Genomic DNA, 137,973 nt, shown 5'->3' with positions numbered 1-137,973 from the left:
TTTTGGTTACAGTTCTATTGCTGAATTACATGTAGGTGACTGGTCAATACCTTTCACAGCTGTGAAAGGCTGGGGAAGTAGCATCCAGTTTACACTGTGCGTCTCATTAGGAGAATTGCCAATACTTTACAGGCACACAGAGCATTCTCATTTACATCAGTGACCTGCATTGCAGCTCTCTGATTTGCTCCATGTCTCTGTGACGGATACATCTTGTGAAAACCTGTCAAGACTTTGGTAGGTTTCCAAATAAAGGTGTTTCATGCCTGAGGACTTGTTAGTTGAGCAAGACTTCTCTTTTAATTTCTTGCTTTGATTGGCACGAAGCACACTCTGGTCTCCCAACTGAGGGCTGCAAAACAATGTGGTCTGGAAGAGCCTCAGAGCTGAGCCAGGAAGCAGTCCAGCGTGTGAAGGTGTCTGCTGATACTGTTCTGCTACAGAATTGATTGTTCAAACTGAAGCTGTTTGTGAGCTTTGTGGCATCCTCCTCTTTGATGTACAGGTCCAAGAATGCTGTAAAACTAAATTTTAACTCTTTCAACCTTGTTTTTTATTGTTGAAAACTACTTTGGAACAGCAACAAAAATCAAGCAAGTTAAACAGGTGATAAAATTCCCAGGATTGAGCAGATAGATAATAGCTTTCGTATGTTCTTCCTCGGCATCGGGGTATATTTTAGTCCTAACAGCCAAATTTACTGCTGTTGCAATTGTACCAATAGCAAAATACTGTCTTGAAGCTTTTAAAACAGAGAACCGATATCCTAAAATAGTGTGATCCAAAATATACTGGAAGTTGGAGAAGTCTTCCTGATATGTTACAGCAAGGCAGAAAGGATTACAGGAGAATGGATTATACCTTAAGTATTTATTTTTCTTGCAGATCACCAACAGAGAACAGGAACTACTACTTTTCTGTGGGATTCTCTGGGGATTTTCCTTTCTTTAAAAAAAAATACTAAAAAAAATTCTGGTGGATGCTGCAGGTCCAGAACTGGCTTTTGTGCAAGTGCTGGCTGTTTGTGGGTGTGCTGGCCTCTGGTTTTCCTCTGTTCCACTCAATCTGTCAGCTTGCCTAATGGCATAGAACCCATCAGTGTTTAAAGGAAGAACAGCAGTTTGGCATTTCTGCATGAAGTGGAGGTAATCTTGGAAAGAAAGAAGTGGTTGAATTTTTGTTGTGACTGCAAAGCTATCTTTCACCATCACTTTAAGATTGGCAGTGTGGTTTGTGAATTGGCTTTGAGCTTTTCAGTTCTGCAAACTGTGGCTGAAGAACATGTCTGTTTTCTGTGGCTAAGAAGAACATTTTTCTTAATGCTTCCTTAATATGAGCTACATGTTACATGTAAAAATTGTGGCCTGTTTTCTCATCAGTGCCAACCACAGATTACTTCCATGACAGCTATGAGCTCCACATGACAAATGAGCCATCCAAGGTCCACAAGGCAAGTAGTGTCTGGATACAGATCTTATGGCAACTCTTTTTTTTTTTTACTTTTGTTTTTTTAGAATAAACCTCATCTTTTAGTTCAGTGCAATTACTGTTTAAAGCTGTAACAGAAGAAGAGAGTAGAACTCATGCTTTGGGACATGAGGAAAAGAATAAAAGAATCTATTAAGCTTCACCTTTAGAATTGGAGGGCACTCCAGTCACAGATGGGTTCATGTTGAATGCACATCCCAGCACCAAAAGCCCCTCATACCTTCAAGCTGATGACTCAGCCTCATGACTTTGCCATTCTATTTGTATTTTTTTTGTAACAAACCCATTCAATGAGCACTCTTAGGTTGTGCTTTAGCCTCTCATTGATCGCATACTTTCTTCGTCTCCAGTTAAGTAACAAGAAGGAAATGATATATAGGTCACAGAAATCTCATTTAAATTGGTTACTACTTTCAGCAACTAATGGTGATCTGCCACAAATTGCTAAAGAGGGAAGAGGGGAACAACCTAAAAGGGTTTCTAAGTAATTTTCCATGTTGAAAGATCACTTTCTGAGGTGTGTTCCCTTTTATGCTTACCCTATAAACCTCCTACTTACGCCAGATTTTGCCCTGTCGTCACGGATGGACATCTCATTTCAGAGATGCAAATTTGCCTTTGCACAACTAGGGTGTGTAGGAAGTTTCAGCTCAGCACCTCTGCTTTACCTTTTTTTTTTCCCCTCAAGGTGCATCTCATTATAGACACCGTGGGAGACTCTGAATCATTGCGACAGCCCCGGTAATGTGAAGTCCTGATGGAAGAACATTTGACACATTTTGACAAATGCACGTAACTAGATGGGTGGTTCTTTTAATGCTAAATCTCTAATGACATTTCAGAGAGAAACTTAAAATACATGCATTGTACTGCTTGAAAGTAGGAATTCTTGTACTCAAAATGTCCTGGATTCTTCTAATACCTTGATTTCTTGCCAGCTCAGAAGAATTTGGATCAGTTACCAAAGACTTGCAGGTTGCTGTGTATGTTTTATGCTTCACCCCCCACTTTCTTTTTTTCCCCTGACAGTTTTGGGTTTTGTCTGTTTCATGAAGAATCATTTTTTTAATGTGATCCAAGTTTTTCTCCACGTGCCTTCATCTTCCTGTTAGTCCTGTCAAAGGCAGCAGTCAAACACAGTAGTTACAACGTATGTGTCGTATCTTGAAGCTCTGGCCCTGGTTCCCGGGTCCCTCAGTGTGTTACAAATATAAAGAAAGACTGCTCTCTGATCTGAGGAAGCCTGAGTCTAGTTTTGAGGCAGAGATGTTCCTGTAAAACGCAGTTCATTTTGGAACAACAGATTTCTGTCAAACCCAGGTTACATGTCTTAAACCACTGTGTGTTTGAGCAGTCTTTCTTGCTCTGGTTCTTGCAGAACAATCACTTACTGTTTACAGGAGCCCCTGGAGCTTGTGAGCAGTCTTGTATGGTTGGGAACAGCACCTTCCTCAAAGCCCTGGCCAAGGGCCTGACCAACAGGGCCTTGCTGTGATTGCTTGGAGTTGTTTGGGCCCGCAATAAGGTGAGAAAGTCCTTGAAAATGAGGATAACAAAAATATGCTGGAAGTGACCAAGGGGAACTTGTAGAAAGAGAGGAAAAATTACCTTGGCAGATGTTTCCTTAATGGGAATTAGGGCAAGATTGTTCTTATAAGGGCCTCTTGTAGAAATTGAGAGGTGAGGACTAAGGCTCAGAAAAGGAGTTTCAAGGATATAGGAAGATAAGAGAGGTAATATCTCAGTTGTGTTATGCAAAAGAACCTATCAGAGTCAGGATGGAGGAGCCAAGGACTGTGGTTTCCTTGGAAAAAGAGCAGGATTCTTGGACAGAGGGAAGTCCAAGCTGGCTGGTTTAGGCAACCGTGGTTTAAGTCTCCCACAGGAAACTCCCTATAACGTAACTGCGTAGTGCTGAAAAGCTGCAGAGATTGCACCACTTATCTTGAAGGCCTGTGACCATGGCTACTCAGCCAATGTTTGTCATAGCTACTAATATCTATTAAATATCTATATCTATTAAATCTCAACTTGTTTGGAAATCCAAAATAGGCTGGTGTTACTGGATATTTTTAAGCTAGTCTTCCAGCAATACGTGACAAAGCACCAGTTGTGTTGATCATCTACTAAGTAGTTCAGAGTTACCAAGTGCTTTATGTCAAATGTGACTTAATAAAACCTTCAGTCAATGAGTTCTCTTGGTCAGCTTACAACTTTACCACTTCATGTCCCTCAGTTCTTTCTTCTCTTTTCTTTTTAGGCTTTTAAATTTGTTTTAGGTCAACTTGAGAAAGCAGACTTAGGACATGAAAAGAAAAAAGTCAGCTTCACATTTTCTAAATTACTCTCTTCTAATTTTTAGACAAAACTATTTATCACATTTCAACTGAATTGATGAATAGCTTCTGCACTTCTAATGACATTTTTAAGTGCCAGATCTTTTTTTCCTGACCTCTATTCTTGTCTACTAATTGTTAATCTGGAAAATGTCACATATCTCTCATGATTATCAAGGATTTTTTTTTCCCCTCCTCTTTCTGAATTACTTTTAAAGTGCAAACCCTTGTTTATTAGTACTGGAAGGCACCTTGACGTTTAGGCTATGGATTTTGGTCTCAGCCACTCTTTCTTCTAGATCTTCTTTGGGATCAGCCAAAAGAAAACAAGGCCTCACGATGGGCTGCACCACAGGCTGCAGGGGAACCTCTGCTCCAGTGCCTGAAGCACCTCCTCCACTCCTTCAGTGATATTGGGATCTGCACAGTTGTTGCTCTCACATTCTTCCTCCTTTTAAAATATATTATCCCTGAGACACTACCACCATTGCTGATGTGCTTGGTCTTGGCCAGTGGTAGGCCCTTCCTGGACCTGGCTGGTGTTGTCTCTGGGTGTAGGGGAAGCTTCTGGCAGCTTCTCAGAAGCCAGCCCTGTATCCTTTCTCCTGCCAAAGCTTTGCCACATAAACCTGATGCAGACTATTTTTTCATCCTTCTCTCTAACTGTGGGTTTTTGCCTTCAACTTTGAGAGGTTTATTTCTGTGAAAAGGTGCTTGGCTACCACAAGGGCCTATAGAAAGAATAACTTTAAAAGAGGGAAATCTACCTTTACATCACAAGCTATTCAGCTCTTGTATGTACATGGCAGCAAGCAACCAGCAATGCTAGAATGGATGCTGGGATGCTCATGGCAGATGGACCAGTTTCCTCATAACCTGCACTTGCAATAGATTGGAGGTTCATTTCTCCTAACAGGCATATAATTTGTCGATAATTGCTTCCAATCAATTTCATTCAATAGTATTTCTAGATCTCTTCAGGAAGTGCAATGTATAATTAGTGAAAATCGACTTCTTCCTTCAGATGATGATTTCACTCAGTCATGTAAGCACTGAACTGCAAGAGTTCACAGTATTGCATCACAATCTCTAAAGCTTTAGAAATATTGAGCAAGCTACCTGCAGAACTTTTGTGCTTGGGATTTATTAGGTATTACATCAACAGGGATTATGCAACAATTAAGTCTTCACGTTTGGCCTTGTTCCTTAGAACTAACGCCTTCTCTTGCCCTTTGCTTTCTCAGAGGTGCCTTAAACCACTGCAAACTCCAGACAGAAATTTCCCCTGTTTGATTCTGTTCTTTCTGGTTGATCAGCTTTATTGGTAGGATGTTTTACCTTGCAGCAATTTGGACAAGGGCAGAAAAACACCCCTTTCAAAGGATGAGTGAAAATGGAAATTTTGGTAAACTGCCAGTCAACTGAAATTGGTCAGTGTTTCTTGTCTTTACCTGTCCCATACAATATCTTGAATGATGTCTAATGTCAGGGTGGGTAAGAGATGGGGTTTTTTTTAAAAAAAATTGGTGTTTAATCCCAGAATCACAGCATCTTAAGGGCTGGAAGGGGCTCTGAAAGATCATCTAACACAACTCCAAACCTAACCCATGAAGAAGTGACTATAAGCTGCAGTTTATTGATCAGACCACTAATGAAAATAGAATTCCTTCTCTGTGTCTCTCTTCAGAAGCTGAATGTTTTAAGCCTTGCATCTGTATGACCATTTTAAGATCTCATAGCAGAGCTGCATAGTGAAATAGATTATCATTGTGGGTCTTCAGTTCCATAGCGTTTCAAACTCATGTACAGTTCTGAATCCCCCATATCTGTACAGCTTCTCATATACAGGATTTTGAATGAAAACATACCTTTATTGGCACAACTCCATGTGTACCTGGAAACCAGGTGGTCTCCTTCTGTGCTGCATCTCGATGGGGAGAGTCATGAGGCAAGCCCATGTCCCAGATTCAGCATATAACCCTCCTCTCACAGCCTCACATGCCCTAGTGCATGGAAACAGCAACATCGCTTGACGTAGTGCCTCTCTCCACGTGCAGCCTCCTGATTAAATCAGTATTAGGACAACATCTTGGCCCAGCAATGACTGCCTGCTACTGTCCTCTGACTGGAGCCTGAGGTGACAGTGCCATCCTGGCACCTAGCAGCCCATACTGGCGTGTGTTGCAGTCCCCAGGCCGGTCCTGACAGCTGTTTGTCATACAGGGCCTAAGGGAAACCAGGCCGAGTATCTCATTGGGTCAAGGTGGACAACAGTCACTAATACCCTCATCCACAGGGAATAATCGCTTCCCTTGAACACACAAGCACCTCCCTGTTCTTCTGGTTTTTTGCCTCTGTTTGCATTATGGTCTTGTAAAGACTGATAAGATATACTTATGAGTCATGTCAGAGCCTAGTAAGCAACTTTCTTCAGCTGTTTGCTTAAAACTCTTGATTTATTTCTTTTTAAATTACTTTGCGCAAGTAAACTAAAAGTACTTTGTGCACACTAAGTACAAACAAAAGGATAGTGCTCCTGAAGCGGAAACTCTCCTTATGAATTTTGTTCTAAATATTAACCTAATTTCCTACATCAAACAAACCATGAGATGAAAGGAGTACTATGAACAAGAGTCCTGCTGCAACATGAAGCACACCACCAGCTTTGGCCTCTGGTGATGAAAACTGCCTGCAAGGCAGAAGTATGGGCTGAGCACTAATGGTGATGGGTGCTGTCATTGCTCTGATATCCAAATTACTGTGTCTAGTTATGAGTAGAGGTGTCAGAGCTCAGATGAGAAGATTGGATATGAGCATAATAGGTAGGGATCCATAGGAAAAGGAAGTTTGGATCCTTGGGATGCTGGGGCAAACCCTGTGGAAAACCCACCAGACTCTCCACCAGGTCAATGTCTTAAAAGACAGAGACTGGATGGTGTGAATTCCTGCTTAAAAATAAGAAGGAAATAAACCATCCCAGGTTGTTACTGAACAGACAGGTTTGTTTTTTTGGTTTTTTTTTTAAAGTGGTGCTGATGGAGAAGACAGAGAATTGCTTATTACCAACCTGATGCTTTGTCATACTTGTCAACCTAGAAATAAGTTGGAGTCATTTATGTTTAATTACTCCTATCTTTATGGAATGAAAAAAAGCCATATGAACTTCCCTAAATTCTGGCTATTATATAGTGAAATTAATTTCTCTGAATAACAGTCTGTTCCAATGTTCAATTAAGAAAACAACCTAGGATGAAAACTATGTGATTATGAGCTAAGGCCGTGTCCCTGAGCTCTACCTTAAGAGAAGCGACTTTAAGCTCAGGTTACTCTATAACCTGGTAGCAGCTCCTTTGTACACCAGCTGACTAGGACATGGCCTGCAGCCATCACATTCATTTAATACACTAAATGGCATTGGAAAGTGACAGCTCTCAGTAGCAGCTCAAACAGTGTACCTGCAGCAGTGACAGAGCCTATCCCCAGGGGTTTCTCCTGAGCCATACGAGGCAGTTTTAAGATTGTGTGCATTTCAGTTGAATGTTTGGGAATCACAGTACTTGGGTACAGCTTGGCATGAAAGAAATAACAAGATACAGCTATTGCTTATGAAGCAGCATTAATGCATTCTGGACAGTACAAATGCAGTAGAAAATATAGATCACATTTCAAGTTGCTTCTAAGCTAATTCAGATGTGTAACAAACTGAAAGTGATGGCAGTGAATACATGGTAAGAGAAACTCTATGAGAAAAACACGTTGTGAATACTTAACGTTGCTCACATGTCCTCACCAATACTACAATCTAGAGCTCAGAAAGCAGTACTCTGGAAAGGCTGATGTTATTGTGGTGGCCAACTAGTAAATACTAGTGTAGTGCTTTGGTTTCATGGCAGATAGCTCCTCTCAGTATGTCATACTGAAATCAATCTGACTGGATTGGGCTCATCTCTCTCTGTCCCCAAGTCAGGCTTATTAGAACACAGCAGATACACAGTTTCTGTAGGTGACATCGAGAGTTACCTACGTTTGACTTTCCTCATTTCACAACCCACAGTCCTACCCCTAAAATACACGTGCTTCACCCACAGAACCATTACCTCACAGCCTTTTATTTCCTTTTCTTTTTGGTTGAATCTTTTTAACCTACTTTAAGGGGAAAAAAAATAAAAATTCCCCAGCAGGATGTTATCTGTGGCTGTAGCACCAGGAAGGTGTACTTGAGGCCAGACTGGGCACGATGGAATTTGCCATGGGAAAACCCGCTGATGACGGTGTAACCCGCCCTCGTGTGAATTCCCGCGGCTCCTGCCACCCCTTTATAAGCAGGTGGAGGCCGGCAGGATGAGCAGGCAGCAGCCGAGCCTCTCCTGGAGCACACGTGCTGTGGGGAGTGGAAATGGCTGGCTTTAGCAGCAAGAGCTTTGTCTTGACTTCTCTGCTGGGGCTCCTAGCACTGCTTCTGTGTGGCATCTCTGAAGGTAAGTGAGCTCTGGCACCAGACCCTGGGAAGTGGTTCTTGGTGTGGTTCAGGGTGGGCATGCATGCAGCTGGCAGCGGGATGAGGGTGAGGTGGAAGGGAGTTGTTTTGTCAAAGGATGCTGGCTGATGCTCCTCTTCTGTCAATGGGGATCTGAACAGCAAGGACCCTAGGCAGCATGGTCCCAAATAGGTTTTATTTACTTGGTTGTTTTCTCTCATTCCAGCACAAACCAATCAGGATTGCTGCCTGTCTTACACCAAACTGCGTCTGCCCCGGTGGGTGTTAAAGGGCTACACTGAACAGCTCTCCAGTGAAGTCTGTGATATCCCTGCCATCATGTAGGTTACTTTTCAGAAGATTCTCTGTTTTTTCTGATATGTATTTATGTCAGGATGTCTATTTAGGCAGAAGCAGTGATTTGAACATTATGATTTTTATAGCTTTTTCAAAATGTTAAATTAGCTGAATAATATCACAACTGTAAGTAAAATATGCAACCTCTACTTGAAATGGACTACTAATTCATAGGATACTTGTACAATGTAAATAATAAATTTGACTGTTTAGGAACCAGCTCTGCAAACACATACTTTGTCTCCAGCTCAGGGCCACCCTAGACAGAATACTCCCTTGCCAAAACCTGTTAACAGACACATTTACCACAAGGTTTTAGCCCTCCTTAAAAGTTGATCTGTCACCTTGCCTTGCCAGTAACTATTGTCCTTAGTCTCACACATTATTTCTGGCATCCAGCAAAGTTCTTTGTCTCAATAGTTCCAATAAATTGAACACAATTTTATGGTGCAAAAATGATTCCTGAGACTGAAGCAGCTACAATGTTTAAATTTCACTCAGTATTTCTTTTTGTTCATGTAGTCTTGGAGGAGTTGAGGAGCATCCCATATTTAACTGGCATTTACAAAAGCAATTGCTATTGTTTATAAAGTAACTATGATGTATGTTTTTGACCAAATGCATCTTCACAGTACTTACTAGCAGGAATTTACTGATCTCTTTATTGTTATTTCTTTTCCAGCTTCCACACCTACGGTGGGCTGAATGCCTGTGTAAATCCTAAAGATGCCTGGGTGAAGAAGCATCTTCTTTTCCTGAGGTAGGAATCTAAACCTCTAAATGCTACTAGGCTGATGAAAACAGAACATGTATGAAAGCCTGCTTCATGGCTACTGTTTTTCAGTGTCCTCCCAAAGACAGTCATGTCACATACCCCTCTTTGTACCTAAACTATTCTCTCTGAAGGTGCTATATCTGGAGGTAGAGAGAGAAATCTATGGTTGACCTGTGGTTGAGTCATTATTTATGTATGTTCTTTTACTCTTTCAACAGCTATAAACTCAAGAAGATGTCAACGTGATATGGTTTCCAGCAGGGAACTAAACACAGACGTGGCACAAGAACCACTATGTTCAACCTCTTGGTTGAGGTTGTTGCCTTGTACACTGTTGTGTGCTTACTCACACATCTCTGGCTTCTTTGGAACCATTGAACTTCTTGAGTTGATTCATATTGCATCACTGTTTTGCTTGAATTAAGCATTTTATTCAAGTTTTGATTGTTACTAATATGTGTCAGTTACTAATATGATATAAGAGTACAGAGTATGAATTTTATTAACTGTATTGCATGTTATTTTTTGTTTGTTCAGCAAGTGTAAAGCAGGTTATTTATTCTGACTATTTTGTTACTTTGGCACTGTCTTGTGCCAAAATGTTTCCTTTTAACTGTAGTTAGCATTAGAATATTTCTTGAATGATTGTTAAACAAAGTCCACTTGTGGAAAAATAGCAATTGGAGTTATAAGAAAATAAACATTAACATCTGCACTATCTGTGATATGCTTATTTTGTTAATTAAGAAAAGTGACTTCCCCTTGAAATTAATTCCTGTACTTACTGGCCCCCAGTTGAAACAATTATGCAAGTGTATTCACACCTGTTAAAGCCACTTTCCAGTGTGCTCACTTTCTTTGCCCTATGGATAGCTGTAGGCTCTCTAAGATGTCATTCTTTCGTCTCCCCCAGACAGCTGCTACATATGAAGCTTTTGCCTAACACAAAGGTGTTTTATTAGCTCAATTTCATCTTAATCAGACTCGAGAGAATTTCTTACAAGTTTCTTGATTTATTCAGAAGAAACCTTACACATATTGTTACAGGGCACACTTTTTAGCTTGCCTACTGAGAAGCATTATAGTTATGGTAAAAGCCTGCATTCAACTTAAAGGGCTACCTCCAGAAGAGAAATTTGCAGTGTTTTCCTCCCCTTTATGTGTTTCCTACAGTATCTTATGACTTCTAGCACAAAGTGGTTTTCCTGATGCAGGATCACTTGATGGAGGCCTGCAGACCCTACTTTAGTAAAAAGGATGCCTGATAAAAGAAATGGGTCATCATGGAGCAGGTAGGACATGGGTGCAGGTTCACTGGGGAAGGCTGCTCAGCTTTTTAAGTTCTATTACATGGCCCACAGAGACTTCAGAGATGCGACCAAGTAGACTGTCAGCTGTCTCACTTGTCAGCACCAGAGTCTTGCCAATATATCTATGCCTTGGTTTTTGGTAACTTCTAGTCACAGAGAAGAAAAGCAATAATTTTTAAACTGAAACATAAAGCATTTTTGGTGTCCTTAAGAGAGGAGCTGAGAGATGTTGGATTTTTTAAATGGAGCTCATGAATGTAAGGCTGTTATTTTATGGTTTCAAAACTTGCTAGAACTTAAGCAATCCACTTGTGGCTCTACAAATCTGGGAACTGTCAAGTCTCTGTGAAGGATTAAAATTAATTGGCTTAAATTTCAAGCAGGTGGATTCCATGTCTCTGATACTAAGACACTATCAGCCTCCTAGTGAAAGCATCTTCCCTGAGGATTCCCCTAATTTATGGGGAAAACTGCAGAGCTCTGACTCACATTTGCTATCACTAGTGCAGGCTCCTGTTCGGGCTCAAAGAGCTTGCAGGCTAAATTGGGCACTAACAAAAAGGTACGGACACATCTAGTGAATTCATATTAAAAACATTGGAAGGTGAGGATCCCCAGCCTACCTTGAGAAGAGATAGGCAGGGATGGAAATGTTAGGAATCAGAGCTGTGTATGAATTTGGTTCAGAAAAGCCTGGAGTCACAGAATCTTAAGGATTGGAAGGGACCTTGAAAGACCATCTAGTCCAACCCCCCTGCCAGAGCAGGACCACCTAGAGTAGGTCACACAGGAACTCATCCAGGTGGGTTTTCAAGCTATCACATTCAAAGTAGGTGAGCAAAATTAGAAAGTGAAGACCGAAATTCGATTGGTGGCTCTTTGTACTCCCAGGTATGGCCAGTTAAAGGTTTTGTATTGCTTTTGTAACTTGTCCTTCCTCATGGCAGCCATTGCTACATAACCACTAGATGCTTCACGCACTGATCTATGACTTCAGTTTTTTAGTTCCTCTTATTCTGTTGAATATTTTTCTTATAACCAACCTCATTGTAGGAAAATAAATTAGTTTCTATGCTTAATAACACAGATTGGTAAGGTTGTTACATTACTGGTACGAATACTAGCATATCCTGGGGATACAAGTCAGTATTATATGTCAGTGCTGTACTTACAAAATCATCAGATCAGTGCAACATTTTTGTGAGCTCTGAAAATGATGACTATTTCTAAGTAAACCTGAATCCTGATTATTTTTGTTGGGCTGTTCTGCATTTATGTAAGTATGTTACTTTTTCCTCTATATCTTTGGTCTTCAGCTCCTAATTCAGCATGTGTAACACTGTTGAATAATTTCATATGCAATATTATATGGTCATTTGGGGACTTTTTCCTTTCCATTTATATATATATAATTTAAAATAATTTTATTGAAAAATGCCAGTGAAGCTTTTAGTTACAGCTTGGATGTCACTTGCATAAGGAGTGTAAGAGCTTTCCCTTCAAAGTCTCAGTACAACTTCATACCTCAGTTCCAAAGTCTCCTGCTCTCACTATATCGAGACCAGTCAGTGACTCTTTGGTCTGCTGGAGTATTATTACTGACTTTTATTTGTGCATTTTTTTTACTGTGGGGTTTTCTTGATTTGTTTAGGGGAAGGTTATTGTTTTGGTTTTGGGTTAATCTTTTTTTCTTCTTTTTTAATTTATTTTTTCCCCCCCCTAAGGCAATCCCATACCATTCACTGTCAGGGCACTGCAGATGGGATCTTTGACAGAAAAATTTCTCTTCATATATGGAATCATAAATTGATTTAACATCTTCTTACTGTTTTTTTTTCTCCCACTCCAGCAGCAAAATAACTTAGGATTGAATAGATGGTGATCTTTGTAAGGAATAGAAAACCTGCTGATCTAATGTTGCAGTTAAGGTATAAAGCCTGTCACATCTCATATGCTTGGCAAGTACTAATTTTGCATTGCTGTTCAGCTCCTATCAGCTGAAGACTGTTTTTTGCTCTTCCTCTTGTTTTTTCCACCTTCCACACAAAGAGGGGTTGTAAAACATACAAATCCAAGAGACAAATGGGTGAAGGCCCTTCTTACCCTGTGGTATGTATGTTTTCTAGTATATCTGAAACCCAAGTGTTACTGGGCAGGCTTAGTGACAATGACACATTCAGCTTTTTCATAGGGGTGCTGATAATCACAGAATCTTAAGGGTTGAAAGGGACCTTCAGAGATCATCTAGTCCAATCTCCCTGCCAAAGCAGGACTACCTAGAGTAGGTCACGCAGGAACTCATCCAGTTCGGTTTTGAATGCTTCCAGAGAAGGAGACTCAACAACCCATCTGGGCAGCCCCTTCCAGTGTTCCCTCACCCTCACAGTGAAGAAATTCTTCTGTGTATTTCCATGGAATCTCTTATGTTCCAGCTTGTACCCATTGCCCCTTATCCTGTCGTTGAACATCCTGACTTTATCTTCCTGAAAGCCACCTTTTACATATTTGTAAACATTAGTGAGATCACCTCTCAGTCTGCTCTTCATAATTGGTTAGTTATTTTCAATTACCAGTAACAGTGAGCCCATATGTAGCTGAACTTCTCTCCTGATGAACTTGATGTATCATTCAGATGTAATTTTGGTGAGAAATGAATAGGGGAATTCATGAACTGAGAAGGGCTTTAGGCTTATGACACTGTCACTTGATTTTAATGGCATACATCCAGCTAGATAAGCATCAAAACAATACAGATGATCTATTGTAATGAGTTTTTTTGTACATAACAAGCTCAGCTGTGTTATGCCTGGTAGGCATCTTCCTTTGCCAAAATATGAATCATAAAAAATTTTTTAGTCCTCAGATTGAGCCCAGTGCATTGTGTATGCTGAGTTTACTAAGCCATTATAGTCATATGACTGCCAGTCCTTGAGATTCTGTGATTCTGTGACTGTACATAAATGGAAAACTACTTTAAGTTCCTGTGATCACATGGTTGCTGTATTCTGGAAGGTGTCAGCCGTAACTATCTAGTGTTGCAGTCCTAATTCTCGTAAAGGTTTTTAAATTGCTGTGTTTGTTCTTTCTGCATTATCAATTGCAGATAGCTTCCACTCAAAGCTCACCAAGAGCTGCTGGTGTTAGAACATTTAAATACGATAGGTAATAGATGTGATGCTGTGGCTGCTATCATATATTAAGCAAAGTGTATTGCTAATGTAGCTACTACTGTAAATAAAACCAGGCACTTGTTTAATAGACTTTTAGATTCCTTGAAGTTATTGCATTATTCAAAGATTATGCAATTCAAAATGCATATTTAATATAAAAGCATCAGATATTTAGAATACTATATGCTTAAGACTCAAATACGTCACGGGAAAGGGGAGACTAAAATGCTATTGCTGTTATGATTAGATTTACAGCAGCATTTTTTTAGTTTTGCTTACATGACTTCAGTTGCACCCCAAAATAAAGTAACAAATTTATTTGTAAGCATCTGTATCTACATTTCTATGATCCTGAAAATTTTCTTCTCCCTAACTTTAAATTGAAAACTATAGTAGCTTTTTTTTTTACACTCTCTTTGTATCAAGGAGACAATAATCTGGGTTGAGATCTCCTAAAATACCCAGATATGCTCCATATATTATCCATATACCAAATTGTACTGGATGCACTTACAACACCTGTCCTATACTAAAGGGATTTTATCTACCATATCATGGCCATCTGCACATACAAAAGTGAAGAAAAGAGTGATTGCACATAGCAGAGTTTCCTGCACTAACAGTGCCTGCAAAGGGATAAGAAAACCCAAGGAGAAAGAGCTACCTGACTCTCAGACGAGGTGATTGATGTAAGTGGGAGTTGACTTTGTACAGGTATTTATTCTGTGGATAAAGTCTGTATCTCAGATTCTGTCAAATTGGGTTCCATCTGAACTATTAATATTCTTTTTTATTGGAGAGGTATCCAAAGAACATACGAGTTCCAGTCACTAGGGTTCCTTAAAGTCTTCTGCAGGGAGATTGGACTAGGTGATCTCTAAGGGTCCCTTCCAACCCCTATCATCCTATGATTCTATGATAAATGAAGCACTAATTGCTACTTGTATTAACTTACAAACTTAACTTCTTGGTTAAATCTGTTTGCATGACCTTTGGATCTGAAGCATTCCACTGTACTAGCTTTTCCCAACACTATCTCCTGGAGCATTTTGATTAAACTGAAAATCTAATCTTCACTGTGATACTTTTTTTCTCATCCCCAAAATTATGGAGAAAGCCTTGTAAAACAAAAGATGGAGATGGCTTCACCTCAACAGCTCTTCCTACCTAAGCTAGTGATATGATTTTTTGGTATCTGACTCATGTTTGAGTAGTAGGTGTAGTAGTGAAATCTAAAGAGAAGGCTACTGTTACGTTTCTTTCAGTGAACAGTACTTTGAGTTACCAGAAATTATGATCATGAGACATTTTTTCAGTGGTAAAAAAGAAAAAGCCATTCAAGATGGGGCTGAAGATGTGTATGTTTCTTCTATCTGATTTACAGGTTCTGTCCTTCTTCACTTCTTTACTGCTAGAGATGCACATAACAAGCTGCAGGCTTCAGAGAAGATTTAGTTTGCTCAAGAGGTGACAGAAACTGTTGAGCCCAAATAAGTTTTCATGATTTTATTATGAGCAATGGAGAGATGAACACCTTTCACGTTAATGAAGCTGTGTTTCTAAAACAAAGTGGCTTTCACTACCTGTCTTTCTCAATTCTGTCGTAGACTTACTTGAAATCCTGTAATTTTGAGCAGCTTTTTGCTTCCTCCTAACTCAACAAGGTTTAACTGAATTGTGTGTGAGGTATATGTAGGAGAAGTGCTCTTTTAGGTTCCTCACTAGATGCATCTGGATAATTCACTGGCTTTCATCTTGCAGCTCAGACAACGTGACCACAGAATACTTGCGTAATTACCTAATACCATCAGCTTTGCTGTCTTGACAGAACTCTCCTTAACCAAAAGGTCTCCAGCCCTCTACAGTCTGGGCCATGGAAGGAAAAATTAAATCAAGAGGGTAAGATTTTTTTTTTTTTAATGTATTACATTGAATTTTTTTTGTTGTCAGGTCTAGACATTAGCTTGGCAAGGTTCAGAGAAAAGGATGTCCTTGATGTCCCTTCAAAAGTGGAAAGCAAAGAAAAATGTTTTTCAGCTAAGCGAAATTTACTGAACCAGGTAAGAATGTACAGAATTTGCATGACTGCATGGGATATTAAAGCAGCTTGTCAGAAATGGAAGATGGAAGAAAAGAGGAAAGAGGAGAACTACTGATCTTATCTGGTACTTTTTATTATTTCTCTAGAGGCAAACAACACACTTATCTATTCCTGTGAATATAAAGTTGTGACACAATTTCTAGGAAAATAAGTTTGGGTTTTTTTCTCTTGTTAAATTAAGTTAATTTTAAACTGATGAAAACAGTCATGCAAAGATGAAAAACAATCTTTGGGAAAGAGTGCACTGGGTGTGTTCTATATCACACTGTCAGCTCTTTCAGAATAGCTCTTACCTAGCAAACAGCAAACTCCAGAAGATTGTGTTCTTTATACCAGTAATATAGTTTTAATGTTTTTCATGGTTGTGGTATCATGATTAGCATTGGAAATAACACAGCAGAAGTGAGAAGAAGCACAGAGAATGTGCACAGAGAAGTGCATGTGTATAGTAGTGCGAGTTTGGGCAAGAGGAAGCAGATTATCTATGCCAGAATAAAACAACCTTGGAAAAAAAATACCTAACCCCAAGCAGAAACAGGGAATATCAAAACACAATCCTCCTGCATCTGACAGATCTGACAATTATGAGAAAGGACAGCATGTAAAAACTCCACTTAGATTCACTGCACCCATTACCTACACAACAGAAATAGGAAGTGGCTTTCTACATCTTTCCCTTAACTCAGACTACTCTTGGTCTGGCCTTTCTGATTTAGTTCAGCATACCACAGTCTGACCTACTTCAGAACAAGTGGGTCATGATACAAATTTAAAAGCCTAACCCCCACTTCTTTCTGTGAGAGTGCGTTTGAGTCACAAACACTTTATTCTTGTTATCCTTCTTAGGACAGTACCCTGGCTCAGAAAAAGAGATTTTCAGAACTTGAGTTGGCAGGAAGAACCCAGGGTTCTCAAGAGGAAGCTTTTCATAGTAGCTGTCCAGTGTTGTCTGCAGTCTAGATAAGCTTCTATTATAGCCTTTGAAAGGCTTTTGAATATTAACTGATTGTGAGGTTTATAGCATCTAAATTTTCCGCCACTCTTGCAGACTGCTGATGTAAGCAAAAACGCACAGGGAGTAATGGATGTATAAGTTATCTTTCCAGCCTGATAACATCAATACTTTTGATCTCCATGCATAATAGCTGATTATCTCATCCAAATGAATGTCTCAGCATTTATTTTTTCCTTTCCAGTGTAGATATTTTTGAACACTTTATGGTGTGTATGCAGATTATTTGAAGCTGGCCTTCCATGGCTTAGAGGCTGTGTGCACTCTTTGGATGCTTAAAAATATCAGACCAACCACTTTGTCCCAGCAGCCTGAAAACTTTCCTTCTAAAAGTATGAACAACAGCAGTTTCCTACTTCTCTTGTCACATTTCTGCTTAACAGTCATGGTTTAGTGGTATGGGCTTCAGCTCAATCTGCTGTATCCTCAGAGTCCCTGATTGACTAGCCCTCCAGCAACTAGCTGTGTTTTAAGTCTTTCCCTTCACTCCTTCATTACATTTTTTACCTTTCTGCCCAAAGTCTCATTAGGTAGTCCTTCCTGGACTCTGGTTCTGTTTTGTCAGAAAGATATATTGTTAGTTACTATTTATTTTGCAGACAGGTCTGTCCTGGATGGCACTCTGGGAAAAACTTCATCTCAGTATTGTGTTAGTTTTTTTGTCTCACACTCAGGTGTTCAGAATTTTTCTCCTAGTTACTAATATAGGAGTAGAGTAAACAAGGCCATTACATCAGTGCCTCTTTGGGATAGTCTGGAAAGCAGGCACAAAGCTAAGACAACTGACTTCTGTCATGACTCCATTGCTCATGAATCTTCTGCTTACAGAAGCAAGGAAAAGAATGAGGAGCTGAGGCTTGATTTGACTTATCTTTCATGTCATTACTGTCTCAATCTCAGGTGACAACAAGCTGTAAGGTGTGCATGTTCAGATGGAGATTTACAGCAAGAAAGTGAGGAGACAGTGTTCTGAACTGCAGGGTAACTGACATCATGGATCTCTGCAGCCTTTCCACTTTACTCTCCACTGTTTAGACTGGGGATGCATTTTCCCTTTATGTCTCACAAAAAAGCAAACAAAAAAACCCTTGTTGGCATATGATATGCAAAACCAGGAAAAAATGGTGGCTCAAGAAGATTGCAATAAGTGATTCAATGATGCAAATACAACCTTGAAGTATGGAATTGAGGAGATGCTTACTACATAAGATAAAGCTGAACGTAGATACTTCTCAATTATGCTGTAGAGAAAAATCAGGCCTTCAAATTTGACTGAAAAAATTCAAATGTGACACTTCTAGTTGCTGTTAAGTAATACTGAAGGCACCAGAAAGGCTGTATGAATGTGTGTTTACAAAGAAAAAAGGTATTAACCTAGGAAGCAGTGTCTGGCATGTTTGTTGTTTTAAGTTAAACGAACAGAAAAATATTTACATTCTGAAGTTACAATCTGTGTAGATACATATTATGCTAAACAAATACAAAAAACTATTAAGAAACTGGAGGCCACCAAGACTAGGGGTTTTTCAAAAAGTTATTTTTGAATAGGGTTGGTCCAAATAAGTTAATTCGGTTGGAAAGCTGTTCAGATTATTTGTTTTCAATACAAATATCTGCCTCAAAACTTTCAACATACAAATAAGACAGAAGATTTAAACAAACAAAGGACAATGAAAAACCCAGAGACCACTTTGTCCCTCAGACATGTCCCAAAGTAAATCTGGAATTAGCCATTGTATTTTATTTCCTGGCTTTCAAAAACCAAAGGACTATCTTCAAAGTGAACCTGTAGGGAGCCGTATGGGTGTTTTGGGAAAAGTCACGTACCATTAAACCACTGAACGACACTGACTGTCTTCTGTTGACCCATTGTCAACAATGTGGGCTATGAGACTGGGTAAATGAAAATGGATCCACTGCTTCCTCCTATTGATGCTCTACAGTCATTTCTTGCGTAAAGCTTGACTCAAATTTTTAGTTCTATTAATATATCATCTTAACGATTCCATGTTGGTTATCTCTTTTCAAATATATTTTTTCTTCTGTCTTTGATGAAACAGTATTTTCATACCTATGTATCTATCCTGAGTTTCCCTTTAAAAGATGAAGCTAGTTAGGTTCTTTTTTTAAAGAAAAAAACCAGCTTTGCCCGCTTTCCTCCATAATTATTTGCTTTTCAAGTAGCTATCATATGTTATGCCATTACTTGTGGCTCTCTGAAATGTTATCATTTTTTAGTGCACTCTAGCCTTTGAAGATCTGATACTTTCCTTTCTGCTGCATAAAGAAACCCTTGCAGCAATGTGAGAATTATAGTGTGAGCAGTTCTAGGTGACGGCGTTCAGTGAGGATGAGCTGGCCATGAACGCTGCAGAAAAGCCTTGCAATGTTAAGTGAAAGGTCAACAAAAGGTAGTTAAAATGCAGTGGGGAGTATTATAAATCTGTGCAACTGGGAGAAATTTTTAAGTCTGTAAAAAGAGTGGTGGGCTTCTAGCAGGCTATTGCTACTCTGGTGAGATCTTGCGGTTACAGTGGATAGTTCTGATGAAATGAAGTAACAGGAAAAAGCCTCGAAAAACACAAATTAATAGAAAATAACTGAGAGTCGGCAAAAAATAGTGCCATGCTGCCATGTAAGCTCATGATGACCTGCTCCCTCTCCCGGAGCCTCACGGCACAGCCAGGAGCCAGCTGGCCACAGCAGTCCCGCAGCCACGGGCAGCGCTGTTTGGCCGTTGCTACGGTAATAGCTGAGCCTGGCGCCGCCGGCGGAGGATGGGGCTGCGGCGGCTGCTGCTGCGCTACTACCCGCCGGGTGCGGAGCGGGCGCGGGGACGCCGGGCAGGCTCGGGCCCTGTCAGCGCGGAGGCTGGGGCCGGGCGTTGGGCACTGCTGTTGGGCGTGTAGCGGGTAACCCTGCAAGGGAGGCGCGGGGGGTGCGGCGCCTACTGCGATGGAGGTTTTCCTCATCTCTATCCTGCTGAGGCAGCAGTAAGCGGGTAGATCCCGCACCTGCAGATGGTTTGACCTCAGGTGAAGGTATTTGGGCACTGCGCTTGGTTTAGAGACTTCCAGCTGGAAACAGCTCGTCGCCGACTGGGGCTGGAATTAATGACTTATCCTTGTAGGATCAAGCAGTCTTATTTGCATTGTAAATATGAGGAGTTTAAAGAGCCAAAAGTGACAGTAATTTGCACTAAGAAATGTATATGTGTTATCAGAAGGCTAGTTTAGCAAAAGATTGGCACACTTGTTATGTTTAGTTTCTTAGTTTTGTGAATTTTCTGAGCAGAAACCACTCTTTGAAAAGCTATGCTGCTGAGTTTTCTGCATCTTTCCTCATGAGCTCAGTTAGGAGACTTAATGAATTTTCAGAAGTGGAACAAGATATATATGGCCATCTCAGGGAGTGTATTGTAATAAGAGGCCTTTCTTTCAAATTAAATGCATTTCTTATGAATGTGGGAAAATGTAAAATTACATAAAAATTCATTTAAATTGTCCTTTCCTATAGAAAACTAAGGAGCAGCAGAACTCCCTAACAAGTATGTCAAAACAGGAAACAATGCGGTTAAACATTTTAATACTTCAGCTCACTAGAAGGTGCAGAGGTGCCAGAGCATACCTAGAAATGGAAAGTGTGTTATGATTTTCTATACATTACTGCATATGGGCCTTTGCAAATACTGCAATAAGCATAGCAAGTTTGGTAAAACACGTTTTCCAGGCTTCTTGGAACATCAAACTACAGTATCTTCGGGACAGTTTATTAGAAAACAGAGCTGATGAAATCATGCAAAAAGCTGTTGGGGGAAAAAAAGAGCTTGTTCACTACCAGAATGGAAAATGGCTCATAAATAATAATAATATCTTTTTTCGTATAAGTACATCAGATTTTTTCCTCACCCTGCTAACTTTCAGCAAGAACAGCCAGCCTCCTCCTGGTTCCAAGAACTGGAAGTAGGTCTGCTGAAGTCAGTGGAGCAGTAAGAGTGAAAGCATTGCATGTTATAAAATCCCAGACATTTAATCTTTTTATCTTTTTTATTTTTTTAAAAGGAATTATTCTGGAATATGTAGAAGGTGGTGAGCCAAAGACTAGATCTATAGATCTACTTAAGCTTAGACCTGAGTAAGTATGCTTATATACAACTCTGACTGTTTTAAATGTAATTGAGGTCAGCTATGTCTTTGTTCACTAACATACACCCAAGGGAAAAGAAAATAACATAGTCAAATAATTCTCCTACTACTATTTTAAATACAGAATCTTGCATTTCAACTGTCATGCTTTTTTGTTTAGAGGTAAAACCTCTTTTTACTTATGGAGTTATGACTCTCAAGATGCCTGTACAAAACTAGGAGAACTATACAGCTCTTGACATGGTAATGTGGTGATGAATGACAGTACTTAGATCCTGTAATAGTATTTCTGGACTTTTCAAAAAGCAAGTTTAACTCAGCCCCCAGTTACATTGGTTTAAATGACTGTTGAAATCACTGAAAAGAACAGCTAGGCATCAGTCCAGATCTCTCCTGTTGTTTGACTAATCCTCGTAACAACCATAGGTAAAGTGGTGTGAGATAGGCAACTGATTCCCTCTCATGTGTTTGTGTGGAGTATCTTCTGTTGCAAGTAATGGAAGTTTTCTGGTTTCTTTTGTTGTGAATCTAATTACAGTTGGCTTCTCTGAAAGAACAAGTTTGAATGTATACTTGATTTTCTAGTCTCTTTCAGAAGATGAAAGCAATTACAGGAACTTAAAGGACAGGGATTGGCGTAATAATACAATGTATTTCAGAATCAACTGTAGATTTAAGTTTGATAGGGTTGAGATGGAAGGCAGAGGTCACTTCATGACGAAGTGAAACACGCTGTGTGGAGGATAATAGTCAACCACAATCTGCCTCTGGCTTTCAGGCAGTTGGAAAGCACAAGTCTGAAACTCTCATATGTATTCCTTCTGAGGAACAGGAAAAATTTGTCATAATAAGGATGTTGATTCAACAAGTTACTCTGCTGAAACAGCTTTAATACTGCTACATGTAATTTATGGACCAGGGCCTGAGAAGTTATATTATGCATTTAGTGCCTCCCATCAGCTGTTTGTGCACATAAAAAGTATGAGACACTTCACAAATTTGTATGTAATATCTAGTGGGTTTTTTTTCACAGAAAGTTTTGACTAGCATGGAAAGATTATCAAGTTTTATTCAGCTCTTAAGCTACTTTTTCTGCTTTCCTCCAGTTAACACCTTCCTCTAGGCACTCCAAAGAAAAAATGAAATCTGAAAGCCTTAGTATGATTTTGGTCATAGGAGTCAGCCTATGGGCTCTACACAGCCAGCTCTGGTAGGGAGAGCTTCAGAAAGATAAAAAATTGCCATAATTAAACCAAGCTGCCAAAATCTATGGAATTTATTAGACAGAGAGGCATGAGGTAATGTAATTGGCTTCATACCAACATTGATACGGAAGAGTCCCTGTACATGGGCCAAAGTTATTAGACAGTGTAAGCTGCACATGCAAGCCAAAATATCCAAATTGAAAATTATGAACTTTTGTCTACCTGGAACTGACAAGTTTAGTACTCTGAATAAAACCTAGTGAATCATTCTGTGAAAGAAAGGAGTTGTCTGGCATTACTTACGAGGAGTATAAACATGGAGAGGATAATAATTTACAGGGATATTAGTAGCTTCCATTTAGAGAACATACAGGAAATCCCCTTTAGACTGTAATAATTTAGATACTAGAAGAAACACTAGACTTTCTTGCTAGGACTAGTTTTAACTGTATGTTGATGCTTTGACTGTTGGATATTATCAATTCTCAGTTTCTCATAAATGGCCAGGAATCAGCAGTTTATCTGATGATAGAAAAAGCTGATCCAATTCCACGTCTAGCTGTGAACCAATGCCTGAGGGCTCCATGGACATCAATACACCATGTTTTGAAAGTTATTATTGTAACTAAGAGTCAAAGGAACAGGCATAGATTTGTGAAGGCACAGATAGAGGTGATTTTAACACTTTCCATTTATAATTTATCTTGTTGCTACTTCTATGCAATTAATTGAGAATTTATGAAGTTCCAGTTTAAATATTTATTCCCAAACTATCAGTTTTGAATACACATCTCCCATGTTGACCCTCTGTGGAAACCCTTTGAAAAGATAAATTTCTTGCCAAGCTGAAATTTTTAAAAGCTAAATCTTACTGTACTCCTGTAGTAAGAAAGGGAAGTACAGAAACCAGGAAAGATTTATCCAGATTCCTTTAAGCTCTTATAGAATGAGATAAACACATCTAATTTAACTGCTTACTACAGTTTCTCTGCAAGTAAATAATATTCTTGATTTTATATTAACAGTTATTACTGAAGTTGAAATATGGTGGCTTTGAGGTTTTCTTTTTGAGTTTTTTGGGGTTTTGTTTGTTTATTTTATCTTTGTTGCTTTTTCTTCTCTTCATAATTAGCACAGATGCCGTAGCCTTAGTAGAAGAAATTCAAAAGGGAGAATCTCTCATCACAGCTTCATGCAAGGAACATATCATACATTTAGTACAAAGATTGCAAGAGAAGCTAGGAGAAGAAAAGCATCACAAGTTCAATCTTTTTAAGGTGAGAGGCATCTTTGTTGTGACATTGTGAATATGTTTTTAGTGCTGCATTTTGTGCCTGGGAGCAAAATTTGGAGCTTATGACCAGTTTCTTGGCTTTTTTTAATCAGTTTTGCACTGTTTAGAGCAACTGAGCCTGGCCTGGTTATGTCAGCCAGAAATTTCCCCAAAAGGCTGGGAGGTATAACTGTTCCTAGTCACTGTTTATGCAGGCTTATGTACAAGGGTGTGTTTTGGATGGAGAGAAACAATTCACTTAGTTGTTAAATAAGACTCTGTGGACAAAAAACGCCCATAGTAATGTTTAAACAAAACCCATAAATAAACCCCAAGTAAATTAGCTGTGTGGTAAATGCCCACATTTTTTTCATACCCTTGTCTACTTGTTCTTAATTTTGTAAAAATTCTCAGGCTTTATATATTTTGCTACATACAATCATGCTGGTTGTCATTACTTTCTGTAACTTATTACTATTACGTTTGAATATTGTTTGATCTTCAGCTTACAGACAGCACTTGAAAAATGTATTTTTAATGAACAAGCTTTTTAGGAACAACTATTAGAGAGACCTTTCAGATTTTCAAATCCAAGATGCAATCTTTCAGAACAGAATAAGTTTAACTATATTTAATTGTGGAAATAAAAATAAAATCAATTCCAGAGACTGCATGTTGCAATTGGAAATAATTAAGTGTTGTATCTCTAATGTGTCGGCAGATGGCAATGTGTGGCTATAAAAAATTGCTGATCAGTGTTGTGTTACCTTGAATTTAGCGAGAAAACGGAGAAATTTTAAGTTGGTTTGTTTGGCTTAACACCCTCCCCCCCCCCCCCCCCCCCCCCCCATATTGCTATATATAACTTGTACAAAAAGTACACATCTGGCTCAATTTTGCAAAGATCTGTGTATCTATCTTAGAAAAAAAGTGTTATATGTCAAGGTACCTTAAGTTTCAAAAGCTTCTATTCTATTTTAAGGTATGCTTTCAGCTCAATTAATATCTTGCTTCAAATTTTAGTGTAAATAATGTGTTTGTACTTTTTTGGGTATATCTACATTTGAACTTCAGTATCTGGAAATATTAGAGGCAGGATAATCCAGTCACTGTTGCCTTACTTCCTTCACTTGAGTACTTAGAAGTGTTTGAAAAGAACTTTTTTTATATATATCTCAGTTCCATTTAAGACCTGTAAATGACACGTGAGTATTCGGTGTTTCTGAGATGCTAAGGGAATGTAAGAGCTGGATGGAAGTGAGATATTTTTTTCCCCCCAAAATGTTCCATGTGTTTGCATTGTTTGGAAAGGAGGTTTTTGTTTTGTTTAGTTTTTTTCTTTCTGTTACTCTGTAGAATAATCTGAAATGAATATATAAATCCATCTTTTTGTTATTTCCAGTAATTGTGATGATGATGTTGTGTTAGGCACCCTGCAGAGAAACAGGGTTGAACACATTTTGTGACAATTTCTCAGGTTTTAAACAATTTCATAGCAATGCTATGCTGTAGTGATAAAACAGAGTTTTATCTTAAGGACTGCTGTAACTGATTTTACAGAACCAAGTTACATTTTTTTTACTGCTGCCTTAGGATTTGATTATTGTATTATTTGCACAAGCAATTCTTACTGGCTTGGAGTTCTGTGCATGAAGCAGCTGCAACACTGGGCTTTAGAAGATCAGAATTAGTCCCATGATATGAAACTGAACATAAACCCATCTTGTTTTCCTTCCTTTTTTCATAATTGTTAAATATGTTTGTTGTTCAGAGCTGCCTGTATGGAGCCCTAAAAATGTCAGGGATAAAATTTCCATACATTTCCATGATTATCCATTCTCCTATGCACATACTTGTATACTGTGACTCTTTTAAAAACAGCAAAATATTTTTGTTGTTTCCACATCTTGATTGATTATTCCCACTTCTAGACCTGAAAGTACAACTTGTCTTTCTCTAGAGAACAAAAATGACTGTTTCTCTAACATAAAATATATTTTCTGTTTCTCTGTTAATCCTTCACTTGACCATTGCTATTTCCATTTTGTTCATTTTGTAGAAGATCTCTGAACTTTCATTTTCCTTTTGGTGACAGGCAGCTGAGAAAACTAGAGATAAAAACAGACAGTTGAATTTCTGGTGATATGTCAATGATTAAATGGTATTGCTTAAATCATTTATTCTTCATTCTTACACTACAGAGAAGACCAGGTGAACCACTGCTGTATTTTTAGTGTCCCTTCAATTTACTGTCTGCAGTTGCTGTTATTTTATTGTGCTTTCGACTCGAGCAGAAGCCAGCTTGTAACAGATCAAAGTTGTTCAAATGCAAACCTTCTTAAACTGTAGCCAGCTTATTCACATACAAACCAAATTACATTTTTTTGGATCATTTTCAAAGTATCATGGCATGCTGATTTTCATTGGAAGTAGCTGAGACCATTTTCACATATATTTAATAAACCTCATAATATGTATTGTTAAGGGTGTGAGATAATTGACATGAAAAGTATGCTGTCTGATTAAAGGACCTTAGAGACAATTTTAGAAAAATAATGACCTAAAAAACCTACAGACCTCAAGTTGGAACTTCTCTCTTTGAATTTTGTCTTGTTTAAGTTTCTTTGTTCAGGTTCTGCAGGGTTTTTTTTTTTTTATCATGACCCCATATGACATAGATGTAGCTTATTTCTGTTATTCCTGTTTTTTTAAAACAAAATCATATACTAGCTGGAAGCATCCTATAATCTAAAAGTCTCAAAGTACTCAATTCATCTGGATCTCTCGTTTCACTATATAAGGCTTAATATTAGCTGGGATTTCTTTCATCAGTCATCTCAGCAGGTATAGTGTCTTCACTCATTTATTTTCACTCTTTCAGCTCAGGTCTTGGGTTACTTTTCCAGTCTCAAATAGATAGAGAGAAGTAGTAAACATGAGGGAAAAGACAATTCATTAAGTTTTTTAAGTAAAATTTGAAATCAATACTTCATAATATCTGCAGTGATAACCTGCTGAGGCATGGGAGATTAATGTATTACAGCTGTAACTGCAAATCTGACAGGATGTGGCAACAATATTAATCTGTTGAATATTTTTAGCCGTTGCTTTTTGGTTTTTTAAAAATTTTTGTTTATTTGTTTTAATTTACATCTAATGTTGCTGTCTTTTCCTTCTCCCTACTTCTTTTTCAGGTACTTAGAGCTCATATCTTGCCACTGACTAATGTCGCGTTTAACAAATCTGGTTCCTGGTAAGTTGTTTACAAAGTCAAAATACATAATCACTAGTTGGAGTTTTGTATTTGTAAATAAAAGTGTAAGGGAATTTCAGTGATCTTATCTTACTGGAGAAAGAATCCAGCTCTGCTGCTTAGAAGCAGCTTCAAGCACGATTGGGAATTAGATTTCAGGCCTCTGTGGGAGAACCAATGGTATATGCAAAAAAGTAGTTGGTGAGACTCAGTTTATGTGGTTTCTGTTCTTCCAAGGTAACAGTTTATTGACATTTATTGTATTTCAGAAAGAAGGACCTTTGTGTCAATAAAGTGAGTATTACTGAAAGCCAAATGAGTGTTTGACATGAATTCATTTGAGACTTTCACCATAGTGGAAATTTGTATTAATTGATTTCACTGTGGACATATGCCTAATTATTTCTTTCCTTCACATCTTCAAGGCAGAAGTTTGCTTTCTGGTTGGAATACATTAAAGATTAGAAACAAGGGTTTTTTTAATGGGTAATATTAAAAAAAGAAAATAAAGCAACTTTTATGATCATTAATCTATATTTTTGAAAGTAAGAGGAGACTTAGGATCTGAGACAGTGCTAACTGAAATCTGATTATGTAGTAGGACCAGTAAGATACTTAGTGTATTCAGAAATGAATTTCTCTTTGCTTTAGCTTTATCACTGGAAGCTATGACAGCACCTGCAAAGTGTGGGATACTGCATCAGGAGAAGAGCTGCATACGCTGGAGGGACACAGGAATGTTGTCTATGCAGTAGCTTTCAATAACCCCTATGGGTAAATATATTTTCTCTGAGATAACATCAAATAGAGAACTGTTACTCAAACTTCAACATAAAATAGACTATCTCAAATGAAAGGGTTCCAATTTGAAATTTGTGAAGTTCAACTATAGCTACTCACCGCGTGCCTAGGCTGTGTATTATATATATGAGATATGTTTAAGCATGTTTTCTGCTATAATTTTAGTAAACGAAATTTAGAAATTCAAAGCATAAATTTCATTAGGCATTCAGTGTCTTGAAAAATATGTGTATGAGTCAGTTTAAAATATATTGAAACACAAATTTCTTTTTATAGTATCTACATCATCAGATGGCGTTCTGATTGTTAATTGCTCTTTACTGCCTCAGTGTAATGGCATGGGCTATAAGTAGGTGTGACAACTATTATTACTTCAGTTGAGGAGAAAGAACACTTATAATAAAAGTGGATTTCTCCATTTTGTGTTGCATGCTCATTATTAGTTTGAACATGATTTAGAAGTGTCACAGCTGTTGAGTAATGTTTATAAAATCCACAGGGTGCCGCTGTTTGAATATCAAATAGGAATATCTGCATCTTTTCTGCAGCAACTCTTTGCCCTCTATTAGAATTGCCACCTGTTAGCTGAAGACAATTCCATGTTATCTACATGTATCATTGTTATTTACTTCCTGAGAAAGCTGTCATGTATGAGTAAACCATTTTGCTTCTGTGCAAAATAAGATAAATTAATTCCTATTTTTATATTGAATCACACTACATATTTCACTCTCAGATGTCTTATTTATCAGTTAAGCAATACGCAGCTAATGTCAGGAAATAAATATTAAAGTCTTGTTCTATTTGGAGCGTCATCACTTCCTTCTAAATGAAGACTTTATCTTAACTAGAATCTGATATGTCAGTGTTTAATATTCTGGTAGTCTTTATTTTAAAAAGCAATTAATGAATTCTTTTGGATACTTTGAAGAAACTAATGTGTGACAAAAATCTGTGCCAAGATCAGTAACTAGATTGTAACATAAAAGTAGAGAAGGAATATATGAGTGAAAACCTGATGAGAACCTTGAATTAAAAGTTCAGTTAAAAAAACCTCTTTTTTTTCCTGCTAATTTTTACGTTTTGATTTAGTGTCCTTTGCTACTTTTTCTGGGTACCTTAATTCAGTTGTACCCTAACTGCAGTTGGTCACAACGCTTCCACTGATTTCAGTGGGAGTGACATCACAGAATCACAGAATCTCAAGGGTTGGAAGGGACCTCAAAAGGTCATCTAGTCCAACCCCCCTGCAAGAGCAGGACCACCTAGAGTAGGCCACACAGGAACTCATCCAGGTGAATTTTGAATATCTCCAGAGAAGGAGGCTCCACACCCATCTGGGCAACCCCTTCCAGTGAAAAAATTCTTCCTTCTATTCCTTTGGAACTTCTTGTGTTCCAGCTTATACCCCTTGCCCCTAGTCCTATTGTTGGCCATCATTGAGAACAGCCTGGCTCCATCCTCCTGACACCCACCCTTTACATATTTGTAAACACTAATGAGGTCATCCCTCGGTCTCTTTCAAGCTAAAAGGCCCCAACTCCCTCAACCTGGAGAAGAACCTTCTTTGACTTACTGCCCACATCCATTCTAATACACTCCAGGATGCCATTGGCCTTCTTGGTCATGAGGGCACATTTCTGGCTCATGCTCATCCCGCTGTCCACCAGGAACCCCAGGTCCCTTTCCCCTCCACTACTCTAACAGTTCATTCCCCAACCTGTACTCATACATGGGGTTATTCTTTCCTAGATGCAAGACTCTACACTTGCCCTTGTTGAATTTCATCAGATTTCTCCCTGCCAAACTCTCCACCCTGTCCAGGTCTTGTTGAATGGCTGCACAGCCTTTTGATGTCAGCCACTCCCCCCAGCTTAGTATCATCAGCAAGTTTGCTAACAGTGTCCTGTGTTCCCTCATCAAGATAATTCATTAATATATTGAACAGTACTAGTCCCATCACTGACCCCTGAGAGACTCCACTAGACACAGACCTCCAACTAGACTCTGTCCCATTGATCACAACTCTCCACCTTCTTCCCTTCAACCAGTTAACAATCCACCTCACTACCTGATCATTCAGCCCACATTCTCAGTTTTGTTGTGAGGGTGCTGTGGGAGATGGTGTCAAACGCTTATCCAGATAAACCACATCCACTGCACTACCATCATCTGTCCACCTGGTTATGTCTTCATAAAAGGCTATCAAGTTGGTCAAACATGGCTTCCCTTTGGTAAAGCCATGTTGACTGCACCCAATGACCCTCTTGTCCTGGGAGACAGCACCCAGGATGAGCACCCACTTATAAAAACAGTTTATACTTGCCAATGAACAGACACTATCTGATGAAATTACATAACTTTTAAATGCCTCTGGAAGCACAGCAGATAGTCTTATCCCTGATGTAGGTTCATCATCAGTTGTGAACACTTCTTTGCTAATAGATAGCAATGGTGGCTCTTTAGAAACTAATGTCTGCTATTTTTTTTCCCTTAATGTAACTTCTGTTTGTGAAATCCTGCTGCTAGATTTGAAGTGCAGCAGAATACACCAAAATGCATGCAAGCTTCAATGACTTGATATTGTTCCTATGAGTTCTACTGACTTTGAAGTCAGAGGGCTTTTTCTGAATAAAAATGACAGGATATTTTTTCCATTTAGTGACAAGATTGCCACTGCATCTTTTGATAAGACCTGCAAACTGTGGAGTACGGAAACAGGAAAATGCTATCATACTTTCAGAGGACACAAAGCAGAAATAGTGAGTACTGATAGACGTTTCTTATTCCTTTATGTTTCCCTACACTATCATTGATGGCTGTGGGTTCCAAGTCCCTGTGAGCTGATGTTGGAAGGGGCAGCTATTCTGCTGCATCTATTCACACATTCAGATACTGTGAACATTTCTGCAGTGCAACAAAAGATAGTCTGACAAGACTATCGATACAAAATAAAATATTAAACAGTTTGACGTGATATTTGTATTTTTAGCTTGTTCCAATTTCCCTTGTTTGCTAAAAGTTAAAATATTATTGACAAATACCATAACAATAAGAATTTTTAATTTATTTCACATATAAACTCCTTGATTTATTTACATATTTAGAGGTTTTTTTTTTTTCTAGATATCTTTCATTGCCTCTCATCTTTGCAGAACTAAATACACAAGAACATCATTGCTTGTATTGCTGTCTTTCATGCTGAGATCTGTACTTCGAGTACAGGACCAATTGGAGCCATAGAAGAATCTCAAATTTGAAATGTGTTAACTGGGAATATATAGGATGCTGAAATGCCAAAGATATATGGAATGAAAACACTTTAAGCTTAAAAATCAGTTTCTTTTCCAATGCATTAGGAGTCTTATTAGCAATAGCAAATATCTTGATGCACAACATTCCATTTTAAAAAATCAGGACAAATCCCCTGATGGTCTTAATTTCAATTCAGAACATACTTAAAAATAATAGTTATACAATCATTATTCAGTAAAGCATTTCTGGAATTCACTTCTGGAAGCAATTGGAGTTTAATTTGTAGATTTCAGGGCCTATAACTGTGCGAGGAAATAGTGTTTTACCTTAGTGGAAAGTGAAGTTAGTTTCAGTGGACTTTTGATTCTCTTCATCCTTTGAAACAGTTACACTTTCCACTGGATAGCACTTTGCTTATTGAGACAGGCTGCAGTGATTTTGCTTCTACAAATAAGTTAACTAAATATTTAAAGGTTTCTCAATTTCTTTTCATTTCTGTAGGGATTAGATTAGAACTGAAGTGTTATGAGTTATGCTAGCAAGTAATTAGTAGAAGATAATAGCCAGAAGAAAGTTATGTGTTTCTCTGAATGAGATCTGTTTCTGAAAGGCCACTATTGTATTTGACACATTGCTGGCAAGGCCATGTCCATAGTTATTCAGTATTAAAAAAGAGAAAGAAAAGAAATGGACATAGTGAAAATGCATCAGTGGATTGTCAGTACTGGGTTCAACAAAAAGGTCCTGTTGTCCCCCATGTGTGACGTACATATGTGAATTTGGATGCTTTCTCTCTGGCATGTGGATCAGCAGACTGTAGGAAGTGGCATGGGTTCAACTAAATCTAGAGCACTCATGAGTCCCAGGAAAAGGGTGTGCACTTCTAAACCACTCATCCTGTGAGAGAGAGGTGAAGTGTGCATGCAAGAGTGTGAAAGTGTCTGCATAAGTAAAACTTCTTGGAGCTTGAAGAGAAGGTTTAGAAATTTGTAGGTGTTTATTGTATTACAGTTACTGAATATGTAAATCTCTACTAGTTAACTATGGGCTATTCATAAATCAACAAACTGCTTCAGTCTTGATTTCCATTAAAACTTTGTGAACTAAATAATTTCTCCCCATGACACAAAATGGAACACCTAAATAGTGAAATTTAATCCAGGCTCAGAAAATAATACAGGAAATCTCGCAGTTGGTCTTTTTAATGCATTGTAATTACAGAGCAACCAAATAGTCCCTTTGATATGAGTAGTCATCCAGAGCTATGTGCTAATGATTTGTTGCTTTTCTAGTGAACTTTTGGAAGAGCTTTGCAATTTTTCTGTGTTCTGTGCAATATAAAGTCAGAGTTTTGTCTTGTTTAAAAAATGTTAATCCTGACCCACTGTTTTTGAGAAAATGTATCTAAACACTCCCTTCCCACTTTTTTCCATCCCATGTTTCTTGCTACAGGTGTGTTTATCCTTTAATCTTCAGAGCACATTGGTGGCAACTGGAAGCCTGGATACCACAGCCAAATTATGGGATATAGAGAAAGGAGAAGAAAGAGTCACTTTGTGTGTATGTTTGCCTTCCTTATGTTTCTAAAAGTGTTCCTTGCTTTCTTAGTTTTCTAAGTGAGATAAATAAAAGTATAACCAATATAACAGCTTCCAAACTTGCAGTTTCTTTTACCAGGTGGTCTCACAGTGACAGTTACAAAACAGATGATAAAGCTATATATGAAGTTCTATTTATCAAAAGACAGATTTTCTCATTTCAGTAAAATTACTGCTGTAGTTTGGAATGCCTTCCATTGCTTATTAAAACATGTTGCTATACTGTGAGTTAGGACTGCCTCTGCATTAACATAAAGTAGCTCTGGGAACATTAATGTCAGATATTACATCTGTATGGATCTTCTTTCTGTAAACATCATCAGCAGACAGACACCCAATTACCACCGATTTGTGATGTCTTTCTGATCTACGTTGCTTGCTGGAATTCCAGAGTTTCAGAGTGGTATGCACTATTTCAATGCATTTCTCTCACATAAATCCTAAATAACAGGTAGCGTATAAGTTTGTTTTTGTGTATGTGGCCTATGGAGAGAAGAAAGCATTTTCTTCTCCCTGACTTCATCTTCCTCAGAGCTGTGAGCAGAACTAAGAGCAGTGTGAACCTTTAGCTTCTATGCTTACAATCATTTTTCCATCCCTCTCCACCAACACCAATGACAAGCTGTACTGTAGTTTACTGTAAATGAATCATCTGATTTCAATATCTATTGGTGACCAAATGTGATTCTGTTTAAATCAAATCTGGAAAATAGGCACTGATAACTGGACAATTGCTTGCTGCTTAAAGGGAGTTGTACTAGCTCTCTAGAAGTCTCTTCCAGCCTAGCATTCTATGATTCTAAATAGATTAAACAGATGGCATTGTTCTGGAATCCACCTTAATATGTGAGTTTCTCACACTCTGAGGTCTCTTATGTGCTGGATTTTTTGCAGTTGTTGGGATATTGACTATTCCACAGTACAGTAGATATTTTTTGTCAATGATATACATACAAACAAAAAAAGAATATATTGAAAGGTTAAAGAAAGATTATAATGTTGGAAAGAAAATACATATTAAACCACATTAATGGAAAACTAATAATTTGCATTCTCATGCTCCTTTTAAAAAATTCTGTCAGGGGCACTCAGCAGAAATTGTTGTGTTGTCTTTCAACACCACGGGAGACAGGATTATCACTGGCTCATCTGACCATTCAGTAGCAGTATGGGATGTTCTCTCTGGCAGGTACTAAAGTACTAATAAATATGCTTTTATATTGCATGTTTTAATGACAAATGAAAGAGTGTTGAGTTACAACTTATTGTATTCTTTTTCTTCATTTAGAATATTTGTACTTTCATCTTATCATTTGTTACTCCCGTTCCCTTTGTTCTTCTGAAAAGCAGTGCTGCTCATGAAATGCTTTTGTGCATGCTTTTTTATTCTAAATATCCGTCTTATAAATACTGAGGAGACAGACAGAATGGATGGATCCTGTGTTTGTTGCTAATGAATTCTCCAAACCAGGAGATATTTTATCAATATGGAAACTTATGATTTAGGTGTCTAGAATTTCTAGATGGAACAGACTGTTTAAATACAGAGATAGTATATTGCATCTCATAGAAAATTAGTCTGGTTATATTACCTTTAAAAACTATAGAGTGTGTGTTTTTCTTCTCACAATCTTTTATGTCAGTATAAATTTATAAAGAGGAGAACATTTGGCCTCTCACTGCAGAGAACAAAATGTCTTGATTATGATGCCAACAAATAATGATGTAACAGCTAAATATGAACTTGTTCTATTATCCTAACAAATCCACTTGCTTTTTCAACTGGAAACTCAGTATAAGTAGAATAATCAAATGGTTCCCCTGATTACTGACAAAGTAATTTATGAAGATAAAAATTAATTTTAAATTAAACCTGTTTCATTATTAGGTATTTTGAGTAGCAGGTGTTACAATAAAAGCAAACTTGATGGCCTAGTAATAATATTTTCCACTATTGTTTGCTACTTGTTGATTTTTTTGGTTTGTTTTACTGTAAAAATGTCTACACAGTTACAACAGTGCAGGCCTCACATTGTTAGAAGCTAAACAGAGTAATTCTGTAAAATGACAACAGTATAATCAAGTTTTTGTCATCATAAACAAATAGAAAAATCAGTTGCTCAGGAGATTTGCTTTGCTGTTCATTTAGAGTATATATATTAAATTAGCTACCCTTATATATATATATATTTATATCTTATTCAATGAAGAAAAACATTTCAGCCACTTAAACTCATTTATTTGTTTTTCTAGTCATTAATTTATCCATTAGTTAAAGCAGGTTTCTGTTAACGATACAATGATATTAACATTGTGATAGTAATTTATGAATCCTTTAATACATATATATAAATCATTTTCAGGGTTCATTGTCTTACAGACCATTAAGTCATAGAAAGCAATAATGGCTGACTGTACCCTCTCTATTCAGCTAAAGTTGAAGAATTTAATGGAACTATTGCCAGTCTTGTGGAGCCAGAAGTTTAGGATTAATGAGGATTAGAAATCATGTTTGAGTTTGGCTGTCAGTTGCGTGTTACTTGGGAACATGCTCACATTTAGTACATTATTAAGTTCCATTTGATCACCATTGGATTTTATAAAAGGTGTAGATTAGACAGAGTTTTAAAGATGTACTGTTTAAAATTCATTGAAGTAGGGTAATGGGAGAGTAATGTGGAAAAACTTGCTGTATGTGCTTTATATGTAGATGAATACAAGAAATCTGTCTCTGGCACTGTGAAAGTCATCACATTTCATTGGAAATACAGTCCTAAAATATTTTTGAGTAAGAAGGGAGGACTTTTCCATTTAATTCGTTACTGCCTCTCTGTCTCAAAGATAAAAAATTGATATAGCACTAGGATCTTAAATGAGTTGTACTGCTCCATTTATTTGCCTTAATGGATAAAACGGTGAAGATTTGACACCATTTTATAAACTTATAATTTATATGTGCGCATCAAAATACACACTAAAGCTGTAAATTCTATTTTTGGTAGGATGTTACATATTTTAATAGGTCACAGAGGAGAGATTAGTAGTGCACAGTTCAACTGGGACTGCTCTCTAATTGTCACTGGATCAATGGACAAAACATGCATGGTAAGAAAGTTGTGTATGCTACTTATTATACTATATATAAAAATGCATCTTTTGTAAATGGAAGAGCACTATTTTAAACTAGTACATGTAATTCATGAAAGAATTTACGACTAAACAAAAACCCTATGAGCTTATTCATTTCAGTGAAGCCAAGTTAAATAATAGGTATTTTAAAGCTTATTTAAAAAATACAGTGAAGTAAAAAATATATAGAACTTAACTGACTAAAGAGTGACTATTGGTTTCTATCTAGGCTTCATGTTAATGCATTGTCAGACATCAGAGCGAGGCTATACATATTGCTTTATAGATCAACTAGTTACCTGTCTAGTAAATTAGTCAAAATAAGCAAACAAAAAAATCTCTTTCTTATCTACACAGCTGTGGAATGCTGTGAATGGGACACACATAGCAACTTTAACAGGTCACAATGACGAAATATTAGATGTGCGCTTTGATTATGTCGGCCAGCGTATTGTAACTGCCTCTGCTGATGGTGAGTGACTGAGACTGCTGTAAGAACTGCAATAATAGCATAAAACATCTTAGTGTTTTTCTTGTGGTTTTGCTTTGAATATAGCTTGATAAAAGAGTAGCTTCATGACTTTAAGCTTTAGATCGAGCAATGTTCGTTGGATTATAAAAAGTTTGGCATTAAACTTCAAAAAATTTCCCTAGTGAAATTTTTCTTATTTTTCACACTGATCTGATCTGATTCAATGTAGTTGCTAAGTTAAAGACAATGGAAAAAGTTTCCCGAAATGTAATCAATAGCTTATGAAATAGAATCAATAGCTTATGAAATAGAATGAATAAATGAAATATAATGACAGTTTTCTGAATATATTGTACGTGCATTCTGAAATTACAAACTTCAGTAGTTCACGTTCTATGAGGACTTTTGCATTCTCATCTTAGAAGTTTTCCAGTAGAAACCATTAAGGTGTCAACCTTTTCCAATCAGATCCTTTTTTAACTTACTTTATCCTTAGGTGAATCTGTGTTAAAGTTATCTTCTATTGCTTTTGAAATCGAACCTAAAGATGAGATCTTTTTGACCTTATTAAAAGGGTCTTACTGAAATTCATGCTTAAGCATAACAGTAACAATGCTTCCTAATCTACAACAGGATCAGCAAGAGTCTATAATGCAGGAACAAAACAGTGTATTGCAAAGCTAGAAGGGCATGCAGATGAAATTTCAAAGGTAAGTTGTTTGTGGCTTCTGATTTTTCCTATTTGATTACTTGTGACATCTAAGGCATCAGTTATTCCACAACACAGGAATGCTGAGGTGGTAAAATTATCAATATTTAAGATTGAGAGGTCTGGTCAAGAAGCTGTCTTTACTAAAAGAACATACCTTTTAACTAAAACGTTGATTGTTTTCAACTCCTCACTTCTGAGCTACAATAACATTTGGTGTGCTACTCCTATAGCTTCAACAAAAGCCATCTCTCCATGCTGTCATGTTATTTACTATTTGATTCCTTAGAATTGTGGCATTAAGCGAGCTATTTAAGAAGTCTATACCTTCATTAACATTGAACTGATTGTTTTTTCTTACCTCCTTCCTTTTCCTGAAACGGTATATAGGTTGGGTCTCCACAATCACTTGGCAGAAAACAAGAGAGCAGAGAGGGAGAGCTGCCCGAATGTTCTCTCAATGTAATTGTAGTTTAATGGAGCCTCTGTTTGATCTGTCCTAAATTGTGCTTGTGCCTTGGAGTTCCCCAGATTATCTGACAGAATAAGTACAAGATTTTTATTCTCTTGATGACATCTTAATGCTGTTGACTCTGAGGCTTTTACCATCACCCTTGCTCCTTGTTTCTACCAGATTTGCTCCTCTTGCTCTTTTCCTTTCTCTGCAACACCTGTTTTATGGAATAGAACAAAAAAAATGTATTTCTGTGGCAAAATACATAGAGACTCTTATTTTCAAAAGTGCAGAGAGGACCTGGAAGCAGAAATCTGTTATGAAATCACAAATGAACATTGCTAGAAGTTGGTCTGGCTTAATTTTGAATGCCAAAGTTCAGTTCCAAATACATTTTGGTTACTTCCAAAGCTGTACATGTTTTTCAAACTTTGTTATTTAATGCTTGCAACTCTTCACTACTCTTTCAAATGGATAGTTTTCACTAGCTTCCAGGCTAGTATGGTAAGTGTGCTGCTTTTATTTGATATATTTCATAATTGAAACATGAATAATTTGAATTTGGTGATCAGAATTCATGCATTCATTGTATTGGTTTAGCTATTATAATCACTCCATGGAGAGAGTGTTACATTTGAAAGGATTAGTTGTTGCTCAGTTAATACAGTCACTGCAATATTTCACAGAGTGTAGATGCACTGAGGAGTGCAGTCTGAATGTATTCTAACATATGGGTGGGTCAGGGACAGCTTCCATCAGGGGCCTTAGTGCTGGCATGAATTCTTTGCTAGAAGTGAGAATCTGCTAACCTGGGAGCATGTTGAAAAGGCAATCTATTTCTGCAGATGTTCCATGGAGCAGTGATCACTTGGGAAGGTCCTTAATTTGAAATAAGATTTCTGGAGAGTGCGTATTTTGCCCTCAGTAATTAATCAGTTTTGCATTTTGTAATAGACCTTGTATTGTCCAGTTAGTGCTATAAAAAGATATCTTGTTATCTGGAAATGCATGCACTTTTGAAAACAAATACTTAGCAAATATGATGACATACAAATAAGTTGCCTTCAGTGGAAGTTTGCTGTTACAGAGACATATGTTATTTTATGTAGAAATCTATAAAGTATGTATACATTTTACACTGGAATAATGATAACATTTAAAGAAAATTACAGTTGTAGAGCAGTTGTGAAATTGGGGTATAATATTCTGAGGTCTATATCCTATAGTAAGGTCATTGTAAACAGACTTTTGTCCATACATAGTTTTCAGCCACAGGAGATTAGTGGTTGAACTTAATGATCCTAAAGGTCTTTTCCAACTGAAATGATTCTATGATTCTATACTCTAGTGGAAGAGTATCCTTAATTTTATCTGAAAAGCTTGAATGCAAGAGATGCTGGTTTTTGTTTTAGTCTTCTGCTCACTACATATGCTTCATTTTCTAGCCATATTGATATGGTAATATAAGTATTTTCTGCATTTTTTTAAAGGTATGTTTCAACCCTAAAGGCAATCGTATACTAACAGCCAGCTCTGATAAAACAGCTCGTCTCTGGGATGCTGCTACTGGACAGTGCCTTCAGATATTAGAGGGTCATACCGATGAGATATTCTCCTGTGCTTTCAATTACAAAGGCGATATAATCATTACAGGTAACTAATATAGTCCAAATGTTTGTTTCTCTTTTTGAGAGATGTTTCAAGTCTTGTTATGGTAAAAAATAGAGTCGAAATGTTTCTAGGGTCATATCTGAAATGCAGGTACCAGCAGTGACTTAAAATATAGACAAGAAAAGCTAGAAACTCACTTTTGAACTGAGACTTAAATGAAATGTCCATAAAGAAATTTGTATAAAGGCATGGGCATACATTGTTGTCTCTCCTATGGGCATATACTAACACCAGACCAGTGACTAAGCCAATTTCTCACAATGTATTGCAGTGAGTGAGATCTGGATGAGCAAAAGGCAAAGTTTTTTGAATGACAGCACATCCTTTGTGTATTTGGTGCTGAACCCTGTTCAGGTTTTCTTCATTTCAGTCAAAAAGTTATGGGAGTGGGAAAAGATGTTGAAGAGAGTGTTTGTGTTTCCTTTGATCTTTTGACTGAACTACCAAAATATGGGATGCAGGATGATCTCAGCTGAAAATATTGGTGTAGGTCCTGCTGTTTCTTGCTAGTCATGGACAGAAAACTATTTCCCTGGTTCCTAGGCATTCTGGGTAGATTCTTGATGTAGGTGTTAACAAAAATGGACAATTTGTGTGATACGATTGATTCCTTCCAAATATGTGTTTATTACTAGGGAGCAAGGATAACACCTGTAGGATATGGCGCTGACTGAAGAGAAGGAAAGATCCAGTTTGGTATATGCCTACTTTGTGAGTTTCATAGTCAATAAACTCAAGTCTTTCAGATTCAATCTTTCAGATTTCTTTAACCTTGTTTGCTTTCAACTTTGCTGAAGTAGAAAAGTTACCTAGATTATGATAGATTTGGCTTTGCTGATGTTTGGTAGATACAGAATCACAAAATAGTAGAAGTTGGAAGGGTTCTCTGGAGATCATCTAGTACAATATCCCTGCTCAAAGCCCTGTCAACCAAGCAGGCTGCCCAGAAGTGATGTGGTTTTGATCCAAGGATGGGGATGCCACAGTTTCTCTGGGCAATGTGCTTAGTGTTTGATCACTCTCACAGTAAAAATGTTGGGTTTTTTCATATGCTTAAATGGATCGTTTTCTTGTATTTTAATTTGTGCATCTGGTCTCTTCAGTGGGTGCCACCTAGAAATTTGGCTTTGTTATCTCAGTCACCAGAGAGAAATAATGATTAATGTGAATGAATTCAGTGGGAGGGCCCCAATTACTTGTCATTTTTAACTTGTGTGGTGGTTCCCTTTTAATAAAAACCTCACAGCATTAGAATACTCTCAGGTGTTAAAAGAGTGTTGTTATTCCTCTTCTATGAGTACTTTTTTTTTTTTTGTGTGTGTGTGTCTAATAAAGTATTGAGTTAAAATGCCAGTTTCATGACTTTATAATGCAGTGTCTTACTTGGTATTTCTGGAGAAAGCCAGCAACCATTTGTGAACTGCATTGCTATTAACTATTGCACACATTCTCTAGTTAAGCTTCCATTCACCCCCCTTTCATAATTGCCCACATCTTTCCATTCATTACATTCCTTTCCCCTCATTCTCCAGGTTCCCTGCTCAAATGTGAAATCCTTTCACATCTGCTGTGACTCATAGCACTGTTGAAAAGTGTACTGACGTGGTGCCTCATAAGAGCTTTAATAGTAGTCTAGGTACCATTGTATGCATACTTTGGTGTTAGGACCTCTGCACCTTGGTTTACCCATATATAGATTTAGGAAACTATAGAGATATACATCAGAAGAGCATTGTATAGCTGTATCATCTTGAAACCATTCAGTATCTCTGGCAGCAGCTTGATTTCTTTCTCGAATTACATTGTAGTCCCTGCAACCACAATAGTGTATGCATGTGCTCTGACTCTATTGTCTGGTGCCTTTTTAATCTTATGAAAACAGTTAGCTTCTGCATCTCTTATACTCTCCAAGCTGCTACTTTAATCACTGGGTGCTCAGAGGGTGATGTGGCTTTCAATGTTACCCTGAAATGCTGGCAAGCTTGATTCACTGTGACCTTATTGAAAAGGATTACCTCAGAGAGTCCCGAAGTGTGCTTTAGTAAGGACTGTCACAGTGGAAATTGTATTTGCTGTATTGTTTCTGTTCTTTAGACCTGTGAATCCTTCCAATATATACCTCTCTGAATGTACAAGTTTTTCTGGGAAAGAAGCCCTTAGCTTGTATCATGTGCCTTCCCCAGGATAGAGCACACATTTTACAAGGCAAGGATGAGTATTTCCGTGTAGGCACATATCTGTACAAAAGTCTCTTGACACATGCTTTTTATATCTCTTGAGATTCAGGTTCTTTCTGAACAGATGAGGATGACAATACTCATACCCACTCATGTTTTAGAGGTAGCATTTTATAAGAATTCCTTTTTTGTGTGTGTGTCTTCTTCCATGTTATCACTTGCATGTCCTGGGTAGTTAATGAAAAAAATAGGAAACGTATTCTGCTTGGTTATACATTCCGCTTTGCTGCACTTTACTGCCCAATGTTCAGCTGAAGCTAGGAGGAGAGCACAGTATCCATCAGCCAGGCCTGTCTTCATTGCAAATTGTCTCAATTGGTTTGATAGTCCAGCTGTGTAATTTAACTGTCTATCCTGTTAAATGCTGTACATCTGCAAGTTGCTTTCTGAGGGCCTGTTCCTTGTGATAATTGGCTTTAGAGTGGGTTTGAAAAATCAAAGCAGTGGCATTAGAAATTTGCTCAGTCTTAGCAAAGGCTTATGAATGGTTCTGCCTTGAATTAAAGCTCTGAAATTGGCTAGTACAGATACACTTGCCTTCTCATCTGGAATTTACTTTATGTAAAACTCATGTGGGCTCTTTATTTCACTGGAGTGGTGGGTGGTTTTCACCTGACATTTTGAAAGTCAGAGTGCAGGATTCGTGTTGACATTACTATGCTCATCTGTCATGCATCTCTGTGTGAAACTGAACAAGAGAAACAGTAAAATCAGACTCTCCAGAAAGGTTACCTGCTGAATTTAATAGCATAACTGTAAATAGGTGACCATTCTTATCACAGACCACAATAAAATGGTTTAGTTTAAGACACTATGAAAACTTTCAGTGTTATGGCGAAATTGTGGTAGACTATAGTTTTTCAATTTCCAATGATCTCAACATTAAAAGCAGCCTAAAAAAAAATTAAAATGAAGTTTTTAAATACTTGAATTAATGTATCTAAAGGCCAAATTCAGCTCTTCATTAGGTGGGTGGTACAGTCAACACCAGGGCAGAAGGCATTCTCCCCTGAAACCTTGCAGAGTAAGAAGTGTGTGAACTGTGAGTGGGACAGCCCATGGGTGGCCTTTGATGGCTTGGGCATCTCCTGAGGCTGATAGGGTTTGTTTTATTTAGCAAGTTGTGGTGCATCTCTTTCAAGCAGTTTTCCGTCTGTCACTCAAACCTATGTACAAGTTTGCATCCTCTCGTTTAATAATGTCACCTCTTTTTGTGTTGCTTTGAATCCAGCTCGTATGAATTTCACTTGTTGAATCTTAGTTTGTATTAGGAAAGATGGTGAGCAGACACCTCCTCCATGCCCTCATGATGTCAACAACTTGCATCATGCTTGTGTGTGCAGAGAGGCTGACCTGCATATAATTTACTCTGAGTTTTTTACCTGAAATTGTACATAGTATGAAGTTCTCATTTATGTGTATTTAATATTGTCTTTATTTCAACCTTTTTTAATGGTGGACAAGTCCTGTTCTGATTTAGTCAGCTAATTGTTGGTTTCCTTTTCTGTTTAGCAGTGGAAATACCTTTGCACCTAGGCAGTAAGGCAGTAAATATTTCTGCAAACTTAAACCTGTAGAAGAGATCCCTGAACTTTTGTCTCCCCAGTCCCTGCCTGCTTTTGCAGGTACTGAAAGCAGCTAGAGTGAGCACTAATAGAGATTTGATATGTTAGGAGTTATTCTGGGGTTAGTTTTGGCAATGAACATGTAATTTCTCTTTATTTTACTGTGATACTAAGAATATTATGATTAGCCTTATATTACTTGAATGAATTGTGGAACTCGAGCAAAGCTGTAGCTTTGGTTCTGAGGTAAGATCTGGAGCTTGCTCTGACTTTTTCTGGTCAGGGCCATGGGTCAGACTTTTCATTTAGAATCAGAGGTTTGAGAAGTTACAGGGATGGAAGGTAAATATTATTCAATAGGTCAAAAAAACATAGCACATTCAGGAACATTTTAGGAAGGCAAAGAGGACACACATTATAACATAAATTTATTTCTGAATAAATTGCAACATTAAGAACTACTGTACAGAGAAACTGCATCACACTGTTACATCTCATGATATTTGTGCTTTGTAGGATAAGTAAACATTTATTCTATCACAGCAAAAAATTGTATACTGACAACTAACTGTATTTGGTTTAAAAATAAATACACTTTCCCATTTATTAACTCAAACAATGCACTTGAACTCTACAATACCTGGTGCTTTTTATTAACTTCCAGCCTTGGAAATGCTGAGCATTCAGAGCTGCTGCTCACGTTAGTGGCAGTTACGGATGCTCAGCAATTCTCAGGAGCAGGCTCAGTGACTGCACAGTTATGTTCCATGTATGCAATAAATTGACCTTTGTCTTGACAGTAAAGCGATTGTCACTGTTTTGTATATACTGCAGAGTAGATGTAGAATTACTGACGTTATTTCACATTCCACGTTAGATTTTGATTCTCTAACAATCTGCATTTTGTTACAATGAGTGATGCAATCATGCAAGTTCAGGAACGAGTTTAAAGATAAAATTGAGAATATGGCTCTTCTTAATAAATTATTTAAAACTACTTCAAAATTTTCAAAAATATTTAGTGCAAAAGGATAGGTCTTTTTTTCCCCCTCCCCAAGAAATATTACAGAAGCATATACTGTTATATGGAAAATAAAACATCTCTTAAATATTTTATTGTGAAAAGCAGGCAGAATTTCTGTTATGCTGTTTGGGTATGGAGAGATGAAAGACAAATATTTTCAAAGAAATACTTCACAGAAGAGCTGTGATGTGATAAGGTATATTCACCTTTATATTCAAAACCAATCTCTTTGGCAGAGTCAAGAGAATATATCATTAAGTGCATGATAGTAACAGATCATCTCAACAAGACAATACCATAGTATATCTTATCAAGCAATGTTATAAACGTTATAGTAATGTGAACTACCACATATAGTCCAACACTTAGATCCAGAATGAACAAGCATGTCTACTGAAATGTTAACAATCATTTTGCTTTCTTGTACATTACAAAAATCAACATCAGGACTTTTATGATGTGATGGTACTCTTCTCAGATATGCATTTCTTCACCTTATTAACAACCTATTTGATTTAAATAGTGTTTTTTTCACTGCTTTAACTGATCTGTAGCAGATTGTACTATCATTACTCCCTTTTACCAGGTAGGGACACTGAGGCACAGAGGTGAAATAACTCGCCCAAGGTCACGTGGCAGGTCTGGGGGACAGGGCTCAGAGACCTGCTGCCCTGACTGCCAGAGCTTTGTTCAGGGGTATACTCTGTGCAGTAACAATGAACTTCACTGACTCCAATTGAAAGAGAATGAGTTTTTTAAGGGTAGTAACTGCAAGTCTTGATTTTATTTCCTTGAAAAGAAGACAGGAATTGGGAACAACTATGAAAGAGAAATAATCACATGGAAAGTAAGTAAAATGTGTTTTTATCAGCTTTCCATTGTGTTGTCTAACTGCAAAGGCATTTAATGTTCAAAAGGTTTTACCCCTTAACAGATAATGAGAATTTAAAAAAAATTAAAAGTTTGATCTAGGGACAAAGGGCTGTCTAGGCATCCTGGAACAAACTCTGGTTCTAATAGTTGAACTGTACAAATATTGGTGGTCCAAAACAGAATGTGATTGTACTATCCCATTTTAACTGATTGATATAATCAAATTGATGAAAATGGAACATATACATCATTGAGCCTTTACTGTGTAGCCCATTCATTCAGAAGGCTACAAATCCATTCCCTCTTAGTACAGTACATCTATAGCACAGTATATCAAGAGTCTCTCATGATACAGAAAGATACAATACACCTTGGTTTCGTTTTGCTCCTTGTTCAGTTGTGGAACAGACATGTGCTCATTTGGTGATATTTAGAAATTGGAGCATTACACGAACCACTGCTTATTTAAACTGGAAGAAACCAAAAATGCTGAAGGGTGGACTTTCTTAACCCAATTCAAGAAGCCAATCGAACAGGCTCGGTGTCATCTCTCTGCTTTCCTCACTGAGCTTGCAGTACTGCACCACGGCATGAAAGATATCCCCAACTTTCCAGGATTTCCGTTGAACTAATTGCACAACATCTAAAAACTGAATAAAACAAAACAAAGTATGCTTAGGATTGGGTTAATGTTTTGCTAAGGTTTTGTTAAAAATATACCCACAACCTGCTGTAGAGACCATCCTTTGTAAATGCACTCCTGTGTGAGGGAGTGGACACAATTCCCTGTACAGCAACGTGAAAGTTCTTTCTATTCATAAAACTTCATTTCTGAGGTTCCATAGCTCCCCCAGGCCTGGTCAGATCTAATGACATTTGCCAAATTAGCTGCTCTCACTGATTATTTCTTATTTATTGCAATGAAGGTAAGAACCATGAAAGTGTGCTTGATATAGGATCATGACTTCCCTTGTCATCGACAACTCCCTGTCAAAGTAATGGAAGTGTGTATCCATTTCAAAGACAAAACCCCCAACCTCTTAATTAACATTAGCTCTATTTTAATTTATATTTAATTTTCTGTTTTTCCCCATACACATCCCATAGTGTATAAAATATTCACATAGTACTGGTAAGAGAGAATTCTGGGCCACAATTGTGTCTCAAATACAGAGAGTATCTGTACTTGATTTTTTCTTCTGTTTTTAGCTACCAGGGAGACCAGAGGTTAAATACACGTTCTTAAGCAGCTGTAAAAAAACTCCTGAATTTTGTCCACTTTGTACTGCATAATGGGCTTCACAGTGTCATACATCTGGTCCTACTTTTTTTCTGAAGGACACAAATGAAAATCAGAGCTTTTCATTTCTTTGAATTTCACAATCAATATCTAATTAGCTTGCTCCTTCTACATCTCCAGTTGTAAACCACACAAGAAAATATTGTGTGCCTCTAGTTAGTGTAGCTGTTTGCTATTTACATACTGAAGCCTAAACTTTTAATATGTATTTTAATGATATTTACTAGGCACGCGATTTCCAAGAGCACTGTTGTAGGCAGGATGTGCTTCATTATTCTCCAGTGTATTTTTGCAATTGAATTAACTGTTTGCCAAAGCACATGGGTAAAGCTGACAGCTGTTTCTTTAATTAGATGCAATTTGGACTGTTGCTGCTGAATGCATTTTAAATTATGTTTATGATTCCCAAATGCATGTACTCAAGAAAATCAAACAATATCTCTGCTACTCAAGATGATCTTCCCATAAAAGACCAAAATACTGATTTGTAATACTTTTTTCATTAATTGATTTGAATACTGTGACACTTTTTGGAAGCCTTAAGGCCCGCACTGTTCTTGCCAACCTGGGAAATGGGGCTGGTTTGGTCCTTCCCATGTGTGGCATTTGATGGTGTCTACAATGGAGCACTAACTAATCCTTCAGGAATAGAAACAGTCTGCACTTGTGGCCATGTTGGACTTTGGTGTTGTTCTTGGTGCTCTAGCTTGGATTAATACCTCAGAAGGTTTCTCAGTTTTGGTAGTCTGTGTCTGTCTGTCTTCCTCTGAAAACAAACTTCTGCTTTCAAAATGGTGGTTGGCAGAGGCTACACTGCACCCTAGTCAGAGCAAAAGAGTACTGGCACTCATAGCCCTTTTCTATTGAGAAGCCAGGGGTGCTTCACTGTTTCCATACAATGATGCAAAATGCTTTAGTCACTATAATTTTCAAAGCAGCAGATGTGTGGTTGCAAATATGGCTCCACTGGAAACACTGGTTGATCACTGCCCGGGCCAAAGCTGTCTCCCAGGCCTTGTAATCTTATGTCAGACAGTGAACCTGTGCTAATATAGCTTATCTTTATTTTGCAGTTAGTCTCTTCTATGTATTTGAGTGATGGGCCCATTCCTTGGTGAACAGAAGTCCTTTTCTGCCAGCCCAAAGTGACTGTAATCCTACGGTGGATCCATGGTGGACCTTGCACAAATGTAGGAGGAACTGCCAGGCCCCTGTGTATCTGCTGCATCGCCAGCTCTGGCAATTTATGAAGACCTAGCCACGAGTTCAGATCTGCCTGAGGCTGCCCTAATCACTGTTTCAGACAAGGCAGAACCTGTATAAGAACAAAGGATTTCAAAGCTGCAAATCTTAAGTCCATCTTCTGTCTCACATCCTAAATCAGCTCTGCCACTGAGCAGCAGAACTTTGCATGTGAGATGTCCACAGACAGGTGATTTTTACTTTTACTTTTTAAGATAATATGCTTAAACTGCATGAAAGCAATCTGCAACCCTGCAAATGCAGCCACATGAAGGAGATTGGTAATTCTGCCTTGGGCATTGATACTTAAAGTACCATTGATATGAAAAAGGAAATAGATTAATCAAAGCATGCTACAGAGGCTTCATAGAATATCTGATGGTGATACTGCTCCTGTGCCACAGACAATCTATTAACTATTTCACATCCCTTAAATTCTGATTCATTTAATCCTCTCCTTCCTTTGTGTACTAAACAGTAGCATTGCCATCTTGCTGTAACAAACATGGGTTTGCACCTGCTTTTGAGCTCAGTAACTTCTACAAATCGTAACTGCTGCTGTGATTAAAGTATGTCCAATAGTATGTCCAATAGTATGTATGTGATTAATAGTATGTCCAATTCTATAAATAGTACCTTTTCAATTCTGTTTTCCTGAGATTTCTTAAAATAGATGGTTGGAATTCCGAGTTCAGAAGCAGCTATCCACTGCAGGGTGGCTCGCAGCTCTGCATCGGGGCACTCCGGTTCCAGATCAAAGTTTATCACCAGTAGGTCTTTTTGACAATTAGCTGTTCCCACTGAAAGCCCAGAAGTACTTTCTGGAAAAATAATCCCAGCAGTTACTGTGCAATTACTTGTGCTAACTTCAAATTGTATGCTTTAATTGATATGGTTCAACTTACCCTCTGTATTTTCTGTCTGTTCTTTAAGGAAAACCTTTTCTTCTACTAATTCACTTAGAAACAAACAACAACAAAGCTTATTAGTGATATTTAGGAACATTCTACAACATTGCTTCATGATGGATAAACTTCTCCCTCAATGTAAGACCTAGAAAACTGCAAGAAAAAAGTTACATAGGATGAAATTAAAAAATGGGGAATATATTTCATTCATTTAATCTGTAAATGAGGAAAAGTTATGGAAATAGCAGCATAATTCCCATAATAGGATGAAGTACTGGTTGCACTGTGCATTACATTTTATCGGGATCTGTGTTTTTACAGTTTACATAATGACAAGCAAATGACATTATGGTAAGACACAGCATGTCTCAGAAGCTGAGTGGAAATGCTGAATGTCCAATGTCTGCACTGTGCAGTGCTGTACTCCCTGCCTCAGTCTCTTCCAGTCTTGCTCTCTGGTTTCATCTTTCGTAGTTAAGTACAATTGTTAACTATCAATGACTTCAGCCACTGCTGGTTTTAAAAATATTATCTGTTTGGATAAACAAATTCATATTGCACCTAGTAAAATCTTCCAAAGATCTTAATTTCTTATGTACCATCTCTTTCTTAAACTACAGGAATCAAACTTCAGGCATCTTGGTCACAGCTTCAGCTTTCATTTCAACACAATATCCACGCTCATGTACATGTGGCAGGAGACTGCAAGTTCCCTATTCTTGCATTTGTTTGATTGCTCCTGCAGGGACAGCACTTGCAGTACACATTTGTCTCTTTCTGCCATCAAAAGGAATGCTGCAGGTGTAAGATTTTGTTTCTAGCACAGAAGGGCACTGCTATTTACCTCCTTCATTCACAGGATTTCAGAATCTCCCTCATGGCTTTAAAGAATCAAGGTTATATATACTTGTGTGGTGGTTACTGTGAGAGGAAAGAATAAAATGGCAGCATGCAACACAGGGTTTCTCATGACTTAGAACCATAGATGCTTAATGACTTCCTTCCCAAGTTTCTGTTTGAACGGCAGGTCTATTCTGTGCTTTTACTTTGATTTGTGGAAATATGAACTTCTCTCAACTATCGCCTAACACCTGAGAGTAGCCCCTGAAAGCTAATCAGGGGGAGTCAGAAATTTATTCCTTTGGTCTTTGGAAATATAAGAGAGAAGGACCATCTTTAGGGATGTGTGCAGGAGGTATCAATGTGTACAGGTGAAGATGGGAATGTTTTAACAAGGTTAGTCTGCGAATTGGCAGCTGAGAGAATGCCTGTAACTACAGAAATACGAAGGCCCTCATTTCTTACAGAAAAAATGCCTGTCAAAAGCAGGACAGCTGTAAAATGGTCTGGTAACAAGCTGTGAAGTTTTTTTTATGTCACTGACTTCACTAAGTTCCCACATTTGATGCGTATTTACAGTCTGTACATTCCTGCAGTGGCCATGCCCAGGCTGCATCATGACATTCATCAGCTGGCAGGTTATACCAGGTTTCAGGGTACCAGAATCTTTAGGCAGGTACTTGAACATCTCTTGATAATTTCATTGCATGATTGGTAGAAAAAATAGGTAATATGTACTTTGGTCCAAGTCATTGCTGTTCTTCAAAAGAATGCTATGATGTATTTTTTCATGGATCCTTATTTGCTTGACCTTGCTATTACAGTACATTTTTTATAATACTTGAGAAATTATTTGGAGAAGAAAGTACACAATGGGAAACATACTGCAGAAAGCTGTCTTTTAGGCAAAGCAGTTGGTGGATCCACATTCTCTTGAGGGACCCATCTGGGTGGGCTTTTCTGTAATCTTTCACTGTCTAGTGCTGTCACTCTGCACAGACACCTGCATGTGCTATTTTTCTGAAACGAAGGTCAGGCTCAGCAGCAGGTGCAAAGCAGAGCTTGGCACATTTAAGATGGCATAAACAACTCACAGTTAAAATTAGACTAAACATCAAGTCTCACTTTAGCGACTACTTACTTAATCATAGGAGAAGATGGCACGTTCTCCTGATAAATTTCCAGATCCATAATGCCAAGACTGCTAGTTGTACTACTGTTGCCATTGCTGACAAAGCAAAAGTTTAAACATTAGTGCCAAACTGCACTGAAAATGTCTCCATACATTTTAATGTATTTATGCACAAAGTGAAGAGGCTGCCCCATGCTATGCAGTTACATAAAATCAATTGTGCTCAGCAAGTAGTTCCCAGAATGAAGCACGTTAATCTGCTCAAAATAATGAGGCTTTTATTAAAATGGTTGTAGATGGAGCATGTATCAAGTGATGCTGGAAACTAGAGGAAAAAAACAAAAGTGGACTATCTTCTAGTGAATGGCTTATGCAATGAACATTTGGACTCAAACATAAAACTAGTCTGCATGAGTCCTTGAAAAGAAATACTATCAGGTACAGAGATGTCCTGGAAAAAAGCCTGCAGAGATTCAGATACCTCTGAACGTGGTGAGTTACAGCAAGGCATTTGGTTGCCCATCATTCTACTTACCTGTTGGGTGACTCCATGTCCGTAACTAGCAGCAGTTTGTGTACTACATCTTGCCCCAAATACTACCAGGGATCTGATGGAACCCAGAAGTACAGTGACAGCCCCTTAAGTGTCTGACTACTCTGAAAGATTGAGATTTTAATTAAAACCGGTGCTCACTGGGACCACTAATATGTGGAAGTATTTTCTTTGGCTTTTTCACAAGAGAGAAGTATTGCATCTGAGAACATTTGGAAAAAACAGTACCAGTTCACTTTGTAACATCATTATAAATTTGAGAGTGAATATTTACGCAAATATTGTAACAGTCTCATGAATAGGTTGTGGATTTGCTGGCTGCAAGTCAATTAGCACAAGCATCTTCTGTGTGGCAAATCAAGTAGACCTTCTTAATTTTTACTGGAAAAGCAACTAATAGTGGTTTTCCTTACATTAGAAAGATTGATTAGACAGTTCCTTTCCCCATCAGGTTTTTCTGAGTCAGTGTCAGCACACCATGCATTCAGACTTGCTGTAGTAATTTCTGTTTCAACGCAGAGCCAAAAGGCACAACACATTAGCTCTCTCAAACCAAGGACTTTGTTCAACTTTGATACTATAATAATGGGATGAATGTTCACCCACGCTGACAGAAAAGTTTTGTTCAGTATTTTTTCAGCTAGCCAACAGTCCTTCTCTTCCCCGCTTCATTACCATGCCATCTTCCCTCCCTGTTGTCTTAATACCCAAGAGAAAGATGTAACTACTTGACAACATTTCAGAAACCTAACCTAAGAGCATGTGAAGAAAAACACATTTCTCAGTCTGAAGTTGTGAAAGGGTTGAAGTCAAACTAACCCTACAGTTTAGCTATAAACCTTAGAGTTTGTATCTACTAGGTAACTAGTAGATCAGGGCTCTGTCTCTGCTCTCAGTGCATAGATACCCAGTGGGAACAGCAGTCTCATAAACTTCAGCTAAGGAGATGCCAAAATATGTGTTATGCAAATAGTAGCAAATAAATCAAAGACCCTAGCAATTAGCTTGTCTCATGGCCCTTTCACTGAAGGACTGAGGCACCAGGAAGGCACCAGAAAGTTTTTTCTTTCTCTGAATCTAGCTGGTCACTGATAATAAAAATATGTGCCTGAGAACCAGAACGAGGCCAACTTTTCCCCATTCTTTAAAAATAAAGATGAAATCTGTCATTAGGCTTTCTTTTACAGTATTCTGAATAAGTCTTGAACTGTTGACCCTCATTCCTGATGCGTGGTAGTCAAATCATTGGCTTAGTTGATTAGACCACATTGTATACTGAGAACAGAAAATATGGGTACCTCAGGGATCGCTCGCTGAGTTGCAAGTAGCTACTTGTGTCATCAGGATTGTCCTCATCATTAGCTAGCTGGGACCAGCTGCCAGTGCTTTCTTCACTGCTGCTGAGATGGTTTGGAAATTCTTCAGCTGTTTTTGTCTCTCCTATGATTTCAGCATCCGATCTGCTCTGAGGACTGTTGCTGGTAGGGTGACAAGAAAGGCACACTGATATTGTAATATAAGCAAACAAACTCGTGGGACCAATCTTTGGGCAGTGCTGCTCATTAAAGTCAACCAAGTTGCAAAATTTTAGAGATGAGACTGGACAAGCTTATAATTTATACACAAAGTCCAGTTGAACATCTGGTCTGTGAAACTCTTAAAAAAGGATCTTCTTATGACTGCTATAAAAAACCACAAAACAAAGTAAGCCTTATACTGAAATATGCATAGAAAAGGTTTCATTTGTACAAAAAAATTTTGCATGTACAAGAACTGCTCACTGAATAGGCCTGTTGCTTAATGCACTTCAGTCAATCCATAGTTGAAGTATGTGGTATATGTTAGTGCAGAATGACAGCATCTCTTGGAAATATATATTGGCACTAAAGCCCTGTCCTACTAATGGGTGAGTAAGTTTCTTGGCAGGTTCTTCTACTCTGTTAACATTGCAGATATAAATGACAACCAGAAGTAAAAGTAGGAAAGTATTGTGGGTTGTGAAGCACTAATGACTCTGAGCCTTCTGTGTTTCTTAGGATCTTTGTCCTTCTCCAACCTAAACAGTAAAGTATTCTTTTTCTAGGTAGATGTTCAGCAGGCAGTCAGAAACCAAACTGAATATGGAGCTCAGACTATATTTAGAAAGTAAAGGGTTAAGGGAAAGGTGCTTTCTAATTTGGCATATTTGACATCATACACACATATTTTATAGCACACGTATACATAGCTACACATTCCCACAAATGCACTCCTAAAAGTAAAAGAAAAGCTGTATTTATGGTAACTTTTCAGAGCCAAACTGGACTTTGCAAGGTTCACTGTGAGACCTTCAATATGCAGGCAAAAATGTATATAATAATTCAAACCTCACTCTTTTTGGACTATAAAAAGAATTAGTTATATCACTGCAGTGCCAGAATAACAAATTAAACCTGTAGTTTTGTAGTATTTACTGGATTTGCAACATTGTGATTAAAAAAACAGTGTAATATGTACTGGCCACTCTGCAGGATCCTTCTAGAGAAGTTCTTGCCTTCAAACTTTTATCTATAGTTATGGTTGAGGTGCCCTGTCTTCAGCTAGAGCAGGAGTTCACCCCAAAAATTCTATTGCTCTCAAGTAATTAACCTGATCAAGAATATACTGTATCCTTCTGCCATGCTCTCACTCAGCAAAACTAAGAAATTGTTGCATTAATGCTGGATGCTAGAGAGAGTGGCAGCCTCCTGTACAGGGAGAAAGGGACTTGTTTGCCTGAGGGCCTCTGCTCTGCCAGACACTCAACATCTGTCAAATAATTCCATCTGTGATCTCTGACCCCTCAAGTTACAGAACTCATCATTGGCAGGAACACAAAGGCACTGAGTGGACAGGTCAGAGGGTCGTGGTGTTATTCAGATGTTTTAATACAGGACAGGTAGCAGCTAATACTTGGTCCAAAACACAAGAGAATTTTGTGGGCTTTGCTACTTGGCATTTTGGGGTTTGTTTGATTCATTATGCAATTGTATCTCAGACTAGTGATGCTTTGAACTGACAGTTCCTTACTTTTGAACAGTCGGTGGGAACTATTTTTGTGTAACTGTGACAGGACTGGGTCTGTTGCACAGCCTACGTGCAAGAAACAACGCTTTTTCCTTGCTGAAGACCTCTTTCCTGGGCCTGCACAGCCTTTTCATTTTGTTTTGGTGTTTTTAGTTGACTACGTGTATGCTTGATATTTCGCATGGAGTCCTCTATGCCTGCATCTACACCAGCAAGGAATTTCATGCAGTAGGAATGGATCAAAGCAATTGGTGCCAAGGCTTTTATTATCTTCATTATATATTTTTTTTAGTTTTTACTTCAGCCTAGATTTGGTCCAGCCAGCCATGCCACAAGTGGTTCAAATCCATGTGAAGAACCACTGGAAGCTATGTTCCCAGCAAGGGTGCAAGCACGTCTGGTACACACTTGTGGAGCTTGTAGTTGAGATTCCTTTCAAACACATTTGCATTGCATGCTGCAAACACCTCTGGGTACTGATGCTGCCCTAACTATCCCATTGCTTTAAACTTCCCATAGCCTCTTTGGGAACTCTGCATCAAAGCCAGAGAAAAGTTGTTATTAAAGAGCTCATAAACTGTGAAAAATAACTTTGTTTTCAGTCAAGATTCCAAATAGGTAGATTTCTAAATGTATCTTATTAAAAGCAAGTTGTTTTAAAGGAAGAGGAAGGTTAGTGTGGGAGAGTTGGTATGAAAGTGACACTGTGATAAATGTCCACCTAATTGCTACTGTACACAGGAAAGTACATGCTTTCTCACTTCAAGCAGAGCTTTGCTAAAAGCCAAAACACAGCACTGTCTAGAATAAAATGAGCTACAAAATGGTTTATAACACTAGCAACTGCACTCTTCCTAGAACTCTGAGGTAATGGAATACTGCAATGCTCCAAGTGATCAGCACTTTAGATACCATTAAAGTAACAGATATGATGAAGAGGTACAGTTAAAAGTAGGCAATGCCTTGAGAAAAAGTTTTGCTCTTAATGTCATAGCATCCACAGTGATCCTCTACATTAGCACTGCACTCTCCAAAGCAAGTTGCAGATTCCTTAGCAAAAGGAGTACAACTATAGGAAGAGGATTCTAAGCTGTGGCATAAATTCAATGAAATGAAATGGAAACAAAATTTTCTTACTTTCTCTATCTAAAACCAGAGAAGTTTTGAACCGAAGGAGGTGAGAAGTGCTTTTAATTACTATTTTATATCCTCTATTAAAGAATTTCTGTTACAGTGACTCCAGACTGTAAACACAAAGCTGAACTTCAAGCTCTCAGAAGTCTGGTCTTGTTTCCAAGTACACAAAAGATTAGTTACACAAACATACATGGCAGAGAACTACAGGTCAAATTCTGCCATGTTCTGCTTTTCACTAACACTGATCTTCATTTTTCTTTTATGTTGAGATGTCAGCCAGCACTAAATGAAGGTTTAAACTTTGCCTGTCATTCATATCCTGACTATGGAAGACATAAATATCTGTAGAGAGAAAACTTTTGTGCAGAAATAGATCTGAATCTCAGAACCATAGTATTGTCATAGTCAATGTAGGTTTGCTCCAGAAATCATCATTGCGATATATGACTGGGTGATTTTATGCCATTAGAAACTTGTAATCAGAACTTAATCTGCTTATTTCTTTAAAAGTGCTTCTTTTTATCTTCTTTCTTTTCTAAAATAATTTTTTACTTGGAAATTAAAACAAACACCAAAGCAATGTGCTGATTTGCTCTTTTGTCACTTACCTATTTATTATGGAACTGGAAACCGTGTGCTTCCCATCAAAATTTTCTGGAGGCCTCTCCTTGCTTTGATGCTCCTTTCCAGAAGGAATATGTGAAGTTAAGGACTCTGAGTTTTTCTCTGGCTCATCTCTTTGATCAGTTTCTATTTGAATTAAAGGCACTTCCCTGTGCTGACCTGCAGGGAGGCATCCAGGACTTTTCATATGCTCTTTTTTCTCATCCAAATTTATTCCATTCCTTTTGGGTTTTGATTGAATCTGAGTTGCGTTTTGGGGATGTTTGCTTTCCAGCACATGTTCTTGGCTTGTATAATCAAAGGAATCTTGCTGGACGACAATTAAGTTTTTACCATTTTCAACAATATTTGCAGCCAGTCTGTTTGCATATTGTTCCACATATGGTGGGGAATCACTGTGAAACTGGTCTCCCTCTGCAGTTTCTGCCTCATCCACTATGATTTTGTTCTTGCGCATTAGAGATTCAATAGAACTTGCCCACGTCTCGTGAATCAGCGTGTCTGTGATCTGGTCAGTCTTGCATCTTTGGTACAGGCAGGAGTCAGACTTGCAAAGACCTGAAGAAGCCACAGTACTGACTGGCTGTACGCTTAAGGAATCTTGGTGATGGCGGGCAAATCCATCTAAGGAATTTGCCTTAACCGGGACATTGACTGTCAGCCTAGAGCCAGATCTGCTGTCAGGCACTGACGATTGCCTAAAGCAAAAGGGAGATCGTAGAGAGGGTGGTAGCAAATTGCTGCACCAGTCCTTTGAATTCAGAGGGGAAGATACATTGTCTTTGTTTTCCTTTTCTATTTCTCTTAGCATATACCTATAAAATTCTTCTGTTATGCTTTCTGTGCTGGACTGTTTGGATGGGCAACTTGGTCTTACATTAAGATGACCATTTTTCTTGGCTACCTGTTGCAAAGCAGAAGTTAAGATGTTGTTTGCATTTTTTCCTGCATAGTAATCCAGTAATAAATCAAAACCTCTTCCTTCATTTTCCATCTGGTTCACCATAAACCTTGAAAATTCATCTGTAATGCTTTCACAACTAGACTGCTTTGAGACAGAACTTGTCTGGCTCAAAGGCTGACCAAAGGCATTTATTAGGCCCAGGGTACTGAAAGAAGCTTTGGAATCTAAATCCTCCTCTGGTATGCTCTCACAACTTGAGGCCTTGGCTCGGCTCCATCTTTCACAGTGCAGCCTGTTCCTGGGGTGGTTTGGACCTTGCCAGATGCTATCAACCACGGAGAGTTCGGTGAGGTTCATGATCTTGGCAGCCACTTCATTTGCAAATATGTTGACTGAATCTGGTGTGTCCTCAAGGTTTATAGATTCATCTACTACTCGATTCATCAATTTTTCCTTGAGCTCAGGATGCTCATCTGTTTTTCTTTTGATCTCACTAAGTCTAGGTGCCCTGTGCTTCCGAACAACTGAACCATTAGCATGGGTTTCCTTTTTCCTTTTCATGGTTCTGCATGATAAACTCTGGGTCACCAGATATTCATTGCCTCTCTTCCATGCGCAGAACCAGGGTTGCTTTCCATTTGAATTTTCTAGACAAATGGCAGCTATTTCCGTTGCCATAGATACAACTGTTTCCGCCAACTCTTCTGCAAAATCAGCTATACAATACTTGTCCCTTGAATGTTTTACCTGTATCACAGGTTGAGAAGGAAGCAAGACGTGATTACCTAATAAAGACAAGCTAACCTGAACATCATTACTCAGCACAGCATCACAGTTACACATGGCCTGGTTTTCTGCATTCGTGGTGGCACTGGAAGACAACTGTTCTTGGACACCATGCCTGCATTCATTGTTTGCAAAGGTGTTCTCTTTTCTCTTCTGATGATTGTTACTTTGATCTGGGGATCTGTAACAGTCTCGTGCGGTTCTTTTCAGGTATCTTTTCTTGGGAGATGTTTTCGCAACAAGTGTGTTATGCCCTGTAGCTCTGCTTGCTGGTTCTGAATGCAGTGTGACACTTTCCTTGCTGTTTACATCTTTCATGTGACTTTTCCTAGTGTTTGTGACATTTCCAAGATCTTTGCTTGCACTAGTGGTGTAGGACATACCAAATGCCTTAACGGCAGAGTGATCGAGGGGGCTGTGTGAAGGGTCACATGCCTGTGTTGACCATCCTTCTGCTCTTGTTACTTTATCTGTTTTCGTGCCCTCGGAAAAGAGAGGAGAACACTCTTCGACTTGTCTTATGTCATTCATCTTCTTGGAAGTGAAATGTATTATGTTAAAAAGCAACTCATTTACAGTATCCATGAAAATGTCTTGTGTACTTGAGCCGTTTTCTGAGTGGGGGTGTAGCTGCCTCTTCTTCCTAACCTCTTCAATAGAATGTCGTAGAATAATATTGGATAAGTTTTGTGCAAGTTCATCCCTGACTGCTTCATCAGTGTGGTGAATCCGTGGCTTTGCTGCTGTTTGAATAATTTTTGCATTCATAGATTCCATAAAATGCCCTACATTTTTGTATGTGTTGGGCTTTGTCAAAATTCTTGATGCCTCTTTGAGAAGTGCCTGTGCAATGCTATCATTTAGTTTTTCCATGCTGCTTCCTATAGCTATGCTACAATGAAGAGTAATGGCTGCAGAAGTCTGAGCAGCAGACAGAAGTCCACTCGAAGTTGCAGGGTAGTTATCTTCCTTTGTTTCTCCCAAACCACAGACAGCTACTGCACTTGCTACTTGAGTCATGCCACACAGCGCAGATGGAAATGAATATTCTGTGCCAGCACAGTTATCAAGCTGTGAGGATGCTGTGTGTAGCTCTTCATTATCAAGCACTCCACCTTTAGAGTCTGTGGCTTCTTGATCCTGTCTGAATTTTTCTGCAGCCTGGGGACTGGAAATGGTTCCAATAACAGTGGCTGCACAAGCCAGAGCCGCTTCCAGTGTGCTCTGACCGTGTCCATTTGAACGTTCCTCCTCTAAGTAATCTGAAACTTCAGCAGAACTTTCTGATTCAGCCCAGTGGCATAGGCTGGGGAAGGCAGACACTGGCCAGTCAGATATATTCTCAGAACTATCTGGACTTTGCACTATGACAATCTTTGGAAGTTCACTCCATGATCGGGAAGCAGATATATCTTCTGACTTACAGGAGCCTTCTGTGGAGATGCTGACTGCAGCCTCCTCACTAAAAGTGGGTTGAGACTGTGAGAGCCTAATGAATGCATCTTGCAGAACAGATTCTGCTAAATTTGTGGCATACTGACCTGCAGTTGCCTGCTCATTTTGCGAGGGAGGATCAGTCTTCCTGATACCTGCACAATCCTCTCCATCTGTCTTACTGCTGTGTTTTGCTGTTGGGTCATACAGAGGCCCCAGCTCCTCTTTAGCCATTTTGGTTAAAGATACATCTTCTAACACAAGCACTGAGCAGGAATTTTCAACCTCTTCAGTCAATTTAGTAGTACTAAAGGATGAAGTAGCTCTTCCTGCTAATTCCTTCTGCCACAGTATTTCCTGATCTGACTTATCTTCAGGTTGTAAGCTTCCATCTTCAGCCACAATGTTCACAGCTTCGGATACTCTAGTAGCTGCATTATCTTTATTAATGCAGTTCCCTTCAAGGATGAAAGGCAACCTGGCTTTTCTGTACTGGAGATTTTCGAATCCCTTCCCTCTATTTTTTTTGACATCTGAAGATGCTTCTGAAGCACTTAATTTTTCATGGCCTATTAAAAGAAAAAGAAGAATTTAGTTTTGGCAGAGTACTCTGTAACTTTAAAAAGAAAATGGCTGCACAACTGTGTAAAGCATTACTGTTCTGTAAAACTGCTGCACAACCACATATCCTTGTCTTTGAATAGCAATTTGAAAGTATGAATGGCTGTCCATTTTCTAAATTACAAACAAATATATGCATGAGTTAACATCAAGTGCAATTTCACTAAGCACTGCCGTGGCTGTTTTGCGGGATGAACAATGCTCAGTCCTGTTGACTTTACCAGTTTTACATTCATCAGCGTCGTTGTCATCCTCGAGGTGCTCAGATGCTGTGAGGAAATCTTCTTCTATTGAGGACACGGAGCAGTTTGTGTCATCCTCAGGCTTTAAGACATGAGCTTCTATCTGCAGCTGTCTCTCCTGAACGAGTTCAAGCCCAATCAGAAACTTGTTTATTTCAAAAATGATGCAGCTTGCACTGTTTTTCCTGTCTCCCCTCGCACACTGAACCAAGCAGACATCTGCCAGCCAAGGACACTAGAGAGGAAAAGAATCTCAAACAGTTATTTAATTAAAAAAATAAAACTTATTTTAAGCTTCCTTGTCTATAAATATCTCAGGAACCTTCTGTTGCAAAGATGCAATACAATTTGTCATTTAGAGGTTTGTAACAGTGTGCAGTTACATATATGCCAAAATAAGACCACTTGGACTGACAGGTTTTGTTATACAAGCCTTTTAGTAGAGAACTCATCTGTATCACAGGGGCATCTTTATTTTGTCGGAATTACCAAGCACTTTGTTTTCAGTCAACTTGTTAATGACAGAGACTTACTTGCTTTTAGCCATGTCAGAGTTAGTCATCTGACTGACTCTGTTATTAATGGCCTCACACAACCTGATATTACCTGTCTCTTGAGGGAATTGTTTGTGGGCAAGAATTCTTTTTCAGGATAATTTCTGTTGCAACCCTTTAAATACTGATTGGCAAGACTGTGAAGAAAAGGTCACCTTTAGATGCTTTTACAGTCTATTTTAAAACAGTATTTTGTTCCTCTGCTTTTCTTCCTCTCATTCCTTATTTGCCCAAGCCCCATTATTTCAGACCAGTATAACCCCCCACCGGAGATAAGGCTTCACTCACTACCTGCTGTGCTGAACCTTAATGTAAAACTATCTTACCCAGAGCAGCTGTAAAATTAAGTTGAAAGTTGGACAGAAACTGAAAGGAATTCTTGTTATCCTCATTTTATTGATATTAAAACTGTTAGCTATTTATACATTCACAGAGCTAAGTTGATATCTCTGCATGGGACTATGTTTGTGGTATGGATGTACTTTAAACCAAAGCCAAGCTTTTTCAGATTGTGCTTGAACTCCAGGCCCCTAGAAGGGAGACAGATTGAGTAGAACTATGGATGGAGGTAGTAGATTTTAAGCTGTAGAGAAGATGCCTTGCAACCCCTGTGCCCTTGCACTGTATCTGGCATAATATAACCCCATTCTACATCTTTTGTCATTGAGTGTGAATGCAAAGCAAATATCTAGCAATAAAGGGAGTGGGATGAGCATTACATTGAAATACCATGTTTTATTAGCCAGCTCTTCCTTTTCACTTAAAAATATGTCTGCACAGAGAACCAGATAAATTAGTGTGTCAAAAGTAAAATGGAAAAGGGATATTTTTTTTTCTTTGAACTAGTTGCTAAGAAATTTTTGATGAATCAGACTTGAGCATAGACCATATTGTAAAAATGTTACTTAATGTTATCCAGCATTCCCCTGGTTTTTCTCCAGTCGACCATTTGTAGAGTTGTACTTGTGAAAAGGGCTGAGAGGGAGAAGAATGAAAATCCCTGTCTGAAAACTCAGTGAGTCTCCTTATAAATGAGATTCTGTGGAATGCCAAACAAAACAGGAGGCCGACCACAGCATGTGCTCTTCTGGCCAAAGAATCTCACCCAGACACAATGGAAAGCTTTACTCCTCTTACAAGAGAGCAATTTCAGTTAGTTCTCATTTGTCTCTTGACTGTGCTCTCTCTGAGAAGGCTGCCAGTCTCAGTGGCCACAATCTTTCTGAGGTGGAGTTAACTTGGGTACTCCAAACCTCTTGGTTCAGGTCTCGAAGCACCCTTGGTGTGTATTGCAGTGGCCTCTCCACAGGTTGAAGGGGTTTAGACCTCCATTGCGTCCACTACAAAGTTGTGTTCTTTGTAAATCTTGCTAAATTTAGCCATGAGTCACAAGTGTAAGTTTCTCTCTTTAAAAATCAGCTTATTAGTATGACATAAAATTCAATGATCTTTGCAATACAGCTGTTCCAGGGCCTGCTTCATGAACACTTCTGTAAACAAGTTAATTTTGGTGGAAAAAAAAATTCTCCTTTTTTTTACTCCTGCAAATAAAACTGGAGATACCTGTTCATGTTTTAAGTCTGCTCAGACAGTTCTGTACTCCATTAAAACTGCAGTTTTAATGAAATTGTTCTTAATTTACTATTCAATGAAATCAGAACCAGGCCAAGAAGTACTGAAGTATTTCTCTTTCTTTACACAGATGGAAACAGGCATAAAGTATGATAAAAAATGGAAAGGAAGAAAAAGCTTCTTATTACAATAATGAGCTAAGCTTTTAGAACTTGTGCATGAAAATGACTTTAAGCAAATGTTATCATTTGGTTCTTTCTCTATGTGGTGTCAGTAGGAGGAATACTGGCCTTCAGATCATAGATAGGGTACATTTCATTGGCAATAAAGGGAGTGAAGAAGTTAGCATGAGAGCTTTGCCTTTAGCTCCTTTAAATGTTAAGTTTTAATTAATGCATTAATTATTTTCTAAGTTGATAGAAGCTAAATGAAGTCTGATAGGGTTAATGTAGCTTGGTATTTTCCATTGTCACATCCAGGCTTGCAGTAGCCTCTAGTCCTATCAGCAACTCTTTTCCGAGGTGCATGCGTGGGAGAAGATGGATTGGGAACAAAAGTGGGAAGCAGCAGGTCTGTAGGAGCTGTGCCTTGATCTAGCTATGTGCACAGAAAAAGTGTTACATCTTTCCTTTCTCCCCTCTGTGCTGCACTTCTGATACTCTTGAAATCTGGGTTTATGAATCATCTCTGCCACCAATACCTGCCTTCCCTGAAAGATCAGCCACTAATATGGCTTTAAGCATTACCAGCTGCAACCCAGACATCCACAGGATCTAGAGGGAGTAGCAGGATTTTCGCTCCTACCTTGTGCCACCCTCTTGCCACGTACACTTAACAGACTTTTATTAGACAGATTTATTTCTTAGGTTTGCAAATTCCCACTCATCTCTTAAACTGATGCAAGGACTTCACTTTCAGCTTCCTTTTTTCCCCCCATTTTCTAAATTCCATCCTTTGCAGATGTGATGTGATCTTAGAAATGAGTCTGATTCCTACCTGGGGAACTTCATAATCAGCCTGAAGGTTTCCTGATGCTAATCCACTCAGCAGAACTATTTCATTTTCCTTTGGTGGCTGTACATTCATCGAACTGATGAGTTTGGGGAGGTTTGGAGAGACGTCGATCAACCTCTATAGTAAGAAACAGAGATTTTGCTCTCAGTTAATCAAGTCTGAGCAGCACAGTTATATTCACAAATATCAAAATGAAATACCACTTATAGGCATTCCTTTGGAAAGCTTACTTGAATTTTATTACTTTGAGTCAATTAAAAATAGAACTGGCAGCATTACAATCCACATTCTTTCTTATGAGCCACTAGGCAAGACAATGATGTCCGTACAAACTTCTGCACAACTGTCCAGCAGAACAATCTGTCATCCCTTACATTATCATATCTAAACAGCTTGATTGTACTTGTGAATCTAAATGTTTCAACTTCTTATTACGAGTGACTTCCTAAGAGACCGAGAGCACTGTGTCTGTTATTGTCTAACATAGAAAAGATTCAGTAAGTGTGGTAATAAGAATAGGGCAAGCCTTCCAGTTTTCCTCCAGGCATACAACATGCAATTCAATCCAAAGGGAAAGTTAGCTGGCAACTGCTGATCAGATTGATGCAATACTAAATGTGGAATAATGGAACTAGAAAAATATTCTATCATTACAAATGAAAGGTCATGAAGGTGTCCATTGAAACAGCAAAAAATTGCATATTTCATCTATGTATATTATTCTACCTGTTTTGTATTTACCAGAAACAAAAGTGGTAACAGTCACAACACCAAGGACATTATGTATCATACCTAGAGGGGTTAATGAGGTGAATATTTCCTGGGCTATCTGAGATTCAATTTGTATCCCAGTGCCAAAGGAGGTTTAGATTGGATATTAGGAAGAACTTTTTCACTGAGAAGGTTGTTAGACACTGACACAGGCTGTCCAGGGAGGTGGTGAAGTCACTGTCCCTCAAGATAGTTAAAAGATGCATAGCTGAGGTGCTGAGACACATGGTTTAGTGGTGAGCTTGGCAATATGGTTGGACTCAATGATCTTAAAGTTCTTTTCACACTGGAATGATTCTATGGTTTGTATCATGATGCTGCAGGGAGTCCCCAGGAGACATCTCTGCTCACGTCTGCACAAAGGCCAGACCAAAAGGACAGTACCAACTCTAACAGTGCTTGCAATTCTTTCCTGCCAATGATCTCTGTGATTGCTTTATGAACAGGGAATCAAGGATGACCTCTTACAGAGGGAGTAAATACCACCTCCATTCTAGACACAAACACAGATCACCAAATGGCAAAGCCATTAAGAGAATGCAGATCTCAGGTACCCAGCTGTATGCTTTAGTAACTATGCAATTCAGTGATACTTTACTGTTTCCCTTTCATCTTCAAAATAACAAGCTTACAGTACTGTATTTTTCCTCAGAGTGAATTAGGTATAATAAAACTTTCTGGCTTAGCAAATCTAGTTCAATTTTGGGGAACAATTTACTTTTCAGTAGACTGATCTTCAGATGAGGCTAAGTATTTATATTTGACATAACTAAATTCAGTGCTTCAATTCAGTTTGACATTTCAGTACAGTACAAAAAAACTTCTCATCCTTTTCTTTTTTCAAATTATAACCTTTCTGTTATCACACAGATTTCTTTATGTATCTCTATTTTTCCACTGCCTAAATTGCTGTATTTTATCAGATTTCTTAGGTAGAAAATGATGGCATTTGTATATATTTACTTCAGTTCCTTACCTTTTGTTGAGAATAAAAAAGAGTCTAGAAAAATTACTAGTTTACACCAAAAAGCCCCAATTCTACCCATTCCAAGATTCAATGGGTAATGCAAAAATAGTAATGCTACATGTTAGTTTCATATGAACAACATCTATGCTAACATCTTTAAAATTCTTCCATGAAATGCTTTCACCACATCTGTGTTGTACGAAAATCCACCCTACTCAAAGTTAATTGACACAAATTGTGTATTGTACACAAAAATAGTGATGAGTGTACATCATCACTGCTCTTAGAGGAGAACACATGGTACCTGTATTAATAGTGAATTTTTATTACTTACACTTAAAATGAAATGCCAACTAATACCTTCCAGTCATGGCTAACAAATGTGTTGACTCTGGACCAGAGTGGCCAAACATTGTGGACTCTGTTACCAGTCCCAGGATTGCAGGGCCACGACTTCCAGCTATGGGAAGTCGGACTGCAGCACTGCAGGGAGCTGAGTGGGCTCTGCTGGTGAGGAAGGGCTTAGGGTGAATGCACCACTGCCATAGGGCTGATGGGTAAAAATCACACAGCTGCTTTCAAAGGTGATTGGTACTTGTGAGGAAGTAATCTAATCTCCAGGTGATTTAACAGGTAGCTGCTAAAAGCTGGTTAAGGTTGGATTTTACAGATACCTAGCTCTAAGACTGAAGGAGAAACATTTGGTATTTCCTTGTTCCTTAACACTGTAAACAACAACAAAACCATTATGTCTGTGGATTCAGTAAAACTAAATCTCTCAAGCTGTTCTGCACAGTTAACTTGCTGATTCAATAGAAAAAACCCATTTTTCTGCAAGAAGTCATATTTATTTTCCACATCTCAATTTTCATAGACCCAGGATGTAGAAAACAGCATAGGAAAACAGTTCCTGCTAATGAATGGCTTACAGGATGCAACAAGGTCCCAGTGTTGGTTGTCTTCCTATGAGCTAAAAGTATGGCTTCAGCAAACTAACTGGAATGCTTTACTGAGAAACATCCTGGATATTGTCAGGAGATCCTACCTTTGTTCCCTTATCACATGTTGCTGCTGTATCACTGTGTCTATCATAGGCACCAAGGCAGGATGATGAAAGTGAACTGATCAAGGAAGGTTTAAACTCAAAACTGACAGAAGGTGATATCTTTAAAATGTTACTTCCTCAGGTTTGAGTTTTTCTTTTGGAATGGTACACACGTCATATACACTCCTCCTAATGACCACATAATCAGACCATCTGGAGTTTGACTATGACTGGTTGGCTGAACAGGACTGTAAGCAAAAGTTTCTCAAAAGCCTTATGGCAGAAGGAAATAAAGACAGAAATTATTTTTTTACTCAGTAATATGTCAAATTAAAAAAGGGGATGCATGACATATCCATGTTCACTTCCCTGATAAAACCAAGGCTGAGCAAGAAGTCCACTCACATGATAACTGCTGTGAATTTGCAGGCTCCATGGCAGGGTGCTGAGATAATTTCAGATTCCTGATGCATTGTTCTCTGTTAGGGTTAAAAATCTGGGGCTGGCTTTGATTTTCCCCATGGAATTTTGATCTGGGTTTGTATTGGAGACTCCTGGTGTATCTGACTAGACCCACCGTGCATACTATTAAGACTTAAACTGTTACCTGTTTCACTCGCTCATCGCTGCAATCATCTCTGCTTGCATCTAAATTCACAAAACAAACCTGTAATAAGAGAGAAACATTAGCTTATAATGTCAAATTGGAATGGTAGAACTCCTTTTAAAGTCAGTATATGTTCCCTTTCTAGCCTCATAGATGAATATGTGAAGCCTTTTCCTAGTACAAAAAAAGCTTGAAAGGTTAGCAAAGAGAATAGCAGATTTTAAGAAAGGAGAAGAAAGGAACAAAAGTAAGAGCCATGAATATATCTGCTCTGACTACTGGCTTGACTGATGAATGGGAAAATGTTGACAACAAACTATAATACAGAGGATATTTAGAAAAGATAGAGGAAATTTTAAAATCCATTTCATTGCATATCAGATAAACTCTTCCTGTCTTGGTTCCCATTAATCTCTTCTTTTCAGCCACAGTTTTTTTGGTAAATGTTTCACAAGTGCAATTGTGAATTACTTTTAGAGTTTTCTCCACAACGCATAAATACTGTAGTTTTTTTCCTAACTTTCCAAACTTCCTAAGTAGAAGTTTAAGACTATATGGAAATATTTTTCTACCCTTGGTTCATGAGCCAATATGCAAGCAATAATGCTAACCAGGCACTATGATCAGTGGCAGAGCAGCTTACTATCTAGTAAGTTCAGAATGTGATTCACTGGAAAGTACTCTTTGCATAGCAAGGTCTTTTGCCCCTGTCTTTCTTCATTATGAGTTCCAGTAACTAATGGTAGTGAGATTGACTTAAACAGAAGATTCAGATCTAATGACCATTTCATTTCTAAAGACTTTTGTGACTTCAGTCACAAAATTTTCAGTAATTTTCAGAAAGAAGAAAATCCCTTTTTCAGCTTGCTTTCTAAGTTAGAAGCAGGGACTCCAAAGCAAGGCTGACTGTCCTACTTTTGAGCACTCCAGAGATCTCTTTAGAAATTTGTGAGAGTTTGGTATTTGCTAGATATAAACCAAAACCTGGCACAGATTTGGGACTCAGCATGAAGCCAATACCTGATTCCAAACAAAGTGCAGATCAAAAAAATTACTTTCTAAGAGCTGAGTGATTCCTGTTTCTTTTCTAGCAAACAGCAGGTGCTTCTTTCCCTGCTTCTATGTAAATTTCCCCTAGAAAAAGAAAATGCTCTAAATTATCCCCTTAAACAATATTCTTGTGTTTGGCATCCAAGATCCTGTTTTGTGCCTCCTTTTACCCCAAGACAACACTGATTTTAGTTTATATATGCACATACCATATGTACAGATTATGATCATCTGCAGTAACAGCCAGCACAACAAATGGAAAGATCCAGCCAGACCTCCCATTGTAAACCCCCCAAAAACCCACTGAAAAAGAAAGCTTTTTGCCCTTTTAAATAATTTAATGACATCTTTATATGAACTTCAAAACGTATTTTCCAACATTTTTACAACTTCAGGTAAAATATTTCCTTGCCTGACAGTGTCAACAATCAGGATATGCCTCTATCATCTACATTCCACAACTTTTAAGAAATAGTCAGAAACATTTTTAAGCTGAAAAGTATGAAAAATAACTCTGGAAACACAATGTAGTTATGTAACGTCCTAAACATGTTACAGTTAATTATACAGGCAAAAATTTCCACTGGGATTTTATATTGAAAGCATTTTACGTATCACCAATAGGTAGTTATTACAAAGCATTAGAAAATTATGCTTCTGATTCACATGTGTACTTGCCCAGCCTCCCCTGGTGATACGTGGTTATGAATCCCCAGGCGCACGGAGGTGTGTTTACTCAGGCAAACATTAATTTGCCAACCAGGGTATGAGTGCTGTAAGGTATGAGTCCAGCTTCTAATCCTCTCAAGCATGTTCACTGCTGTACTGATGGTACAGCTATTACTTAGGAGCTTTGTTGCCAAGCCCCCACACCAGAGTGGTAAGGTCTAGTTTTATACTGGATTCAGTATGAAAGCTTTGTGAGAAAGCTGCGTAGGAGCAGTCGTGTCTGTGCATACATTCCAGTCAAATACTCAACTCTGGCAAACTTTGTTTTGTCATTTGCTACCCACATGTTGGTACAATGGAGTATGTCTTTGCTGTGTTATACACTGGCACTCCTACCAGTGACATCAACTACCCTTCTACAGGTGTGGCCTTTCCAAGCAGCTGAAAAATGATTATCTCTATTTCATGTGGTGTTGATGGCGTATAACTCATTAGTGCCTCAGTAACAGTATAAACTGGAATAGCTATTTGAAGCCATATGCTCTCTTTCATCTAGTTTTTTTTTTTTTTTTTTTTAATTTTCAGAACTCAATAAACTCCTCTCTGGCAGTAATGGATCCAGTTTCCAAATACACTTGTCAAATTCCACTGACATAAATTTATTGCACTCCCAATGCAGTCTCTTATCTTTTTCCTGTTCCGTAGACTTTTCAGCTCTAATTAGAGACAATTTTAAAATAAAATTATTTTTGCACTACTGAAAGACAGTGAAGAACTCATTTACTTTTCCAGTTGTGCTGTTTGCTTTGTGATTGGCTGTGCTTTGAGCAGCAGGTAGGACTAGGTGGGTACTGTAATCACAGGTTAACTCTACCTCGCCATCCTGGCAGGCTTTACACTATTGCTACCTTCTAGGAAGTTCACTGTGAGGATATTTTTCTTGGAGATATTTCACTAGAGGTGCTCAAAGAGGAAAAGATCCCTCTGGAAAAATATCTTACCTTTTTCTGCTTACATAATACAAAATTTAAGCTCTCACTAGCTTGTATTCCTTGATGAACTTCTAGTAATTATCGGAGATACCTCCATCAAAACAAGACAAAATAACACTACAGAACAATTAATAATCTGTAAGAGGGAAATATTGCATAGATTATGAAGAAAGAGCCAAGTCAGATCACCATTTGTTAACCTCAGTTTAATTCTGATCTTTGTTTCTCTTGGATCAGATACAAGTTAATGTATTTTAGCTTAGTTTAACTAGAACCTAACCTTGTCCTAATCACAGTAGCTTTAAATGTTGGTCCTTTCCCATACACTTCTTCATGCATTATATCCTCATCTTCCACAAACATCTTTTCTCTTCCAAGATATATCTGCTCTCCACTCATACTGAGTTGTCTGGAAACCATGGAGAAACATCATGATATTGCTTTTTTTCTTGTTTGTTTAGGATTTTTTTATTTTTTTGGGGGGGGGAACAATAGAAATTAAATGTTGTTACATAATGCAGAAAGAAAAAAAACTTCACCCAAATTCTGGCCCTCCAGTGAGACAGTCACACACAACTTCCCTCTTAGATACTTGTATCTACTCTGGTTCAGTAATGTTTCCAATGTAGAGATCCTGCTCGCTCAAATGAAAGCAATACTTTCCTTTTGGTGAACACATACCACTACACTCAAACTAGAGACTAAATACTAGCAGAAAGCAGTATTCTACATATCCAGAAACCATTTAATATACAATGACATCATAAATAGCAACCTTTTAAGTATGCAAATGAAAACTAGAATATTTAAACCATAAAAATATAAAAAGCAGATAGGGTGTTTTTTCCCCTTTTTCTCTTCCCTATTTTTCATGAAAATTTCCATGACAGGTAAGAAGTATATAAAGGAAATTATCTAGATCAAGACTTTCAAAACCTGAAATCTACTCTTGAGTCCATGTAGAAACTATGCAGACATATCAGTGTCCACTGTCTGCAAATTACCACTACTACTGCTTAAAAGAGCTACATGTTAAGAAATAATTTGTTTATTAATCACTTAAGTATAAAATGTACGATACACACAATATATTTTAGTCATTGACAGATGGCCTCAGGGAATTGCTAAAAGCCACTGTTCTCTCAGTTCAGAAGAGTAAAGCAATTTTTTTTTTCAGAGTACTGATGCTGCCAAACAGCTGAATGACAAGCCAAGAAATAGATTATTGTCTATATTTTCCTTATTGTGTTCATTTCAGTTTATATTAACCAAGGTTGGTATTACTGTCTGTTGGTATTTAGTACTCCCTAGATAAAAAAGCCCACTGATGGTAAGAAAGAAACACCGGCTCAGGGGTATCATACCATCAACAGTCATTTTTTTTAAAAACTTGTGTATTTTTCCCAAGTGTCTGTTCTGGGGTGAAGTTTATTTCAGTTGTGTACTATTGCCAAACTATTTTTTCCCTGTTTGTTTTAGGAAGTGCTAATGCCTCTTTCCATTGTCTGTATCAATGCCTGACACTAAAGAAAGGCCTTTTCTTTGTCCTGTGAAATACCTTACAGCTTTTGGTGAGACTAAAACAAGCACTAGCTTGTGAGGGGTTTTTTTTAAACTAATATTTTTTTTTTGTAAATTAAGATGAAAATCTGTTTGTTTTCCAGTCCTGTGTCAAAATACTAATTCAGTAGAGTTGTTTGAAGGCTTTGCTCATCCTACCACAATAGTAGTAGCTTCATGCACAGTGGTATAATATGTAGGAGCTTCTAGCAGCTTCTGAGAAGAAAAAGAGCTTTGAGATGCTTGGTCTTATTTCTCCAATGAAGTATGGGTTCTTCCAGCTTCATATAGGGAAGAGATTGAACTGAGAATCCACTATATTGCTCCCTCTCACTGGGATAACAGCTGTCCCTTGCACCTAGCTGATACAGTTACTCTGATAAGTGGAGAGCCATAGTCTTGCATTCTGCAACATAAAGGATTGTGACCAACACTTGTTTAAAGTGCTGCAGGATGTGTTTATTTCCCCTCCCCATTAAATCCAAATACATATACATTATATATTAGCCTCCCAAATAAATTTCAATACGGATTTTAAAAGAAAGGAATTTAAACTGAAGAGACAGGACTTGAAAACTAGAACTATATACAAATGTCTTGTGCAACCTTAATTCTACCTCATAATCCCACATTTATGCAACACAGGATGTCTGCCTGATTCAATGAAGACTGCAAAAAGCTGTAGAATTAAGAAGCAGAGAACTATGTATCTGCCATGTTTTAAAATTTCAGTTTATGGCTTTGTAACCTAAAGGACACTCTTAAACATGGTTTCATAGTTTCCAATCTATGTCAGCTGGTGTATTGCTACCACACAGTCAAAGACAGTATCAAAATGCCAAAATAATGGCAAGACAACATTTGGGTGGCACAAACCACTTCATCCCAGTTACTCTACCTCTGTTAACCATTCAGCTGATCCTTACCAGCTTTGGACTAGGTGTCACTAACAGGCTGAGTTTTGTGTTATATACCTCAGCTTAGGCTAAACTTCTGTGTATGTACTGGATTTCAGAGGAATTGTGCAGAACTCATTGTATTTTGTTTTGTCCTGGTTGGTATGTCAGTATGCACATGCTGTCTGGAAACTGAGCTTATAGAGTCTTTACATCTCAGGTCTGTGCTTCTCTGCTTTCTCCATCCTTTCCAGTCTTCTGTCCCAACACCAAGTCTACTTATGCATGCAAGTTGCCAATTCCGACAGCCCAGGAGAGAGTTAGAGGAAATAACTGCTTTGGGACTGCATTGCAATCTTCCCATAAAACTCATATTTATTTCCTACAAACAGAAGTGAAAAAGATAATCAGTCCCAGGAGAGATCACAAGAGAAAGTAATTCTGAGCTGGCAGTTACTGAGTGCAAAGGAAAATCATAGTTTTAATGTCTAAGCCTAAGGATATGGGATAAAAACCTGTGGCCTAGGAAAGCAGAGTGACTGCTGAGCCCTAGACTGTGTATACAAAACCACCTGAAGCACTGATGAGAATGCGGTTCTCAAGGGCAAAGAACTGAAGCAGTTACTGCTTCACCACAGCAGGAATGGCAAGTTCAAACTGTGCTGTCCTTGCGCTTTTAGGTTTTCCCCAATGACACTCAGTAGTTATTTTGTTCACTTTAAATATTACCATCTGTGGCTGACACAAGTCCAGTGGCAGGAGCAGGAAATCAGTTGTATGTAAGGGTAGTTGGATGCCTCCTCTCTGTCCTGGTTTGGTGATGCAGGTATGAAAGTCTCACAATGTGACTTTTAAATTAATATATATATGATTGTGCTTGTTTGATCTTCCCTTGCTCCATGTGCTCAATGTGAATAATATGCACCTTACATTAATGCAGTGATGTTCTGATTATTTAGCACTATCTTTTGAGAAATTAAAAGCTTGACATCTATTTCCACATTGTTTCCCCTCAGTATTTCAGGCAGATATTATTTGTTCTCAGGATGTGTACTGTTCTTTATATGTTATTCTGCTACTGAACACTCTATCCCTTTTTTAAACGTGGAACTGTGAAGATACAGTTTATGAAGAGGGTTGTGAAATTTTACAGCAACTGATTGCTATGACAGTTGTTTTTAAGGATTTAAAGGAGTGTTTGACCTCATTCATTTCTGCTCTCAGCAATAACTCTGTGATACAATGACAGTTTTGTAATTCTGAGACCTACTCTCATCCTAATTGAATCTGTGCAAAAGTAGAAAAACAATACGGTTGTTTTAAACTTTTATTCGACCAAAGTCAGAGTCTCCTGGCTTTAGAAAGATAGTTTAGATCACTGTAATTTCCCCACAGCACAATAACCAAATATAGCTGCTTCAAGGCATCACTCACTGGAATGGTAAGTATCTATTTCACAGAACGTACAGCTGTATGTCATGCTCCCTCAGGAGCTGAAGTTAGCGAAAGCCCTAGGAAAAAATATTGGTATACTCCATGCATCTGAGACAAAGCAAACTATAAGCCACAGGAGATATCAAAGGAGTGGCAAAATGCCATATTTTGCCCAGAAATTTTCAAGGGAGCTTTGCTCCTTTGAAAGTGGCCAGCAATGTACACAATATTTTTACATATATTAGGATGGCATAAAATGCCTTTTCCAACAGATTCAAAGCAATGCAGCCATCTGTTTCTCCTGTCTGTATGGCAAGATATTTGTTTTGACGGTTATCAAATGCTGATCTGCAAAAGCTCTCCAAAAGAACCTTGCATTTATTTTGACTTTAATTATTTATGCTTACGTGAAGGCTAAACAAATAGTCTTTGACTTCTTGTGAGATAAATATATATGTATATATATATAGCCTATCTGTAAGAAGCCCTAATTATTGACCTCTTTTTTCATTAAACTTGCATCTTCTTAAGCCTTGTAATGCCAATAGAGTTTCAAGTACCATTTATTAATTTTTTATAAAAGACAAACAAAATACCTGTAAAATGATGACTTCTAAATGAATTGTCTAAAATGTCACATGACATGACCCTTTGGCTAATAATGAAATAAACTACCTTGTAATTTTTGAGATCCTAGGAATTCTTAGTATCTAAGTTTGGTAAGGCTTGTGTGAAGAGGCTGCTTGTCTGACTATTTTGGGAAGCTTGAGGTCATTTCACCACAATTATTTACTAAAACTTTCATAACTGAGACCTGAGGCCAATATGTCTGCACCTCTCAGTACAATTTGTATGATATAATTCTGATTCATGTGCAGAAAAGCTGCTATCAGTTTTCCTGTGACTCAAGCTCTGCAGAGTAGAATATTCCCTACTTTATAGCTTCTGAAATTTGAAGTCTTGGCAAAATTCATTGCATTTAACATGAATCCTGTTATCAATGACTCAGTGACTGTCCCAGTGAATACGTACATATTGAGGTAAAACTTCACAGAAATGACTTTTCATCTAAGGCCAAAAGCAGTATCCAGCCTAATATTTCTGCCCTTTGCTTGTCTCTCATTAACATGAAAAAGTTTACGTTTCTCTGTCATCGTTTTAATTTGCAGAGTGAGGTCAAGACTAGTTTTTGTTGCACAATGAATAGAAAGTGTTACTGTTTATGCAAGCCAACAACGTTAATGTGCATTTCTGTAAAACACTATGTGACTGCATTAGTCTTCTTAAATTACTTTTTTTTGCCAAGCCTTATGCTTATTTATTTTCTTTCTTTCTGTAACCATTAAAATGTCAAGTAGAATCTCAGAGGCTTAGATAATATAACTGTGACAGTTAACAAAGCTGAGAAATCTGATTTCAAGGCCAGTCCGAATAAAATAACGATAAATATAAACCAATAAACCATAATCAATACCATCATTTAGCTTTGATCAAGTTAATCTTGTTTTTTCCATTTCCTATATTTGAAGACTCTTGGTATGGAAAAATTATGGTTCCAACAGAGCTTTGCATGGAACCTTATTTGCAGGAGGATTTGTTCCTGAGCAAAATAAGTATGAGCATGAGGCCAGTTTTGCTTCTTCCTCTTTTCCTGTACGGTTTGACCTCTGCTCAGCAATGCAGGCCAATTCATGCTACCCAAACATCAGTCTGCAACAATATGTCAGTGATCAGGCTGCTCGAGAAAGACTAAGATAAAACTTTATAAAACAGTACTTCCAAGTTTTAGACACTTCTAGGAAACAAAAATCATGGAAATTGTTGAAAATGTTGGTTCTCAAAATGCCATGAAGTTTTAATTGCTGTAGTTAACTACAGGCCAGGCTCTGCAAAATAACTGTACCAAAGAATATAAAATATTTAATGGTTTGGAAAAACAAGCAATTTAACAATGAAAGTGAGGTGAAAGACTGACTCCCTACAGCCCTCCCTTGGCAGTCTCTGCCCAGGCCAGTCTTGGGAAGACAAAAACATAACTGCCCATAGTGTACAAAGCCAAACAGACACATTCTTTACTCTTGTAAGAAACTGAAGCAGGGAACTGTTACAATGTGGACTATATAGAGAAGAGAACATTGCTGATGCATGACTAAATCAATGTTCAGATTTCTGTGACAGTTGAGCATTTGCCTACTATTTTTTTTTTTTTAAATCTAGATAGTCTAATTTGGTACAGTGTTGCTCTAAACTACTATCAAAATAATTTTTTTCCCCAAATACAATTGTATTTCATGTAGAAGTGAAAAAGGAGGTTAAGAAGTTATAAATACTTAAATCCATTCTGCTTATCTATGCATGTCAAACACTTACATGGTGCTCTACAGGCATTTTCAGTACTTGAGAAAGATAAGGAAATAAATGCTGCTAAGCCTAATTAAAAAATTTAAATGATTTTGCTAAACAAAGATGTTAAGTGAAAACACTCCATGGCAGTGACTATGAGAGAATGACTGGGCTCAAATTCCACATGTTGCAGGTCTCTGGGGTTCATGAATGAGCAGGTATTAGCAGCAATAAATGGAAAAGTGTATTTGATTAGTTTGGGATTTTTTTTAACTGAACGTGTCAGTTCTTTCTTACTTGCCTCAACTCTCAGTAATGCTTATTACTTCATTACAACACTCAATATGCTTTTTTCCCTCCATAATGTTAGTGTCCATAATAGTTTAGGCCATGTTTCTCATTTTCATATTGTCTTTCACACAGTGGGGCAGGTCTGCTGTCCCCTGGGCTTAGGTGACTTTGTTCTGGGCTGCAGTGGGGGAAGAAGTAATAGTAAAGTGATACTTTGCAAGGCAGCAGACAAAATCAGCAGTTCCATAGCTGTCCATTTATTCTGTGACTGTACCATTTTGTTCTTCAGAGACTTCTTCCACATAAAGCAAACTATTAGTAACTTGCTGGTTTTCACAGAATCACAGAATCTCAAGGGTTGGAAGGGACCTCAAAAGATCATCCAGTCCAACTCCCCTGCCAGAGCAGGACCACCTACAGTAGGTCACACAGGAACTCATCCAGGTGGGTTTTGAATGTTTCCAGAGAAGGAGACTCCTGAACACATCTGTGTGCTAAATACTACCTAAAGCTACTAACCTACATTAGTTCAGTCACACAAGGGCCAATGAAGATAAGGCACAAACTTCCAGGAAAATAGTAACATGAAAGCAGAAAAACAGAAACATCAGTGCCAGGCTTGTCAGAGTTGAGGATTAGCCCAGAACAGCAGTGATGTCCTCTGCTTTGTGTGTCCTCACTTAAAAGTATGTTTCAAACAAAAGGCTAATTACCCAACTTCACCAGCTCAGTCTTTCACTGTAGGCTTTGTTCCTGCTGTGGGTCACCAATCTCTCTTTTCATCATTTCTGACTAAAACTGTGCAATAAAGATAACATATGGTTGCCAACAGTTTCAGTCATTTTAAACTAAACCTTTAGGGACTGACCTCTCTTTCTGCTGAAGGAGACTTGCATAGCATCTGTCTGCTCACGTGTGCTTCACAAATTCCAGGGCAGCTCTGCCCCAGCTGCTAGACAGGTTATAAATAGGAAGAGCTCTGAAGCAGCAAGATTACTTGAAAAAGAAAAAATATAACCCTTTCTTGTGCTTGTGAAGACAGGCGATTTTCTGATTGGTTGAGTGCTTGGACTAGAAAAGCCTGCTTACTTACATATTTGCATTTCAAGGTTAACTTTTTAGCACCTTGAAGTGTAAGCTCTGACTGCCATTGTCCCTTCAGTAAAGTATTTATGAAGATGTGGCTTTGTCTTGTTCCTCTGTTGTATGAGCACGGTTTGAGTTTAAAGCTGGTGCACTTACAGTGTCCCAGTTTCACCTATATTAATGAAACTTGTAGGAACTTTACCTCTGGGACCTCTGGCCTATTGTCAAATTAGACAGACGTCATCCATTAAGTGACTACAGATTGTCACATGGAAACCTTGACCATGTGTAGTCATAAACTATGTCTTGACTGGAAATGAAGACTTAATCTCTAGCATTCAGTATTTTCTTGTGGCATGCCAAGTACATCAGTTCTGGTATCTGCAGCGAGGTCACAAGAAGAACATTCGTGGGGCAGATGTACCAGTTCTTCCTTCTCCCACTGTCACCACTGATGGCAACACAGTCTGTCTTCTTATCAAAGCTATCTACTCTCCAGTTGCCTTCGTTCTTCTCACCTGCTTCCCACAGAACATCAGGGATTCAAATGTGACTTGAAAAAAGCTGAAGCGCAATGCTCAACTGGTGCTGATGGAGTCTGTTGCTGTGGGAGGTTGTTTTACATGGCTCTGTCAAGACACCAGACTCCTCTGTCTTTCTATTTAAGCTTCTCGGATCTATCAGGGGAGACCATGTTGCCAAATGTGTCCCTAAAAGGAGTGGGCCTGTAGGTTTGTCTGCTTTCACCTAAGCAGGGGTGTACTCTAGTACTGCCCTCTCTTTCTCTCAGCCTATTTTTAGAGGACTGCTTTGTGTTAGCATCCATTAAAAATAAAAAAAGCATCTTCTGTGATACCACATTTCTTTGGAAAATGAAATAATGAATGACTGTGCCTACCATGCTTGCAGAATGTGTTGTTCAGTCACATTAAAAAGATCCTTCAAGTCAGTTAATTTGACATCTTAAATATATGCTCTCAAAACCTTAAATGCCACTGCATAATTAGAAAGAAAGCCTTAACTGAACTTTGAAATTTCCTTTTTCTCCCACTTCTCTGCTATTTGCTCTCCTCTCAACTTGAATTTGATGTCAGTTGAGCCTGGAATTATTTCTGTTGGTAAACAGGCAACCAGAAACCATATGTATGCTTCTTTCCTGAGGCTGTAATTCTAGGTATTCTCTTGATTCTTAAAAAAATATTCAATCAAGCTATTCTACATCTAATTCAACTACTTTGCCAAACTGTTTTTATGCACATATATCCACAGCTGCTTTGTGAAAATGTTTTTCCTAATTACATGTATGTTTTGATAGATTTAGATCTTGCCCAAGCTGATCTATTGATTTCCAGAATCCAGTATGAAACAGTAAAGATAAATAATTACTTTTCACAGAGTTCTTTAAGGACCTTTCAGGGAAGAGAAGGGGCAGAGGGAGGTGCAAAACTGGAAGGACATATCTTTCCCAAAAATGCTGTTTAAAAGCAAGCTGTGAAATTCTGTAGTCTTCAAAATAAAGTGGTTTGAACTGGGAATCCTCATGTTGGTAGGTTTGATACCAATTCTTCCCAAGTTCTTAGAAAAATTTGTAAGAAAAATATTACTTTATCCCACATTTCCATACCAACAGTTAAAAAGAGGATGGAATAGCTCAGTTAAACGTCTTCTGCTGGAATCTGGAGGAGGTGGCCACCCTGTCAGAATTACTGAAATCAACCGTAATTCCTGTATGTCAGGCAGAAGTGCCTGTACTTCTGTGCATCCACTCATTCTCACAAGCTCTATATTCCCAGAGCCAGACCACACAGCTGCTGAAATCATGAATGTTTTTCTATTAAGTTAAATAGCAGCAGACAGAAATAAAGATATTCTGTTCATGAGTCAGTTGATTATTACATTTCTCATTACCATTTTAAAGCTCTGCAGCTTAAATAAATGGCTTGTTCTTTCCATATACTTATTTCTATATGTGCCTGAAGAAAAAAAACCTGAATGAAATTTTTGAGGAGTTAAGAAGAAACTCCCTAATAAAGCAAGAATCTCCCAGTTTTCAATGTCTCAAATCTGAGATGAGGAATCTGGAAATTAGAAAAGACTTTCTGGTCTGAATTTTCTTCTCACTCTAGGCGAGCTTCTACTAGCAAAACATCTGCTCTCCTCAATGGCTTTCTTAAACATGTAGGTCCTGAGCAGTGGTGCAAATGGGACTGTGAGGCCCCCTGATGTGCTTTCTGTGGCATCATCCCTAAAATGGGCTCCTGTTACAGAAAGGAATTTGGAACTCCTGCAGTAATATGGGGGATTTTGTATCTCCCATTTTCTTTCCAGAAGATCAAAATGATGAGAAACTCTGACATTCAATTGAGGAATGGATTGGATCTTTTTGGAAAAGGAGCTAGAAACCTCAGCCAGAGGCAGTTTCCTGCAATACTGCCAAGAGTGCTGTGTTAAGTAATTCCAGTATCACTATGTGGTGTGGTTCCTGATTGTTGTCTAACTTATGCTGACACTTTGAGACAGGAAATATATCTACAAAACAGAAACACCCATCTCTGCTTTTGCTTACCCCAGTAACTTTTTCTTAGTGTAGCCATGAAAAAAAGAGACATATGCTAACACTAGAATGGTAAAATGGATGTGTATGGACAGCTGTAGTGGATGGATCTTTTAGTTCAAAGGCCACATGAACATATGCTTTGTCTATACAAAGTACTGAGTAGTGAAGAAATGGCAAAGCATGCAACTGCATTTAGGTGCAACTTACAGTGGAAGTTAGATTTCCTGCTCTGGATGTTAAGAGCACAAAGCTATGAAGAAGAAGCTATTCCAGTCCCAGTATGTTCTCAAGTCTGTCATTGGGTATGTGCATTTATCTGTGTAATAAACAACTGCTCGTTTTACTTAACATAAGCTCTACTGCTGCAGCCAGCAGCAGACTGAACTGGGACAGATGCAATTAGAGAAGCTGCCAGGGGCAGACTGTCTTTGCACTCACTCAGGCCCACTCACAATTTTTTCAGCTATTTAACAACATAAATGTTCATATGGCCTAACGAAATGAGGATTTTCAGAAGCAGAAGTGTGTACTTGTGGCTTAGGTTTGTGTGAAGCCACTTTGGCTTGGTAACAAGGGGAGGAACCTGCAGTGCTGTTCCTGTAAGCAGCTCTTGAAACATCCCTAGGCTCTGAGGTGGACCCACCTCCAGCCTGGCTGGGCCAATCTGGTGCCCCTACCATCACTATTTAACAGGGGAAATCTACGGTGAAAAGGAGGTGGAAGAGTGGTACAATATGAAAGGAACCATGAGGATCCCACAGTCAGAGAAGGAAGAAAGGAAGGAGGAGTGATGGAATGGAGCACTGCAGCCCACAGCAGGAGAGCAGCTGTGCCCCTGCAACCCATGCAGGGCAATGGCAGGACTGAGAGCCACCAGCAGCTCTGTTTGTGTGCACCCAGACAGGCAAGAGAATGTGTGAGAAAGCAGCCATGGCGCAGGCTGTGCTAGAGAGCCTGGGGGCTGCAGAGCAGACCCACACAAGAGGGTCAGTGGGTGTGGAGAGGAGCTGCAGCCCTTGGGATGAATGCATGTCTGAGCATCCTGTGCAGGGCTGCCCAGTGTGACAGACCCCATGCCAGAGCAGGGAGGACCGGTGAGGAACCTGCCTGCCCTGAGACATGACGAGTGACAGGAGCCCTTATGAAAGGACTGACTGGAAACCTCCATTCCCTGTACCCCTGAGCCGTTCAGGGGGAGAGGAGGTAAAGATACCAGGATCAGATGTATGAGCCTGGAAAGAGGGGAGGGGTGGGAGGAAGGTGGTCTTCAAGGGCTGGTTGTGCTCATCATCGTCATATCACTCTGTGTTGTTTTCTGTTCGTTATGGTTTTGGTTGTTGGCAGATTAAATTAATTTTTGTTTTCTTCCTCAAGTTAAGTGGTCTTGTCTGTTTTGCCCAGGACTGGAACTGACAATTGAGCCTTCCATGTCCTTAGGGAGTTTCAAAGGCCAGTGGTTACATTTTCTCTTCCCAGTCCTGTCGGGAGGGGGAGTGTGTTCCTGGATGGGCCTAAACCATGACAGATGTAGCTCTCTCCTTCACAATCTGTAAAATTTGATCCTTTATATTTAAAGGGTTAATGAGGATCTTGCATTGGAATGTAGCTTATATGAGGTGTTTGGAATAGCCGGATAGTGAGTCAGAATAAAAAAGCATCTTCTGGAAGACAGACCTAATTATCCATTAACTTTTGGATGCAATGTTTGGCTCATTAATTTCCATGCTTGCCAAAATGATTCTGGCAGAAGAACTAGCCGTGAAATGTAGAAATACAAATATTAGTTTAGAAGCACTAGATATGCCACATAGCTGCTTGCAAAAGGATGTACATGAATGGAAGTGTGAGGAAGCAGTATTACACGGGTGGCTGCACTATAATCAAAGGACTTCATGACAGGTATCCCTCAGCTATACAGTGGCATCTTTATTACCTCTCCAAAGTAAGATCAGGCTTCTGCAAACCATCAAAAAATCCCTCCCTGTCAAAGCAGGACCGTGGCACTTCATTAACAGTTCCTCTGCCCAGAACTTCAACAAAATGCAAGGCTGGCTGGGGAAACATCAACTTGAAGCCAAGTCTGGGCCTTCCTTCTGTTTCACAGTCCTTCACATGACGACAGAGTGACAATTTCCTTCTCTAGCAAGGAGTAGAGAAAGCATTTTTCCCCTTCTTGTTCTGATTTTCAATAGGTCAGCCACAAAAATCACATTGCTCCTTTCAGTTTCTGTGTAAAAATCTCTCGCATGAGTTGCACAACTGCTAACACACAGATGAGGCTTCCAACTGCTCTCCTTGCAAACCCTAATACAGCGTTTCCAAAAGCAGACAACCCAGTATATAGTACATTCTGAAAGTCGCTCAAGTTCACCTAAGTAAGGTCCTGACATGACTCGCCTGTGTCTTTCCAGCCCAAAGACAATTTCTAGGTATATGTTGTATGTTTTCAGAATAATGTGTTACACTACTCTCCCTCCAGCATTTTTAGCAGTAATGTGCCTGAAATTTAGTCCCAATTACTTCAGAAGGTGCAAATTTCAAATGACTTGGTCTTGATATTTTAGAGACTCTCCTTATTTTAATGGCTGGGCTACATTAATGAATCATCCCCAGTCATCTCTTCATAAGCTATTGCTTCAAAACCAGCTGTGAATATTTTCTTCCCATTAAGGCTTATTCCTTTGGGTTTGATGTAACTAATTATTGCTTATGACTTAAAGAAAATATGCCAATAAATATTTATGCCACATGAACCATCTGCTTTTGCCAGTGCCCTGTATACTTAATGTTTAAAAAAATTATATAAGCCTCACACATGTTAGAGGGAACCCATGGCAAGTGGCTACAGATGTCCACTCTGGAGGTAGCACAAGAGTCCCATTTCTTCATGAAGCAGATCATGGAGGCACTGAGAATATGCCAGTGTGAAATGCTGAAGAGGATACAGCTGCAATTCCGTGTGTGATCCTCCTGGTGTTTATTTATAGCTTTGTTAGAGTAAGGCTAAGCACACAGTTCTCTTAAATACCAACAGGAAAACACTGCTGTATGAGAGCATCACAGAGGGACAGGAAAAAAGATGACAGATCTAGAGAGAAGATTAAAGAGTGTCCAAGTCTGACGTTGCAAGGAAAGAGAAGAAAATATATTGCCAATCATGCCCACTCTGAAATTCCAGATGTGGCTTTTGGCTGCTGTATAAAATACTTGTGCACTGCTGAAAATACAACCTTTTAAGAACATATTTAATTTCTGTCTTAACATTAGCTCGTATGTGAAGACAGACTTTTCAGAGCCAAGTATATACAAGAGCAAAAAGAGAAATGTATTTCACAGATTATGCAAGTAATCTTTTCAGTGGTCTTTTAAACTAGTGCTCAGCCTGAACTGCACTGGGCTCCAGAAGGCAGAGCAATTGGTGAAGAGGAGGGTTTCTTATTTCTCTATGTAAGCAAGAGAGGGGCTGTCTAGAAGGCACAATTCCTTACCACAGCAGCATGAACACCCACATATGCCTGAGAAAGGACTAAACTCAATGCCACAATTTAGGCTGCAGTTGTTGATTCCTGCTCCTTGTCAGGATATAATTAAGGTATCATCAGGCTGAATAGAAGATGGGACTTAAAACTAAAAATACCTCTAGTAATTATGCCTTAGATCTGGAAAGCAACAGATGGATTTTGATTTCAGAAAAAGACAATGATGTTCTTGAAGATGGTTGAGTAATTACTGAGTGAAAGGTAAAATAAACACTTGTAATCCCCTGTCCTTATGACATACTGATGAGGGTGTGCATGCAGTCTCATGAGAGAGGGCAAACATCTTAGTGTGTAGGTCTGTCTATTTTATGGAGACTAATCGGGACTTGCCACGTTTACTAGGAAATGCAAATCTTCATTCAAACACAATAAAACAAAACGGTTGTTTCAGCCATGTATCATCACTATTCAGGAACACACATATGGTTTTACTTTAAAAAAAAACCCAAACCAAAAACAAAAAACCTTCCTTTGGGATTCAAGATTGAACTTCCATGACTGAGATATAAAATATCCCAGTGCTTAAGATTTCAACACCCTGACCCAGTGTCTATACTATTGTTAGCAAGTTGCCTGGAAGTAATTCTAGTATCAAAGACTGATGTAAAATATGAATCTTTGTATTTGTATGTAAGCATTCACGATATGCAGCATCCAACCTTTGAAACCACTTGAAGAAATGAATGAAAATCACTCATAGAATCATAGAACTGTTTAGGTTGGAAAAGATTTTTAAGATCATCCAGTTCAACTGTTAACCCAATGCTGCCATGTCCATCACCAAAACACATCCCTAAGCGGCACTAAAAACTGCTCTTTTTCCTTCAAAATATATCTTACCAAGGACTTTCCCCTTCTGCATATGTTATCATTCAGCTTGAATTAATTTGTGGGAGCTGTTTCCTGTATGCTTTTGTTCCATCACTTGAGTGAGCACTGGCATTTGTCTGACAATATGGTGAGATGACTCAAGGAAGAATTGGCCAGAAAAACTAATTCCTTAATTTCATAGCTACTTTTATCTCTGAAGCAAGTTACTGCACGTTTGTATAAATGCCAAGGCATTAAAAAAGATGAAGTAGGGGCTGAATGAGGAGATGAGACCACAGAAGCCCTGATACTCACCAGCTGAAATTATTGCTTAATGGCATCCTCCTGAATCTATTTAAAAGCTTGATGGCTGAACTGCAATGGAATTGACAATGCCTAGTACTTGCTTAGGACTCTGAAGCTCTGCAGGAGTAAGGTAAGCAGACAGTTTTGAAAATCCACCTGCTGTGATGGTAAAATGACAATTTTCACTACCAAGAGAAGAGCCTTGCCACACTCCATTGATAACCCCATTGCTTCCTTTCCTTGAGAATGCCAATGTCTATCTCCTGGACCGAGTATGTTCTCTTGTATTCAGCTAACCTGCTAACAACCCCAAGCTGCAATTCTTTCTTTTCCTGGACTGTGGGTGGATTGAGGTTCTTCTATGTGGCATAACCCCACCCAGTTGCTGGTTGCTGTTTCTACACTTGCCTAGTTATGTTCTCCACTCTCTGTTGTACTGTCACCAGCACTCATTAGACTACTTAGAGGAAAAAGTGTAAATGGCACAAGGTCAGAGAAAGGTAGCTAACAATTAAATGAGAGGGTACTTTAACTAGACTGAATTGGACCAAAGCTTGAGCTGCTGTCTTTTCCTTTTCCCTCTATTCTGGCCATGTGTTTCTGCTGCTTTCTTGGTCTGGATGTAACCAACATACAACCATGCATGTCTATGTATATATCCTATATTATGTGCATGCTCCTATGGACTATTCTGGTGTGAGCATTTATGTTGTTTACAGAGTAGGAGTACTTCCAAATGAAAAAGTTACTATTTCAAGGATGTTTCAAGTCTTCAAACTCTTTATTTAAACTGTTCTCTCACCCATCTGCCTGCAAAGCCAGAGTTTTTTTCAGCTATCAGGAGACATAAAATGACTTTAAAATGAGCTTTAGAGACCTTGACACATCCTGATTTTTTAAAAAGGTGCATCTTGTTATGCTACAGAAAGAAATGAACAGTCTGTGTTTCTCTGTTTTAATTGAAAAGCAGAGATTTTCTGCATTCCATATCTATTGCTGCCATTTAATGGTGTAAAATCTGTGGTTCTACTTCTCCAAGATCTTTGACAAAAAAATTTGCAGCATTTCTGCCAAAGTCTGTAAATCCCATTGCCCCTCACATGGAGCCACACTGCTTGGGAAGGAAAGGGTGTATTTTCTTAGATCACTTGTTCTCAAGTGCAATTCCTTGTTAGGCTGTGTGGAGCAGGAAGGCCTGCTACCCAGCCTCTATGCTGGGACAGGATGGTCATGTGAGGAGGGAGAGGGCATGATGTTGTATTTTGTGGGGAGGTTATTGGAGTTTGTGTTCAATTTGAGAGAACATATTTTTTCAGCACAAATACAATTTCTATTGGCTTTTTTATCTGTTGCTGCTCTAAAGTGTGAAAGTTCAACTTCTGGAAAATCCACTGCTAAGATTTATGCATCTTGAGGTAAATAAATGAAAATGCCTTGCAGGACTATAAATACCATATTTGTTTTGGTTTGTATCCTACTTTTAAAAAATAAAGTCTTTTTTTCAAGAACTGAAAGACAGTGAAGATGCATCTTTAGCAGTGTGGCAATTCCACCTTAATCATGCTGTTGCTTACTACATAGGCATTGAAAAGGAAAAAGTAAAATCTTACAAAATTACTTTTCTGTGTGCAAGATTAAGACTTTTCACTTCAGGAGAGCACAACATTAGAAGAAAATATAAATCATCTAATTAAAGAAGAATTTAAGTTTCTTAGTTTGTACTAGTATAAGTCAATCACAAATGTTCAGCACTGGTAATTAAATAATCTGTATCTTTTGAGGGAAAGTAGGGACAAAGTATCTATCAGTTTGCTCTTCTCAAACAAGGTTTGCTTAGAAGCACGTCCATAGCAGGGTTTTTTTTTAAAGCAGTTCCACAGAAACATAGCTGGCAATAATGGAGTGAACCACTGTATATATATATTTAAATGAAACTTTACGAGGTCTCTCAATGGAGTAATAATGTCACATCCAGAGATTTTAATTACATTTAGAAGTCACTCTATGCAGCTTATGAATGACTATGTTTCATGAATCCATGTGTTTCATCCTATTAGGTGGATTTTGATTAAGTTCTTGTTCGGTGGAAACAAACAAAACAAGACTTCCATAATTAAACTACCTTTAAAGTTTATAATATTTTATTATGATATTAGCATGAAACTATGTATTCTAATCTACAACAATAGATTGCTGCTAAACAGTACCATTGTTAATTGAATGACTAAAATATTCACTGAGGAAGAAGAAATCTCTAATAACTTCAGGGTAGATTAAGTTTTTCAGGGAGTTTAACCTTTTTAAGCAGACAGCATGGCAACACCAGCAAAGGTCATCTGAAATAAGGAGGATAGCACACTTCAGCTCAGTGGTGTTTTAAAGAGAACTGGTAGGATGTTTTAGTCCTGTACAGAAATGAAATCAAGCAGAGCTACAACCTAGGATTTACCTCTCTCCCACTGTGCCTTCCCTTCAAGCACACAGAAATCTCTTTCAGGTGCCCCTTCCTGACTAGCTTCTGTGGGAAGTCTCCCTAGGAAGCACTAATAATCTAAAACAGTTAGCACTGTCCCCCTCAGCTCAATTCCAGTGTATCTAATCTGATTTCCTAAACACAAACACAGCAAATTGCACAAAAATAGCATGTACAGGAAGCAGACAAGGAAAGCAATGACACAACAATCAAACTCTGTTCATATACATACAACACTTCCTCTCATAGACAACTTACTGATGCACTGCTAAATTGGCATAAAAATGGAGAACAGACACCACATCTTGCTCCTATTTCTCCCTATGATTTCTATCATCCATCCTTGCAGATGACAAGAAACACTGGGCTAAATATGGACACATTTCTGTTATGGTGGGATACTGGAATCTGAAATAATTTTCAGAGCTCAGGACAAGATTTCCAACTTAAGCAATTGTAAAATACTGTTCCTTTAACACAATTTATTATTTTCGTATCATAATGGCTACATTTTCATTAACCATTTTGGAAATGAATGGAGTATCACATGTACCAAACTGCCTGTTCTGCTTAAAAACAAATCCTCTCTGAGAAAGCAGTCTGCTACGACTGAAGTAAATGGTTAGTGCTTTACTAAATCAATGTTAGTATAATTGGTGACCATATGTAGGACAGCCGTAAGTCTATTTTTACTTGTACTAATTGTGCTAATCTGTAATGGGACATAATGAATATCACATTTATGAAAGCTATGTTCTTGTTTCCTTTATAGTTATAGTAATTTTAGACTCTTTATAACTAAACATGAACCCTTCCATATGAAAACTGAACGCTATAGCTAAATGTACTACCAGCTATCTTTGGGAAAAGCAGTCATTAATGATATAGTACATTTCAGATTTCTTTTTTTCCATCTGCAAACCTAGTAACAACTTTCAGAAGCAGTTTGATTAAAACATCTCTGGCACCACTGGCAAGAGCACTTCATAAAATCTTCCACATGATAGAGAAGACAGAACATATTTTCTGCTAAGGGCATTCTGGTTTGCTTGCTACTTGAGAAGCTATTCCATGTTCATATCCTTCTTCCTCCATTCCTGCAGCTGTGATTCTGTGATTTAGTGTCAGTCATTGGAAAGGACTCAGAAGGAAATGCTTTGCAGGTTCTCAGTATAATACTGAAGTAATGCTTAATCCTTGCATGTTAGTTAAGTATTCTCTGTTCCCTAAATTGCTTATGTATGGTACACAGCCAAATTAACTGCTTGTGTACTTAAGGTAGGCAGCGCAACTCTGGAAAAAGCCCTAAAAAATACTGCCTACGCTCTGATCCATGTATCACATTTGAGGATTAATATTAAAGTTTTCTAATTTATTCCTTGTATTTGTTAGTTGTGCAATTTTTGGGGGTACTTAATCTGTACTGTACAACCACTCAAATTAAATCAACCGCAAATGCAAGCAAAACATCAGTTCTGTTCATACTAGTTTACAAGTAACTGTTTAACAGTAACTCAAAAGCCTAATTTCCAAAGACAGATCAAGAATTAAGCTTCCAGGCCACTACTAGGTAGCTTTTATCTTGATGTGAACAGTGATGTTCCAAGATATTTAATTTCTTATCTTCTAAAATAATGCTCTCTGTACGTGATATTTTAATATCACACAGTCTATTACTGCACATTCCACTTCAACCTCATCAATACAAAATCCTTTCAATATAATCTCTTTTATTCTGTAGTGGTAAATGTAAATTGAAGAATTAACTATGTAGCAAAATTTTGCTTTGAAAATTGTGAAACTTTTTGCATTTGTAGAGTTGGTGCTGTCTTCAGAAAGCCATACAGGGAAAGCTGACTGTCCTGTGTGCACACTACTCAAGGAGTAGGCAATGGGAGATGATGACTTGCCAGACCTTGTTTCAAAGCATATCCTAATAATCCTCTTGTGTAAGAAAGGGGTCAGCCAGCATCTTGTAGTTTAAGATGGCATTAGGAACTGTGGGGCAGTTCTGTATCCTCTAAGCCTTGTGGAGCACCTTTGTGTATTCTCTGCAGAACTACACCATCACACTATGGTAACACAAGCTACTTTCTTAGGAAAGTGCTTTGTCTTGTTTGTCTTTTCTTTTCCAATGAGGAGATTAAAAGAAAATTTTCACCTTGCATGACTGCCAGTGAAAACTATGGGCATTCAGCATATGTAAGATTTGGGTCTGTGACTTGCCGAAACCCCTTTATCTTAGAATCTCTTTTTTGAGATTGTAATGAAAAGTAATTTCAGTACTTTTCTCTCTTCTCACACATCTGCAAAATGGTAAGAGCAATACTTATTTTATCTACCAAATGACTGACCAGGGATAGATAAAACCTGATCTATCCTTTCAAGAGGAAAAGTGTGTATCAAGCAGCTATACTGTGTATTTTTAGATCATATTTGAGTATAGTCTTGCTTTAACAAGCTATCTTTTTTTGGTAGTTCCATCCTATCAAAGATAGGCATAATTTCCTATAAGAATCAAAGAAACATGGAGAATAAAGTCAAAGTTCGACATATCAAAAAGCAAGTAACAATTAATTTCTTAATTATTATTTGGAGTAACCATTTCCTCTAAGCAAAAAAAGGCCATTTTTAGGATATTAAATACTAAATAGTAAAAACGTGTGACTGGAGTACTGGATTGGGCTGCTCAGACAGATTGTGGAGTCTCCTTCTCTGGAGACAGTCAAAACCAACCTGGATGAGTTCCTGTGTGACCTGCTCTAGGTGGTCTTGCTCTGGCAGGGGGGTTGGACTAGATGATCTTTCAAGGTCCCTTCCAACCTTTAGGATTCTGTGACTGTGGTCAATGTTTTGGGTTGTGGGGTTTTTTGTTTTTTTTCTTTAAAAGCAATCTTTTCCTGTAGCAAAAAGCAAGGATACCACTGATTACCTCCCTGTTCTGGTTAAGAATGTATTCAGGATACTGTTCAAGTGACAGCATTTCAGCTGCCATTGAACAATGTTTGTACTTCTTAATACTTCCAGAATGCACAAAGAACAGCAAACTGATGTCTGTCTTGTTTTGGGAGTCTGAGAAATTAGTAGCACTAAATGTTACTCCTTAGTATCCCCATCTTTGTTTCACCCAGTATCATCCAAAATAGACACAGAAGTCTATTTTAGTTTTAGTTTCTCACCTTATACCTTATATGGTTGCTCGCCAACACACTCAGATTAGGTTGTGTATTTTGCTCAGTCTTGTGGAAAATGATAGTCCAGTGGGCAACATGACAGGGAATTGAATCCTACAACCTCTGACCATATTCCTAACTTTTAACTGCTGCACTTAGACTTAGCATGCTGCATCACGCTTGGGCAAGACAAAAAGCCTCCAGTCATGTCTATCATGGGATGAAGATTCAGTTTCTTGACAGCATGCATCTAGGCTCATCAGCTAGAGCTGAGATGTCCATGTCCTTGAGGGAATCCCAGCAGACTCCACAAGAGCCCTCAGCTGGTCTTTAGGCTGTGTGCAGCACAAGCAGTGCTTGAAACTTTTCACCCGAGGTAAAATTTCTCTTTTCAAAAGCCTTTGTTGGCTCACTGGGGTCAGGGAGTGGCAATCAAATGGGATTTTGAGTAAGGACCTGCTCTTCTGAGTCCTTCATCAAGTTAAAAACTATTACAGTCATAGCAATGTACTTCCATCCAGTTTCATGTAAATGGTATGTAAAGCAATAGAACTCCTGTTTCTTCATGTACGCTCTTAACCAAAAGCTGTTCTTAATTGCATTATAACCCACAATAGTGAGATTTAAATTTCATTTCAAATGTAAAATAATTCTGTTTGAGTTCTTTACCTCATCTAACATGGAAAGCATTTTCTCTTTAATTGTATTTCTATGCCTTCAAGAACATTGAGCAGCCTTTTAAACATCTGCTCTTTCCAACCTGCCACTTAACAAGTTAATTTGGAATACTTTTCTCTTGGGTTTATTCTTCTCTCTTGATTATGAATACAAAAAAAATAGAGGGCCACAAAGTCAGAAGGCCAAATGTGAGGAAACAGCTGCAGTAATCTTTATTAATGTGTTCTGTATAAAAATCTGTATGAGTTTTTGCTTAGAATGTTTGCTTTTAACAGAAAGCTGGAGATGACAAACTATAGATAGGCTGCTATAATTTCAGTGTCAGTCATGGACTTTTTAATGTAACATGTACCGTTTTCAGCACCACATCCTACACAAATAATGTTCAATGGTGTTTTCCTCATAGGAGATTACAGTGAATACTTACTGAGGCACAGTTGCTTTCTGACTTGTCTTCCAGAAAGCCAATTTGGCATGGTGTCCTCTGATTCTGCAGCCAGTAGTCTGTCGATTCTAGCAGACTGTTACTGCAGAGAATCTGTTAAAATAGTGGAAAACAGTTAAAATTTAAAATTTTGCTCAGTCCTACTGTGCTTTGGGGACTTGAATTTTGTGGGGGCAAGACTGAGATCCCTGTTCTTTTCGGACCTGTCCAGTTAACGTACCTTTAATCAAGTGATTTATATATCCCCTAAACTATTAGCCTGTCTACTTTCAGAACCAAAAGTCCTTGGAGATACCTAAACCCAACATTCTTATAGGCAAATATTGCTAGGAGTTTTGTTCTGTGTTGGAGAGATAAACATAGACGGTGTGAAAGCTAATTATTCAATTATACCAGAGTGCCCAAACTTGCAGCCTTTATTATTTACCATATCTCTCTCCACAGAAGATCAGTACTATTCACTCTGCCAGCAGCCTAATTTCTGGGACTGCCTAGGCTATAAACTCTTTCTTAAACATATTTTTCAGCTTTTTGAGAAGCTGAAGCACCTAAGACCTGCTGTAATGAGTATTGGGCACAGTCAGTACCCTGAGACCAAAACTTTGCATTTAATTTCCCTGTCTTGATTCAGTCCTACAGCTTATGCTACAAGCTTTGCTCAAACAAAACCAAAATGTCTGTAGACTGTAAAGGTAAAGCTAGTTTTGCAAGGCCTTATTTGCTGCCACTGTACTAATATTCTTCCATAAAAGAGAGACCCTTAGTATTTTTAAAACAACTAGATAACAGCAGGAAAAGAATAGCTGCAACAACGATGCTACTTAGAGAACATTTTATATGGCTTATCGTCCTCCCCAGGCAGCAATGCTAAGTATGCCTGTGAAATGGATGTATGTTTTATTTGTACTTTTCATAGTTCTTGCACTCCATGGAAACAGGCTCTTTAGCCTTTTATTTTACTAATGATGTTTTAAAACATAAATTTTGTTTCTCTACCTGGAAATAAATCTATTCATGGTATAGATTACTTCATGTTTTGCATTGACACACCTTAGTCCTACTTCAGTAATAATCTGTGAACATAAATCCCTTTTTCAGGAAGAAAAGTGAGAAGAACTTGTCAGGCCTCCATTCCTCAGGGAAGATGAATCACTGTGGGAAGCTGATCTGGCCAGTTGACACAATTTTCTAATACTCAGGACAAATCCAGAAGTAAGCTTATTACCACTCACAGAACAACACTCTAATTTTTATCTTTCTGGCAGAAAGCCAGTGATATAGTTAATACTGCACTCCCTGTATTGTACATTGATTTCTGAATAAAAGTCAGCAGAAGATGGATGAAGAGGTAATGGTGAACACCACAGTCCATAAGTTGGGCCTGCTTCTGTGCCCTCCTTCAGTGACCTGCACAAAGGCTTGGTACCTTTTTGGTGGTTGTTTATCAATACCCCAGCCCTACTATGAGTTTTCTTCCAAAGGGCTTCAGAATACAAATTTAGGGTTCACAAAATAATCAGAAAGGCATTGTGTCCAAATACTTTGTTCTGAGGACGATAAAGGCTCATGAATGCTTCACATGAACACCAATCTTTTCTTGGGGGCTGCTAACTAATCTTGTTTACCAGTTGAATGACTCTACGCTCAATAAATTTTATAATCTCCTGTCTCAGCGCAAAGAGATTCCTGCCACCATAACTAACTCTGAGACTAGATGAGGAAAATAATATATTTCATATCCCATTTTCTATTGGTGTTATAAACTGTTCCTTTTTTTTTTTTCTTCAAATGTGGAAATGCTGAACCACTATAAACTAAGAAAAATGTAAGACCTAGAATCAAGCGTTGTTTTCTTTTCTCCAAAAATTAAATTACCATCCTCTGAGGCTTTTATGAAGACATAAAGAATTGAACATATATGTACATGCACACACACATGGAAGAGGGAGATCTTAAAGTTCTGGTTGTAGTTTTCTCATTATCCTGCTCTCTTCTTGCTTTTTGTTCTGTTCTGTTTCTTGTAGGTAGTAGAATAAACTTTCCTACTTTCTTCTCTTAGTTGAGTACGGGAGTCTGTTTTGCCTGGAACCATAATTGGCAGCGAGTCCTCCCTGCCCTTATCTTAATCCACAACAACCTTGCTTATCTTTTTCCTCCAATTTTGCTGGGACCTCTGATATCCTAATAGGGGTGGGGGTGGATGGGGGAAATGAGCAAGACACTGTCGTGGTGCTTCTGTGCTGCCTGGGCAAAACCATAACATAAACCCGTGAAAAGACGGGAAATCCAAACTTCACTTTGTTTTCCTCTTGTGGGATGTCAAATTACCCTCAGTAACTCCATCTTTCAGAGGATATTTTTGTCAGGAAGAAAATACTAGCAAAGCATCACCAGCAAAAAGAATTCTCCTGAACAAATGTTTCAGTCAGGTCAGGTCATAGTTGCCGATTTTTAAGTCCCTCGAGGAGATGAACATTAGTAGGATGATTCTGCTGCCGTATGTGTAAGCACATGCACTCGAGAATGCAGAAATGTGAAGAATGATGCAACAGGCAAAACATTTTTACTACTGCAGGCTGGATAAAATAACTTGCAGCAATCTGTATTTAAAAGATGACAAGCAAGAAAAAAAACCATATACTTGAATCCACGTAGCAGAAGCTGTCAGAGGTCAGTAATCTTAGGAATACGAGTTGGCCCAAAATCCTCTGTAAAGCCTCTAGAAATAACTCAGAAAAGAGAGTGCTGTGGGAAGCAGAGGCAGGCAGGAAGGTGTGGGAGAGCCCTCCTTGAACATGGTCTGGGTTTATATATATCTGAGGAGTGTTCAGGAGATGGAAGGGGACGTTTGAGTAAGCAGTGATAGGAATGAGGGATAAAATTTGGATGAGTTTAAACTATCTTATGGAATGCAAGTTTCTGCATTAGGACCATGACAGACATCTTATTGCTCAAGAACCTTCTCATTAGTACTTAGGAAAGATAATTTGGGCCACTCTACAATGCTGATCACAGTAGTTATACACACCTGCTATGCAAAAATGTAGCTACATGAAGTTTTGGGCAGATTTCTTTGGTAACAGAGAGTAACATTATCAAAGACAAACACGGAGTAAGAGTGAATGTAATACTTGTTACAGCATTTTGCTGTTGTCGGGCAATTCTCCAGGTTAGCTAGGTGCATGTGTTTACATATATAAAGCAAGGGTTTGCATTTGTGTCAAACCTTGCTAGAATATTCATATATAGTAAATTATGTATGACTGCAATGATAGAAGTGTACAAGCTTGAAAGGACTGGCTTAAATTAACAGGGCTAATTAATCAAATGCAATGTGAAAACTGGTATTATTCAGAGATGTAACTCTACCAGGACATTCTCATTGTCATTTTGCATTTATTTTCAAAATATGCTGAGCTGGTTGCTACCAAAGGATAAGAAACCTAAACCTGTACTACTTCAGCTGTCAGTCAGTATCCTTTTTTTATATAGGCTGCACTTTTAAGGCACATAGTATCACTTGCCAAAATGTCTTCCTCCTACCTTCTACTCCTCTTCATTCAGAGACAAGTTCTGGGCCAACCTCACTGACATACATTGTTAGCAATTATATTGAATTCAGCAAGGTTGCTTCTGAATTGTAAAGGTACAGTTGAAAGCAGAACTTGATTTATTGACCGTACTTATGTGTAACAGCTGCACACACTATACTGTTGTATATCTGGTTCAGAGCAGCATCAGAAAATAATTCAGAAAATAATTCAGGAAGAATTTGCATCATGCATTAAATGTAAAATCAGCAGTAATTCATGGTTCTAAAAAAAAGTTTTCAATTCTCATCTAGAGACTCAGCCGTCAGCATTACTCAGTGTGTTGTGAATCAATGAACTAAATCAGCCTCTAGCAGATCGCGGATTAGAAAAGTCGTTCTTTCCCAGAGGAAAATATCGCATATAAGTTTAGTGTAACAGCTTCCTGCTCCCTGATTTAGATCATAAGACACAGAAATACAGTAAATATCTATAACTGAGACAACATTCAAGAAGCTGTGCTCCCCAAATGAAACATCTGCGTCTTCATGGCTGATCATCTTAATTAGTTTGGTTAATTGCTACTCATCAAAAAAGATACGAAAGTGGGACATACAGAATAAGATGAGATATTGAGGGGCACATCTTCTGCATTTGGTCTGTGTAGTAACAGCCCAAATCTCATAGGGTTCCTAACTGGAGCTACTCATGAAAAAAACAATTACTCAAACCTGCAAGTCAACTGTTTAAAACGTTCCCTTGTAGAAGGAATCCATTGTGTTTCACTTCACCACCAATTACACACCAACTTAAGAATTACTGTAACTAACAGACACTAAAAGAGAAGGTAATGGTCTATTTTTGGTAATTCTTTATCCTTCTCCACACAGAAAAATAATGGTAACACATTCTGTGATAATGCTTGAAAAAAGCCCGAAATATCCTGCTCTTTGTCAGAAGTGCAGGCAGAAGCAAATCGCTTCTTTTACTGTGTTGGCAATCATAAAATTGACTTGTGTTACAATGAAAAGTTCAACGTAAGGGATCAGAGAGATGAAGCTGCTCTAAATCATATGGTAAAGGCTGGTGTTTAGAAGAGAGCAGGGCTTCTGAAGGTGACGAGGCCGGGAGAATTTGTAAACACAGCGGTGGCATTTCTCAGGGCCGTGCCATTGTCTTATCTTCAATAAAGAAGACAATTCTGAGATAAAATGAAAAGTTAAGATGTTCTCCCACACTACAGATTTTCTACCTATTTCTGACTACATAAAGATTACAATTACAGTCAGCAGCATTTCTTAAAAATCAGGTATTCTTTTCAAAATAAACCCTTCGATCAAGTGACATATTGACACTTTGTCTTTTAGCCACGTTGAGGTAAGCTGGACAAGCCCAGTCCCAGCATACACATCAGTCTACTGAGATGTCTTTTATATCCATGATTTTACATTTAACAAAATTTCTGTAGGCAGACAACAGTCACCTCCCCCAGCCACAGTGTAGTTTTCAAGATGAGGAAAATAAATCTTCTACATGTTTTATATTCTTCTCACTCTGCTTACATACATAAATATATGTTTAAATGGAAAGTATTATTACTATTTTTTTAAAAAATAGAAATTATGGGGAAACTGAATGAACTGTGAAGTTTTATAACATTTGTTTTAGAGCAAAGGCTTTCTTTTCCAGCTTCTCTGGAATTGTGCCTGTTCGAGATGGTATTGCTCTGAGTTATTGCAAAAAGAGAAACAAAAGATGGCCCTGGGGAGGAGGAATAAAAGGAAGCATCCATGGTCTTTACCTGTGTTTTCTCAGTTGTATTGAAATTACCTATGTGTATAAAATATCAGTCATATCTGATTCCTCTTAATGACATATATACACATATAGGCACTACTTCTTCCCCCATCCTGAAGGTATTCATGATATGCATTGCTTTTATTTCATATTGTCAGGTACCGGGGAAAAACACAAATGTTCACAAGGAGTTTATCTTCCATATACATATATAACATATCTGGGTACTAGACAAGTATAGACCAGCCAGACAAAACTGCAAGACACCATAACAGCACCCTGAACTTTTTTTTTTATCAGTCCTTTCTATTTTAGTTATGTTAGGTTTTGCACACCCGTATCAAGAATAAAGCGAAAAAACAATGCTATAACTTGGGATATATTTGTCTTTGGATAAAACAAACTTAGAAGTTACCTTCTTACATGCTGTGACAGAGCTTCCCAAACTGCTTGCCGAACTGTCTGGGCTGCTGCCTTGGTGCTCTGGGACTTCATGCATCAGTGGAGATTCAAAGTTGCTGAAGAACAAAAAAGAAACAAACCCCAAAAAACCTTTCCAGTGATTCTGCTACATAAATAACTGAAATGATACCAAATTACAGTTCAGTAGCGATGTAACTTAAATTACAAGAAGCTGTCTACACTCTCCTTGCTGATGTTACTAATCTAATACTTTAATTTTCCCTTTTTGCAAGACTCCTGAGCTACATAATTTGGATATGAAATAGAAGACCAACTTATTTTGAAAACCAGAGGATAGTACATAACTGCCTACAAGCATATTTGCCTGTCCTGAACAACACTATAAAAAGTGGTATTAGCTTGTCTTCATAAGTAGGCAGTTTGGAGCAGCAAATTAAATACCTGATGCATTAATTCAACTTTGTAGACAAAAGAAACATTTGCTGCATTTTTTCCTGCCTGGATAGAAGTAAAGGAGTACCAATTAAAATGTAAAAGCCACAATATGAGTGGTTGAATTCCATAATCTAGATGGAATAGCTTGATACACTGTGGGTTTAGAGCAAACGTAAATCATGCACATGCTCTGTGTTGTGAGTCAGTTGTATGGAACAGAACTATATTTGTGAATACTAGAAACACAAAACCATAAAGACAAGCTCCCACAGCAAGTTATTGGCATGCACAGCCGGTAACACCTCTCATACTTTTCTTCTGTAATAGTTCAGGCCAGTCTTGTAAGATCTTCCTCCACAGAATAATCAGTCATAAGCTCAGTGAAGCTTCTCTATCTGGACATGATGTGATCACAATTAAAGACCACACAGTGCTAAAGGGCTTTACATGATCAAGTTCTACTTTCCAAATTGGGTCTCTAGACTCCTTTTAATTTATTGCAAGTCATCTATGAGAAGTTGTATAACGTGTTGTGATAGACCATAACAAATGACCAGGTCATTATGGCTTAACTAATAATCTTTCTTCAGTTCCAACAAGGTTAACAGATAACATGTGATTTTCTGGTATGCTCAACTGAAAACTGAAATACATTTTTTATTAAGTCACCTTTACCAGAGCATAAGCCAATATGTCAAGAGGAGGCTACGTTCACTTTTTGCCTAAAACTCACAGTCAAACGTCAATAAGGCCACTTTTCTCTCAACATAGATGTCTATTTCACTTGATACTGTTTAGGATGGGTATTGAATCTATACACTCCCACTGACAAGTAACTTTGTCAACTATAATTTTGCTGATATGAGTGCTGCTATTCCATAATTATTTTTAAAAGTATTTGCATGTGCTGGAATCAGAAGAATGAATCAAAAACATAAAACTAACTTTGTACTTAATTGCTAACTGGGGGGAAGCTTCATGAATTGCATTGGAGGACTGAATACAGATGCACAAGTGAGACCAGTGGCTTAACTGACTTCACTTGAAAAGTGTGATACCACTTAGTACTCTCTGAGATATCAACATCATTTGTATCTAGAATGATTTGTGTCTGTTTACAACTTTCTGTACAACTGCACAGATTATAAACAGTAACATTTTTGGGCAGTAATTTCTCTGGCATTTGATGAAGCAAAATAGGACTTTCTAGACCTTTCACTGAGTTCTTTAACACTATGAGGGACATTAAGCATATGGAGTTATTCTGGTTTTATAGATTCATTAAAAATGAGCCCCTCATATTCAGCAGGTCAAATATACTCCCCTTGCTAAGTCCACATTTAGATGCAGTGTCTGCACTAGGTATAACTCAGTATTCCCAGCAGAAGCTGTGCACTGCCTCTTTTTATAAGATGCATAACTTCTGCAATCTAATGGTAAATTATAAACCAAGTTTGACCTGCAGGCTGAAGTACAGGCATGTGGTTCTCTCTTGCTCTTCACTGAGAAGAAGACTGAGTGGCTTTGCCACTGCCTTGCCCTACAGGGAGTGGATATGCTGATGATGACTACTTGCTCTCTGTTACACTGTGTGCAGGGAACTAAATTTTTAGTGTATAATGTGTTGCTGATCTAAAAGCAACAAAGATGATAATATGGCCACTAACCGAAGGCCTTTCTGGACCTTAATTAAATAGTACAAATATAGTAGTACATTAAAGCATAGCTGAAAAATACAGTTGAAGAGTAATTCGTGCCATCTCTGGATGATACTCCAGGAACGAGTAGATTATTACGTGCTCCATACAGAATTATATGGACTTTACTCCTGTAAAGTTGTCTTCCTAGTCACATGAAAAGCAAAACTATCTGTAAAATCTTTTTAATCCTTTAAAATCTGTGGGGTTTTTTTTCCAAAATAAACCCACTTTTCATTTGTCAATACAGAAAAACTTGTTAGAAACACTTGTGAGTGAAATAAACGTAGAATGCCATTAAATGTTTTGAATGAGACAAGGCTCCAACTCAAATTGAAGTTCAAACAGGCAACAACAACTGTTTTTGGTGTTATTGAACTCTGGTAAACCTAAATTCTCTTGTCAGTTATCTTAGTCCTCAGAGCTGTATTTTACATCCAGTTGATTACACAGATCTGGCATAAGTAAAATCAGGACAAGGGACAACACATTTACTAGTATCTCTAACACTTTCAGAGCTCCTTTTTTTGTCTTAGAGTTCATGTTTTCTGTGCTGTAACTGTAGAGTAGAATCCTTATTCTCATGCTGTGTTGAAGTTGAACTCTAGTCTTGTGATACTGATGTGAACTCCAGGCTCCTACTGTTTGCAAGATGGTTCACGCAGGAGGCCTTCACAGTCACTGAAAAGCGGAATAATTTTAACAAAGAAATGCTAAATTATGAGAGCTACACTCAGAAACAGTTTTAGACTCTGCAGGCTGCTGCTCAGGGAGTTTATGGGTACACAATTTCCAAAATAAGTATAGAGAAATACATCCTCCGCACCTTGGTCATCACTGATGGTTAGCTCTAGGTATTGTACAAAGCAGATATGTATCAGTACATACTAATTGATGGAAAAATGAGCACCTGGCTGAGCTTCTTCAGGTTAAGACATCCAGTGTTACAAATCTGAGTCTTCCATAACTCAAGGAAGTAAAGTGTAAGAACTTCTCTCTAGATACCTTCAGATTCACAGGTCTTTCTTTTAACATGGTACTCAGGTTTGGCTTTCCAATGTCTCTTTCTCAATTATCTCTCAGATCAAAGTTTCCTCTTCTCTTTCTTTATCCTGTGGGAACCCTTTCCAAGCTTTAATTTTCAACATGTATGTGATTTCTTAAGAGACCCTCCTCAGGCCATACAGCTCTGCTACCTTTGCTCTGTAACAAAGCCAGTAAGATAAACCTACTTTTTATTAACTCCCCAGGGAGAAACTGTTCTGTCTTTGAGAAGCTGCCTGCTCTCATTAGTTCCCCAACAAAGCTGTCTGCTCTCATTAGTTCCTCAACAACAGGAAGCTGAAAGAAATGGCTGCAGAGATGTAGACATCTCACAATGGAATGATGGCTCTGCATTCATGTACTGTACTTGTTAGTTCATATGAAGAGTTTACACAAAGCAGCAGTCTTTCAAGGCATCTGACACAGGTCAGGGTCTTTTTGCTACAAGATAAAGCAAACTGTTGAAGGTTTCACATCTTAATTCTCACCTCTTCTTGGCTTCCCTTGTTTATTATGTGATGGAGAATGCTCATCTTGCTTAGATTGGCTCACCTCATTTAGAGCTATGTCAGAAGGCCACAGACATGATAAGGCATCTCTGTTAAAGGATGGCTCACTTGGGAATTTTTCCTTTGGTGTGAGAGATCCTAATTTACAATTCAGCTTTTGAAACTGAAGCTAGGAATCTGGACCTGTGACTCAGTGTTAAGTAGTACACTGTTTTCACTCTCATATTTCCATTAATGGTGTCCACAGTCACTTATTTGCCACCAGGTGCTAGCTTACTGATTCGGGAATTAACTGATATTTTTTTCCTACAAGGCTAAATGCTCTCATGAAGAATGCAAACAAATTTCTTGGAAATTAGAGGACTGTAGTAAATAGCTGTGAAGTTTATGGCACTAATGGTAATAATAAGGCATCCTTTATTACCGACAAAACTGCAAAGCAATTGCTTCTGTTTTCCTACATTGAATAACTCAAAAATACTGACCTTGATGTCTCAAGACTTAATAAAAAAAAACACACCAAAGTTGCTCCTAAAATTAATTATCTTCTTTGCAGATGTGGCAGATGGTGCTACATCAACTAAGAGGAGGAAATTTAAAGAATTCCCCAGGTCATCACTAAAGAAAACTGTTGTTGTGAAACGACATCAGAAATGTCAATTTCTTACCATCTTGAACAAGGAGAATCAGCTTTCAAAACCTTGCTGTTCCATAATCATTCCTAAGGAGCAATTCCAATAAACAATAACTGACCATTTTATATATAATTTGAAACAATCCTATTACAGCCTAGTGCTTTTCATCTTTTCATTATGATTCTTAATCTCAGCATTTTGAACGTACAAAACATACTGATCCATGAAAAAGATAATCCTAACAAAGGAAGCAAACTGAGAGAACACAGTGAGGATTCTCAGTGCCATTAACTCCAAGCTGTAGTCGGCTACATTTCTAATGTTTTGCTACTATTTGTACCAAACACAAAAAAATGAATTCCATTTTGAAATAAAAATATGAGACAAGTGAAAGCATGGCAAAATACTTTAGTGTATTCTTACCTTTACACTCATAAATAAACTCCAAAGCTACTCAGAAACTGGGGAAGGCATGTAGCTTAATCCAGACTCTGAGGAAGCAACAGTTTCAAAAGGCATGCAGTATTCAAACAGCATCCCTTAACTTCAAAGATTTTTTGAAGTGGACAGACTAATTACACTCTTTTCTTATGCCACCTTTAAGGTTTTACAGTTTTATAATTTACCTTTACATATAAACAGGTCACCATGTCACTAGCAGTAAACTCTTCAGATACAAGTGTCAAAGATACTATTTTAATCCACAGAATTGGGTTTTATTCAGTCTGGAATATGTGTATACTTCAATCAGAGCACAGATGGTTAGTCAAACATGCTCTATAAATACCTCAAACAAATGTCTTTCTGATTTTGTTATGGATTTGAAACCCATGTGCAGAATATAATCACTGGCAATATCAGGGGCTGATCTTGTAAGGTATTCATAGACTTGTTTCAATCTCCCCTGGCTGCTGTTAATTTCACTGGGATATGAGGAAACTGAATACTTCCCATCATTATCCGAGCTGGGCATCTATGCAGTCTACCAGGTATCAGGTTGGCTTGCTAGTTTGACAAATGAGTGCACTAAAAAGAGTAGATGTCTAAGTGCTTTATATTTAGAGTGCTCATTTCATAATGTCTATTGGGTACTCTTGATTTACATTCCATTTTTATCAGTGATTCAGCTGCAAAAAGGTCAGGTCTTTAGCAACATGCTAATGAAAAACAGGAGAGAAAAGACAACCCATACTATGATACATCACACAATAAAAAGGCTTTTACCTTCCATGTTCACAGAGCCCTGAATGCCCTTTATTCTGCTCCTAATTAAAAAAAAAGCAAAAAAATCTAGAAGTCTCTGTGATCATTAGCATAATATGTATTTAAAATAATTTAAAATATAAAAGAACAGACAAGTTTTACTGAAGCATAAATGTAAACCAAACTAACTACATTTTATATGATCTACTTAGAAATATTACTTTATTTACTGATTGAATTCTTAAAGGAAAAATAACAAGGCTTTTTTGTACAAGTCTGACAAACTTCCCCACATTCAGTAGTTATGGCAGGGTATACTCCAGTGAAAGAGTTGACAAACAAATCAAAGACTTGGCAATCAGGAGATGAACAACAGATGATTTGGTTTGGAGTTTTTTTGATGGTTAACTATATTTCAGCAGTTTACTGACAAAGGGCCAACCCAATATAAACTGTGATTTTGCACAGAGATAATAGACATCCTACCTTTTTCATACCTATTTCCAGATTTGACATGACTTTAGGGCAATTCCAGGTGAACCTTTGTTATGCTGGTAGAATGGCTACTTAATAAGGCAATCTTTCTTATTAAGGCTACTTAATAAGAAAGGAAAAGCTTGGACTTGGTCAGAAGAGACTATAGAAAAAAGCACATGAGGAACCATGAGATTTCTTCCTGACAGGGTGCATAAGGCAATGACAGAAAATGCCTAGAATGATATGTAGGATGCGCTATTAGTAACAATCACTTTTGAAGAGTTCCTGAATTGGAGGTGTTTTAGAAGGTATAAAAAGAAGCCCTGGATCAACATCTAGAGACTAGACAAGGTCTGATGAGGAAGAATAACTGAACCTGTGAAAGATTAAGGAATAGACCCTTAAATTCAGGGAGTGCTAAAGGACTGCACCTTACAGAGAGGACTGAAAGATAGCCAAGACTGCTTTTCTGCCCTAAAAGGAAGGAGTCTATGCTCTTGAGTGACAGCTAAGTGGGAAATTAAGGCTCTCTTGAGGGTTTGACTGAGGAAAGATGAGAAATCTTTTTAAAGGAAGAATTCTTCAAACTAATTAGTCTGTATTTACATAAATGGGCAGTGCCAATCAGGAAGATGATTTTAGAGAGATATAGACTGAGTTCACTATATTCAGACAGACGTATTAGAGAAACATAGACTCTAATGTGGTTAATAGGACTGAGTAGTAGGTATAAAGGCAACATAACCATTTTTTTCATACCTTATACCAGCATAATGAAAGCATGATATTTTACTCAAAGAAATTGTGATCGAGGTTTCTTTGGCAAGATAAATTGTTTCTTCTACCCTCTAAAATCTACTGCCTTTTAAACTATATCTAAGGAACACAAGACATTATCTGTGAGAGTCTAAAGGCAAATCAGATCCATGAGTTATTAATTAAATCATTTTTTTGTTTCCTTGGTGGCAAGGTGTAAATAACAAACTGCAGAGTTTCTTCAGTCACTGCCTTGCAGTGAACTTCAGAGTATCTGTGAAATTGTTGTGATAACCAGGCTTAAAATAATTGGCTTGTTCTTGCAGGGATGCACGAAGTCCAGCACGACTATCTGCACCACTGACTGAGCTCAGGTTAAGCTCTCAGGTAACCTTAAAATTACCTGCAGTGTGATTAAATTAGTATTCTTGCATTTACACCTAGTGCACAAGTATAGGCCACATTGTGTAAAGACATGGATTTTCAGTTATCCTCTCAGAAATCAAGGGGCCATTTGGCTGAAGAGAATCTGAGCAAGATTAAATTGCTCTTTGATGCCACTTGCTCTTTTTCATGCTTATCCTTGCAGACAGAACACTTCTATTAAAGGTTAGTTCAGACACAGACAAGTTCACTCATACCACAGTCTAGGAATGATCCTACAATAACTTCAGTAGCTGGATTGTACATGATGAACAAAAAGGGTATCTAAATTGACCATCTGTATCACAACCATCAGCTTGTCCAGGCTTCTTTTTTAAAAAGAAAAAATAATATAGCATGTATTAGTATGTTGTCTGTATTTGTAATACATTCAAAAGTGCCAAACGACGATATTTCACTGTACTAAGCATACTGAAGGTGTTTACTCTCTCTGGTGTAATGATGTTACCCTGCTTCAACCAAGCCCAGCAGCAGCCAAGCTACTATCAATTTAATTAAGAGCAAAGGTTGTGGTTTGTTTCATGTGTTTGGGTATGTTTAAGTTTTACTCGGATTAGCACTGCAAATTCTAAATTCTTTTGAGTCTAAGTAACAAAAAAGAAAAAGAGGTATGCACTTAAATCCAGATTTTGAAAAATTACCATTGTTTTACTAGTGGGGGATAACTGTAACAACTACAGCTAGAGAAAGATGCACTATAGTAGAGATATCTAGGTCTGTGTATCCAAAGCAATCCATGCCAAAGTAAACCTGGCAGTTTTACTACTGTATTTGTTTTATTATTTGTTTATGGTCTGTCTTTGTTTTTTCAGTAGTTACTCTATTTTTTTCTGAAGATGTGATACATAAAAAGTGATGCCTTTTGAATCAGAAAATCGTCTGTGGCACTCAACAAATATGTGCTTACCTATGGATTAATTTACTTGTATGAAATAAAAATATGCTCCTGATGATAGTATCCAAAGACATTTCTCTCTTATACTTGGATGTTCCATAACGTACAGTATTGATTTCCATAATCTTAGAAATACGGCTGTACTTTTAAAAGTAGAAAAACTTTGTACTTGGTAGCTATACTAACATTTAAACTACATCATGCAAACCACTGATACAGTTCATATACACTTCTTATGTTTAAGAATATGAATAATGTGACCTGTACTTCATTGAATTAATGACATGTATTATGTTTAGAACTGAATTAACTGATGGGTACAATGTGACCATTTGACTAAGCTCCTTCATAGCTGTGCTCTTATGTCTGTATTTTTTACATATTCAAGAAATTTCTTTTTTCTTCTGCTTGAGGGGAGGGTCTTATTCCAGAATTTGAAGATAATGAGGTTTTCATTTCAATATCACAGCATTCAAATCTTTTCCTTTTGAAAATAAGAGCTGTTCATTTTTATTAGATGTCTACAATGGTACTACACATTTTTAACTGAGAAGGAAGCCATTGCCCTGACAACACAGAAGAGGAACAATCTCAGAGCACATTGTTGAACTGTTACCCTAATGATTTGATCTCTTCCCTTTTCAAACTGAAACAGCATAGACAGTTATAAATTAATCTTGGGGGAAACTGATTCAGAACTAATTTAAACACAGTTCTGAAAACTAAGAGATACATCCTTTCTCTCTTTAATATTCTGAAGAGCCACTACATGTAATGAATAGTTTCACTGCTGCTGGAGATGTACTGTGCCTCATATCTGAAGTTCTTATAACTATGCAATCTCACAAGGAATCTGTGAGGACCACCTCAGTTTTTCAAGGCTGAAAGAAAATATAACTCTAGTCTTGCTGGATGTTTTCAGTAAACTGAGCCTTTCCTGAAGGGAATCCTAACTGGTTAGATAGTTGCCACTAAGTAACTAATTTTATACAATAGCCCAATTGATGCCTGGTGTATCCTTGGCAAAGCCAATCATCAAAGTTAAAATATTGTCCAAGTCTAAGCTTCCTAAATGATGTGCATCTTCCTTTTAAAGAAGTTTTAATTGTAGCACAAATATGTCTTAGTTCAAGGAATTCTAGTTTTTCAGCAATTCAGATAATAAAAGATTTTTTTTTCCCCACAAAACATGAAACTCCAGTAATATTCAGAAGCTGATTATTGCATGCACATAGAGCCAGGTCAGAATAGTGTAGTGGGCAGGTCCTTGTCTTAAAAGTGACCACTTAGGGTTATAAGGGACTTGTTGACAAGTTTTAAATTTCACTAGGTGGGTAATGTGCATTGCTGCATTACATTCTGGGTTAGAATTTTTAAAATAATCCTTTCTCTTTTAGCTATAAATTAAATTTAACCAAGATTTAGAAAGGAAACAGTCTTACATAGCAGTCAAGAATAATTAGATGTATAAAAAAATGTGATGACACAATCAAGAGAGAACTTTGCTTTGATAAAAAACCCACTACCTGCTATGTGTCATGGGCATTGGCAGCAGTCAGATATTTAATAACAATCAGGCAAGCCTTGAAGTGAAGAAAATTAATAAGGGAAACTAAAGGGATTAATGAAAATAATCCAAGGTGGAGAAGACTAAAAAAGGAGGTTTAAAATTCCTATGGGGTACCAAATAAATCCTAGCAATTATAGTATTACTCTGCATATACTAAATTTGTACTTGTTATTAAAATAAAACCAGAAATATCCAGTACAATTTTTCCCCTGTTTTCAGTGAAGCAGAAGGAAGGGAAGGTGTACTGTACATGCAGTCTGAAGCACTGTCTAATCCATCAATAAGCAAAGCAGACATTAAAAAATTGGGAAACAACACCACTAGTTTCTGACACTGAGTTCCTGACGTATGGAAAGTGTTTCTAAGTGTGTTGCCCCTAGGGATGCTAGGCAGGCTTTCCCTTTCTGCTCCTCCCCAGAGACCACAGCCAGGAGCCTGCAATATGTGCAAGGAGAGATGGAGCTGCTGCTGCACTTCATCCAGAGAGTTCATAATTAAAGCTATTGTTTTGACATAGAAGTTTAACTCATTTTTCTTCTTCTGAGAGAAAACCAAACTGCCTTTTCCACTTCTGGGTGAATGCTCAAAACTACTTGGCCATTAGTGCTTTGGTTCCTGGTTCTTGCTGTTGAAGCTGTTTCCCCGTTGCTAAATAACTAACTACTCTCCGTGAAAGGTAGCTGCAGCATTCCAGCTGAGCTTAAAGGAATGTAATATAGAGCAGTGTACCTGGAGAGACTGCTGCTGAGATCCCAGGTTGGTACTCTCACTGGGGTGAGCTCTCAGCCTACCTGTCAGTCTGTTTCTGCTCCTCAGCACCTCTAGCACACAAACCACTCTGCTGTCAGACTTAAATATTCTGATTTCTGACTGTTCAGAAGGCAATCATGGCTTACAATACTGCTCTTTAGGGGGTGATCTGATTTACACTGCTCATAGACCCAAGTTGTTAGTGAATGACAACTGTATGAGGCAGGTTTTAGTGCTAGGTTTCATTATCCACAACAAAGATGAAGGCTCACACCAGCCAGTCTTCCTCCCTTCTACTCAGGCTGTACCCTAACAAACTGCATGTAACCAGTGTAAAATAATTAGCATAGGGCTGAGGAAGAAGATGGCAAAATCCTGGGAATAGTAAGTGTGCTTACAATGATTACTGGAAGGGGATTATAGCCTAAATCACGTACAAAATGAGTAGCATAGCAACATATTATGGGCATACTGAGCTGTCACTGATACTTGTTAGGGTTTCTCAAGTCAGTCCTCATGTAAGGACATTTGGAGGTGAAGAAGACTGAATGGTGAAGAAGGGTTGGTACACATAGGCAGAACTGTGAACAGAGTAACTGTCACTATTACAGGCACTGCAGTCAGAAGATTTATGGATGTTTTTACAAAATGAAGTATGAAGTTCATTTGGGATGCTAGGGTAGCCTGGATTAAAGAACAAATTTGGGAAAACAGGAAAAAGTGGAGAGGTAACTCTGGAAATAAGCAATAAATTTTTGTTGCTACAATGTGTACTAGGCTAGTGAAACAAAGCATGGAAGAGATATAGTTCATTTCTTTACTACTACTCTTCCTCCTCCTGCCACCCAGAGTCTGCTCCTCAAGGGACCAGATTTATGACATCTACAGAGTTAGGATGTTTGACAATTAAAGTTCCTTCTGGTTTTAGCTGATTTTTTTCTCTCCCGACCTCATTGAAGGAAAACACCTCTGAGAATTGTTGCCCGTGTTTGATGATGTAGGTTAACCAGGTTAATCAACTCTTTAAAGTAATTCCCCATGAAAACAATATACAGAATTTCATTTGAAGAATTTCCACCACTGACAATCAAACTGACACTGTAAAGAGGTAGTGTGATCACATCACATTAAATAAATTTTTTGGCCATTCCACTCAAAACACGTGGGTAAACTCATCAGCTAATTTGCAAATGAAAAGCATACCCAACAAGTATTAAACTGATTCCTCTCATTGAGCTGCAGTTATGGTTCTGCACGAGTGCAGAAAATCAGATTTCATCCCCATAAATGACACCAGCTAGTGTCCTAATGAAAGTTCTGACATTATGGTCTTATTCAGGGGATTTCATTTGCCTTCTTTTATTTAAATGAGATTTTAAATACATTTATGTTTCTCTTTTACTCACAGAGATGGAAAAATACAGAGAACAGACCTGTTAAGCTAAGTGGTCAAATACCACTCATTGTTCCCTGAGTAGTTGTCTTCACTTATTTCATTCCACTCATTACTGACAACTGTTCCAAATAAATTCTTAACATTGATTCCTGATTTATGTGCTGCTTGTTGAGATTTTGTTTGTTTGTTTGCTGGAGTTCCATTATTTTTAAAATTTGTAATGATTTCTTCAAAGGAACTGTTATCTGTAGCCTATTCCCATGGGTGTTGAACTTTTTCATTTGGCTTTCTGCCTGAAATTTTGTCTCCTTAAAGAATCAAAGTTTTATTTCACTCATTCCTAAAAGCATCTTACTACAAAGCCACCAAATCTGTTTTCTCTGTTGTACAAAATCTGTGCTGCTTTGCTGGACCACAGGAGCAGATGTCAGTTGAAGCCTGTGTCATCAGTGTTGCTGTGTAAGTTACCAATAGCAATGACTGTGTGCCACATGTCTGCTATCTGTAAGAAAGGTTTGATATAGCTGCAGCTTTTGGATCACTACTTAGCTTTAAATATCTTCAACTTACCTCTTTGCATCTGTGGTCAGACCCAGTGTATTAAAAAATGCTTGACTTCCAACAGAACCCCATAAGTAATTCTCTGTGCTCTATGTGCCTAAGTTTACTGCTGTGCCAGGTATTACTGAGAGGCATCAAAGATAGGTCCTTTCGTGTTGGTGATACTAAACTTTTTGTACTACATGGAGAATAAGTTTCTCTGAAATAGACATTGTTTAGGCTCACCTTCTCACTGTTTAAAATCTAAACCCTGCTGCTTCTCATCTCTGTTGGATGGATACACATTTTAATTCTTTTAAATTACTGTTCAGTCTAATGTTGCTTATAAGCTCCAGTATTGCTTCTAATTCTGAACCGAAGAACACTTATCATCCCTCCTTTTCTTTCTAGTATTCACACAAATGGTGTGTTGAAAGCATGTGCCAATCCAAAAGACACGTATCTAGATTCTTATTTGTCAGCTAAGATTATTTTCAGGTATACAGAGTTGGCCAAAAATTGCACATGTATATAGGTTTATATTCCTAAGCTTGAGCACAGCAATTGCAGTGTTACCTCAAGGTGTGGTTATCTCCTCAGGCAGCTGTGCAACAGCATAACAAATAGCCATTGGCTTACACAGAGGACAGAAGCATTGCAGTTCCTGGCTCATATATAAAAAATTCAAGTATTTTTCTTCCTGCCTCTGACCTGAAGAAGCAAAGTGCAAGTTGGTATGTTTGAGGTCTTAATGGTAATTTTGCTCCGCCCTCATAAAACCCCGTAAATCATCCCAACTGAAATGTGCACCAAAAATGTCTTTTAGCTGCTTAAAGAAAAAGTGACAGCTACCAGTTCTGTGCAGTTCTCTGCAGCTGCTCATCTGACCCCAGGATAAGTGTTCACTGCAAGAAGCTACTGCCAGAAATCTTTATCAGTGAATGCCCAAAGGCCACTAGTCTGCTCTGCTGTGCTGTGTTCCACAGTGGCTGTAGCCATCCAAACCCTGGGCTGCCTTCAGATCAAAGCAAGAGAAGGTATTCAGCAGGAATCAATGCGTATCTGAGTTTATGCTGAACTCAGGTGGTGCTCGTAGTGTGTGACAGGAGAATCAGCAAGGTGGGCAGAGCTGCAGCCTTGGTTTAGGAAGTTGGGTGTAGATGAGTAAAGTCAGCTGTGAATAGCCACAGAAAAAGGCCAATGTCTGAAGTGATTCTATAGGGAGGATGTGAAGTGAAAACTTTCTTTGGTAAGGTCTGTAAAGTTAATTCCTAAATGTAAACGTTAATTGTTTTTATTTCTCAACAGCTGCTGCAACTAATTCCCAGTCAAAGTTTCCAAAATATTGCATGGTGGGTATGATGAGCTGAAGGTGTATGAGGACAAGTCAGCTGTCCCATGGCTTCCCAGGTGTGCTCTTTTTCTAGTGTTTCCCGGTGAGGAGTCACCCTGAATAAATTACTCCCTATTCTGGTCACCCTCTTTATTGGAGTCCTCTGACCTTTATTCACAAACAGAATGAAGCTTACATAGTTGTTCAGCAAAGAAAGGGTTACCTTGATTAAGAAATAACAAACAGGTGTCAACATTCCAGCTGAGGGGATAAAAGAGGTAAAAAAAAGGAACTATAGTTCTCAGGGGAAAGAAGTTCTTGCTTCAGCTACAGGAAGAAAATCTCTCATTCTTCGTGAAGGAAGAAAAAGGTATGTTACTTATGGGAGCAAGATAAGCCTTACTGCAGAAACAGACAATATTTTCTGGGTAACAGGCCTAGCTGGGGTGAAGAGATGACCAGATGGCAGAGCTCTGGAGTAGGACTGGCTTACTCAGTTTCATACATTGATGAAAAGCTAGGCAACAATTGTGTAGAGTTGGAAGATGGCTGTATATTTATGTGGAGAGTAAATGTGTAAAAATGAAAGCAAGACCATAAGCAGGGAAAGCAGCAGCTTGCCTCATTCTTAATATTTTAAGACTGTCTCTTGGGAATATCTGTTTTATCCTGACTGAAACTGCTGGTGTCAAGACTGCATTCTACACAATTTTTCTTGTAGAGTGTGAAACAGACAATGGTAAGATCAGATAACCTAGAAGCTTCTCTGGCCTTAAATGCTGAGTCTCTCACTTTCAGACTGTGGTTTCCCACTAAAGTTTGTACAATCACCACAGTATTCAGCATGCCAAAGTTGCATATAAAAAAATTACTTGTCTTGATTAACAGTGCCACCAACAAAAAGCTAAATCTTTCTAATTTCACGCTGAAATGTAAGTGGAAAAATGAGAAGAGCTATTTCTCGATCAGGCAATTCAGAGCAAAGTGAAAAACTATTAAGCTGTGGTCAGTGAATGTTTATTGATATGAAATACTATTAAGTCAACAATGAGGTATTGTTTAAAAGCTTTTGTTTCCTTCAAATAAATAAGTGTCCTTGTTGTGTGGTTTGCTCCCCTCACTTCACCAAGTTCCTCTTGAGTATTCAGGTTATTCTATGTTGTTTTACTACCTTTCTTTTAAGGCTGTGTTTTCTCTGAACTTTATTTCCATTAATTTTACCTCTCACTGGGACACTGCACTGCAAGCAACTCCAATGAAGAGAACTATAATAACTTCCAATATATGCTTTTTTATCACTTATAAAAAGTATGTATCATACTTAAATGATACAATTTCTGTAAGATTTTTGTCTGCCTGCTATCAACAAAATGCAATTTACTTGTGATTGTTGAAAATTATGCTTAACCACATCTCACATCTCCAGTAGGCTACTCTTATCTGTGCATCAATTTCCTTCTTGAGAGAAGTTTTGCTCTCATCTGTTGTTTGTAAGTGCTATAAATACATGTTTGGTGGAGCCGGGATAATAAATGTACAGAGGGATTTTTTGTGGGTTTTTTTAGGTTTTTCTTTCTATGTGAAAATCCAGTTTACTAAGTAGCATACATGCGTCAGTGCTTTAAGCACGATATCCTAGAGGTATTTTATTAAGCACCCATTAACCTACCGACTCTCTTAAGATGCTGCGGTACGAAAACCAGATGTCGTAGCAAAATTAGATAACTTTTTTTTTTTTTTCTTATTTTAAGAAAAGCCCTTTAGTTTCCTTCTCGTGTAAGAGCAGGGCCATGGCGGCTGACCACCTTCGGGCAGGTAGCGGCAGGTCCCCAGCCCCTCTGAGGCTGAACGCGAGCTGGCGGTGCCCCTTTCGCCTGCCCCTCTGCTCCCCAGCCCCAGCTTGGCCGCTCCTGCCGGCAGCGGCTCAGCACAGCCAGTCGCCCCGCGGCTGGTCGCCACTCGCCTTCCCCGCGCGTACGCAGAAGCTAACCGCAGAGCCTCCGCGACCGCCCCGCCGCGGTGTTCCCGCTCCTCCGCGACCGCATCTCGGGCTGGGGCATCCCTTACGACTCCCGCGGTAAGCCCAGGCGGGAAGCGGAGGCGCAGTCCCCAGCCCCGGGGTGGCAGGCGCCCAGCGCGGCGGCTCACGGGGAGGGGACCGGCGGGCGCCCAGTGCCGTTACTCACCGGGCGGGCAGCGGCGACCCGCGGGCGCCCAGCGCCGCTCTTCGCCGGGCGGGGCGGGGTGGCGGCCGCTGCTGGCCGGGCGGGCGGGACGTGCAGCCGAGCCTCGCCGGCGGTGGCAGCCCCTCGCGATGCGATACGATGCGGCGCGGCGCAGCCCCACGCGCGCAGGCGGCGGCGCGCGGGGAGGGGCGCGAGCCCTACCTGTGAGCGGCGGGCGGGGGGCGGCCGGGCGCGGGGCGGCAGGACATGGCGGGCGGCGGCCGCGGGACCCTCCGCTCTCGGCGCTGTCGGGGCCGTGAGAGCGCGGCCCCGGCGCGCTGCGGCGCGGCGCCTCCCGGCCCTGCCCTCTGCCTCACTCCTCCCTTCCCTTCCCCGCCCCGGCCGCCTACCCCGTCCCTCTGTCACGGCCGGGCGCTGCGGGGGTGGCGGTCAGTGCGGGTCCGAAAGCGGCCGCTCAGGCGCGGGCGAGCGGCGGGCAGCGTCCCTGGGGCTGCGCGCACCTGCAAGCCCGCTGTCTGTCAGCCGTGCCCTGCCGGAACGCGCGGCGGCTGCCCGGGGTTGTGTCTGTTCGCTGAAGCGATGTAGAGGGCTGCGCCGAGTTCAGGACGCTGGAGTTCAGGACACTGAAGTTGCTGGCAGTGTGCTGCCTGTGAGCTGTGGGCACGGGGACGTGACGACGAGATGCTGGGTGACTCCAGCCAGAAACAGGCGATCACGTCTGACTCCTTGTTTTGAATGTCATGATGTTCTTAAAGCCTCAGCCCCGAAAACCATGTGATTTAAATGACCCGGGGAGGGGGGGAAGGAATTCTAACTACAGCTTATGTCTTGTTTTGAGCTCCTTTAGACTATTAAATTTGGTTACTTGCAGTAGCCTTTTTTCTTTTTCCTTTTTCTTTTTTTTTTTCTTTTCAAGAAAATACTAAATATCCTGTGGGTTGGCTTCACAGTGTTTGCACACCCACACCCCAGAATCTGTGCAGTACCAATTACTACAATTAGTCTCTGGTCATGGAGAGGTGAGATTCAAAGCATCTGAGTCACAGGTGATGCATGCTGCAAACATGAGTTATTTGTGATCCCTGGGCTAGAGCGTCCACAGAGCCTGTTGGGTTCAGTAGGAGTCCTTTGGCTCAGGTGTAAAATTGCAGGGCTACAGACAACAGTCATTACCTTGTAGTTGCTGGCAAGACTCCCTTTTGCTGAGGTTTATTTTCAATACATTTATGATCTAGGTCAGAGCCCAAGGTCTGCTCTGTCCGGTTAGGTGACGCATATCTTCTGTTAGTTATGTAGCAAACGCTGTGGCCAATAGAGGAATTCAGCAGTAAAACCATAGCAAGAGCGTAGACACATCCACAAATACTGCTGGAAGATTGGCTGACGCGTGGTAAGCTCTGCTGTGTTCAGAGATCTGCTGAGTGAATTCAAAGATGAAGCGGAAGGGCAGGTGGCAAGGGCAAATAAATCTGTGCTTTGACAATCGCTTTTTTCTTCTGCAATAAAGATTCAATGTTTCTCTCTGTTAAATGCATCATTCCTGTGTCTTTTCAATGCTTTGCTATTCCTTTAGTTGGCACAGCGTTATGAAATCATGAAGTTTAGTGAGTTTTGGAAGAGCCTGGAGCATGTGAGGGAGTTATTTTATATATTAAATCAGTTTTAGTTCTCTGTTCCAATTTATGGTGCAGAAATTTCTTAAACAAACTTTGCAGCCAGAGGCATAGTATCACTTAACTACAGAACCAATATTTTTCATTGTTAAGAAAGGCTACCTGAAGGGTTTGTTCTTGGTGAGTTTTTCATAGCCAAGAGGAGAAAGTTTCCTATTAATTTTTAAATATCTCTTAATCCATATCCATAGAGTCTTATCCCTGCTGTTGGAACAGTCATCTGTCAACTTGTGAAGTGACAAACAAGAGATGTCAAGGCCAATAGCTACATTGAGGTGATAAAGGGTAAATGGTTATCAAGGCAATGGGAAGTTTGGGTTTTAAATGGAAAGTGAAGAAGCTGAGAAAACTAAGAGGAACAGTAGCACTTGAAACATGCTGGCCTAAAACCAGCCCATCTAACAGCAGAGACCTGAGGAATCTTTCCAGGCTCTGAGTTGAAAGTCCTGAAATCCAGAGCCAGGCAAACCAGAGGCTTTACCTGATTAAATGAAAGCCTGGGTTAATAGTGAAACTGATTGTCTGCATGAGATGTTACCCTCTCTGTTTAACACTTGAATGTCAGCCCCTCTGACATGACTCCCTCAGCACTGTGCTATACCTTTCTCATGCTCTTCCTATGCTTTTGCACCCTGCATTTCTGGAAACAGACTATAGTGCCCTGTCTTCCTCCTCAGTTCTCACCTTACATGTTCCATGTTTTGGGGTCACTCAGGCTCCTAGATCTGTTGTGTTCCTCAACCCTATCAACTTTTTCTCATCAGCTCTTCTCTAATAGACACCATTGCCCTACCCATGTAGTGCTTAATGTTTTCTATCAGCTTCCACTTCATCAGTTATTTTAATTTCACCTATCTTCTCCAAGTTGTTTGTACATGGCCTTGCATGAGATCTGCAGTTTTGTATTGTTGTGTTCTATTTTCTCTTCCGTGTTGCAGCACTCTGATAAATTCAATGCTGTTGCCACTGAACTTCTAATCTTTGCACATCCTTCTTCATTCAGCTTCTCTGCTCCTCTTTCACTGTCAGTGTTTAAATGCTTATTCTGCACAGGTATTTTTTGTTACCTCAGATCAAATCCACACTTGACTCTATCTAATGTCACTGAGGCTGCATTTAGGCTGCTAGTGAAAGCTGGTCAAAACCTGTTCCCTGGCCCCATGGGCACAGAGTAGGGCATGGCTCATGTCTAAACTCCCCTAGTTTTTAAAGCAAGTGCAACTTTATCCACACTGGTTTTTTGGATTTTGTTTTGTTTTGTTTTTTTTCTGAAGAGAAAGCATTAACAATTAAAGAGCACAACTGATCACAGGGCTGTGCCTGGCTCTGTTGACACACATAGACACAGCACACACAGACACTACCAGTCACAGAGGATGGCCGTCTATTTCAGTCATTAATATGCTTAAATTTCTCATCTAACCTGTCTGATGCCTTCCCTTGAACACATCTGGAGTATCACAACCTCTCTTCATTCTGTATACCCTTTCTTTAGTTTTATATGTGGTAGTTACTTAAGCCTTATCATCAACAAGGGTAAGACAGTTAACTTACCCCTGTGATATTACATTTTACTTCTTCATAGACTTTTTGAAGACTTTACTTGCCTGCAGATAATCTGTTTGACTATCTCACACTATCTCCTGTCCTTAATTGTTACCCTCCTTTTCCCAAGCAGCATTAATTTTTTTTCTCTCTGTACCTTTTCTGTTCTCTCTGTTCAGTTACTCTTTTTATTTTTTCCCTTATATAGAGCCAGCTCTGTTTTGCCCTCTCAACTATTCTACTCTAAGTCCTTTAACTTTATCATTACCATTGTCACCTTCCTATTTCTGGGTTCAGTTTCTTCAGTATTGCTGAGATTCTTTATTTCTGTTGTGAAGGAAGAGGACAGAGAGACCTGCAGCTGGGACAGTTCTGAGAAAGGAAATTACCATTTTCTGTTGGTAATTTCTGAACTCCAGAAGTTTGTAACAGGTTTTCCATTCTCTAAAATTGTCTACTCTTGTGAATTGTCAGGGAGAAGAGCTCTGTCATAGAAAGAGAGAAAAGGAGAGGTTTTTCCTTCATTAGAGGTGAGGATATTTGTTGCTCAACCTCACCTTTACACTTAGTCTTTGATCCCTGATGTGATACGGCTATGAACCATCATTTTTCCATCATAGACACTGCCACTCATCTGTCTCTTATTCCAGCAGATAGCATTGAAATTACACACATACTGGTTCTTCTTTGATTTTTATCACATCCTTATAGTTGATGTGAAGCTCTCTGATTCTCATCTTGTAATTTGATTCCTTCTCTCTTTTTTTTATTTTTTGCATTAGTAACTCTTGTATAGACATGGGCTCTTCTGTCACTTCTCCACATTTCAGTCTGTCTTTGAGACAATCATTATGACTTTGTGTCTTCACAATCTACCAGAAACTTCTTCATTTCAGATAGCTCACTCTTCTTTTTGCTGCAAGTCCATAGTCTTTATTTCTGAGGGAAGTAGCCAAGTACTATTTTGTGCCATGGTTCTTGTTCCTTTCCAATATTGGCACATAGCCTAAAAGCCCTATACTTTTTCCTGGAGCCTGACTTGACAGAAGAGACCTGATTACTGTCACACATTCAATTATTTGAGAGCTGTCATTGGGAGTGTATTTTTCTCTCAGCTTTCAGATATGAATTGGCAACACGAAGTGAATACTGTGGCATTTTCGTTAGCTGTCTGTCTTTTAAGTGTCAACTTAGGACACTGTTCCCATATTGGATAACAGAAAGTCAGAGCTAGAGAGTACAATATACTTTTATTTTAAGGATAAAGACTATTCTAGTTGCTTGCCATAAGATTTTTATGATTTAGACTGTTTTTAGGTAGCCCTATGGATTTTTATAAATAATTAATCAGCACTTCTGTTAAAAAGACAGGCAGAATAAACTGCTGCAGTTATTAGTTTGAGCTGACAGAAAATGAAACAATAGCACCAAACAGAGCTGACTGTCACATGAGAAAAAATGCCAGTCATTCCTGAAAAAAATCAAAGGGAGCCGAACTTCCCACTAAGACTTCAATTTGCATCCAGTCATTCTTGGAGATATTCAGAACCTCTCTGGATACAGTCCTGGAAAACCTGCTCTAGATGATCCTGCTGAGGGGAATTTGACTAAATCAAATTTCTTTCAACCTAAGTAATATGTGCTTCATCTGATTCTGTGGCTTTGAAGTTTTGTTCACTTGCAGTAAAAATCTGTCCTCAAAAACTATGCTTAAGCATGACTTGGTTTGTCCCAGGAAATCTGTCCAATGTCTATTGATTGTATAACTGGATGGTGTTTTCAGAAACAGATCAATGTTATAGAGGTTTAGGGAAATCAGTATTTTACTTTTCACTTCCCTTTTCTTGACCTTTGTGATAGGTTTTTACAAAACTCAGTTTATTAGAAATATGGGGAAATCTCAGCCTGTGGTGTGTGCTTACAAAAGCAGGATCAAAAAAGGTCTTGGCCTCTTTGCATTTTCCAGATAGAGGCATTAAATATGATATTGTCAAATCACCAAAAAAAGGCCATCTCTCTTACATAATAAAGAATTTCATCCACTTAGGAAAACCAAGTTCTAATCTTAATAGAAGCCTTTGGACACTAGTGTTACTGAAACAATATTTTTAGTGCACCTGTTTTATCCTCCTGGTTTGCTGTGCAGTTGGTGTGCACATAGATTACTGTCACAATGGATATGTAGTTATCCCCTTACAGCTAAAGTATCTTCCTTTCCCTGTGACAGTGTCTCCTTTTCCCATGTTTTTTGTGTAGTTCTTTTGTGGGTTTTCTTGGGTTTTTTAAGATAAAGACAATCTAAGAGTTTGTTTGTCTACTAGACATTTGTTTACTGAAATTGATTTTACAGTTCTCTGTATTGCTATGTAGTTGATTATCATACATAATTTATTATCTCATGTACTTTCAGGTTGTTGATGAGGCTGCATAATTCTCTTTTTGTAGTCTTCCAACACATTGATTGGATTCTGGCACTGTGGACAGAGACACGCCTTTCACTTAAAATGTCATTAATATGTTTTGGACAGTGGGTTTTCTTGAGTGTTTTGTTTTTGTCTTCTTTTTAAGTTGGGGAGTGTGTGTGGTTTTGGTGGTTTGTTGTGTTTAGTTTTGTTTTTACAGTTTTGGTGATCTAATTACAAAATCTCGTGCTGTCAACCAAAGTCTTTCTTTGAGATGGGTATTTGAGATGGGCAATGACTAAAAAATCCTCAATTAACAAACCAGTGTTGAAGAGGTGTTGTAAAGCGTTATAACAAATAAGTGGCGTGACTTAATTTATAGTAGGACAGATCTAGCTCTCAAGGTTCTCACTGGCAATGGCCAGAACCTTGAGAGGAAGATGGTATGGCAAATGTAGCTGTTGGATGTAGTCAAAAGAGAATGATCAATGCTGTTTGTCACTTAGCTCAAAACTGCATGACATGGCTCCATGTTTAATAAATGCAGTTCATTACCATAGGTAGTAGATGTATTTATTCTTCATCTATTCACGTGTCTGTAACTACAAAGAGATTTTTTTTTATAACATAATCTCAAAGTTTTTGAGTTAACATAAAAGTTTAAATATGAAACCTATTCCTTGAGACTGTCACTCTAACTCCCAAACCTATCCTCTACTTTCAGCCTATCTGCATTTCCAGAAAAAAATGGGAGAAGGGAATAGGGTGTTGCATTTCAATTTTGGAAGGTAAAACAAGAATATTACGTTGTTCCTGGATTTTTGAAATTCTGAATGGTTTACTGGTGCTCTCATTCCAGTAAAATAAAAGGCTCCTATAATTGTTCAGCTGATCTCAACTGTATTGTTCTCCAGGGAAAGAAGCTGGTATTTGTAATAAACTGAGCCATTTAGTTCTTAGGTCAAGACTAATGCTCTCACTTTTATTCAAAATTGGGCTGGAAGCTGATAATAATAACCAGCTGGTAGGCAAGGAGCTGTCTTCTGTAGCATTAACTGAAATCTTTTAGGCATCTAAAGGTGATGATGCATATAGAATAGACAGGAGACATGTTCACAAACATACTCTTTGAGATCATCTGTGCTGTCCTGTAATTTTGAATAAAGATTAAAAAATGTTTTAGACTTCTCCCTGTTCTCCAGGCATCCAGATTTGATGTTATATGAGCTGTGAGTGTGCACTGTACGACTGCTGTGTGCTCACACTAGCCCCTTTCTACAACTGCAGAGGTCATTCAGGTGCTGGTACTTACTTAGAAGACTCTGACCATATGGCTCAGCAATGTTTTGAGACTTCATATAGAATTTTTAAATTCTTCTGAATAATTAATGAAAAAGTGATTTTGAATTCTAAATCTTCTTGGAAAATCACTGGATTTTTTTCATTACTAAACTGGTTTTGGAAATCTTATCTGAATTCTAGATGCAGTCCTCCAACATAGTGTTTCTCTCAGGCTTCACCTTTTTGACTATTCTTTTTTAGTCCCTAGAAAAAGAGGTAAAGACAAAAGATATACTGAAAAGGCCTTATAGCAGCTATGAATAAGAACTATCTATTTTTCTTCACATGGATAGTCAAGCAGAAAACAAGAAAAATTGGAAGAGGTCAGAAAAAGAGACTGAAAAAGGAAATTAAAAAACCAATGCAAATGATAATGAAGAAAGTCTGATTTGATGGAGTTTTTTGTAGCTATAGTGTTTTGTGCTAAGGTGGCTATTGAGGCATTAAAATCACATAGATGGTGAGAACGTGCAATTAAAATGTGAAGGTAAATGGTTTGCTTTTTTGGTAGGTTTTTCATGTAAGCATACACCAACTGCTGTGTGTTAATTTTCTGGGTGGATTATATATTCGTGAGATGTAATGTGAGAAATTACTCATGCCATATATTTGAGTAAATGACAGGATATACTGTCAATGAAGTGCAGATGTTTGAAGAGAGTAGGGCAGCTACTACCAGAAAAAAAATATTCTTCTGACTGTACAGTGTCCTTCAATCTCTGGCTGAATTCTCAAGAGAATAACAAAAAGCTAGAAACTTTCATGCAAGTCAGAAAGACTTCAATAAATGTAAAAACACTGATCGTTCTTAGTTTTGGTACTTTCTGCTGCTAAATTACCATGTACAGTTGTTTAAATAGCTGCAGGAGGGGAGATTGTAAATAGATGCCTACAGTCGTGTACAAAATCCTACACAGTTAAAAGTTTGTTTCAGAATTATTATGAAATCAATTTGCATCACCATAGTTGCTAATGGTATTTCCAGAATCATAAATACCAGTTGTTAAACTGAAATGCATATTTCGACTGTAACAGGTATGGTTGAGCCACAGGTACGAAAGCCTCACAGCCACTTTAATGTAGTTCAGAACTCACTCTGTTTTCTGCAGAAATTTACATAACACAGTCCCTGCACCAGTAATCCTCTATATTTTCTCCTGAATCCTGTAAAATTGCCAGTTAAAAGATATTTTGTCAGATATCCATGAGAACCAGGGTTGTATTGGAGCCCAAACTCACAAGAACTTAAATGCTTCTGAACAAAAATTTGCTTGTAGGGCAACCTGGGAGTAAGACTGTTGTATAACTTTAACAATAAGACACATTTTGAGAATGTTTCAGGAAGGCAAAGACAATTTCATTTACAGCTCTGAAGGAGCACAGAAAGTTTATTTAGATTTGGGGAGAAAGGACAGTTTAGAGCCTGATGAGGTCCTGAAATACTTTTCTGTTATATGAGGAGAAACCAAAATTAGGATCTCATAACTGCATGCAAAGACAAACATTTGATTTCCCAAATCTCTGGTTTTAAATACGTGCTTTTTGAGTTCTGTCATTTAATTTGCACTTCAGTGTTGCTTATATTTAGATAGAGGAAACTAATAAAAATGAAGCAAGATACATGTACTTCTGCTATGTATCTGACTTCTAAATGCTAAATGAATAATTATCTGGAGCCAGATAGATGCTTCATTGTAAAAGGTAGTTGAAGACCAATGGAAGTCTAAGGGTGGTCAATCACTGGAACAAACCACTGTGAGATCTGTGACTTTTCTATCATAGGATGTTCTTGGGGGTGGCTGGGTAGCGATCAGTAAGGAACGGGGTTAACATTATGTCAATAGAATTATAGAATCATTTTGGCTTGAAGAGAGCTTTAAGATCCAGCCTTTGTCCCAACCCTATCAACCACTAGACCATTTCTCTAAGTACAACATCCACCTATCTCTTAAACAACTCCAGCGATTTCCTCCTCGTATCGAGCCTGAATGTCCCCTGGCACAACTTGAGGCTGTTTCCTCTTGTTCTATTGCTTATTACTAGGGAGAACAGACCAACCTCTGCCTTGCTACTACTTCTTTTCAGGTAACGTCTCCTCTGAGCCTTCTTTTCTCCAGGCTAAACAGCCTCAGATCTCTCAGCTGTTCCTCATATGAGACATGTTCCAAATCCTTTCCTAGCTTGGCAGCCCACCTCTGGATCCTCTCCAGCACCTTCATGTCCTTCTTGTAGAGAGGGGCCCAAAACTGGACACAGTATTTGAGATGCAGCCTCACCAAAGCTGAGTACAGAGGAATGATCACCTCCCTGCTCCTGCTGACAACACTGTTCCTGATCCAGGCCAGGATGCCACTGACCTTCTTGCCCACATTGCTGGTCCATGCTCAGCCACTGTCAACCAACATTCCCAGGTCCCTCTCTGCCTGGCAGCTTTCCAGCCACTCGTCTCCAAGCCTGTAGTGCTGCTGGGGGTTGTTGTGGCCCAAGTCCAGGACCCGACATTTGGCCTTATTGAAACTGATGGAAATAGCCTTGGCCCAGCCATCCAGCCTATCTAGATCTCTCTGTAAAGCTTCCCTACCCTCAAGCAGATTGACACTTCCACTCAGCTTGGTGTCATCTGCGAACTTACTAAGGGTGCACTCTATCCCCTCATCCAGATCGTTAATGTTAAACAGGGGTGATGTTAAACAGCACTGAGCTCTGGGGGACACCACTCATAACCGGCTGCCAGCTCTATCTACCACGACACTTTGGACTTGACCATCTAACCAGTTTTTCACCCACTTTTGCGCATCAAAGCAAAAAACAGCCAATTTATCTAAGAGAATGTTTTGGAAAACAATGTCAAATGCCTTATTAAAGTCAAGGTAGGCAACATCCACAGCCTTTCCTTTATCCAACAAGTGGGTCACAGGAGATGAAGTTTGTTAAACAGGACCTGCCTTTCACAAACCCATGCTGACTGGGCCTGATCACCTGGTTGTCCTGCATATGCTGCATAATAGAACGTAAGATGATCTGTTCCATCAGCTTCCCAGGCACTGAAGTCAAACTGACAGGCCTGTAGTTTCCTGGATCATCGTTTCATCCCTTCTGATATATGGGTATTATATTGTCTGACTTCCAATCAGACGGGACCTCCCCAGTCAACCAGGACTGCTGGTAAATGTTGGACAGTGGCTTGGTGAGCACCTCTGCCAGTTCTCAGCACTCTAGGATGTACCCCATCTGGACCCATAGATTTGTGTACATTAATGTACAGGCTGTAATATATTAAAGAATCACACTCATTTGATGAGCTTCATCCACCAGGTATGTAGAAGTGCACAAATAAATTTAGGCAGAGGTGAACGTGTAACTATTATAATGGGCAATCCCCCCAGACAATTTTCAGGGCTTTTGATCTTGCTTCTAGATGTATGCACATTGATTTTTGCCTTGTACTCTCCCTCAGCTGCTGAATTTTGTCTGTGAGGATTCACTATTTGTCTAATATTTCTGCACATTTGCAGTCCAACAAGAACTGCTGTACTGAGCTTCGTCTGGGCTGCTGCCTGCTGGGAACTGTAGTTGATCACTACAAATGGAGTATGTGTAATGCATGACAATGTCAGATTTACAGTGTATGTCCAGAGTGCGCATGTGGCATGTGCACAAAATGTCTGTTTCTCTCTGGAAGGATTTCAATTCCACTGCCCACATGAAGAGATTCCAGTTGGAACCATGGCAATCTTCATCTAGCCCTCAGTTCACACCCATTATCAAGAAACAACATATTCATGCACAATGACAATTGCAGGATTTACACCTAACATTTAGCCTTGTTTTTAAAGTGAAGTGTTAGTGTTAAAAAGCCTATCAGAATCCACCCTCTTGCTTATGGATAAAGTCTTAAAAACTGCTAAAGATATTATTATCAATTACACACTGACTACTAATGACTGCTCATTGATTGCCCAGGCAAAATAATCACTGCATCTTGGAAGCTTCTCTAAAATTATCTTAATACATTGGATTAGATTCTGTTCACTGTTGCACCAATGTGTTTCTAAAGTGCTATAATGAGGTAATAGTATCTTTGGAGCTAGCTACGAAGAAACTGTTACAGAATTGACAAAATGAGGGTTACTTAGTGATGAGAAAGTATGCTTTACATGAAATTTTGTTTTGCCAGAGCCAATGCTTTTTGGTTGTTTTCCAAAATGAATTTTCGTGTTTAAATAGAATGAAAAGTACTTTGAAAAGGAACATCATATTTCAGACCAAATACCTGCAGTAGAAAATTAATTTCTGAGTTTTAATTTGTATTTACAAGCTATTAATTTAGATTATTCTAATTTATATGTGTATTTCACTTTCTTTTCTAGTGTTTTAAGAATACAGTTATACTAATGAAAATGTTATTCTCTCTGATGCAAATGTAAAAATGTGGTGTGTCTACTTTAGCACATTCTGCTTAGTGTTTTAAGTTGCTATAGAATGGGATCTGTAACAGCTTTAGAGAGGCCAGTTTGTCACTAATTTTCTCTAGTATGAACAAACATATGGCAAATAATTGGAGAAAGCCATTGTAAATGTGGGATTTTCATTGCACTTTGGAGATTGGTGTAGTACAACTGAAATTAGTTACGTTGAGAAAGCTTTTCGAATTGATGACATGGATCGCTAAAAGAGAAAGATCTTAGACGTTCTCTCAAGAAATACTAACTATTGATAATCAAAGTCTATATTAAAAAAACCTCTCTGGGTTCAGCAGCCTTTTAAGCAGTATGTGAATAACATCAAGGCTGAGACTGCACTTGTTGCACTTGTGTTTTTAGAGAAGGCAATGCTTCTGATTTGCCACTGTACAAATACTGCTTTTACATACTTTTAGCACTTCTGTTGTCTTTGAATCTTGGATCTGTCAGTAAGTGATAGTCTCTAGAGAGTCATCACCAAAGTAGCCACATCATTAAATTTTAATCAGGCCACAATAATTCAGTGGCAATCGAGATGTGTTAAGGTTCAGTCTGAAAACATGGAGATTAGCCATGTTTAAGGAGCTACGGATGATATGAGAATTATTACTGAGAAGTTTATTCTTGCATGTTGATATTCTGATGGTGAAAGTACATGACAATATGGCAAAGTGTCTGACAAAAAAATGGAAACATTTTATTATACTGATAAAGTCTTGTTAAAAGGATTAGACTTCATGCTGCCTGTCAATAACCATTCAGTTTTCCAAAGTGAAGACATCTATTTTCAAGTAGATAAGCAATGGCTAGTTAATTGTTTTATTTTGGAATAGGAAGGGTTAATTAGATTGCTTAAAAAAAAAAAAAAGACATTAATCAGTAGGTATTTGGCTTTGAAATGAAAATATTGTACCTAAAGTATTTTGCAGAATTAGCAGAAATCAAGACCACAAATGCTAATAGAAGAAATTAGTAAAAAATATGTCAGCCAAATTTCATTCCAAGCCTATCCAAATTAGGAAGAGGGTTTTGTTATTCTTGAAGATTTCATTTAAATTTAAAATGTTGCTACTTACTGAAATTTGCAACAAATTACTACACAATTAATTTGAAAATGATGACAATTTAAAATTTAAAACCCACTGCAAAATTCCAGATTATTTAGATTTCGATGGCTTGGTGGAGTTGTACAAAGATCCTGTACAAACCCAAACAGTTCTGCCACACTGGCATTTTGCATTGAGTCTTTATCACAAGTAACTTTGTCTTTTACAGACAAGCCTGATGATTTTTTCTACATTTCCTTTATTACATTTTCCATGGGCAAAATTTTTCATAAGGAGTCAGCATTATCCAAACTCTCCATAGTGACTGTCATACTGCCCCAGTGGGACTTTTACTTTATAATTGATAGTTCAGTAATCTTAAAAACTGACTCATCTTTCTCTTTAGATGTTTTTTTGACATTGTTATATTTGTTCTCCTGGTCATCTAAAAGCATGAAAAAAATACCATGTCAACTCCACTACTTTTTTGCACAGTGAAACTGGACTTATAACCTTTGGAATTGTCAATTGATTTGGAATCTGGAAAATGATTTATACTATGCTAGCCATTTCATAGGTACAGCAAACTGATTTCAGTCCTCTGCAGGATTAACATTTTTCTTCTTCATAAATTGCACCTCTTCTGATTGCATCTCCTGCACTATGAAACTGTGTATATGTAAATGCTCTGTATTTGTACAAGAGTGCAGCGCACACATGAGGAAAATAACTCTTTCCAAAGTTTGAATTTATTCTTTATGTTCTGTGCAACACTTGCACACCAGAAAATCATTTTGCACTCTGCATTTGTACCTGTAGGACAGATGTGTTTTCATTTGTGGGTTTGGTTTTTTTTTCTTTTCTTTTTGATGAACAGATATCCTCAATGTAATTTATCCAATCTACATCTTTCTTCTTGATTACTCTCAAGATGTTCGTAGACAAGAGAACAGATAGCAAACAGACTTCTCATGTATTGACTTTTCACTGCACTTCAAACTCATCCATATAGCAGCTATGTTCTGGGTTTGAGTATGTGTACATAGATGTGCCAACACTAATTTTGGACTTTGTGTGCTTAGTGACCATGCCAACTGTTGGGGATAATTTGGCCAAAGTCAAAGTTCCTTAACTAATTATCAGATATTAATTATCATGTGTGATTTTTGAGCTTTAATTTGTTTTGGTGTTGCCTAAAAATTTTGCGCTAACATCTCCAACTCCCAGCTCTTAGATGCATTTGTATAGTCTTTCCAAATGCATCTGTTACTGTGCGTGCCTGAGTAAGGACAGAGCTCTACTACAATCCCTGTCTGTCTTCTAGTTTTTAGTGGCAAAACTCTGCTAGAGAGCTGGCATATACAACAGGACAGAGATTCTGTTTGACTTTTGCACTTTTTTTGGCTTGCTAAAATGTTTGTACTGCATAAATGAGCGAATTATTTCACTGTGCCTTTACAAGGACCCAGATTTCAATTCAATATTGATTACTAATTAGAGGGAGAATTACAAGAAGCCTAGATAGGATTGTAATAAATGCAGCATGACTAGTGGTCTAAATGCAGCTGGAAGACTGGACCTATACTGACCGCTTATCTCAAATTGAAGGTCCTTTTGTCCTCCTACTGAAGTCAATGGCTGTTTCTTTAGTGGAGTGTACCACCTGCTTTCACATTACTAAAATCCATAGCCAGTTTTAAACTTACAGTTTCCTGCCAAAAGCACCAGAGATTCTACTCATGAAACTGACATCTGCCATGTTAATAGCTCAGCATATTTCTGGATGCAATTCAGAAAACCTGAATACCCACCAAGCAGCTCAAACCTCTAGCAGAGCAGCACTGGAACCCAGGTAAGGTCTAGGCTCTGACTGGTATTTAGGCTTCAAGTTTCCGATTTAGTGTTGTTTTTTTGGTTTTTTTTTTTTTAATAAAGTTTTTTATTAGCTTTTTAAGCATCTCTTCAATCCAGTAGGATATTATAAAGCACATATAGATCTTATTAAGAGTAATCCATTGCTACAACTAAGGTATGTTTTAAAATAATTTCTTGAGTGTAGGCTTTGCATTTCACTTTAATAAAAGTAAAAATGGGGTAACAGTAGAACCATACAGAACCAGCTTTGTTAAACTGAGTAATTCAGTAATTTAATTAAAGCTTGATAAAATTAGACCTTCTTTCATTTTTTTTTTTTTTTTTTCCCATGGCTCTCAATTACAGGTTTTTAAACCTTAGGAGAAGTCTAAGCTAATAGTAATTATATCATGTCTTGCTTCTCTGAATGATTTACTTTCTTATTTTATGCCGCGCTGAATAGTTGAACTTTATATATACATACTATAAAATATTTGGAGTTGTCCTCAAAAGCATGCATTTACATGCTGCTTCATGGTCCATACTCAAATTTCTTTATAGTCAGTCTTGCAAACTCCATGCAACCATTCCCCTACTCCCCATACAAAGCTGAAGACTAAGTAACGTTACTAACTACTTGTTAGGATTATTTTTCTACTGTTGAATCCACTTTCATGTCCAGTATTGCTCTTGCCAACATCAATGGCAGAACTCTCTTTAAATTTGCTTAGCACAATCTGAGTCTTATAAATAAATACTGCCTACTTGGATGTACGAGACTGCTTCATGAAATTCTTAAGACAGCCATACTATTTATACTTCAGAGGCTGCATTTAAACACAGTTTGAGGGGGGAGATGGGAAATAGGTGTCATTCCTGTTCTTTCAAACACCATCAGCAATGCACATTAATATATGGTGCCTTATCTGAAGGTCACATTAGTAGACATGTAAGTTCCTGAATAAAATACAATTTTTTAAAATATATATATATATACTTACTGATGTCTTGCACAATTATTTTCAAATCCAACATTTATGCAATGACTTCATGATGTTTGTTGGAGCAAATATTTTTAGTTTGGTTGTAGTTTATTGATTTTATTTCTCAGTGGAACGTCAAAATGTTTTATGTGTTGCCTAAACTACTCTGTATCAGATGTTAGGTATCAAAAGTTTGGAAATCCTTTTGATTAGGGGCACTAATTAAAGTATTAATGAACATGAGGGCTTTATCTTTAAGTTTGATATGATATTAAAGGTTGAGACATCAACCAGAACATATTTGGGTTTTTTCATCAAAAAGACAGCAATGGGGGAAAATGTCTTCCTTATATTCTAGGTATAAGAATACCATATATAATGGCTTTAATCAGTGTTTCATTAGGAATGTTACTGTCATGATACAGTTTTTAAACCATGTTCCTCATGTCAGAAAATGAACATATATACTTAATTATGTTTTTTGTAGGAACAACCCTAATTTTTGTTCTTTCAACATAAATGTTTTTAAATACTTAAGCAATATCATCATATTTCTCAGTCCTGTCAGGGTAGATTGATGTTTTCCCAATGACTGGCATTTGAGAAGGATATCTGCAAGCCTGATCAATGTGGTTATCCAGGTTTCAGGAAGGTTTTCTGAAAGATTAGTATATCACTGCACATGAAATTTTTCAAGAACAATGGATACAAACCTCTAAGTCAATTATTAAAGTAGTGGAACCAGCTGTATCATGGTTTATTTGTAATTCAGTTAGCTTTTAAAAATTCTTTTTGTTCTTTTAACCTAAAAATTCAGTTATTTTTCCTTTTAACTGTGGCCTTGAGTTTAAACTGATAATTCATTTCTTTTTTATTAAATAACTCCAAAAAAACTCTGATATTCTGCCTTAATAAAGTAATTTAAATCCTGTCAAGACACTCACATTAAGAGTCTTTCAAGTCTTTATCAGTGGGATTTTACTCATTCTTTTAGGTTGACTCACAAATTAATTGTTTTGGCACATTTCTTTAAAATCGTAATATAAGGGAAAATGGTAATAGCAGAGATTTTGCATTAAATATTCTTTCATTTGGTAACTTTAGTTTCGGTTTTGAATAATTTAAATGGATCTAGATGCCTAGATCCTGCTTTCAGTGAATAAAAAGTAAGTGGTAATATACATGTCATATATGCCAATGGGATCAGGAGCAGCTCAGCCATGTGTGCAATACTAGAATTTTGAATTGTAGGTTTGGTTTGCGATGTGGATTTGGAGTTTTTTGGTGGGGTTGTGTGTGGTATGGTTTTATTGTTTGGGGTTTTAGTAATTTTATAACAAATCTAAAGGCAAAGTCTGCTTTCATTCTTGATTTCAGGTTGATTTAAAGGAAAATGGCAGGAAATAAACATAAGACTGAAGTAAGGTTTGTATGGCTCTGACTTGTGATTGGAATACAAAGGCTACTGATGGCATGTGATTTAGAGAGAACTCTTCCACCCCAACTTGTATGAAGGAGGACAGGTCACACAAGCCTTTAAAACTTGAATGAGTTCTGCTCTGTGTGAAATATGTTATGTTGCATGGTTTTCATGACTGAATTTAGTTCTCACCATCTCCAAATCCTCCTTAAGCTAAGGAGTAAAAAAACCAGGAATAAGAATGAGGAAAGAATAAAATGTACTTTAATTTGTCTTTGGCATATGCAGTTCTTAAGTTTTAGAAGGAAAAAAAGAAGAGTAGCTTTACAGTTTTAAAGGTGCTTTGGGCATAGCTAAATTCTTTCAGTCACCAGAAGCAATCTCCAAATGTTCCTCTTCTTGTGGAGTCATGAAGCTGGTTTTCTTTTCAGAAAACACTTGCTAAGAAGCAGATTCTAGAGAAAGAAATAAAATTGTTGTGTGGGTTTCTAACATCCTATAAGTACATATAAATTACACCATTTATCAGAAGCTCATTTATACTAGTAAGACTATGAAGCTAATTACACTGAAGATTGAAATCAAGAGTGTGTTTTTTTTCTAAGGTGATATTTTTTTTTTCTTTATTTCTATTTTGAGATCTTAAAGCTAACTCCATGTATTGCATACTCATGTTACACTGTATATAAAGAAAAGTATTTACTGCCTTACAAAGTTATTTACATAAAAGTTTATTGCTGTACCAGCCATTACTGTTATTGCAAACTAAAATTCAAACAAATATTCTTTAAATTATTCTGAATGTTCATCTGAAAGTAGAGCTTGCCTAGATGTGAAGATCTTCCAGCATGATAAGACATTTTGGACAAATTCTAAATGCATAGAGAAATCTATTGAAATTCTTAGAATGTGTTGCTTTCCAGAGATGAAAGAAATGAGACAGAGAATAACCAGACCATGATAGAGACGGAAACAGATGGGGGATATATATATATATACACATACCAAGATTAAGGATATGAAATGTACAGTTGGAGAATCATGTTGGTAGGTAGGCTTGTATGTTACCAGCTTCCTCTGTAGTTCTGTTTGATGCTTTGACCTTTGAAATCATGACTGTGTACAGAGTGCAACAGTTTGTCATATAGCAATCTAGATATCTATGCAAGGAACCAGAGGATAATTAAAGCTAGGAGGAGCCTCAGAAGGCCATAAAGTCATGCCAAATCCCAAAGTATTCAAACTGTGGCTGTTTATAGATTTGTACTGTGATTTAAATGTTTAAAAAAGTTCTGCAAAATAGACCTGGGGAAAAGTGTGAAAGGTAATCCCCTTGTTTGAAGGTCACATCAACTATACTTAAGCAACTGTCAGAAACAGTTTGCTCTTATTGCTAGATATTTCTATTACCACTGCAGGTAACATATTCTTGTGCTTTAGAGCATCAGATAGGCCATGTGCTTGACCATTAGCACAATGCAGGATAGGCAATGGACTGCAGTGTTATAGCAGTTTAAGATGTCTTTGTACCACAGTTCAGAGTCACTCGCTAAATTTAAACAGCAGGAGACATACAGGCATAATTTAATTTATTTAACCAATAAGTTCATGATACTATCTTACTTTTGTGTTCCAAAACAGGTAAATTCCGTTTATGCTGTGCTTTGAGCTCTCTACTGTCATAGTAGTCACAAGAGTATTTATCTTAGAATGTTTCAGCTGGAAACATTTACATTGAGCCTAATTGAGAGAGACTGAAAAGAAAAATCATAAAAAAAGGACTGAACCAAAATCAATTAATGTGTGCTTGGATAGTTAGGAACCTATATTGATACAATACCGACAACAATTCGAGAAGAGGAAGACACCTTTGCCTGGATACGAGTGCTGCTGTGCTTGTGAAGGGTAACCATTAGCTGAAGTATTTCATACAGCTACAAAAGCAGCTAATCCATGCAATTTATATTTTGTCAGAAGGATGGAAGGCAAAGGTTGCTGAATTAAAGTAAAACTAGGAGCATATCTACTTGAGGGCTTGGATTTTGGGAATACAAGTTCAGAATTCAGTCCATTAGTCTCTACCTAAATGAGCCCGTCTGGGGTTTCCAGAGCTGCAGAGTAGTTCAACTAACACCAGCATTATGCTGAGAGAAGGTTGCTCTTTTATGCTGAGAAATGCCATCTGAGTTCTACAGAGGGACAGTGTAATGATGTCAGTAATGTTGCAAAAGTCTCTATGTGCTGTCTTTAGTCTTTGTTGCTGCAAGAGGTTATCACAACTTGCTACTTTCATAATATCATAGGCAAAAATATGTTCTGCTAGATAATCTGTTATTGCTGTCACAGCCCAGCCTTCTCTGCTGCTAACATAAGATGAAATTATAATCATCAAAGAGAAATGAAAAATCAAATCAATTTGCCCACTGAGTGACTCAATTGCATTTTCTGTTTATTGGATGTGATGACATGATAAAATGCCATCATCCTTGGGCAGTCTAAAAGCAATCACTAGCAATTTCTTTGACAGTTCTCTCTTTAGGCTCCATCCTTATTTCCAATCTGCACAAGAAGGGGTATTTATCTGCCTAAATTTAGCCATTTTGCTTGGATTTCTGTGTTTGCCAACTTATCTCCTAGTCTGCCTGGGAGAGATGGAAATACTTTTAGAGGATTTTTGAGTAGGTGTTGAACTCTGAATCACTGTCTGGGAGAGCATACTGAAGCCTCTTTTTCCTTGTTTTTTTTGGGCAAGTTACCTTCTTTACATAAAAGTTGAAAGTTAGACAGAGTGACTTTCACCCTTGGTATAAGATGATGCCCTGGATGTAAGATGACAAGCTCCTTTCCTCCTTATTGTTCTTGGGACTAGGGTATGTTAAAAAGAAGCAAAGTCAGGACAGACTTGCATTCCGGAAGAAGAATATAAGATGATCCAAACCATGACTCCATTAGCTGTCTTCTGGGCCCCGTTTACTTTGGAAGTTCTTTATATCTCTGGGACTTCAGAGATAGATATAATTTTTGTTCTTTACAGCTTACAGTCACTTGAGAGATAACAGCATGGAAATAACCATATAAAGAGATTTTTAAAAGAGATTTTTAAGTATTAAAAACTATGGCCTAAGGTACTGCCTACAACAGAATTCAAAAGCAAGCATCTAGGATAGAGCACGAGAATAATACAAATGTATGTGACCAGCATCCTCTAGTACTTTCACCTGCTCCGAGTATTTTTTAATGCAGAAACATCTTGACATGGTATCTATATAGACAGTAACTGATGACAGATATATCTTCCATTAATTTGTCCAGTTTCTTTTTAATCCAGATAAGCTTTCAATGTCATATAGCAAGGATATCACTAGCTCTACTACTTTTGTACCAAAAAAACCCAACCTTTTTTGTTTATTTTTAGTTTGACATTTGCCAGCTTCATTTGAGGCCACTTGTTTGTTGCACTGAGAGATAGTGAATGGGCTGTCTCACAAGACTATCTCTAGGCCATTCCTAAGTCTGAAGATCGATGTCATATGCTTGTTATGTGTTTTTACAGATTTCAAAGTCTTGGACATTTATAGCAGACATTTCCTATCTTTTAAACATCTTTGTTTCTTCTCTATGAAATTTGTCTAGCCTTGCTTTTTGGGAGGAGACCATAACTGTGCACAACACTTCCTACTGTGCCCCTTGCCCCTTTCCCTGTTCAACAGGTTTTAGACTTCACTTACAGGATGTTTTCCAAAGGTTTAGTATTTGTGCAAATCTGGAAACAGCATAAAGCATGTACACAAACAAATTTCAGGTTCCTGTTTTAAAACCTGGGAAAACTGAAGGTTGGAAAAGGAAGAGCCACCAGGATTGTCCTGGGGGGGTGTGGACACATATACTTTTTTTCTTATTTTGGTTTTTAATAGCTATTACATATATTTCATCACATAGAAAATGGAAAATTTCAGCCATATGCAGAGTCAAATAAATTTCTGTGCAGCCGAATGAAGGTTATGGATTGAAACGTGTTACCAGAGGCACTTTGTGTGCTTTTCTGAAATGGAGCTGCATGTAGAAATGAGCTGCCAAATATAGGCCTCCTGCTTACGTTGTCTAATGCCTTGGCTGCTGTCTTTTTTGTTCAGTGGGTGAGGAAGCTGCTGAGTGAGTTCCTATGCTCTCTGTCTTTCACCATGTTCCTGCATTGCAGTTTGAATTTTCTACCACACATGTGCTTTTTATAGGGATAATAGTCATGTTCATTTGACCTCATGCAAATCAATGCTGAAGCTGGGTACCCTTTGTGCTTTTGCTGTATTTAAATTATACTATAGTGAAATGATATACTAGGTTATTTTCCTGTAGTAAAAACCCTGTGGACTGAATTTACAGGGCTCCTAGGCAAACTGCTGCAGAAGAGTAAATCCTATTATAAGATTTCTGAAGCCAGACTGAAGAGCTGATAAAAAGATGGGTCAGCTTTTTAAGTGTATTAACATTTTATTTATGACCTAGAATGGTCAGCTGCCTGCAATGTCCATAGGACTGAAAGGACCAAAGCTGTGGAAACTGTTCTTGCAGGAATGTGACATTGCTTCAGGCAGGCAGACTGACTGTTCACATCTCTGAACAGTGGGCATGAGAGCTGAGCACAGTGACTTCACAGTTCAGTTACACTCGCATATTTTGCATTACCCTGTGATTAAACTGAACAAGCATCTCCCAAAGGATTTTATGATGATATTCCTGCAGAGAGTCTAAGTGAAAAATTCTTGATGCTTAATGGATGTGTGGCTGTTGTCTTAGTTGTAACATAATGCAGCACAAAGCATGTAGGAGCTATTGTGTTTATATGAGTAGTTTTAGCATAAGATGGCTACAAACATTTTTATTGCTCTGTTGATCAGATCTTCTTTGGTGACTGGGCACATTTTGGTGATTATTAGCTTTGTCAAAGCTACCTTCACTGAAGTCAGTGCAACTGGAACTGGGATTGAAAAGACAGCTACAAGTTTCTCTCCACTGACTTTCCTGGCGATTTACTGTCTATGAATTGGAACAGTCATTTATTTGATCGTAACAACTATACAAGCTGCTGAAATGCAAGTAGAAGCTTGTAAAATAACCATGACTCTGTGATACTGAAAATGGGAATGATAAGGGTTAATGGAAAATGGTTGCTTTTTAGAAGCAGTAGGCGATGTGCAACAGTGCCAGGCAAGTCCTTAGCTGCAGTTGCTGGATGTTTAGAGATGGTCTGGTACCTGTGAGGTTGTTGTGACTCACAGAAAGCAAGCACTACTGCTGCTAGTGTAAATAGGGATGTCAAAAAGAAAACTTGAGTATACAGAGGATTGTTGGATTATTATTTGTGTAACAGCAAGCAGATACTGATTTTTAATGTCCAGCATCACTATCCTTATCTTTAGGCCAATATAAGTCACAAAGTGAAGGATGAATGAAGTGGAAGATAGCAAATTCTGGTCAACAACTAAGTATGTGTGTGTGGGCATTTTGGTTTCTCATTGTTTAGGGAGGATGAGTGGACAGGATGATGTATGAAGTGTGTGTATATATAGTGCTGTTAGTCATTTATATAATTGCGCTGACTCACTGTTTTTGATGCACAAATGCACAAAGATGGAGAGGATCAAGATCTATGATGTGGCACCCAAAAAGAAGCTACAGTGAGTGAGATGAAGAGTAGCTCTGCAGGGTTCTCTGGTCATGAAAGAAATGAGTTGCCTACAACCAATTTCACATGATATTTACATCGTAGTTACTTGTATTGGCATGGATCACTTTAAAGCTAGTCCTGTGACCAGAGGGAAAAATAGGGTTATATTGTAGGCTAAATCTAATCATAGCTGGGACCAACAATCTACTGCTTCAACATTGTGAACGTCAGTCATGTTACCAAATAGATACCTGAGGTGCATGGGCATTTCCAATGGGTTAGTGATGCTGAGGTCTGACAAGGAGTTTGGTGCAGAAGTACTGTTTCACTCTTGATTCCTCATATGTCAATATGATCTGTTGTCCCAGATAACAGGAAGCTATTGCACATTTGTTAACATCAGAGTGATTCCACAAAAGATTTTTTTCTAAACTAAGAATGCTGCACATGCAGATTCCTACATATGTGGAATTTGGTGAATGTGCATATTCACAGTGGCAGAAGAAGACATAATTATTTAAATGGTCATCTTGTACTTAAAGTTAGACAATGATCAGATAAATGTAGACCAAGAAAAGAAATCTAGGAAAACATTTTACTTCATAACACAAAAGCTATGTAGGAAGATAGTTGAGGTCACAAACTTCAGCAGACTGTAACAACAACAAAAAAAATTAAGTTACTTTGTACATTTAGTCTTCCACCTGCAGCCTCCTTGTTTCAATTTGTGCTTCCTGCCACTCTGTCATCCTGGCTCTTGTCCCACTTACCAGTCTGCTTTCCTTACCATGCTGCCTGGGGAAGGGGAGCAGAAGCATTGAAATCTAGGAGCAGGAGCATGTTTCTACTTGCATTTCTGTGCCTATTGCCTCAACAGTCTAGGATGGAGTTGCTTAGTGCCAGGAGACTAAGCATTCAGAAGCTGCATGGGAAGAGCTAAGTAGTATTTTTCATAGAAATGGTGAAAAATAAGTTTCTATGACAAGGAACATTTATACATAGCAAGCCACTTAAGGGAATAGTTGTGTAGTGAATTTTGTTAACAGAGGCAAGGAGAAGTTTCTACTAATGCTAATTTTTACAAATGAATGAGTACTCCTGATACAATGTCCAAAACCAGACCTTGTAAAAATTCCCAGTGTGTGACAGATAATGTGGAAAAATCTTCAGCTCCATTTATTGAAATATGGCAAAGTACTGAAATTGCCCAATGGTTCCATTATGGCAGTTATACATCATAATGCTAGGCACTATAATGTTACCTGTAGGCAGCATTGCCTGCTCTGATTATTTTAATTTACATCCTTCTGTTATGATTTAACTCATGGGTTTTCCCAAAGATTTTCAGCTGCATAAATAGCCTGTTTCACCTATTCCCAGACTTCCTTGTTTTTCCCATTGAAATTGTCTCTGCTGATGGACATATCTATGATTTTGCAGTTTGCATAGGTTTGAGCATTGCTTGAGAACAGTGTGACACAGTACTACAAATAAGACATTAGAATAAAGAAATTATTTGTTCACTGCTATTTACTGATTTGCTTATCATGAATTTTGGCATTAGAAAATGAATATAGTTACGTTCCATCTTTCTGGGAGTGTTCAAAGACACATATTTCTCTGTACATATGACTGCATAGCAAACTATTTGTTAAAGGAAAGTAAGGAGTGTTTACTAACATTCTCATGACCAAAAAGATAAAAATAACCAATATTTGACTGTGTGTAGAGTCCTGTTTTGTTTGTTTTTAGTGGCAAGCTGTTGTTTTTGGCAAGTTAAACTACTCTATAAACCTTCCTTTGGGTAATTGTTGGAGTTTGCTGTGTTTGTAACATGAACAGCAGTGTAAAATAACAAAAGTCTTGAAGCAGATGTTTCCGATTTTTGAGACATGGTCATCCACACTAACAAGTGTATTGAATTATTTTCATACTAGTTCTGTTGGAAAGGATCTGCAATAAAATTGCCAAATAGAAATTTCAGTATTAGCTACTTCAAGGCTTAAAAAGCCTCACCTAGGTATAGAAGATTGTGTAAACATCTAGGAGATTCAGGGGGGAAAAAAAGGTCGTTTTCACCTATAGATTTTGCCTTTGAAGTTTACTTTTTCTCTGTCCATGAATGTTATCATATTTTTTGTTTTTTTAATGAAAGCTAAGATTCTCAAGTAATGACTCCTGTCAGAAATTGAGCCTTTCAGAAACAAACCAAATGGCAAAAACTTGAAGAATAGATACTAAGCAATGCTGTCTTGACATTGCTCAGAATTGTTTATTAAACAACTCCATCAATATCATGCTTCTAGCCTTGCTCTATGCTCTTGAATGACTGGTAATGTTTAAGACCTTAAGTTTTAGCAGTTCAGCTGTATGCATTTTTACCTTTTATAGAAATAGAAGAATCTCACATGTATTAAGTCACTGAATAGGAATTATTAAATCAGAGAAGTGTGAGTTCTAGATTGCAAGATCAGATGTGAAGGAAACAAAAATATTTTAGCAAACAATGATCGCTTTTTTTTGTGCTTTCTCCAATTGAGGCTTGTCCCTGTAAGTGCAGAATTCTATCAAACAACAATTCAAATTCAAAGCTCTGTTTTCAGATAACTTGCCTCCTTCCCAGAATGCCCTCATACACAGTATTTATTTTGCTACTTAGATTGTTTTTACAGAGATCCAAACCCTGTCAGGCTGAGCTCTGGTCTCCCTCAGCTTTATGGAATATTTCCAGAGGAAATGTTGAAATGGATAGATAGATCATGTCTCAGTTGCTCACATCCCAGTAACCGATTACCTGGTCTGATAGCTTGATCGTAAATTAACTTGGTACTTTTAGATATTTAGATAATTCTTCTGTGACTCAATTCTGAATTCTTGACCTGACTGAAGTTTTTATAGTCTTTTTGTGTGTGTACACTTAAAGAACCAGGACCAGCATCTGATACAGCCAGGTGAGAACCTTATAAATAGCCAGACTGAAAAAAGCTGTGTATTTCTTCAAAACAAAATAGTGAACAGTGAATAATGTGATTTTTTTTGTTTGTTTTTAAATGCAAAGCTAAGATAATGAGAGCCTGAGTAAGTCTTGGCTATAGCAAAATGGCCTACCCAATGAGGCAGCAGAGGGAGTAGGATGGAAGTTGCAGGAAGGCGGTGTTTGCTGAGGGCTCTTGAAGCTGCGTGGAGTCTGACAGTGCTAACAGCTATGTTGTAATTTTTTTTGTAATGTTACCATGGCACCTGAATTAACAAACATTTTAAAATTACTCCAGCATTTCAGCTCTTAGCATGGTGCTTTTCAAAATGATCAAGAGCATTGGGGCCAAGTTGGTCACCTGTGCAAAGCTCCATCTGGGATCATATCACCTAGAGAGTCGGAATCTCTACTACTGTTCATCTCAACCTGCAATGCTAAACTCCCCTTACTACTTCTCTGCTTATGTCTTACAGTTGGATTGAGGCATTATTGCAAGAATCAAAGCCTCATTTTGGCAAACAAAAATACTTCATCCTTTCCTTCACCACTGCAACATTAAGGTGTATGGAACATGCTTAGGTTGTACACCTTGCACAAATTGCAGTTTGATGGCTACCCTACTGTGAAGCATTTTATTGTAATGGATGAACTACAAAAGGTGGTTTATAAAGGAATCACATGATTGTTTTTTTAT

General features: G+C 38.2%; 3 protein-coding genes across 3 annotated transcripts; 2 read left to right on the top strand and 1 right to left on the bottom strand.

The window, feature by feature from the left end:
* The first annotated feature begins 8,182 nt into the window (after positions 1 to 8,182).
* Positions 8,183 to 10,124, top strand: CCL20 (C-C motif chemokine ligand 20). Its single transcript, XM_010206764.2, has 4 exons — positions 8,183 to 8,302; positions 8,528 to 8,642; positions 9,341 to 9,418; positions 9,652 to 10,124. The coding sequence occupies exons 1-4, from the start codon at positions 8,221 to 8,223 to the stop codon at positions 9,677 to 9,679; spliced, it is 303 nt and encodes a 100-aa protein (XP_010205066.2). The 5' UTR covers positions 8,183 to 8,220; the 3' UTR covers positions 9,680 to 10,124.
* A 9,679-nt stretch (positions 10,125 to 19,803) lies between these two features.
* DAW1 (dynein assembly factor with WD repeats 1) lies at positions 19,804 to 39,661 on the top strand. Its single transcript, XM_062005947.1, has 13 exons — positions 19,804 to 19,843; positions 21,088 to 21,160; positions 23,509 to 23,653; positions 26,844 to 26,902; positions 27,554 to 27,676; positions 30,366 to 30,465; positions 32,411 to 32,518; positions 33,639 to 33,745; positions 35,559 to 35,661; positions 36,043 to 36,157; positions 36,791 to 36,867; positions 38,811 to 38,973; positions 39,627 to 39,661. Exons 1-13 carry the CDS (start codon positions 19,804 to 19,806, stop codon positions 39,659 to 39,661), a joined length of 1,248 nt encoding a protein of 415 aa, XP_061861931.1.
* A 4,131-nt stretch (positions 39,662 to 43,792) lies between these two features.
* Positions 43,793 to 100,430, bottom strand: SPHKAP (SPHK1 interactor, AKAP domain containing). Its single transcript, XM_010202910.2, has 12 exons — positions 100,394 to 100,430; positions 96,033 to 96,135; positions 90,273 to 90,383; positions 65,989 to 66,048; positions 62,581 to 62,715; positions 59,438 to 59,693; positions 55,456 to 59,164; positions 51,964 to 52,143; positions 50,122 to 50,208; positions 48,138 to 48,190; positions 47,869 to 48,053; positions 43,793 to 45,340 (listed from the first exon to the last, which is right to left on the bottom strand). Exons 2-12 carry the CDS (start codon positions 96,114 to 96,116, stop codon positions 45,197 to 45,199), a joined length of 5,004 nt encoding a protein of 1,667 aa, XP_010201212.2. The 5' UTR covers positions 96,117 to 96,135; positions 100,394 to 100,430; the 3' UTR covers positions 43,793 to 45,196.
* Positions 100,431 to 137,973: the final 37,543 nt, after the last annotated feature.

This window comes from Colius striatus, chromosome 12 (genome assembly GCF_028858725.1).
Source record: "Colius striatus isolate bColStr4 chromosome 12, bColStr4.1.hap1, whole genome shotgun sequence".
Classification (NCBI taxonomy): domain Eukaryota; kingdom Metazoa; phylum Chordata; class Aves; order Coliiformes; family Coliidae; genus Colius; species Colius striatus.
Note: the sequence above shows the minus strand (reverse complement) of the source record. Positions and strands in the feature narration are given on the sequence as shown.

Coding starts and splice junctions, on each gene's coding strand:
- SPHKAP (XM_010202910.2), bottom strand. CDS start 96,116: ATGCATGAAGTCCCAGAGCACCAAGGCAGCAGCCCAGACAGTTCGGCA. Junction 66,049..90,272: donor CAGAAAGCAACTGTGCCTCA/GTAAGTATTCAC, acceptor CTCTTATTACAG/GTTTGTTTTGTGAATTTAGA. Junction 45,341..47,868: donor AGGAAAACAGAATTGAAAAG/GTACTATTTATA, acceptor TGTTTTATTCAG/TTTTTAGATGTTGTGCAATT.
- CCL20 (XM_010206764.2), top strand. CDS start 8,221: ATGGCTGGCTTTAGCAGCAAGAGCTTTGTCTTGACTTCTCTGCTGGGG. Junction 8,303..8,527: donor TCTGTGTGGCATCTCTGAAG/GTAAGTGAGCTC, acceptor CTCTCATTCCAG/CACAAACCAATCAGGATTGC. Junction 8,643..9,340: donor TGTGATATCCCTGCCATCAT/GTAGGTTACTTT, acceptor TTTCTTTTCCAG/CTTCCACACCTACGGTGGGC.
- DAW1 (XM_062005947.1), top strand. CDS start 19,804: ATGGGGCTGCGGCGGCTGCTGCTGCGCTACTACCCGCCGG. Junction 27,677..30,365: donor GCTTTCAATAACCCCTATGG/GTAAATATATTT, acceptor TTTTCCATTTAG/TGACAAGATTGCCACTGCAT. Junction 36,868..38,810: donor ATGCAGATGAAATTTCAAAG/GTAAGTTGTTTG, acceptor ATTTTTTTAAAG/GTATGTTTCAACCCTAAAGG.